Source organism: Lactuca sativa, chromosome 4 (genome assembly GCF_002870075.4).
Source record: "Lactuca sativa cultivar Salinas chromosome 4, Lsat_Salinas_v11, whole genome shotgun sequence".
NCBI classification, from domain to species: Eukaryota; Viridiplantae; Streptophyta; class Magnoliopsida; order Asterales; family Asteraceae; genus Lactuca; species Lactuca sativa.
The window spans coordinates 156,383,755-156,523,324 of NC_056626.2; the positions used below are offsets into that span (position 1 = coordinate 156,383,755).

The 139,570-nt window shown below is 36.4% G+C and overlaps 7 protein-coding genes and 1 pseudogene across 7 annotated transcripts; 3 read left to right on the plus strand and 5 right to left on the minus strand.

Moving 5' to 3' along the window:
• Positions 1 to 35,274: 35,274 nt before the first annotated feature.
• Positions 35,275 to 36,997, plus strand: LOC111915297 (uncharacterized). The gene is made up of 3 exons (XM_023910965.2): positions 35,275 to 35,811; positions 35,882 to 36,131; positions 36,219 to 36,997. The coding sequence occupies exons 1-3, from the start codon at positions 35,275 to 35,277 to the stop codon at positions 36,995 to 36,997; spliced, it is 1,566 nt and encodes a 521-aa protein (XP_023766733.2).
• Positions 36,998 to 38,696: 1,699 nt separating this feature from the next.
• Positions 38,697 to 42,632, plus strand: LOC111915312 (tyrosine-sulfated glycopeptide receptor 1). The gene has a single exon (XM_023910978.3). The coding sequence runs from the start codon at positions 39,140 to 39,142 to the stop codon at positions 42,314 to 42,316; it is 3,177 nt and encodes a 1,058-aa protein (XP_023766746.1). The 5' UTR covers positions 38,697 to 39,139; the 3' UTR covers positions 42,317 to 42,632.
• Positions 42,633 to 42,749: 117 nt separating this feature from the next.
• On the minus strand, positions 42,750 to 44,002 carry LOC111915313 (small polypeptide DEVIL 8). The gene is made up of 2 exons (XM_023910979.2): positions 43,541 to 44,002; positions 42,750 to 43,442 (listed from the first exon to the last, which is right to left on the minus strand). The coding sequence occupies exons 1-2, from the start codon at positions 43,698 to 43,700 to the stop codon at positions 43,327 to 43,329; spliced, it is 276 nt and encodes a 91-aa protein (XP_023766747.1). The 5' UTR covers positions 43,701 to 44,002; the 3' UTR covers positions 42,750 to 43,326.
• A 1,458-nt stretch (positions 44,003 to 45,460) lies between these two features.
• Positions 45,461 to 49,070, minus strand: LOC111915314 (15-cis-phytoene desaturase, chloroplastic/chromoplastic). The gene is made up of 12 exons (XM_023910980.3): positions 48,863 to 49,070; positions 48,026 to 48,320; positions 47,808 to 47,940; positions 47,619 to 47,707; positions 47,480 to 47,537; positions 47,224 to 47,379; positions 46,992 to 47,140; positions 46,753 to 46,872; positions 46,451 to 46,664; positions 46,259 to 46,361; positions 45,734 to 46,178; positions 45,461 to 45,659 (listed from the first exon to the last, which is right to left on the minus strand). Exons 2-12 carry the CDS (start codon positions 48,245 to 48,247, stop codon positions 45,603 to 45,605), a joined length of 1,746 nt encoding a protein of 581 aa, XP_023766748.1. The 5' UTR covers positions 48,248 to 48,320; positions 48,863 to 49,070; the 3' UTR covers positions 45,461 to 45,602.
• Positions 49,071 to 63,736: 14,666 nt separating this feature from the next.
• Positions 63,737 to 66,105, minus strand: LOC111915315 (triacylglycerol lipase OBL1). Its single transcript, XM_023910981.3, has 5 exons — positions 65,542 to 66,105; positions 65,205 to 65,419; positions 65,062 to 65,095; positions 64,298 to 64,971; positions 63,737 to 64,200 (listed from the first exon to the last, which is right to left on the minus strand). Exons 1-5 carry the CDS (start codon positions 65,888 to 65,890, stop codon positions 63,943 to 63,945), a joined length of 1,530 nt encoding a protein of 509 aa, XP_023766749.1. The 5' UTR covers positions 65,891 to 66,105; the 3' UTR covers positions 63,737 to 63,942.
• A 1,740-nt stretch (positions 66,106 to 67,845) lies between these two features.
• On the minus strand, positions 67,846 to 92,760 carry LOC111915298 (uncharacterized). The gene is made up of 2 exons (XM_023910966.1): positions 92,155 to 92,760; positions 67,846 to 67,965 (listed from the first exon to the last, which is right to left on the minus strand). The coding sequence occupies exons 1-2, from the start codon at positions 92,758 to 92,760 to the stop codon at positions 67,846 to 67,848; spliced, it is 726 nt and encodes a 241-aa protein (XP_023766734.1).
• On the plus strand, positions 90,733 to 90,850 carry LOC128134026 (5S ribosomal RNA; annotated as a pseudogene).
• Positions 92,761 to 104,952: 12,192 nt separating the features above from the next.
• LOC111915299 (uncharacterized) lies at positions 104,953 to 106,767 on the minus strand. The gene is made up of 4 exons (XM_023910967.1): positions 106,280 to 106,767; positions 105,746 to 106,206; positions 105,616 to 105,699; positions 104,953 to 105,473 (listed from the first exon to the last, which is right to left on the minus strand). Exons 1-4 carry the CDS (start codon positions 106,765 to 106,767, stop codon positions 104,953 to 104,955), a joined length of 1,554 nt encoding a protein of 517 aa, XP_023766735.1.
• Positions 106,768 to 139,570: the final 32,803 nt, after the last annotated feature.

Below are 139,570 nucleotides of genomic sequence, written 5' to 3' on the forward strand. Positions count from 1 at the left end.
ACGTTCATAAATGTGACCTTTTCTTTTATTAATTCATGTTTTATTTTGTGCTTCATCATCCTACTTAGAAGATGGTTGTAATGGTTGAACATTTGATCAAGCTTTTCCTTCGGCTTCTGAACAAAAGCACCAAACTATGAAAGAAGCAGCGTCTGAATGGAGTGTTCCAGATCTACATCACTTGAATAGAGCTCTTTTAATCTATCCCAAATCTCCTTCCCTGTTTCACATGAACTCACTAGGTGAAAGGTGTCTGGGGGTAAAGTAAACCTAATTATTCTCATAGCTTTAACGTTCCTCAGTAGTTTATATTTCTCATCTTGAGGAATATCATTAACATCGATAAGCAGAGTATTGTATTCTGCCTGAGTTTTGATGCCTCTCCTGGTTCCCATGTGCATAAATGTTCCTTCTATTATTGCTTGCCAAATCGTCGTTCCATGGTCTTCAATACCTAGAACATAGTCCTTAAAATGCAAAGCCCATACTTCACAGTCTTAAGGGAAGAGAATAGGGATCCTGGTGTTAGATCCAATGCTGCTAGAAAGATTGAATGATAGAGTATGTGGATCTTCAGGCTGCATGTTGTAGATTCACTAAAACCTATAAAGAATCAGATGTGTAAAACTAAACTCGAGTTTAGGGTGTAATAAGGATCAAGATCCAATGTCAACAATCGATCAAAACAATGAAGACTGCTAGAACAGATCCAATAAAAGTGGAAAAACCCTAGAACACTCGACATAAGAGTTATGTATGGTTTACACAGTTTTCTGCTATGATACCAATTGTTAGAATAATTAAGAGTTGACTGAAAGATTCTTAACAGAAAATTAAATCAAACAATGAATGCAATGATCAAAGTGGTGTCGAATGATTAATAATAAATGACTTAGAAGAGATCGATAAAGAACTTCTACTGTAAAGGCAAGTAGGGAAAAATAGAATCAATACCCCAATATGGTGCATGCATGCACTATATATAGTCTAACCCTACCAATACTAAAGATCGGGTGGACATGCCCAACCCATTATAAAATACACTATTCTAGTACAAAACATAATTGACACAACACTAAATATCGCAACAAAGTCATCTGGGATCCCCTAATGGCAACTTACTTACGGTTTGTTTGTAGTCTTCAGGTCAATCTACTAGTCTGGGACGAACCAACACTAGAGTGAAAGAAGGAAGACGAACCTGATGACTCGTCAAGTGGCACCATCCGTGCGACTCCGCAACAAACAGCCAACCCAAGCACACTAGTAGTTGAAGCGAGTCCTGTTGCGAGAATGCAAAACCTAGAAGGCCTAGTGTAACATCCATAAAAATCAAGCCAGTTTAAAACTTTTTAAATATCCAAAATACCATTTATTATTACAAAGTGTTTTCAAAATAGTTTCATATCAGAGCATCCCAGAAATCCAAATCAAAATATGAGGAAGTGTACGGTCATCCCTTTACCTTCCCGCGATCACCAAAAATACCTGAAACAAAATCAACAACTGTAAGCCTGAAGCTAAGTGAGTTCCCCCAAAATATCAACGTCATACAATCATAATCATATCATATAATATAAACAAATAGAACAACCATGCATCTTGAGTCTACAGTGTGACTGGTCCGCCCGCACCGGGCCTTCAGACCACCTGGTCCACTCTCTGAGTCTACAATATGACTGGACCGCCCGCACCGGGCCTTCAGTCTATCTGACCCACTCTCCGAGCCTCGGCATGTCTGGACCGCCCTCTCGGGGCCTTCAGCCTATCCGGACCGCTCGTCGGGCCAAGGCCTAACTATGTGCCCTCATGGGCCTATAGTTTATCCGGTTCACCCTGGGTATGTTAGCCTACAGCACGATGTAGGACCCGCCTCAACCCAACCCCCATACCAATCAAACAATCATGTTCACATAAATATCATATGTTGGCATGTATATAACAGATAATTATACCGATCTAACAGATCACTAACACAACAACCATCCTATAACCAGAATACCGAACTAACTGGTCACTAACATAGCATAATCCTAAATACCAAGATACCGACCTAAACTAGGTCACTAACATAACATCATCCTATATACCAGGATACCAACCTAAACCAGGTCACTAGACAGAATACCATCCAAATTACCAGGATGCAGATCTAGCAAATCAATAAACATATCAAGCAAATACCCGGATACAAATCCGATAAAGGGCCGGCCTTGGTGTCTTAGACCATGTTGATATAGTGAGGATAACTCACCTCGCAATGCCGGTCTGAACTAAAGTATCGACTCCCGAAGTGTTATCTCACCAAAAATCCCGAACTATCCAAAATAATGAATATTGAGTCGACAAATGGGCAAACAATCCTCACTAAGGGGTCCAAATAGTCCATTTTGTCTTTTCTCTAATTTTGGCCAAGGCCCAATACCAAAATAAAACCCAACACTAGGTAGGCTTTCCAAGCCCACTAGTGGCCCACTCATGGCCTAATTTGCTAAATTGGGCCCAACCCCTCTAATGGGCCTTAACCTAAGCCCAAACATCTTCTTGGCCCACATTATCTGACTTTTGATGGCTCACCAAGGCCCAAGAACCAAAACCTCCTACATGGCCCAAACTGAGGCCCAAAACTCACAAGGCCCATATCTTATGAATACGTTGGGCGTACTCCTATGTACGCTAGGCGTACTAGCTAAATGGTGAGTATGATAGGCGTACCTACATATACACTAAGCGTACTCCCCTGTTAAGCTACTTTCCCATTAAGTGCTTAATACTCCAATCCAGAAGCTACAATCACAGATCCAAGGCCTTTTCAACGTCTTAATACTTAAATTCACTGACTTGGTGACTTTGTATGACCCTAATAAGCCCAAACTCCAAAATAGCATTCCATTCTCATAGAAATGATCTTCACTCATGCATGAATCCAATAAGACATTCAAGATGGCAACTTTATGCCTTAGGGACTCATTTTGAAGTGAGAGTGGCAACTTTAAGTCCAGAAATCAGATTTGAACCTAAAAGTTCTATACTTGGGACCAAAATGACTTCAAAATCAAACCACACTAGATCTAAGCATTCTTGAGGAAAGTTGTGAACTTTGTACCTCCAAAGAGTCTCAAATGATGATGTTAATCCAGATCTATGAGCTCAAACTTCCCAAGTCCTTCCTTGTCAATTTCTTCTTTCCTCTTCTAAGCTTAAAAGTCACCAAGATGGGCTTCTCGAGGTTAAAATCACACAAGAATGAAGGGATGAGACGTCTAGGGTTTTTTGAGGTTGGGGAGCCTGATAAGGGGCTAGGGTTCAATTCATCATGTTCTTTATATAGTGCTTAGTGTCACTGAACGTACATTGGGCATACGTCTCCCACACTCGCGACCATTTAACCTTCTACGTTGGGCGTACTCACCCAGCTGCCACCTTTGCAGGCATGGTCCTTTCTTGACACTTCCTCCCAACCAAGGGCCAGAAATGACATAATTAAAATCCAAGGGATGAATTTGAAGCTACTTGAAAAATGGGATGTTACAACTCTCCCCCACTTAAATTCGATTTCATCATCGAAATCATTCCTTACCATCTCCGGCAATCCAACATCCTGAGGGGCACCTCCACAACTAAGACATCTGATGTCTTTCGAAGGAAACTAAACCCCATGGAAACCTTTTCGTTCCAGAGAAGACGAATCCATAAACCCATGCGGCACACAACCCTACTCCACCTAAAACCTGCAATCTTGAAACTTGAATTCGGTATGGCTCCCTGACAGACCACTCATACTAACCATCGCTAAAACTCTTGCCATTACTACTAACGGACTACCCATCCCAGAGATCCTGAGGTTCCTACCCGAAAATAGAACCACGGATCATAATCTGCTGCAACCCCTATCCCTACGACTTACCTTCGGCCCGTACCGGGTATCTTGGCCTACTGCATAGAGCAGGACCGCCTCATCCCGATCAAGCACAACATACCACCTAATAGACCATCAGGATAAGATGTCCATAAAATACCAACAATAATCTACCATGTCGTTCCTTGTCGTCCACCAAATTCATAGAATACAGATATGACAAGTCCAATTGATTATAGGGTCCGATCATCCACGGGATGGAATACCCTAGATTGGAATACCAACATGTCGAATCAATTCAACCATAGGGTTGAAATTCTCAAGATTTTTTGGCCTACCGCCTCAACCTTACCGCTCCTCTTGAGCCTCCGTGCCTACGACTTTCAGTCGGCCCGCACCGAGTGTCTTGGCCTACTGCATAGAGTAGGACCACCTCAGCCCTACCCACATAATGTGTCACCATAAACGATCAGGAGAAAGATCTAACCCAGCTCTCAGAACTTGAATGACAAGACGTTCTAATCCCAAGCCTTCCTAAAGCTGATGAATACCCATTCATATCTACTCCCAGTCCCCAACCGAAGTATTACCCGATCCAAGAAGCTTAATCTTCCGAGACACTCTGAACTAATGAGATCACCAAGATCCTACGATTCGTCACAATGAGTACAACTCACCCGAATCTCAACAATACATCCATTCTGAATGCGCTCCTACAAGAGACATAACCAACACAATCTCTACGCCCACAACCTATGACTGGAATACCCTTATATGGTCCTCAACATAGGTCTGGATTGCCTCTGAGCCCACACCATGAGTCTGGTATGCCCCCCTCCAGCCCTCAGCTCATGACTGGAATGCTCCCGATAACCTATCGACACCGCTTTCGTCACTTCAGTTGCTCAACACTCCATCTTGGAAATTCTCACCTCTTCTATTTCCCAAGGAGTCCTAATCAATGTCCTGCACATATCAACAAGTGCCACACCTGAAACCTCACCTGACACTATCCACTTGTAGAACAAGTTGCTACCCCATAACACATATATACTCAGTACCCAATCATATAAATAACAAACCCATACAAAGTCTTCAACATTACTGGACCGCCTCACCAGGCCTTTGGTATATCTGGACCACTCTCAGAACCTTCAACATGTCTGGACCATCTCTCTAGGCCTTCAGCCGGTCTGTACCATTCTCCGAACCTTCAGCATGTATAGACCGCCTCTGTGGGCCTTCAGCCTGTCTGGACCGTTCTCTGAGCCTTCGGCCTGACTGGTACGCCCCGCCGGCCTTCAGTCTATCTGGACCGCTCCAAACTGTTGAGAATCTCCCTGGACCACCCCTCCTGTTGATCTCTCCCATGTAGACTGTTCTCGCCCACTTGGGGTTGCGAACTCCTGATCCATTCTGTGGACTCTAACCCCAGCCTAACTCTAAGCCTCATGTCGATCGTCCACCCTCTCGGAAAACCGGGGTCTATTCCCTGACCCACGTATCTACCACATACGCTAAATAACCAGCACACCTACTGAAAGTACTGTCGAGCCTTGGCAGCTAACAAAACCCTCAATCTATCAATCCAAAAAAACCTCAGAGTCGAGCATACCCTCGACCAAACACTCGAGCTGAAATCAACTCATGGCTAGAACCCTACCCTGGTTCCCCAAATTCTGCTATCAAGCATCAAGAAGATGTGTTTCTTATGCTGGGGAGTTTTACCGAACCCCCAACCAACACAACCCTCAAACTAAGCAGCCATTGGGGCCTCCATTCTCCCTGTCGGGTTGTGAAACTTATCCTTGTTTCCTCTCCCGCTTTTGCATCCCGGGGTAACTCTCCCCCACTTAGATTCAACTAAGCCTTCACAATACATGAAAATTGGAGGATTCCTAATCCTTCTCACTTCCAAACGATCGATCCGATGACTACCAACTCTTTATAACTAGCGCTCCATTACTAGCCAATCCCAAATGATCACACACTTCTAAGAACCAGATGAACACTTCATGAATCCCAGTGAAACTAACAGTCACTAATGCTTAAATGACCCTGCGCTCAAATCCTAAATACCAAAAGATAAATTCTCCAACTAATACCTCGACGACGAGCTACTTCCCTTGGTGCTTTCGTCCGTCAATCACTAACGGTTGCTAAAACCACTGAATCCTGACAATCCTGAACAACCCTTTTGTGGGACCCTATCCGCATACCTCCCACATAATACCCCTTTTCCAAAGGTGTTCCAAATAAGTCTCCCACTATCAGGTTCTATAAATCATTCCATTCAGGGTTCTCACCCTGACTCACTCACCCGCTCAAACGTCCACAGCTGAACTGCAGTAACTAAAGCAACCTCTGCCCTAAACCGAGCTACAAACTACTCCCAGTACATATTCTACAATCCTAAAAGTGCAATAGGTCGCATAATCAATCCTTATCGCCTGATACAAGAGATCCAAAGCAAACCGTACCTCATAAAACACTTATGTCACATCGACCCACCTGCGCTCACTGGCGCTAAAATAACGTCGCCAATCCCTGCAACCAACTGACCTCGAGCTGGAATACAACCTGATTCTAGGGTCACAAGCCTGCTCACTCCTTCGAGCTCGAAAAAACTGAAAGGGCACAATCCTTGCCCTATAAAACGACACTCCAAACCATCAATTAACCATGGAGGTCTTAATAGACCCGAACATCTCCGGCAACTGTCCCCGGACAATCTTGATCACCTCCTCCCGGATGATCTCACTGACATGACCCTATGACAATACTGGCCTATCTTGGCTGCCAGCTTCCGATCCTAACTCCGATCCGGTCTAAAGACGTCTTGGATAATCCATACAATAACAAGGAACCAACTCTCAACTAAACCCCAGGGGTTGTGACTTCTTTGCTACGCATATGGGTCATGTGCTTTCAGTAGTACGAGCCCATACTACCTTCCACACCTACCCATATTTGTCTCAAGTATCACCACAACACCCTAAAAATATACAAAAACATAGAGAGCACTCAATCCTCACTCCTAGAGGAATGTTAAATATCTGATAACTGAACTACCGGCCTCACAGAACCCACCCATCCACCAACTACCACACGACCCTCCATTGGTGCCAGTTAACTATTTCATGAATACAATCACATACCGCATGGTTTAAACAATCTTAGACTATAAGATTTAATCCCATAACGGTTAGACTCATACGAGAGCTACGCAGCAGGATCAAATCCCTTACCCTAAGACCATTTAACCCATGTAGCATGTGACTTGAAGTATTCACCCCAATAGTTAATTCACACACGAAAGATTCATATAGTAATCAATGAGGTACTCTACATAAGATAAGGCATCAAAGATCAGGCAATTCTGTCATACGGTTCCTGAGGATCCCTATCTTATCACTAGCATGATGTTCTAACATATCACATAATCAAATAACTGCATGGTATTTTAGGGTCTACTTACTGGCTCCGGCTGATCGTACACTTCGCATCCTCTTTTACTTATTTTGAAAACCATTTAAAATCATTTTGAAAATCCTTCCTTGATTTGAGACTTGATTCACATGAGTTTCCTCCAATTCACTCAAACCAAGACTCTGATACCAACTTGTAACATCCATAAAAATCAAGCCAATTTAAAACATTTTAAATATCCAAAATACCATTTATTATTACAAAGTGTATTCAAAATAGTTTCATATCAGAGTATCCTAGAAATCCAAATCAAAATATGAGGAAGTGTACGTTCACGCCTTCGTCTTCCCACGATCACCAGAAATACCTGAAACAAAATCAACAATTATAAGCCCACTAGTGGCCCACTAATGGCCTAATTTGCTAAATTAGGCCCAATCCCTCTAATGGACCTTAACCTAAGCCTAAACATCTTCTTGGCCCACATTATCTGACTTATGATAGCCTACCAAGGCCCAAGAACCAAAATCCCCTACATAGCCCAAACTGAGGCCCGAAACTCACAAGGCCCATATCTTATGAGTACGTTGGGCGTACTCCTATGTACACTGGGTGTACTAGCTAAATGGTGAGTACGATGGGCGTACCTGCATTTACGCTCAGCGTACTCCCCTGTTAAGCAACTTTCGCATTAAGTGCTTAATACTCCAATCCAGAAGCTATAATCACAGATCCAAGCCCTTTTCAACGTCTCAACACATAAAGTCACTGACTTGCTGGCTTTGTACGACCCTAATAAGACCAAACTCCAAAATAGCATTCTATTCTCATAGAAATGATCTTAACTCATGCATGAATCCAATAAGACATTCAAGATGGCAACTTTCTACCTTAGGGACTCATTTTGAACTGAGAGTGGCAACTCTAAGTCCAGAAATCGGATTTGAACAAAAAAGTTCTATACTAGGGACCAAAATGACTTCAAAATCAAACCATACTAGATCTAATCATTCTTGAGGAAAGTTGTGAACTTTATACCTCCAAAGAGTCTCAAATGATGACGCTAATCCAGATCTATGAGCTCAAACTTCCCAAGTCCTTCCTTGTCAATTTCTTCTTTCCTCTTTCGAGCTTAAAAGTCACCAAGATGGCCTTCTCAAGGTTAAAATCACACAAGAATGAAGGGATGAGACATCTAGGGTTTTTCTGAGGTTGAGGAGGCTAATAAGGGGATAGGGATCAAGTCCTCATGTTCTTTATATAGTGCTTGACCCTAAAAGTAGGGTTTAGTGTCACTGAGCGTACGCTGGGCGTAAATCTTGTACGTTGGGCATACGTCTCCAATACACGTGGCCATTTAACCTTCTATGCTGGGTATACTAACCCAGCTGCCACCTTTGCATGCATGGTCCTTTCTTGCCACTTCCTTCCAACCAAGGGGCAGAAATGACATAATTAAAATCTGAGGGATGAATTTGAAGCTACTTGAAAAATGGGATGTTACACCCAGAAGCAACCCCATAGGTTGCTACTGTGTTAAGACATCATAATGTAGTTGTCGGGAAGTTTGTCAGTGACGAAGGAGCGAGTTTGCAAGGCAAAATGGCAGAAGAAGTGGAGTTGGAAGAATTTGAAGCATTCAAAATCTTTAGGGCTATGAGGAAATTACAAAGTGAAAGACAACCCTAGAATCTGACGAAGATGAAAAGGAGTCAAAACCTCGTGAAAAAGATCAAGCAAGAACAAGAAAAATGCAGATCGACTAGCCAATATAGAAGACACTTATAAAAGGAAAGAAAGGCTACCTGAAATAACATAAGAAAAACAATAAAATGAAGCTTTCATGAATATAAATTCCCGCTGTCCTTTTACGGACGACATTAACAAAATGCCTATCTCTAGAGGGTTGAAAGGGTTTTGAGCATCCTAACATCCTTAAGGGTTTTGAGCTATGTCAAAAATGATGGGTTTTGAGCATCCTAACATCCTTAAGGTGCACATACAACCCTAGAAGCTTTGGAACTATGTTTTCTCTATTATACATGCAAAATGATTTCTAAAGCTTTAACATATCTAGCATGCAATCCTAGGTACATGAATAACAAAAATTCTTGATAGAATTACATACCTTTTCTTTGTAGTGAGTAGCTTGGAGTTTATGAGTCTAGCACCAATAGTGTGGATGCCTCAAGTGGTGTCACAAATCACCAAAACAAGTTGGAAGCTCTTGAGAGAATAAGAACACTATAGAAATCGGCTCACACTTATGCTCACACACATACTACTGCCAATTCTTGAACAAAAGACTCCTTTATATAGTATGGAGGATTAGGGTTAAACCCTAATACCCATGACTCTTCATTTACCTAGGATCCATGGGTTAAAAGTTCCATGGACTATCCATGGACCTCATATACTCCTAGCCCATCCTAAATAAACCTTAGCCCAATCCCATATATATATAAATAAGAGTCCATATGTAAGTAGCTCCATTTTGATCACTAAATTAGTTTTTGATCAATACTAATTAAATAATTATGATTTTAATAATATATTAATATATCATAAACATCTTATTCTCAAAAGTATATCCATGCAAGTTGTTAGGTGAAGTGCAACCCAAATGGACCATGTCGGGTCGGGTCAAGTTGATACCAAATATAGTTACGGACTTAGACACCTTATCCAACAGTCTCCCACTTGGATAAGTCTGATAACTATAGTTGCAAGTATAACTTCAGGAACCAACCAACAGTCGTAGCTCTTTAAAGTTTTATCTCATGTCAAGCCAAATCAAAGTCAGAAACCTCGTACTTTTCAAAAAACTCACAATAATCCAAATCTAAACAAACACCCAGGACTAGGTCTAAAAGTTGACAAAAGACCTGCCCATGCAACCTTGGACCATGCATCTTTTAAAAATATATCAATTGTCCCTAGCTCCAAACTTGTTTGGATGTCTAAACTAACCATGTAATTCTCAGGCTTTGTGCAAGGAGGAACAAGAAGAAGAATGGTTAATTGACAGTGCATGCTCCTTGCACATGAACGGAAGGTTAGAGTACCTTCGGGAATTCAGGCCTATATGCAATGGTGGAAATGTCACATTTGGAAACAATGCAAGCAGTGTCATCTAAGGTTACGGTGTTCTCACTACGGGGAACTTTTGCATACAAAAGGTTGCTTATGTAGAAAGCCTTAAACACAATCTTATCAGTGTTGGCCAACTATGTAATGCAAGACATCGTGTTGAATTTGACGATCAATTCTGTTACATAATGACGAGTGATCGAAGCACTTGCTTAATCAAATCTCTCTCCGAAGGCACGATGTATCCTCTGGATGTTTCTCTCATCATTGGTAAACCGCAGCTGTGCTTCTTGTCCAAAGTTGTATCCAAAGTCAGTTAGCTATGGCATCGCAAGCTTGCTCATCTCAATTTTCGGTACATCAACAACCTCGTCACTACAGAACTAGTCCGCGGTCTCCCCATTCTCAAATTCAGCAACGATACTCTTTGTCCAGCTTGTGAATGCAGTAAACAATCAAAAGCAAGCCATCCTCTGATAATGGACTCTTCTATCTCTGAACCACCGGAGCTATTACACATTGATCTCTGCGGTCCCTCAACTGTAGCCAGTCTTCACCACAAAAAGTATATATTGGTTATTGTTGATGACTATACACGCTTCACATGGGTCTTCTTTCTTAGACTCAAATCAGAGACACTGCAAATCTTCATTAACTTCATCAAAGAAATCGAACTTCAAATCAAGCTTCCAGTAAGACGCATCCGCAATGATAATGGAACTGATTTCACTAATCATCTTCTCAACAGTTTCCTGGTTTCTAAAGGCATCTCTCACAACTTCTCGGCATCCCTATACACCGCAACAAAATGGTGTAGTAGAAAGAAGGAACCGCACACTCGTTGAAGCAGCCACATCCATGCTTAACTTCGCCCAACTTCCTCTCAACTTCTGGGCTGAAGCAGTAGCAACCGCATGCTTTGTTCAAAACCGAAGTATCGTGTGTAAACGCCTCAATAAAACTCCATATGAGGGTTTTAAAAACCGCAAACCCAATGTTCGTTTCTCTCATATCTTTGGATGTAGATGCTTCGTGATCAACAATAGAGACCAACTCAACAAGTTTGCACCAAAATATGACGAAGGTATCTTCCTTAGTAATTCCACTAACAAGGTTGCATATCGAGTGCTTATCAGACGAACAAGGTTGATCATTGAAAGCTTTGATGTGAAATTTGATGATTCTCACATCCGCAATGTACCTCTGTCCAATGAAACCATTGCAATCATGGAATGTGACATTCCAGCCGCTTCCGGACCTTTGAATCTAGTTGAAATAACCTATGATGATCTCTTTGATCCCATTGAAACGGCGAAACTATCCGAAGTTCTGATGTCACCCGCAGCTCAACAACAACATGTTGATGTATCTGGACCATCTCTATCTGAAGTAGTATCGCTCAATATTTCCACCTCTCCGGTTGAGGGGGAAAGCTCTACTCCGGATCTAGTCGCAACCGTTGAGGTCCCAGTACTTGATGCTACTTACATTCTTGCCCGAAGCAAACTTTCACCATCAAACGCACCTTCGGACTCAGATGATGAGTTCATAGAACATATTGACACTAGAACCGATACTAGAATTGTCACTCTCCCATTTGCATTCCAGGGAGAACCTTCACAGGTTCCAGAGGAACTCTCATCCGCAATCCAGGGGGAACCTCAACCTCTCCCAATTATTCAAGAAAATTCTGCTCCAATAGATCAAGATGATTCAGCAGGATGTTCTCAAATCCAGGGGGAACTGCCATCTCCAACCGCAGATTCCTCTGACATCCAAGATATCCCTTATACCGCAGCTGCTGATCATCTGTTGCCACGTCTTCATGTATGGATGAAAGACCACCCACCAAGTCAAATTATTGGCAACCCATCCGCAGGTATCCAGACTCGGTCTTCCAAGGACTTATCTGATCACTGCCACTATGCAGCCTTTATGTCCTTGGTAGAACCTAGAACGATCAAAGAAGCATTGCTTGAACCGAACTGGATAGCCGCAATGCAATAAGAATTAGAAGAATTTGAAAGAAACAAAGTATGGCAACTTGTTCCCCTTCTACAAGGTCATATTGTTGTTGGTACAAGATGGGTTTTCAAGAATAAACTAGATGAATCTGGCTCAGTCATCAGAAACAAGGCAAGACTTGTTGCCAAGGGCTATAGTCAACTAGAAGGCATTGACTACGATGAAACGTATGCTCCGGTAGCACGCATGGAAGCCATCCGGATCTTTCTAGCATACGCAGCCCACAAAAATGTCAAGGTACACCAAATGGATGTTAAGAGTGCTTTTCTCAATGGGGAATTAAAAGAAGAGGTTTATCTTCAGCAACCTCCAGGATTTGAAAATGTTGAATTTCCATACCACTGCTACAAGCTTGAAAAAGCAGTCTAAGGTCTGAAACAAGCCCCAAGAGCTTGGTATGAGACACTCTCTGAATTCCTTGTCTCATCCGGGTACAAGAGAGGAGTGATTGATCCCACATTATTCAGAAAAGCAAATGGTGACCACCTTATGATGGTACAAATACATGTGGATGATATCATCTTCGGGTTGACTGATCAAGGCATGGTAGATGAATTTGCTAAGCTGATGACCAACAAGTTCAAAATAAGCATGATTAGAGAGATTAATTCTTTCTAGGTCTTCAGGTCAAACAAATTCAACAAGGAATTTTCATTCATCAAAAAAAATACACCACTGAACTTCTGAAGAAATATTCAATGGACAACTGCTCTTCTGCTAAGGTCCCTATGGCCTTTGGTTATAAGATCTCTGCTGATCCCTCCGGTGAATCGGTGGATCACAAGACTTATAGAGGTATCATTGGTTAACTGATGTACCTCACCGCAAGCAGACCTGACATTGTCTTCGCAACTGGTGTATGTGCAAGATACTAGGCTGATCCAAAAGTGTCTCACTTGTCTGCAGCCAAAAAAATTCTTCGGTATCTTAAAGGAAGCAAATCAATGGGTTTATGGTATCCCACAGGCAATGACTTCAGTCTTCAAGCCTTCACAAATGCGGATCATGCCGGGTGCAAGCTCGATAGAAAAAGTACATCTGGTGGATGCCAATTCCTAGGAGGAAGACTTGTCAGATGGTCTTCAAGGAAACAAACGTGTGTATCTCTATCTACTACAAAAGTCGAGTATGTGGCCGCAACCAACTGTTGTTCCCAAGTTCTTTGGGTGAAGACACAATTACTAGACTACGGGTACAGAATGTTGCGGATACCAATTTACTATGATTCTGAAAGTGCTATAGCGATCTCTCATAATCCTATTCAGCACTCCAAGATATTGAGTTACGGTACCATTTCATCAAAGATCATATTCTGAAAGGTAATATTGAACTCATCTTTGTTCCTACTCATGAAGAGATTGCTGATGTTTTTACAAAAGCGCTTGACTCTACAAAACTCAATGCATTCTTACAAATGTTGGGAATGATGAATCCAGACCCGCAATTCTTTCTGAAGTGTTAGCTACCGCAGACCATCATTGGTCTCCATTGCGGTTCGAACTGAGAATTACATATGACAGATGGTTTAGGTACCGCAGTATAGGTACCGCAACCATATGTCATATGTACCTCTCATGGGTTCTAATGGTCTTTTATTTCTAACTTTTGTACAAGTGTTTTCTCACAGATTCTCTCTGAAATCTTTCCTTGTTCATCCGCGATGATGTTTCTCAACCTCAATAATGACTCCATCCACAATCGTCTTAAATAACTTCCATCGGTTTCATTAACTCTCAAATCCTTGTGTGCTATTTAATGATCCCTCATTAAATAAAATACAAACATTCCCTTTAGAAACTGTCACATTCCCTTTCTGAATAAACCCCGTATCAGACCTATTTTAGGGATAATGACAAAAAGAACGATTCCCAAATAAATCCATCCTCAACTTTTCCTTTCCTCTCCCAACAACGTCCCATCAGTTACAACATTCTCTCTCCTCACCCCACGTTTACCTTACGTATTGTCATGCATCTAATCTTCCATTAAATGCAAACCCTTTTTGAAATCTCTCAAAATCTTTCTAAAACCCGTTTCATCTTCGTGTGGCTGAGATGTAATCCCAAAATCATTGATTCCCCCCAAAAAAAAACCTCATTCGACTTCTTACCCTCTTCTATCTTTTACCTAGGGTTAAAATTCTTTTACCTCCTTTATAAACCTGTCTTCTTCCCTAAAATCGTTTACGCTCTCTGTTTAATCGATTGTTCTCTCAACTCTCAAAAACTCCCATAACTCTCAAGAACTCCATTCTCTTATCTCTCAATGGCAAAATCAGGTGCATCAAAGAAGCAGTCTAAGGCTTCAGGCTCCATGAATCCAACTGGTTCCACATCTCCAACGATAGCTTCAAGCAACTTCAAAGCAGTTTTTGAAGATCATTCATCGTATAATGCCCCAACAAAGCTTATGATCAAGTTTCTCAAGAACCATATTCTGTTTGGTCCATTTGATGCATTCATTGACGTTGTTCCTGTTTCTACGCTCTTCAAATGTGCCTTTTCTGCATACCGGCCATTGGAGAACCCCCAAGAAGTGCATCTCAACCTTATCAATGACCCTTTAGTCATTTTGACCAAAGAGAAGTTCTTGTCTGCCATAAATCTTCTGATTCATCCCTCCATCAAGATCTTCACACCGTCTTTATCTGACATCACCACCGCACTCTACAAGATGCGTTATCAGAAACCAATCTGAAGGATTGGTGAGTTTAAGAAGAACCAACTGCCTGCGGTTTGGCAGTTTGTATGCCATTTCGTCATCCGCTGTCTATCCGGCAGAACCAGAGGCATCGACAACATGGGTTTGAAGCTACTTGAACTAGTATGGAGCATCTACATGGGCCACGATGTCAATTATGGCCAAATTCTTTGGGATGATTTCCTCCAATATATCCCCAAAGAGCACCCAAGGGAGAACCCAACCGAGCTCACATTTGCTCGATTCTGGTCCTTATGCATATCTTATCTACATACGGATGCTGGTATCAACATGGGCAGAGACATCAACTTCTTTGTCATTAAGGATCTCAAAAGGTACAATCCCTCTTCTGATCAAACTTTATTTGGACCTATCCGCAGGCTTCCTATTCATATTTTTACATTGCTTGGTCTTGAGACTGCTGATGTCTCAGATCATATAGAGGCCACGGAGGGTATTGTCCCATACCCTTCTACCCCACCTCTTCCATCCGCAACCATTCTCCCTGAGGGTACCGCAGCCCCCTCTTCTACAATACTATCTAACCCTTCTCAACGGAGAAAAACCGTGGCATCCAAAAAGAAATCTAGTACACCTAAGAAGAATGCCCCAAAACAAACCGCACCCTCAAAGAAACACAAAACCAAACCCACCACTGTATCGAGCAGTGACTCTGAGGAAGATAGACAACCAATATCTATCCTCAAGAAAAGAAAAACAACAGAAACCTCTGGCCAAATGCGTGACCGGACTGATACTGAAGCCTCTCCACAGGCTCCGGTAATCCTTGGGATGGCCACACATCCATTCAATACCACACTCGAATACCACCCAACCTCATCATGTGAGATTGTTTCATCCTCTTCATCATCTGAACGTGGAGACAACCCCCCCCCCCCCAGTTATATCCCAAGTAGATAAATCTGGACATCGCCCTAAGGTCTCCAGGGCTTCCTGACTGCACATTTTTTCTTCCGAGGAGTTAGACTCCATCCTTTTGAATGTATCCCAAACACTTCAAACACCCATCCATCCGCAGGGCATCTCTTTCACCCATGCCAGAACTTGGCCGAGGCCAGACTTGACCACGAGTCAAGGAGACCAAGGAATCCCAGGAAATCCTACTATGCTTACATCTTCTACATGTGGTTTAGGCACGGTGAGCACACATGTGCAAGGATCCGTGAACCCAAGGGACACCTTGGTGCGTACACAAAGAATTGACGGCGATGACTCAAGTGATTCTTGGAGTCGGTATCAGCCAACTACTGATGCCGAAATCAAGAAATATGTTGCCTTTAAAAGAGCTTTCCAAGCCTGCAAGGAGCAACAGGTCAAACAACAACAACAGAAGGAACAGGAAATACTGTCCGTGGCCAAGTATTGGGCAAATGCCATCAGCAATGCCCATACTGCTGCCACAATCCAAAAGGTTCAAAAGTGGATGGATCAAATGGCAGAAACTATAATGAAAGCTCAAGCTTCAGCCGCCGCCGCAACTACCTCCAAAGTTCCTCCTACTCCAACTCCTGGTCCATCTCCCGCAGTCAACCCATCTCAAGACGAAGAGCCGGCAATTGAACTCAGCTCAGCCCCTACCTTCGGTTTTGATGATGAAGACATCCAAGAGGTCAACAAACCAAATCCTTCAGACGATGACCTTATGATGTTTGAAGAAGAAGAAGAATCCAGCGGTTCTCAACATTCAACTTCCAAGCCCAAAGAAAAGAAAAGGAAAAAGAAGAAGGATGTTGTCACCAGGAAGGAATTTCTCAGTGTCCAAGCCAAAGTTGATCAAATTTTGGCTGCGGTTAAACCTACCTAACCTCCACCTGAAGATATACTAGGACCGCAGTCATTAATTGAATGCGTTGAACGACTCGAGACGAGAGAGCGTATGGCTGCTGAGCGCATCTCTCTCAAGGTAGAAATGGGGATCCGGTCCCTTGACAACAACCACAGGGCTGATCATCAGGAATTCATGGCTGCAGCGGAACGCCTCATTACTGAGGTAACCGCAATTAAACAGGATCTTCAAGCAACTATTGCGGATCAAGCTTCACTGTCTCATAAAGTGATAGATGAGACTCGTACTACCTATAAGTCCACTATCTATGTTCTTCATGCCACTATCAACCGAATGCAGAAATCCCTATCCTCTAACTTCCATGGCCCTGAGATCCTCCAGCTTACCAAAGATATACACAAGCTGCTCTTCAACTCCTCCACCCCAAACAACTCACAGTTGGCCGAAACCATGAAAGCTCACTTTGCAGAAGTCTATGCCAAGGTGGATGGACTTAAACAATGGCTTGAGGAAGCACCTCCGTTGCATACCTCAAGAGGGGGAAGTGATGAAGAAGTCCACCACTCGGATACTTCCATCCATCAAAGCCCTCCCATCACCACAAAGAAAATTCCCACACCGCAGCCCTCACCTCCACCATCCCACAATATTCCATCTCCTCACTCTTCACCAATAAACAACACCCTCAAAAGGCCTGAGACACCTCCTCACCTCAAAAATCTTGACGAAAATATGTCATCAGTGAGCTCCACAGACTCTCCTGCCACAGCCCAAAGAAAACACGATTGGAAAGCAGCCAAGCTTGCTGAACTCGTATGGAAAGAATGCGGATTTGATACTATGATAGATGAGCCACTGATTAACTCATGGGTCAATCCGCTCCGCAGGCTACTGAATGAAGACTACACTCCACATCTCACATATGTTGAACCTCCTTCTGATGGATATTGGGATATTCCAATCTCTCCCAATGCCAAGTAGTTTGCAGTTTTTGAGTCTTTTGACTGCAGCCTCCCTGATCACAAACGACTGCCTATGGAATTTGAAAGACTTAATCGCTTTTATGCGAAGCATGGCTCTTCTGTTGAAAACATATGGTCTAACGATAGACCATCCGCAGTCAAGAATTACAAGATGCGGAAGTTTATGAAGGTTGACTTCGTTCAGTACACTCTTACCTGAAGAGAGCATGACTACATACGTACTCAGGCAGATTTCCAAAGCATGAATCCGGAAGAAATCTTCCTCATTTCCAGAGTATTCCAAAACAAGGCAGAAAAGCATCCGAAGATGCAAATGGCGCTTGACAAAGCCAAATCCTTTCTGAGGGATACAGTTTGTGACTTCGCCAAGATTGATGAGGATATCCACCCCACCATCATCAGGAAGTTTGATCTCCCCCCACTTGAACCTGTGCCAATGCCTACCGAAGGCTTTGAAGAAAGATCACTAGGTGCAACCAACTTTCCTGAACTTGGTATCGTATTCAAACAGAAGACTGACAACGTCAAATACTTCATTCCTATGAATTCCATGCACCGCCTGCCCAAGAAACAACTTGACATCTGCAAGACCGCAGTTGAAAGATCGAAGCATACTATTGTAGAAGTCAAATTTGAAATTTCTAGAAGAATCACTTGGCTTGAAAACGTCAGGAAGTTCTGGTGGATTCTGATCAAGTTCCTCAAACTTGATACCTGAAGTGGAGTTAAAGAGGTCACTTAGGGGGAAATTGTTGAAACATAAAAGTGACCCTCTTGAACTAAGATACCGCAACCACCTACCGCAACGGTTCATCATCCGCGATCATCTCAACACCCGGAGTCAGTTCTTCTTCATCATCCGCATTCCATCGTTATGTTTTTCTTATCTTTATGTAATATACTTTGTTATCCAGCATGCCTTGCATGGATGCTCATAGAGTAGTTGTTTAGTTCTGAGACTCTATAAATAGAGACTCCTTCTGATGTATTATCATAACTTCTTAATACTAAATTTCTTCTTCAACCATCTCTCTTATCACTCGATGACTTGTGAATTATTCTGAATATATTTCTTCAAGTTATCTTCTTCATTTCTCTATCTTTCTATTCTTCTTACTCTAAATTGCTACTAAAACATATCAAACTATAACCTCTCTCCGGAGCAAGTCTTTTAGACTTAATCACTAAACTTGATCTTCCTTATTAACTCGGAGTGAATGCATTCCTTGTTACGAATCAGTTTAAGTGTATTCTTGATATAACAATTGTTGTCATTTACATTTCTTTACTTTCCGCAACTAACTATCTAACTATATTATTGTTGAGCTTTTTAGATCCTTTGAGATTAACTATTCCGCAATATACTTGTTCTAACGTTTGTTCAAATGTTTCTCCAAGTTTTTCTCTCAACAACTAGGACCTTTAAGTGTATACAATTTCATATCTCTCACGAGATTGTCTCTTAAGACATGAATTCATTCATTCAAGTTGTATCTATTGAATGTTAGTGTTTCATTTAGTCATTAAAGAAAATGACAATTCATGATAATGAGGATGGATTATTTAACTACAAAATTTCAACAAAATTCATTTAGTATTTTCAATATTTAATCTTTAATAATTAATACCATTTTAGTTTCCAAAAATACTAATTATCAAAGTCTAGGATCCAAGTTGCAAAACAAATAAATGGTTAGGTATCCTTTATATCTTGATATATAATTACGTGGTAGATATCAATTATCAATTATATCTTGCTATATAATTCCTAGATTTATGGGATCTCTAATAACAAATTTAATTAGACATGTTTGATCCCATCTATGCCTCGGAACTCTCTTTCTTAGGTATCCTTATCACAAAAGATTTTTGATCAAATCGTCTAATTTGAAAAACTTGTGTAATCGGCCTATAACTTGGTTATAGAAATCGCGAATACACCCCGGCCATCAAAAGATAACACTAAGCGGTTAGGTATCATTTATCCCACTAGTGCATACAAGAGACATGCGAGTGTTCTTCAAAATGATTGCATAGATTTGAGGTTTGTAAAAAGGGTCTTTATATGTTTTATAATTCTAGTTTAATAACATATGATATCAAGTTTATTACATGCATATAATACACCATTGTATCAATTTTCAAAAGAAAATCACTTTTAAAGGTTCTATATAAAAGACTAGTTTTTATATAATTTGATCCAATTCAATTTTAGTAACCGGTATTAAGTTTGAATGCATTTGAACCTTTTATATCTTTAATAAAACTTCATTTTATTACTTATATATTTGGAGTTTGTATAAGTTACAAAAATCATTATTTTAAAACTTATAATGGAGTATTTCAAAATTTGTCGTTATTAACGATTTTATAAAATCGGGTTTTATAATAACTTGTTACATCTTATGTCCAATTTTGAAAACGCAAACTCCATATAATGTTTATTTTGTCCAAAATTATTTTAGCATGTGAAAAACTAATTTGATCAACCACACAGAATAAATCATAAAATAAACAACACAAACATGCATAAAAAGACATGTGCATAAACATAACCATCTAATGACATTTTGTGAGCCAACACAAAAGATGTCAAATCCATTCCTAAATGGACATTTAAGGAGACCAAAAATCTTCTTGAAATGTTGTTGTAGAAGCTCCCACTTGAGTGTCATTGCTTGCAAAAGATTTGAAAGGCTTCTTTAAAGGAAAAACTGCAGCTTTCATGACACTTTTCATAAAGTGTCATATTTATGTTCAGCATATGTGTAGCATTCACGACACTTTTCAGAAAATGTCATGTTCTGCCTAGCACAAGTTGAACTCGAAAATTTTTCTTGTGTCTTCAAAAAATTGTTCAAACTTCATTTCTTGTTACATCTTTGTACAAATAAATTGTTTCTAAAAACTAATCTATTACTTTACAAAAATAAACAAGAAAACTAATATATTTAATTATTACATACCATATGAATAAATAAATTATTAAAACCATTTTATAACAAAAATAACCAACACAATGATCATTGGCTAGTTTATGCACAAGATATACATCAATATATACATCAAATAACCTTTGTTTTTCTAAGACAACTTTAAATGACAAAAGATGCATGAAGCTTTTGTCACATAACATAACAAAAAGTTGTCAAAGAAAATATGTATGAACTTATTTTTATACAAAAACAAGTTATTCATATTCTCCAAAAACTAAGATTTCCAAAAATCAAAAAGCTAACCAAACTTGTTGGGTTTTAGTTCAAAAATAGTTTTATAAACTTGAAAAATATGGCAATGGAAGACTTTAATTTTTGAAATAATATAAACATTTTATACCCACCAAGGATCTTCTTGCAAGTTGTAGAAAGATTAAAACACCTTTGTAGTTCTTCGGGTCCTCTCGGGAGGCTTGGAAGTTTATGAAGAATGTGGAACCTTTAAGACACCAACAATGACTCAACTTGATGTAGATGCTACTCCAAAACTCTTAAACCCTTAAACTTTAAGTTCATAATCAATATGAACATAAAGAGGGCTTGAAGATGCAAGTGTTCTTCAAGTTTTCCAACCAAAATAGAGAGAAAGGGAGAAGGAAGAGAGGATTCGGATTTTGCATCAAGGAATGAATGAACAAATAATCCAAGTGAAAGCTCTCTTATTTATATGCATAAAGTGAAGTTATTAACCATTAATCCTTAGCACTTTAAGCAAACTTGTCCCCATTGTCATAAGCATGTCTCACATGCCTTTAAAGCATGATTAGACAAGTCATATACTTCTTCTTTTTATGCATATCTCGAAAATTGCATAAAGAAGAACAAAGAAAGTCAAACTTTTATAAACTCTTTTATAAAATATAGACCTTGTCATTTAGGAAAAAGACAAAATGATTCAAATAGTCCAAAAGTTTGTACATGACTTATAAATCATATCATATGATATATATTAAGTTACTAGCTAATGGAATTTATTATTTCCATGAAATAAATAATTTTAAATTTAATTATAAGAGTTTTATTGAATATTTATTAAAATCAATTTCTAATAAATATTCAATTGTATCAAGTTGTTGTTACCATTAGTATCATATGTTATTTAGTAATATCACTTTAATATGATTCTTGAGCATACAAGGCCTTTCACTACATACTCGCGCGTAGTGATTATCTATATCTCAAGCAAAAAGTTGGTAAAATCGTATGTAATCCAGATGGGATTTAAAAATAAAAGAGAAAATAAATATCGTCTTAACTTTTGTTCATACTCACTAGATCGATGACAACAAGAGAGAAAGCTTGGAGTTGACTTGGAGAGGGGTAGAGGCCGGTAATTGTTACTCCCACAACGAATGGCGTATGGTCTATATAGGAACAAAATGTAGGAAAATATTTAATTAAAATTAAACAAAATTTGTTGTTTATTGGACTTTGGTGCACCTCTAGTGTCTGGCCGTATCACATTACCTTTTCTCTAAGAATCGTACATCTTTAGACTTTAAATTGTGTTATAAGAAAATATAGCACTCTTTCAGTCTTTCTTCATCGATCATAATCTCCACTTCACCGGTCTTTGTTCCACACACCATCTTGCAGGTATATATGTGTCTTAGCCAGAACTCTTTTCTAACTTCTACGACTCACAATAAAATGTATACGAACTCTAATTGTGGGGAAGATAGTATAACCGACATATAGGGTTGCTTTTAGGCGTTGAGGATTTACTTGAAAATCATGCCTCCCAAAGAACGTAACACGTTGTGATGCATTAGGGCACATAAAGAGGATTTCAAGAACACAGATCATCCTGGATAGGCATTCTTCATAATTCATATCTAATAAAAACATCCATCTCCATACTTGTAAACAAGATCTATCAATTGCACACTTATACTCTCATTATCATATATATATATATATATATATATATATATATATATATATATATATATATATATGGGAAAAGTGAATATGTGACTATTATGCACCTATGCTTAGGTATAGAACCTCTTAAATGACATAGTTTTAAAAAAAACAAATCCAATATCATTTTCTCTTGATTTTATTTTAGTATAATATCATTGAATTGAGTTAAATTTGTTGGATTAGTGTCTAAGTCCATAACTATTTTGGTATGTACTTGACCCGATGGTGCATGGTCCTTTTGGGTTGCCTTCACCAAAGCAACTTGATAGGATGAATTATGGAGAGAAAGGATTAAATATGATTTATTAATATATTATGAGAATAATATATTAAAGGAGAAATCGTATTGTTTAATTAATATTAGTCAAGAATTAATTGGTAATTAGTTTTGTGACTAAAAGAGATTAATTAAATTTAAGGGACTGGAATTGTAATTATAAGATAATTGCAATTGGGCTATGGATTGCCTTATATTATAAGGTTGGATGAATTATATGGGGAAACCTATTAGAATTCGTCCAAGGCCTTTAAGGAAAGGAGTCCATGGGTTGCTTAGGGCTTAAGCATCCAAATTAGGGTTTCCTTGTTAGATAACCCTAATAGCCTCACTATATATAGAGCCCTTATGCTCCAAAAACGTAGTGAACTAATTAGTTAGGGTTTCCACACATTTTTGAGAGCCTCCTTCTCTTCTCTTCTTCATCCTCTTGCTCTTGGTGTTTGTGAACCATTAGAGGAGTGACATTTGTGACTCCAAGCTTTCTAAAGTCAATACAAGAAGGATTTGTGATTGTTATTGCTACATAACAATCAAGGTAATATCTTAAACCCATTCTTATGTTAATATGATTACTTGTATGCTAGAATTAGGGTTTATAGTCTTGGATAACTTGCATGTACAATAGAGAAACCTAGATCCAAGCATTAAGGTTTGTATGAGCACATAGGATGTTCTTATAGCAAAAACCCATCAGTGGTATCAGAGCCTAGATTGGTTTCTATTGTATTGATGCATTATGTAGTTGAAAAATGTTTTATGGCCTTCTATTCGACCTGACTCGGCGAGTCACTACCTGGACTCGGCGAGTTCCAGAGTGTGACTCGGCGAGTCGGAGCGTCAGACAGAGGAAACTTCGGATTTTGTTGCTGTTTTGCTTAAGGATTATTACCATATTCGTTTTAAACCTATAAAATACGAATTTTATTGTTTCTTAATGAATATCCTTGCCAAAACACAAGATAATTACCAATTAATTAGATACTAACTTCCTTATATGATAAAGATTGGATTATTTGAATTAATTAGGTAACTTATTTTGCAAGTAATTGAAAATTAGGTCAAATATAGATAATGAAAAATTAATTGTTTAATTTATATTATTTGTTATTTGATCCTTGTGTTATGAAAAGTTTCAATTTTTCCCCTTTAGGTTTTATAGTTTAAATTTAAACTCAAAAGTTTAGTTTTGAAATTTAAATAGTTGAAACCCTAATGTTTTGAAAAGGTTTCAAAACTTGCCCTCAAGTTTTGGAATTTAAATTTTGATTAAAAGTTTAATTTTGATGTATATTTAAATTCTAAACCTAAATGTTTTGAAATGTTTCAAAACTTGCCCTCAAGTTTTGGAATTTAAAAGTTGATTAAAAGGTTTAATTTAGGAATGTTAAATTCTAAAACCCTAATATTGTTTTGAAAAGTTCAAATCACACCCTTATGGTTTTATTAATTAGTTAAGGTGTATAATTAAAAGAGGTTTAATAAATCCATAAAAGTTTAGGTTTACAATTTAATTGAATTAAAAGTATAATTGTTAAATTTGACCTCCTAGTATTTTAAAAGTGTAAAATACACCCTATACTATATATAACATTAAAAGTCTAACATTATATATATATATATATATATATATATATATATATATATGTATGAGTAAAAATCAGTCTTGCCATTAGTAGGCCTCATTCACGAAGCTAGTCTATAAGGGGTGTTTAAGGAAATTGCTTATAAAATGGCGATTGAATGGGTATCCACTCTTACCCACCGCACTCTTGACTAGTGGAGGGTCGTTATCCGAATGGGTAGGATAGGAAAAAACCTTCCATTATAAGTATAATGAAGTACAAAAGTAACTAAATGTTTTACAAATTCCCAATCTTAGTTACTTAGGCAAAAGTGAATTGATGCAATTCCATGAAATTACACTTTGTGCCCTTGCGAAGACGTTAGTGGAGCGTGTGTGGTTAACCGGCACACTAAATGGTTCTAAGCAATGGTAGCCAAGGGTGACTCAATGTTTTTCATAGTTCGGTGGAGCGTGTGTGGTTTACCGGCACATCGAATAGGTGACTGTAACATGTAAGGGCACCATGTAAGTTTGTATGGTTATTCACACCCGCTTTGTGATCCTCGGCATCCCAGTCACAAACTAGAGGGGCATATCAAGATTTAAACATGCCATTGAAATGTTCAATGAATCTCAAAGAATCTAGGAGTTTACATAGATTTAAAACTTAAATTTCTTTTTCGTTTTTCATGGTGGAAATTAGTGAATCGTCATTCACTTGCCTTCAAATATTCTGCAACTAGATTACGACATCCCTTTTCTAGGTTGTAGCATATTGTGTTGGGTCCTAGCCTTAGTATCTCATTTGGGTGATTTACTAAGGACTCAATTAATCAACTAACTTGAATTCGTTTTCTCCCATTTTGTAGATGTCAAAGTATGACAACTATGGTCTTCCCAAATCCCGTGGAACAAGCATTCCGCATGAAGATGATATTCCACGATTCGATCGAGGAACAAGAGATCATGCTTCTCTTCCTCCAATTATTCTCCCTAACCCACAAGATCGAAGGCTTGAAAAGTTCAATCTCACTCAAGCTCTTTTGGCAAGTAAACATAAAGAAGGAAAGTCGGTGTGTGCACACGTCCTAGGGATGAAGTCGCACATTGATAGGATAAGAATGTTGGGATCCGTTGTCTGTGAGGAGATGGCTGTTGACTGGGTTCTTCAGTCACTTCCTAACTCGTATAGTGAGTTCGTAAGAGAGTACTATATGATGAACCATGACGTGACCCTTATAGATCTCACTTATATGCCTATTGCTGCTGAATCAACAATGGTTTGGCGCAATGGAAAAGCAAAGTTGATTGGTGAATCCACCTTCCAGACCTCAATGGATATAGGCAATGGCAACAAAATACATGCCATGATCGAAGAGTTTGATCATAAGAGAAAGTCAATATCTGAAGTAGTCCCATGTGCTGTTCCAAAAGAGTCGATTTGCTTTTATTGCCAAGAGAAGGGGCATTGGAGACGAAGCTGCCCTATTTACCTAAGAGATCTAAGAGATGGGAGAGTCAAAACTTATGGCTCTGCTTTAGGTAAAATCCATTGACTAACTCTTTTAAGCTCCTATTCTAGATTCTTAATACATAATGTGATAAGATTACAATTGATGTTTTGTAGGATCAAAGAAAAGAGAGGAAGCTTAAGGGAAGAAGTGAGCAGAATCTAACCGTGAAGGAATGGATTTCGATCGCATTACTTAAAGATTAGATTCTCGAGCTGCTACTTAGAGTTAGAATTAGATTGCTAAGAAAGATGTATTAGCATAGTTTTTCAATGAATTGCATTGTAAGGACACATTTTTCCGCAATAAAATAAATTTTGATTTTATATTATTTATTTATCCTTGCAATGGCGTATATGAAAAATTGATGTTTGAATGTTTCTAATATTAGCAATAATGGATTTGATTCATAATTATGTTGTTTGTGGAAATGTCGAGAATTTACCAAATAGGGAGATTTTCTCATCGCCCAAGTTTCAATTGGACAGAAACTTGGAATCATGCAACTTGGTTGCACGATGAATGAGAAATTTCATATTTGGAAATTAGACTAATTCATTGACAAAGTGTCAATTGAAGGACTAGGAGATCGAGTACACAAAGTTGCGTGTTGATCAAGTCCCCCATAAGAGTAACAAGATATTCGTCATGATTTACTAAAGGTTTAGTAAATATGATTATACTTATAAGATTAAGTGTAATTCTGAATTGATTGAAAAAGTTTAAATCAATAGCAGAACGAATAAGAAGAATCAAGTAGGCAGAAAGATAAAAGTTTCTCCATTCTAAGAAGAAGGGAGAGTACCTTTTATGCTTTATGATAGGTCTTAATGATTAAGAACCATATCTCAATTGATCCTCTAAATGAGTCTTAGTACGATTGTATGTATAAGAAGAGGAATCAAGAATTGAAGAAATGGTTAAATCAAGAAGTCAATCATACTTCGTTCCAAAAACAAGTCTTAGAGTTAAGATTGTGAAATTGAGTGATAAGTATTAAAAAGGTTTATGACATTCATCAAATGTGGAAAGTTGTGATGTCTAGGATAAGACAAAGACCAACTAGGACCAATTTATGAAGTGTTTTGATAAAAACTACAATAACTCTTGAATATTTGTTTGTCAAGAAATGTTTATTGACAAGAGAATTTTATATGTCAAGGAGTCAGTGGGAGTCTTAATGGTCTTGAAAGGTTTCAAGAACAAATCAAAATAAACCTTATCGATCATCACTAGCACACGAGTTGAGGTTTACAACCTATCGGTTTGACACTATTTTGTTTTTGTGCCATTCCAATTGAGTTAATTATGCATGTGAGTTCTATGAGTTCTCATTTGAACGCATAAAAGGCAGGTACCTTGATCAATGGAAAGTACATTGATGGGAAAAGGTGAGCTGCTTAACTACTTGGAAGACATAGTGGGCAGCTGTGCTACCATAAGGCAAGAAGTCAAGATTAAGAAAGTTCGGTCCATATGAGTTTGAATTTGTCGTAAACTTTGGTTTTGACAAATTCACATGGATAGGAACACATACACCATTAAAATCTAAGTGTCATAAGATTCCCTCCTTCATGAAAATGACTGTGAGGAAATGCTTTCACTAAGAGAGATTTTAAAAGGATAGTGACTATGAAAATTGGATTCTCGAATTCGATTATGGTTATGGTATCCCTTTCCATAATTTGAATTGTGAGGTTGGCAATTAGTCTGAATTGATTAGACACACATATGAGCTATCTAAGGGAAAGGTGTGTAATCTTAGATAAAGGATTATCAAAGCATTAGGTATTAGAAACATGAACTTAAGAAATTCAATAAGTATTGTTTTTCTGGAAGTTAATCTGGTTTCTGAATACATGTCAAAGCCAGTGGGAGCATAAGTGTTATGTTTATAATAATCATCATGATAGTGGGAGCATAAATGTTATGATTGTATGATTATTATGGAAAGTATTGCAAGTTAGCAATATTAATTATAGAAAACAAGAGTTATACTTTGCAAAGTTGTAAGGGTTAAAAAGTTGTTTTGCTATAATTAAGGGAGAGAATATTATGCTTCATTTCAAATTTAAAGGTTTAGGTTGTGAAATGTTAATAAATTTAGTCAAGGAAACATAGTGTGTTCTCAAATTTCGATTATGATTACGACATTCCTCTTCATAGTTCGAATTTTGAGAACGTAGCACATAAAATATTATGGCAGAAGATTGATAAAGTATCAAATCTTTATGTAAGACATTATGCATCGTGTCCCATACGCTTCGGGTATAGGATCGATTGCAAATGCTATAATATTTGACCATTCTAAAATTTTCCAAATGTCTAGCGCATTTAGAGGGAAAAAGGCCAAGAATCGGTTTTGACTAAGATAAATAAACAACTATCAAAGGACAATCCAAAGTTCGCCGAGGATTGGTCGCTTGTGAGTAGTTGGAAGCATGATATTGGATGGACCATATCGACATTATTATGAATAGAAAAGATTCTATTAAGAATGAGTTGTCATATGGAAAAATATGGAAACGTGTCCATATTGGGAATTGAATATTGAAAATCCATGTCTAGATTAGAAACTTTTATGCAAAAGGATGTTCAAAGGAATGTACTTTGAGTGAGAGACATCACATCTAAGGAATTGTCTTGTAACAATCTCCGATGGAGGACTTTATAATTTCATTGGCAATAGTCATTGTGACTTTAGTGCAGTGACATTACGAAAGGATCATTGCATAAAATGTTAGAATCTAGCATATTCCATAAGTGGCAAAATTTTGATATTCTTTCACTTGTGAAAAGGATTGGGAGTTGTGAAATGAGTATGATTGGAAATGTGTTCATTTGATCTATTTCACAAAGTAAGAACCATAGGTAAACAATGTGTGCATGCTAAGAGCATGGGACAAGTGTTGTAATAATTCAAGTAAAAAGTTGATTACCCGAAACAACAAATAATGAGTAATCGATATGGTGATAAATAAAAGGTGTTTTATTTATGCTCAAAGGTTTGAGGCCATATGGGATTAGTATTATTCTTGTGTTTCACTTTGCATGTTTTAACTTCCTGAATAATTTAATTGGTTTAGAACTGTCAAATTATTTGAACGGGCCACAGTCGTTCATATGTTGGAAGTAGGTATGAATAAAGACTTACGTGAATTGGTGTATGGATTGTCTAAAGAGTATTAGACATAAGCAAATGTTTGTTGCAACGTTCATGAGTGCTTATGAATATGATTTGAGCATTGGATTAAACCCACGCTCACTTGGATCACTCTATGAATTGTATCATGAGTGATTGGTGAGACGATAACATCTTATATTCTTAAAACCGAGATGTGTGAGTTGAATCTTGCAAATCGGTTGCACATTGATAATATGTAAAAGCACCAGTAACTTGGTGTCATAAAACATATTGTTGTGTGTGATTCGGTGAGTGAGTGCAAGCGAGCATTGAATCAAAGTTTATCCGTTCCTTTTATCCAAAGTAGGATAAAAGCGATATCTTTGGGCCCCTCGATGATTTAGTGATGACAAACGTAAATGCTCGGCCGAGCTAGGGCTAATTTGATTTGTTCAATTAGTCAGTCGTCATAAATCGGAAGTCGAGAAATAGTACAGAGAGAATGATTAGAAATCATGTCTCATACGATATCTAGAATGGAGGAATATATGATCCCTTATCTAAAGGACACGCGTATCTGATAAGATCAGAGTTGACAGCGGCTTTGGAAAGCTACGATTACAGATCAGGATCTGAAGTCATACGCAGAATAGTTATTAGACTTATCCAAGTGGGAGACTGTTGGATTAGTGTCTAAGTCCATAACTATTTTGGTATGTACTTGACCCGATGGTGCATGGTCCTTTTGGGTTGCCTTCACCAAAGCAACTTGATAGGATGAATTATGGAGAGAAAGGATTAAATATGATTTATTAATATATTATGAGAATAATATATTAAAGGAGAAATCGTATTGTTTAATTAATATTAGTCAAGAATTAATTGGTAATTAGTTTTGTGACTAAAAGATATTAATTAAATTTAAGGGACTGGAATTGTAATTATAAGATAATTGCAATTGGGCTATGGATTGCCTTATATTATAAGGTTGGACGAATTCTATGGGGAAACATATTAGAAATCGTCCAAGGCCTTTAAGGAAAGGAGTCCATGGGTTGCTTAGGGCTTAAGCATCCAAATTAGGGTTTCCTTGTTAGATAACCCTAATAGCCTCACTATATATAAAGCCCTTATGCTCCAAAAACGTAGTGAACTAATTAGTTAAGGTTTCCACATGTTTTTGAGAGCCTCCTTCTCTTCTCTTCTTCATCCTCTTGCTCTTGGTGTTTGTGAACCATTAGAGGAGTGACATTTGTGACTCTAAGCTTTCTAAAGTCAATACAATAAGGATTTGTGATTGTTATTGCTATATAACAATCAAGGTAATATCTTAAACCCATTCTTATGTTAATATGATTACTTGTATGCTAGAATTAGGGTTTATAGTCTTGGATAACTTGCATGTACAATAGAGAAACTTAGATCCAAGCATTAGGGTTTGTATGAGCACATAGGATGTTCTTATAGCTAAAACCCATCAAAATTAAGGATGAAAAAAATCAATTATATATCTTTTTATTCCAATGATTTGTGAAAACCTTGATTGAGTTATTGCATGTTATTCTTTTATATTTTATTCTATTAGTTTTTATTGAAAATTTAATAGGGTTGATTTAATGACCATTACTTTTAATGCTTTAAGTTTTTAGACACAATGAAGAAAAAGAATATAAATTTGATCGGTTTGGCAAGCCACATGATTAAAGAAGAATAGTAAGCGAAATATGATGATTAGTTTGGATATAATTGATCAAAACTATATAGTTTGAATGGTTCTATACATAAGCTTATGTACATATTCCTAAGTTTAGGTGTGTGTGTGTGTGTGTGTATATATATATATATATATATATATATATATATATATATATATATATATATATATATATATATATATATATATATATATATAGGAATAAGTTCAAATGAAGACAGTAAATAAGGTGAGGACGTGAAGACACTACATTTATGTTATTATTCTGCAATAAATCTTATATACTGTCTTATGTCTTTATTCGGTAATGAATATATGAATAATCATATTTTAATATTAACATTATAACTTATTATAAATAAATATATGAATAATCATACGCCAAATATTCACATTAGAATTACAACAATAGAACATATATGTAAAATTCTTAGCAGAATAATAACATAAAAGTAGTGTCTTCACGTCCTTACTTTATTTACTGTCTTCATTTGAACCATCTTTTATATATATATATATATATATATATATATATATATATATATATATATATATATATATATATATATATATATATATATATATATATATATATATATATATATATATATATATATACACCCCTAAATTGTTTTTTATCATATTACCAATTATAATTTGTTGTGATGTTAAGATACACACAAACCTTCATCTTGACCAACTAGTATAAAGTCTTAAATGTTTATCATTGGGAAATGATAGTTGTTGTCACTAATAAACAAGTCTCACCAAACCCCTCATATTTTAGATTTCCTACCTTCGTTCACCAAAACTGTTTGTTGAGCACAACATGGTCAACTCTGATGATCTATAGGTATACACATATTCTGACTATTGTGTATATTTGTTTTCTTTTTCATATTTGGCTAGTGTGTATGATCTTTATGTATATGCACATAAGCTATTCATTGTTAATTTACCATATTCCCCAATAATACATCACATAAGATATAACCATAGCACTTGTCCATTAAACAATACCCAAGTCCATAATTTAGCTTTTTCTATTGATACTTTTTTAATACCGGAGGGGTTGGAATTTTGTTATTTCATAGGTTTGACTTGTAGATATAATAACCCATTTTACATCGAGGTATAGGGTTCTATTCAACTTGGTTGAAAGGTCTAGAACGAGTGTTTATACATATTATAGTCATATGATTGTTTTAATTTATATGTTGATTGGTCATTTGGAAAAGTCACTTGATCAACATATAGGTTATCATGTTATCCATAGTCAAACACTCAAAACTGCTACAGATATTTGATTATAAGAAAACTTTGTAATAGAATAAACTCGACATAAATATTTAATCAAGAACATTGTAAATTTAAAGAATATAAGTATAAATACAAGGTGGAAAATGGAAATATGTACTTAGTACTCATGACTTAATACTTTTAGTTGACGGATTTCTGTAGTCGTCAAACTTAAAGGTGTCCTGTTCTAGAGGGGGTCCTCCCTGTTTTGTCTTTTTGAAATTCTGGTCTAATTTCGTGGGTAGAATTGTAATATAAAAGTTATATAATTTGTAAAAATAAAAGTCAGAGACAAATTTCAGGTACCATGATGACAACAACAACAGCCAGTGTCTTTTATTTATTTATTTATTTATTTAGAGTTGCGTAACACAGGGGCATCAAAACAACATTTGACTTTCTGAATTTCGTATAACTTGCAAAGCCTGATGGATGCAGGAAGCAACAGTTATTTTTTATTTTATTTTTAATTTTTTATGTGCCTATATAGCCTCAGTCAACCGTATTTATTATAAATATTTAAGGTAAATTATCCTAAAAATACATCGACACCATTTAAAGGATCATGTGCATGTCCCAATACACTGCACATACACAGGAGAAGCCTCCTCCGTTCATTAAAGTCTAACAAAAATCTTAATCCGCATTTGGAAGTTTAGTATATCAAAATAACCATACTTTTAATATTTATCACAAAAACACTATCTATTTAAGCAAAAGTTATTTGCAAATTTGCAAGTACTATTTCTCTTACCAAAAAAAGACAAAATTGCAAGAATGGTCCTATGGTTAGGTGGAAATTGCCATTTTAGGCCAAAAATGTTTGGGCTAGCATTGATGGACTATAGGTTTGCATTTTGTTGCCACTTTGGTCCAAAATCTTAACTGCCGTCACTTTTCCCCCGTTACCATCCATTTGACTTGTCAAATGGAGGGTATTTTCGTCATTCCCTATTTTACTCCCTATATTTAATTAATAAATTCCTTTTACGTATCCATCCCTTACCGCCATACGGATAAAAGCGTCGATCATACTCACATTTATAGTCTTAATTACATAGATAGTCGTTTCCACTTCGATTTTCATTAACTGAGGATCAAGAACCCTAAACCCATTTCCAGCTTGTGCGCTTCAATCAAGTGAGTTGATCAGTTAATGCAAGTTCCAATGTGGAATGTAAGGTTGTATGAGAAAGCATTCAACGCAAGGGTGGTTTATGGTACGTAATTTTTATTTTGCTCACTAAGTTGCCTTTTTATGTGAAATCCTCTCATCTGAAACTTCTTTTTTGTTCTTGTTTTGAAGATGGATACCCTACTCTGTTTACCATCAAGCTACATCATGGGGGAGAGTTCACAAAGTTTCCAGATGTGAACTACATTGATGGAACTGTGACATATGTTGACATGGTCGATATAGAAGAGTTTTCTGTTCATGAAATGGATGCCATCATGAAAGGGTTAAGATACTCAGTTCCCCCAGTTATCTATTATCATTTTCGGTTGCCCAAAGGAGACATGCATTTTGGACTACGTGCCCTAGGAAACGATGATGATGTCCGTAATCTTGCCCAATATGTGAAGGAGCATAAAGTCATAAGGGTGTACACTGAACACGGTTTTACAAAATTGCTTACTTACTTTATGGCTCCTAAACCTGTTAAAAAGGTCACTATTGAGCAATTAGATGAAATTGAGGAACATGAAACCACCACAACTGATAACCAAGCTAGTGATAGGAAAAAGAGTTGGACCAAGGACAAATCTTTTTCATTATCCCCTGTTTTACATAATGAAGGTGCTTTGTCAATATCCCCTATTTTACATAATAAAGGTGCTTTCTCATTATCCCCTAAGTATAATAGGAAAAGGAGTTGGACCAAGGACAAATCTTTGTCATCATGCAATAAGAAATTGGCCATGGGTGATGTTAGTGAAGCTAATGTAGATGGGGATAAGGATCATGCACCTAATGATTTTGATGAGGCAGCTAATGAATTTGATCTTGGATTGTACCAACAGATTTTAGAATCTAATTCTGAATTTGATAATGGATTCAATGAAGAGAAGGAAGGGGATGAAAGGGAGGAGGTAGTTAATGAAGTTAGTGCTAATGTAGATATGAGGAATTATGAGAAGGATGCTAGAGTTGAAGATGATATAGATATGGGGGGTTATCAGATGGATGCTAGAGTTGAAGATGAAGTAGATATGGGGGGTTATCAGATGGATACTGGAGTTGAAGATGAAGTTACTCTTAATGTAGCTGAGGATGAAAGAGGTGATGGGGAGGAGGATAATGGTGAAAGAAGTGATGGGGAGGATGATAGTGATGAAAGAAGTGATGGAGAGGAGGATAGTGATGACAGTGACTTTTGGGTAGATGAGGATAACATAATTCCTAAAGTAGATGTAGATATGAAGGATTTTTACATGAGTATTGATCTGGAAGCTGAATTTATGGAAAAGAGAGTAACAAATCCCATGCATAATGATAGTGATGAAGACCCTAAAGACCCTGAAGATATGGATGTAATTGATAATGACCGATGGGATTCAATGGATGAGGGTTCTGATATGGAAAGGAAAAGGAGAGTTTTATTAAAAGAATTAGGGAAAGAGACAAGGTGCTCTCAAGGGGAGATGCATAAAGTTACTTTTAGGATAGGACAAAAATATAAAAGTAAAAAGGAGTTAAAGGAAAAAATACAATTGCATGCATTGGAAACCAGGAGGAATATATTCTTCAAGAAAAACGACAAAACAAGGTTAAGAGCTTTATGCAAAGGGACTGTAGCCTTTAATGAGGGTGATGTTGGTGAACCTACCCCTTTTCCTTGGGTGATACAAGGTTCTGGATCAAATAAAGATGGTAGTTAGATGATTAAAACATATAACCACGAACACAGATGCTTGCATACAAGAAAAGTGAGATCTGCAACTGCAAAGTTCATTGGGAAGCAAATAATGGATCAGGTTGAATTAAACCCAACAATCCCTGGGAAAGCTTTAAAAGAGCAACTGCAAAAGGAATATCAAGTGGGTTTCTCTATACATCAGATTTTTAGGGCTAAATCTAATGCAAAAAAACAAGTGCAAGGGGATTACAGAAAACAGTATGAGGTTCTCAGAGATTATATCTTAGAGCTACAGTCTACCAATCCAGATACAACTGTGAAGTTAGAATTTGAGTCTGAACCTAACTCCAATGCCACCTTAAGGAGATTTAAAATAATTTATGTGTGTCTGGGTGGAATGAAGAAAGGGTTTAGAGCTTGCCTGAGGGATTTTCTTGGTTTTGATGGGGCATTTATGAAGGGCCCTTTCCCAGGACAGATATTTACTGCAGTTGGGGTAGACTCAAACAATGGAATATACCCCCTGGTTTATGCTATTATTGAGTCTGAGAATACTCAAAGCTGGAAATGGTTTCTTGAGATTTTAGGAGATGACTTAGACCTATATGCAAACTCAAACTTCACATTTATAAGTGATAGACAAAAGGTATGTAATTGGTATCTTAAATTTACTATATTTGCATGAAATATACTAACTATGTTTTATTTCCTTATAGGGTTTACAGGCAGCCATTGCTCAGTTGTTTCCATGTGCTGAGCACAAATATTGTCTCAGGCATATACATGATAATATGAAGAGAACATGGAGATCCAATGAACACAAAGAACACTTGTGGAATTGTGCCACAGCAACAACAGTCCAAGAGTTCAACCACTTAATGAATGAATTCAACTTATTTGACAAGGATGCATATAATTGGTTGAAGCAGATCCCCCCACAACACTGGGCAAGAAGCCACTTCACAGGTAATTTCCAAATTTGCCCCTGAGGTGTATTACTTTGTTAGTACACTGTCTTACTTACTATTTACTTTGTTTTTGACAACATTTCAGGGAGAGCAATATCAGATATGCTTTTAAATAATCTTTGTGAAGTTTTCAACAACAAATTGGTTGAAGGAAGGGATAAGCCACTAATAACTTGCTTGGAGTACATCAGGGAATACATGATGAAAAGAATCTGCAATGTAATCAAGGTGCAAAATAAGTGTGTAGGGCCTCTAACTCCTTCTGCAACAAACATTATGGACAAAAATGTCTATTTGGCATCTCAGTACACAACTAGGTGGAATGGTTCAGACAAATACCAAGTGAAAGGGCCATGGCAGGATCAACAAGTTGTTGACATGGCAGAAAGGGTATGCAGCTGCAGGAAGTGGGAATTAACTGGCCTCCCTTGTAAACATGTCATAGCTGTCCTAAATGATAAAGCAGATAATGGTGAAAAGATTGGAGAGTTACACACTTATGTCCACAGGGTGCATTGGCTAGAAACTTGGAAAGCAGCTTATGTTCATAAGGTAGAGCCTATTAAAGGGAGAGCAATGTGGCCTATAAGTGATTGCCCAATTAAAATCACCCCTCCTCTGCACCATAATCAGCCTGGGAGACCCAAGAAAAAGAGAAGGCAATCTGCAGGGGAGAGAAGCCAGAAGAAAGGAGAGAATGGTAATGGTGCTAGTGGGAGTCAAACTGATGGGGCTAGTGGGAGTCAAACTCATGCTGCAAGTGGGAGTGGGAAGTTAACAAGGAAGTTTATTAGTGTGACTTGCAGCAAGTGTAAAAATAAAGGGCACAATGCTAGAACTTGCAAGGGCCAAGTAGGAAATTGAAGGGGTTTGAAGCTAGTTTGATGTCTTTTAGGTTTTACATGTCAACTGCTTATGTTTATTGTATGTTATGTACTTGATGTCTTTTGGTGTGGAAGATACATTGATGTTCTTTTTGGTACTTGATAGTATGTTACTAAAAACTGTATGTCTTTTGATTTATGGGAAAAACATATCAGAAATTTAATGGTATGGTTTATGGTATGTTTAATTTGATGTTAATTGCATACTTTACAATGTTTAAATCATACAATTGGATGTTATGGTTTATGGTATGTTTAATTTGTTGTTAATTGCATATTTTACAATGTTTAAATTTGTTGTTAATTGCATACATAAATGGAATGGTCAAAATATAGATACCAAATATAATTTCCATTGACATTTTGTTGCAAAACATGTCTTACATGGATTACATTGCTTACATCTTGAACAAAATACTACTTTCATACAACTTACCAAAATATTACACTGCTTACTGCTCACAGCTTACATCTTCAACAAAAAACTACATACCCAAACTATTAAATTCTCAAGCTACTTGTAAAATAGAACATACACAAAGAAAATCCAACTGCATAACAGGTAAATTTTGAGTCTTGTGGTCTGAGCCTTCACTTTGTTTATTGTCCTCAGCAATCCAGGTATGATGGCTTTTGAACGTTCACACATTGGACCATCATACCACCCAATAAAGCGACACTTCGATCCCTTCAAAAAAAAAGACAACACATGTTCTTAACATGTAATGCGACAACAATGATGCAAATACAAAATCCATTTGCTTACCTCAGTCGGGCATCCCCAGAAACGGCGACCTGGGTTTTTGTCGGTCCACGAAGTGCGAACAATAGCCATTTTACCACAGAAACACAACACCATTGTTAATTTCTTCAGAGGGAAATTGTGAATAGTGATCTGTTAGGGCTTGTGAAGAAGACGAGAACGAGGGATTAAAGCTTGAGGACAGCAGTATCATCGATTGATCTTATAGGAAGAGGAATTTATTAATTAAATATAGGGAGTAAAATAGGGAATGACGAAAATACCCTCCATTTGACAAGTCAAATGGATGGTAACGGGGGAAAAGTAACGGCAGTTAAGGTTTTGGACCAAAGTGGCAACAAAATGCAAACCTATGGTCCATCAATGCTAGCCCAAACATTTTTGGCCCAAAATGGAAATTTCCACCTAACCACAGGGACCATTCTTGCAATTTTCTTGTTTTTATTTTACTTGTAGCGAAAAGCATGCTAAATGAAGTCGTTATTTTCATTTAACAAAAGTTTTTTTTTTTTTAAATGCCTTTCATGTAATATAATTAATTCTTTCTTATAATGACCAAATATCAAAATATTCTAAATTTCTAATAAAAGAAAGTTGAGAAAACTAATCAAGTGGCTTCTACCTCTAACCCAAATCTCTATAAAATTGTGAAGCCAAAAGTTTTTATATGATGCATTATCACCATACCTTTATTTTTTTGTAATTGTCAATGGAGGAATAAGTATCGATTTGAAAAGAAAATTAAAAAACATATAAAGAGAGTATCTTTTTATCTCCACTTGGATTTTTTTAGGTCATTCTTTCTATACGAGTCCTGATTGGGTAATAATGCTTTCTTTATTTTCATTTATATTTATCATTTTCCATTTTCCATTTTCCATTTTCCAATTATTTATTTCAAGTCTTCCCCACCCCACCAGCACTTAAAAACAAACAAACGTTTGTGAATTGTGAATTGTGAATTGTGATTGTGAGCATAATGGTTTGATTTGATAACCCAATAACAAATTACACATCCAAACAGAAAAACCCACCACCAACACCATCATCATTATCACCATCGCCACCTCCACCACCACCACCAAACAGCCGCCCCCATTCCCAACAATTCATTATTCAAATAAAGTAAACGCTTCCATGATCACGATCATAAACCAAACGATTAAACTCACTCACACCCTTGATGCCTTCTTTCCCCTTTTTTAATATTGCTCCTCGTCAACATCCACTTGTCTCCTCCTTCATCAATGGATCATCATCATCATCATTCACTCATCTTCAACAATCTCTCCTATTCTTCCTAATCCCTCCTCCCATTTCTTCTTCTTCTTCTTCTTCTTCTTCTTCTCTGCAGCAATCATGCTGCCGAAACCAAAACCAAAACCCCTTTTCTTCTTCTTCTTCTTCCATCTGGGTTTTCTTCGATTGTTGATTATACTTGTGTTTCCAATACTACTTACAGATGCCGCTTGTTCCAGCTCTGATCGTGATTCGCTACTGTCATTCGCCGCCAACTTTCCCACCCTTAATTGGACTGCCGCCGTCGATTGCTGTTCATGGGATGGGATTGATTGCGATGATACAGGGGATCGGGTGGTGGAGCTGTCGTTACCTGATAGAGGTCTTCGTGGTGTAATTTCTTCTTCTCTTCAAACCATCAACACTCTCTCTCTCCTAAACCTGTCGTGTAATTTCCTATCTGGTCCCCTCCCCGATGAACTTTTCTCCTCTATGAACAACCTCCACACCATTGACGTGAGCTACAATAGGCTTTCTGGACAGTTACCGGACATCTTGCCGCCTACAATCCAATCGTTGAATTTCTCCGGTAATCGTTTCAATGGCACGATTCAAGCTGCGTTTTTCCAATCAACTCCAAGCTTGATTGCTCTCAATGTCAGCAACAATAGCTTCACTGGCGTCATTCCTCCTTCTATATGCGACAACTCACCGGGATTAGTGATTCTCGATTTCGCTTTGAACGACTTCACCGGAATTATCCCGTCAGGGTTTGGTGCCTGTTCTAACCTCCAGTTTTTGAGTATGGGTTTTAACAATCTCACAGGACAGATTCCGATAGATATCAACGGCGCTCGATCGCTGCAAGTCTTATCCTTACCCGGAAATTCTCTTACGGGAGAGATTGATGAAGGCATTACCAATCTCACCAACCTCAAGAGTCTTACCTTGTTTGGTAATTCGTTATCCGGCGACATCCCTCGCAATATCGGAAAGCTTTCATTCCTGGAAAGATTGGAACTTCACATTAATCGTCTCAATGGCACTCTCCCTCCATCATTGATGAATTGCACAAAGCTCAAACTGCTAAATTTGAGGGTCAACTTCTTAGTTGGCATCCTTTCGGATTTTGATTTCTCCAATTTTAGTCAACTCACCATAATTGACCTCGGTGAAAATCAATTCAACGGGGTTCTACCAAAAACCCTTTTCACCTGCAAATCACTTACCGCAATTCGACTGGCCAACAATAGGCTGGAAGGAGAACTGTTGGATGATGTTCTCCAATTACCATCGTTATCCTTCCTCTCGCTTCCAAACAACACCCTGAAGAACATCTCAAACGCATTCAATATTCTGAGACAGCACCAGAAGCTCACCACTCTGATTCTCTCCAAGAACTTCTTCTACGAAACCCTACCCAACGGAGAAATGTCCGGGTTTTTAAAACTTAAGATTATGGGGCTAGGTGGTTGCAAATTGTTTGGTCAAATTCCGACATGGCTGAGTTCGTTACAGAAGCTCCAGGTAATCGACCTCTCTCAAAATAACATCAATGGAACAATCCCCGGCTGGCTGGAAACCCTACCAAATCTTTTTTATCTCGATTTATCTAATAATTCTCTTTCTGGAACCTTCCCTATTGAGCTTACTAGACTCCCAGCACTTGGCTCACAACAAGTGCTCGACCATGTAAACAGTAGTTACTTAGAACTCCCTGTATTCGTCCAACCCCAAAACGCTTCCTATTTACAATACAACCAGCTCGCCACCCTCCCGCCGGCCTTATACCTAGCAAGCAACCACCTCATCGGCGACATCCCAGTTCAGGTCGGTCACCTCCAGTCAATTCACACCCTTGACCTCAGTCGAAACAATTTCTCAGGCACCATTCCAAGTTCAATCTCAAATCTAACAAACTTGGAAAAGCTCGACCTCTCTTACAATCTCCTATCTGGTGAGATCCCTTCTTCACTTAAAAACCTCAACTTTCTATCTTCTTTCAATGTCGCAAACAACAGTCTTCAAGGTCCTATCCCTACCGGAGGCCAATTCGGGACCTTTATGAGCCCAAGCTACGTAAACAATCCAGGGTTATGCGGTCCTCCCATCGACACCCTTTGTGGGAACCAAAATCGATCAAACACAACAGATTCTTCACGCAGAAAAGGCCCCAACAAGAAAATGATAGTCGGACTAATTTTAGGCATCTGCTTCGGAGTTGGCATCACTTTAACTTGTCTCGCATTATTCATACTATCCAAAAGACGGATCCTCCCAAGAGGTGACCCGGAGGTTTTCCACATGGACATGACCTCCTTCAATTCCACGTCAGCAGTTGAAGTCCCTAAAGACACAAGTGGAGTCATTTTGTTCCCAAACAACATGACTCCAGACACCAAGAACCTAACAATTTCAGACATCTTAAAAGCAACTGATAACTTCAGTCAAGCTAACATAATCGGGTGTGGTGGATTCGGTTTAGTCTACAAAGCAACTTTACCAAATGGAACAAAACTAGCAGTCAAGAAACTCTCAGGAGACATGGGTTTAATCGCTAGAGAATTCAAAGCAGAAGTGGAAGCATTATCAACAGCTCAACACAAGAACCTCGTATCCTTACAAGGTTACTGTGTACACGATGGATGCCAGCTGTTAATATATTCCTACATGGAAAACGGAAGCTTAGATTTCTGGCTACATGAAAAGACAGATGGAGCTTCAAGACTCGATTGGCCAACAAGATTGAAAATCTTGCAAGGTGCAAGCTGTGGACTTTCGTACATGCATCAAGTATGTGAACCACATATTGTGCATCGTGACATAAAGTCAAGCAACATTCTTTTAGATGAACAATTCGAAGCATATGTTGCAGATTTCGGATTATCTAGACTAATTCATCCCTACAATACACATGTCACAACCGAATTGGTGGGTACCCTGGGGTATATTCCACCTGAATATAGCCAGTCATGGATAGCCACTTTAAGAGGAGACATATATAGTTTTGGGGTTGTGATGCTTGAGCTACTCACCGGAAAAAGACCCATGGAGATTTTCCGGCCAAAAGCTTCAAGAGAATTGGTGGTTTGGGTGAATCAGTTGAGAAGAGAAGGGAAACAAGATGAAGTGTTTGATACCCTTTTGAAAGGTAAAGGGTTTGAAGAAGAGATGTTGCAGGTTCTTGATGTTGCATGCATGTGTGTGAATGTCAACCCTTTGAAAAGGCCAAGTGTTAAGGAAGTTGTTGATTGGCTTCATAATGTTGAGTTCAATAATCAGATACCAAAGCCTTGAAGAAATTTGGAGTTTTTCATTGTGTTGTCAATGTCACTGTAATTAGTTGTCTTGCTTTTTTTTCCTTTTTTTTTTTTTTTTACCTTTTTACCTCATGGCAATGCATTTATGTATAAAGAGAAACATCTCAACCTCATACAATTTTCAACTTTTTTAGCAGTGTCAACTTTGTTCTGACACTTGCTATCAGAGCTAATTGTATATGTATGATACTAGCATCATATTCGTAGCCATAGGCTTTAACTCTGGTTATGTTTAGATACTTTTTTGTATAATCACATGTAATGTTTGATTATATATGTATACTTTTGGATGACTATAGGGTGTTACAGTTACACTATTATGTTCAATTTCATACTATATCAAGTAAAGATTGCTTCAAATTTACGCAACTAAGTTTGTAACAATAAGAAAAGAAAGAAAATATCCCAAATTTCATCATAAGTTTTGGTACATTATTATTTATTCCAGCACTTATTAAATCAGCTGATGAGAGTGCTTTACATAATATAAGTAAGTAACAATAATTTATTTTCCACATGAACACACACATAAATACATACATAGACACACAAGATGTTTGTTATCTTTCAACCTTCCGATAGCTAGAGTCCTTCATGTCGGCCATGTCCACCGTTTCCGGTCACTGTCAAAACCTCAAATCTTCCTCCGATCAAATGCCCAAAAAACTCAAATGGAAGCGCTCCATTTGGGTCAAAAAAGAGATAAAAAGGGCAAATAAAGAGAGGTCAACATGAACAAGACGAAACCAGGAAATCAGAAGATGTAGTGAGAGAACTGAGAAAGGGTTTTTTTTTTGTAGTCATAATACCAACAGTCTTTCCTTCCAATTCCAACTGTTGGTGCTAAAAAGGACGAGATTAGCACTTAATTTACCATATGCCAACGAAAAAAGAGACGTGGGAAAAAGGGGATTGAGACATTGAGACATTGAGATTTGAGAGAGATTTTTAAGGAGTATATGCATAGAGACATCTGTTTGATAAGAACTAATCATCTCCCTGAATATACCAACAAAGCAACATGGTGGCGCAACGACGAAGGATGTAAATACGAGCGCGTTGTTTCTTGACCAAAGTAGCACACTTTCTTGTGATTCCATTACCTTTTCTTTTTGTTTCCATTTTTGAGTGTTTTCGTAAGAAGATTTGGGGAAAAAAAGCCACACAGAAGTGAAGCTGGACCCTGAGATGTAAAGTGTACGAGGGAAAGATGTATTTATAGATGGGTTAGCATCGAAAACCGTTGGCTGATTTGCATGGAAAAGAGATGAGGAGTTTAAGTTCAGCATTGATTGTTTTTTGTTTTTTATGTTAAACAGGGAAGAAAACAAGGCGAAAGGGGGGTGAATCAGCGAATGCATTCATGCGGGCTTAATAGTTTAATCACTTTATTCAGACGCCGTGAAAGAGAGAAGAGATTGGAAGCTGTGATGGGTTGTACTGTACAAGTGAAAGGAGAGAGATGTGGAGTTTTTGAGTAAAGTGGAAGGAAGTGAAAAGAGAGGGAAGGATGTTGTGATGGAATTTGGGATGCGTAGTGGGAACATGGTGTCGGCTTATTTGCCTTCACAAGTTATTACTTTATATCTATTTGCATTTCCAAGGCCATCTGTCATCACAAACACAATCTTTGGATTGGTGAAACTAAAATCCCACAAAATGTTGCTACTAAAAGTAAAACACATACATTTTTTTCTCTTATTTCCTCTACATACAAAAAAGTTTGAAAGAAAATTCATAGTCCCACAAGCATATCCATCTAAAGTTGATTTAGCACCATGAAGAGTAAAACTTAAATGAACCTCCATATCTTTCATATGGTGGTGGTTCCCCACACATATGTTCCATCTATAGGGGTTCATTTAGCATCATCATTCACAAAAATACGTGGGTTGGAGGGTGGTTAATTATAGTATAAGAGTTTTTTCCTTTAATTGTAGTTTCTGAAGCTCATTGTTAACCAATTAGTTTTAGGATTTTAACAAACGCTTAAGCACCTATGTAATTAGATAATAGATTGTGGTTTAGTAGGAACCATAGGATATAACCTTTTGGGGTTTGGGATATCGGTGTTTATTGAAGAACTTTTTAAATGGTTTTTTTGTATAAAATAATGAATTAACTTATTCAGAATTTGGTAAGTGTTTGTTTTATAATTTTTTCACTTTTTCTTATTTTTTTCAGAAAAAAGTGGTCAACGTTGAAGCTTGAGTTAATATTTGATTCGAAGTTCGGACAATCTCTTTCAAAATGTGCTTAATTCTCAAATGGCTACAACTAGATCATCTTGGTTGTAGTTATTATTTTTCTTTTAATTTATAAAAAGATTTAAATAAATTATAATAATATAGTTGAAGTATGAACTCTAATATGACTTAAAACAATACAAAATAAAGATTTAGGTAAACCTAAATAAAAATATAAATTTTCTAATAGATAATGTAAATAAAATATAGATGTTAAACTAATAAATCATTGTTATTTCGGTTATTACAATCAAGTATTGTTTAGTACATATTAAATAGGTTTTGTTTTTTTGTATAATAAAACTTGTTTATAATATATAGTTGTTGTTAATAAATTAGTAGATATATTACTCAATGTGCTTAAACTTACAATATATATAATGAAACTAATAATACTTGTCGCTAGTATCCAATTATACATAGCTGTAATGTTTAACTTTAGTTTTAACTCAACTGAATAGAATAAAGGAAATTTGATTCTACTGGATTTTAAAAGATCCTCCAAAATTTTGACACGTAAACAATGAGATTTGCCTATTTGGTAAATCCAATTTTGACTTTTCAAACCATTAGTCCTTCTGTCATAACTTCCAAAACCAAATCTTTTCTCAATATATAATCTTTACCACTTATCATCAAATACAATATTTTTTTTCTCAAATATCCAAAAAAGACAACTGTATTTAAAAGGTCAAATGAACACAACCCTATGCTTCATGCAACTCTCAAGTATTGTTCAAATTCAATGAATCAAGAATCCATTGACAATCACCTAAACCTTACTCTTTAAGCATTCAACCTTACTTCCTATTATCACCAAAATCCCACACTTTTTCTCTATTTCACAAGCAATTAGACTTATGTTACTTGATTAATAAATATAATTAACACGACAAATTTCTCATCTAAGCACTTAACCATAATATGCATTTCTTCTTTTACAAATACAAGAAAAATCATGTAAACAAGTTTCACTTTGGAATCTTGAATTCCTATAAATGTTTTTTTTTTTTAATGTTAGACAAGGCTTGCCTCAGCAACCACTTCACCCCGTGTAGCAAGCATCTCATAATCCTACAAAACATAATTCAAAAATCATTTACCAATTATAAAAACAACCTACTTTTATATATAGAATTGCAACTTACTTGTAAAATAGCTTGTGCACAAAATTTTCCAGATAAAACAGCACCCTCCATTGAAGCCAAATACTTTTGTTTAGTATAATCACCAGATAAATAAAATCCTTGAATTGGAGATCTTTGTAGGGGTCGACATGGTTCACAATCTGGAACAGTTTTATAAACAGACCTTGGTGTTTTAACAACTTTATATTTCAAGATTTTTGCTTTACTTTGATCAGCTGCAATTTCATCAGGAAAAAGCCTTGAAAGTTCACTCATTGTTGCATCAATAATATCAGTGTCACTTCTTGAAATCCATTCCTCAGCTGGAGCAAAAACCAACTCCAACATTGACTTATTCGGATCATAATATTCCTTACATGTCACTGACATGTCAGCATACACACTCAGCAGAGGTGACCTACTGAAAAGTAAGTGATCATATGTGTTTTTCAGCTTTCTGTCAAACCTGAAAAATAGTTTCCAAAATTCATTACACAAACAGGTTATAACCAAAAGTCAAAGTCAAAGTCAAAGTCAAAAACTAACCATATATGAACGTTTATAACAGGAACACCGACTAACTTCTCTAATTTTTTGAAATATGGAATTGGTTTCCATTCTTCGGGTAAAAGAAGCTTGAGAATGTCAACTGTTTGATGCAAAATAATCAAATATAAGTGGACCCCACATTCGATCAAATACATATTATAAAGTGAAATATTTGGAAACGTATAATACCAGGGGTAGCGAAAACATAAGCATCAGCTTCTAGAACATTCCCATCACTCAATAGAAAGTTCCGGACAGTTCCGTCTTTGTTTAACTCAATTTTTTGTATTCGTGAGTTGACTCTGACTTGGCCACCGAGTGACTCGATGTGGTCAACAATTGGCTTGCAAAGTCTTTCTGGTGGGCTCCCATCTAAAAATGCCATCTTGGAACCATGCTTTTCCTGTTTAATTTAAAAAAAAAAGATTATTGTTTGTTTTAACTTTTAAATTACTTAATTGGTAAAAGGTTTAAGATGATAATGAGTTTACCTGAAGAAAACGGTTTAGAGCAATGAGAATACATTGCATTGAAAGTTCATCTGGATTTATAAAGTTTAATGCTTTTGACATTGCAATAAACACTTCAGTAGTAACTCGATCAGGTATACCCTAGATAAAATAAGAAAAAAAAAACATTAATTAACGAAAAATCTTTCAATAAAAAAGCCTAAACTAAGGTTTAAGAACCCTAGATGTACAAAAAAAAAATTACTTAAATATTTACATACTTGCTTTCTCATCCAGTCCTGAACACTAAGCCCATCTTGGGCCTCAACATAAGCCTGTCCACCTAACATTGCAGGCAACAGCCCAATTGCAAACTTCACTTTCTCAGGCCACGTCAGCATTTCATTGTTCCTCAATATAGCAAAAATTCCTGAAATACCATGTACAATTACATCTTTTAGGATCATGAAAAAAAAAATCGGCGTTTGACTAAAATAAACACATCAAACTTACCATTCAATGGTGCAGGTAAAACATCTGGGAAGTCAAACCTACTAAATTCTCCAGGCTTATTTGGCATTGCAAATATCATAGAATGCTCCTTCCACTGTAATCTATCATTAATTCCTAGCTCTCCAAATAAATTTTGTACATTTGGGTAAGCTCCAACTTCAAGAAAATGAAGAACAAGAAAGTCACTGTGTATTAGGTATAAAGTTACATATGTCCAAAAATTGCTTCAAGGGTAATAAGAAAGGGTGAAACTTACAGAATATGTGTAAACCTGTCTCATACCAATCTCCATCATCATCTTTCCAAGCTGCCACCTATGTCATGTGGGAAGAAATATCAAATATGAAACATGAATTTGAGAAGAAAATGAAAATAAAGATGGGAACTTTATAGACCTTTCCACCAAGAACATCTCTTGCTTCTAGTAAAATTGGCTTGTGACCTGCATCAGCTAAATACTTAGCAGTTGATAAACCAGCTAAACCTGTATATGCATAATGTGAAAAAGTTAGTTACATAACAAACTACATGTTAGTAGAGATAATCATTTATAAATACATAATCTTTAGTATAAATTATATTACCTGCACCAGCAATTACAATCTTCAATGGCTTAGATGGGCGTGGGGAAGTTCTGAAGGTTGAAGACAAGTAAGCAGCTTCCAAGAAATTAGATGTGTTATCAAGATCTGGTCTTGGATAATCAACACAAACTACCTATTGGATTATTAGAGATACATTTGTTGATTAACTTGATGCTATGAAGAAGAATCAAATTCATGTTGTTAGATAATAAAGGTACCTTTAGAGGGGAGACATTCTTCTTTGATCTTGGTGTAAAAGAACGAGCACTTGGGAATTGCAATCTGTTACCCATAGCATCACAGCATCCAAATGACAAAACATCTTTTTGCCCTGAGGTAATCTTGAAACAATCTCTTGAAGTGATTTGTGTGCTTGAAAGATTCATTACTATACACTTTCCACTTGAGTTAATGGCAGAAACATTTCCAAACAGAGACATATCACCTCACCAAACACCCAATTTGGGTTCACCACAACAAGCTTTTAGGGTCAGTAGGTCAACAGTAAAAGCCCTGCCATTATAAAACTTGTAAGCATACTCAGCTTCATTTAGAGAAGTATGCAGACAGTTTCTACTCTTTCCTCACTCCTGATGAACTAAATAAGTATCGAAAAAGTTGAGAAAGAAGAAAAGGTATCCGGAAGTAGAATAAATAATCGTTTTTAAATTGAAAATAATCGTTTTTTAATAAAACTTTATAATCGGATCAGAAAGTAGAACAAGTATTACTAAAGAACTCGATTTTAAAATACTAAAAAGGATAAGTGATAATTGGAATTCTGATAGCTGCAACTTTGACTTTGAAATTCGATGGATAATCAGCTAATAGAGGACGAAAGGAGTGATAAAACTGCTCACCGACTTCTGATTATACAGTTAAATTACAAAATTCGCAAACAATGGAACAAGAGATAATCCCCCTAAAATTTATGCCAACCACATACATAATTTATTACATCCTTTCAATTTGAACTAAAACACAGTAAGATTAAACGAATTTTTGGTGATGAAAACATGACAGAAGAAATGAAGAAGATCAATGAGCTACTTTACCTTTTGTTATAACTGAATGGATGTTATGGTGGGTGGGAGATTTGAGGTACAATCTGACTGTGTGGGCAAGCAGACGTGATGATTGAGACGAGAGTTGGAGGTGCTTCAATGGAAGAGAAGAAGATGGAAAGAGAGAGAATGGGGGATAAAAATAGGCGTTCAATTTTGGGATTGTTTTTGGCTTCTTTCGTTGTTGGAACTTCGTCAGCCATGGTTAGGAATATACCGTCTACAGCTTAACTGCAACGGATGTTTTAAAAACAATTTCTATGATAACAATAAATAGTAAATTACATGAATGGTCCCTAGAGTTTATGACAGTGAGTGCGTTTATTCTATAATTATTTTCTTAACTTGGATCATTTGATTTTGTTACATCGTTTGATTTTTACCGTGGGCGTGTTCGGCACGGAGCGTTTGGGAGCTTCTAGCGTTTGACAAAAAGCTTCGTTTAAAACAAAAAGTCTCGTTTGACACTACAAGCTTCTAGCGTTTAGTTTAATCAAAACGCTCCAAATCCAAAAGTTACTTCATGTAGCGTTTAACAAAACGCTACAAGCTACCTGCTACAAGTTACCCGCTATCAGCTAGTTTTACTGAACACGTCCCGTATCTTAAATAACTATATTCCCCATTTATGATTATTTAAAGCTTGATTATTGTTTTGAGTTTATACCTAATATAGGGTCCACCCTTTTTATGAAACAATCTTACTGTTTTTTTCAAGTTGCGTTGCTAGAAAGACGATCAACCAATAGCCTTATGTCGTCGTTCTTTAATTCTCAACCATTTCATTCTGCCTCTCTTTACTCCGCTACCTTTTTCTATTCTAGCTTTGAAGAACTCACATAATCAAATATTTAAGTTTGATGTAAAAAAAAAAAACCAGGCTATAAGATTTTGTATCGATTTTGGTTAGGATAAAGGTGGAAGATTAAGGAATCAATTAGCCAAAAGACAAGGAAAATCAATCAAGGAAGAACGAATCCTAGCCAATTTCTCTCATCTATGGGTACAATAATAACATTCACCGATATTTTTATTCTTCAACCTCCATGAATGTTTCTATGTTATAGTCTTAAGTATTGAGTTTTTATGGGTCTTATCTAAAAAAAACTTCCTCACAAAACAATTAGCAATGATTGCAAACAAATTTTGTTTTTTTCATGACTACACAGATACAATTTCATACACGTAAACCTACACTGCACATGATAGAGATACATATTTGGGAGATAACCCTATGTTTTCTATGTTTTAGAGGGTCAGGCATTCCAATCGACCGAGTTTTCTACACCAAAATAGTGGAGATGAACGTGAACGACCAAAACTTCAAAATAAAAAACACATTTCATATTAGATTTTATAGGGGTAGTCATTCGACAGGGGAGGCGACAATTTTTTGTGATAAATTTATGGTGGTAGTCGTCATTAACACCTAGTTCCCGAGTTTAAACAAAGAAAGAAAAAAAAAAAAAAAAAAAGGAAAGTAAAAGAAAATTGTCTTTTGTATTCCCGAATTTAAGAAAAGTTGAAGGAAATTTAATCGTCTTGTTCTTTCTTTCCAAATCGGAATGAAAGTTAGGAGAGGAAGTGATTATTTTATTTCCTTCTTTTATTGAAACTCGGAAACACCAATTTTTTTTATTTTATTCTCATTTTCTTTCTTTTCTCTCCTTAAATGGAACTTGGGAACGAGATGTAAGTGCATAAGAAATGACGATAAGGTAGACGGTGAGTTCCGACTATATGTAGTGGTTGCGGCGGTTTCTGAAAAATGAGGAGATGAATGAGGTGTGTTGATTTATGTTTGTTTATGCCATTAGGAGTGGTAGAATCATGAAGGTGGCAAAGTGGGTGGCCACCTTATCATAACACCATACCACCAACACCAAGGATGATGTTTATGCATGAAGAAAAATAGATATATATATATATATATATATATATATATATATATATATATATATATATATATATATATATATATATATATATATATATATATATATAAAGAGAGAGGGTTGTAAAGAGAGAGAGAAAGAGATACATTCTCTCTTTCTCTTTTGTGATGGTTTATGACCCACCTCACCCCACACCACAACTACGGGACCTTGGGATGGTGTTCACAGATAGGATTGGGTGTCGCATTAGATTTACAGAAGGTCCATAAAGACCATACTCGGCCGATGAGAGGATAATAGGGTGGGACTCATAACTTTTATCAAACAACTATGTTACTAATAGTTAAATAATAAACTAATTAAAAAGTGAATAGATAAAAGCAATATAGTAACTTTAGATACGATAGAGACGAAATGTATAATAAAATCAAATAACCAATTGAACCGAGTTAAAAAAAAAAAAAAAAGTTAGGGATCAAACAAACAAAGAACCCTAAATCATAAGAACCATTCATATAATTTACTTAAGAAAAAATAAATATATCACACTATTTGTGTTGTCAAAGATCATGTTAATGAATGCAACATAAGGAACAAAGTAGATTTTTTTAGTGTTACTCACAAAAATGACAGAGTATGGAACATGCAATAGTTCGTGATATTTCCAAATTTTAAGAAACGGTTTTCTATTGGTGAATCTAGACTATTGAGGTTATAGAGAATGTCACGTAAGATCATATTATTTCCCAAAAAAAATAGAGTTTTTGATTATATATTCAAGCATTTTGGGATAGGGTTATGCAAAATCTAACAAATTATCAATTTTGGTTTACTCTTCAACCATATTGTTCTTTAAATAGAAAATGAATTCACAATTCATGATATTTAAAGTATTTATTGGATCTGGACGAGTGTGGAATAAAGCTAATTTTGTAAGTAAGTGATGATTTATTGGATTTTTGTGGTGGTGTAACCCAATATAAGTCGGCTAATTTAATGGCAAAAACAATTATGTTTAACATATCATGAGATCATTTATCTTTAGAATATCCTCAAGTAGAAAATATGCATCACGTTAGACATCGTATCGGTTGGAAATATGAAGAACATGACATTGGTGACGACGACATGCGTGTTACAGTGCAAGTTGCATGGAGCTTGAAATGTATTAACCATCGTTGGCCTTGTTTTGACCAATAGGTTTTAATTACAAAAATCAAGTTTAAGATGTCATTATGTTCCAACAACACAATTAAGAGCCTTAGGTGCGATTTTCATCCCATGGGTCACCATGAAAGCATTTTTACACTAAGGGTGCGTTTGGATAAATTAGATTATAGCTTATTAGTTTATTACTTATTAGTTTATTTGCGGTGAAAATAAACAATAAGCAATAAGCAAGGGGTGAGAGGCTTATTAAAATCAGGTTATTTAACTTATCTCTACCACAATAAGGTGATTTTTAAGGATTTCTATCTAAAACACTTAAACTTAGCTTATTATGGTGGAAATAAACAATAAACAATAAACACCTTTTTTTTTCTCTATCCAAACACCCCCTAAATAAAGGTAGAATCACAAACCAAAGCCACAATTCAATAAGTTTTTAGGTAGTATTTCATCTCTAACCTAATTTTTGGGTAAACTTGAATGAATTGGTTTGTGTAAGTTTAAAAATGCATGTTTGGTATTATTGTTCTAAGTATTACAATTATGCAATTTGATTCAAATACATGTAATTGTAGGTGTGTTTTAAGATCCTTTTACTTTGTTGACTTCGGGCCTAAGTCACAAATTTGTTAGTAACTTCAGATTTTGAGCATGAAATATGTATTATATGGTGATTTGAGCTCAATGATGATATATTGCATCAATCGGTAAAAACTTACTTTAGTTGGTTTTGATGCAACTTTACAAAATTCGGTGAGTTCAATTTATTTATTTTAGAGCGATTAATGTGCGCACCCATTATCTTACTCCCAAGTCTATAGATTTTGTCTCCAACGAGACTTGAACTCTCAACCTTTGGTTGAGAGACACCTTTTCATCAACTTTTGACACCGCTAAGCTATAAGCTCTATGGTTGAATTTAATTTACTTAGTACTAATGTTATGTAATACTAAACTCTAAATTCAGGATCTATGGTAGAATTGGATGAAAAATGGGTGATTTGAAAAGTACATTATGTTGTTTAGGTGTCTAAGGTAATAATTAAATTGACATATACTTGAATTATTAGCAAAGTTTTTTTTATTACCCTCCAAACTAGAAATTGACTAGAATGATTTTTAGAGAGGGAGAGAGAGAGAGAGAGAGAGAGAGAGAGAGAGAGAGAGAGAGAGAGAGAGACTGATTTATTATATGATTAATAAATGGCAATAAATGATTCATTAGTATATTATGAGATAAATATATTAATTAGAAATATTATTATTTAATTAAGATTTGATCATAAATTAATTAGAATTAATTTTTAGATTAATTGGATTAATTAAAAGTGCAATGACTAAAGTTGTAATTGTTCAATAGTTTGACAAAGAAGAATTTTAGAATATTCTAGGGTTGGGAGAATTTTTGAGAGGCTCCTAGGGTTTTTAGATTATTCCATATGAATAATTAGTAAGCTGGATAATTCCGGATTTGAAATAATATTATTTTATTTCAAATTAAGGTTATCTAGGGTTTTCTATCAGTTATAAATTGGGGTCCTTAAACTCCCCATTTTCGTCCAACCATTCCTAGAAGAAAAAATAGTCGAAATTCAGCCTCCCTATCTTCTCTCCTCAAATTTTTCTTAGTTGCTAAGGTTTGAGTATGAACCATCAGATACACGAGATTTTTGGAGCTAGCTTCCAAATCAATTCAAGAAGGATTCATTTGATTATTTACTAAAATAATCAATAAGGTATGTAAACCCTAAACCTTTTATAATTTTCGATTTTACTAAGTGTGTATTAGGGTTTTTGATGTTCAATAGATTATAACATCCAATAGTGAAAACATAGATCCAATTAGGTTGCATGTGAACTTAAGAGTTAATTATTTTCCGCTTCATGAATTTTGTAACCTATAAAACCTATAAGTGGTATTAGAGTCAAATGTTTTAAATTGAATATGCATAATAGTTGAATAGATCAAATTAGGATTTATAGAATTTAAACCCTAAGGCTATGGTTCTTGAAACCCTAGCCTCCTCCCTTAACTTCGAAAATCATTAGGTTTTATTAAGGTTTCGTTATTTAATAATTATTGTTTTAATTGTTTAAAAATAGAATAATATAAAATTGGATAACCTAATACCCTTAATTTTCGAAATTTAGTAAGGATTGAATTAGGATTAAATATATATTATTTGATTAATTGTTTAATAGTAAATAATTATTTAATCCTCCTATGATTTAAATTAATTTAATTAATAGTTAATTAAAATATAAAGATTAAATCATAATTGGTTTAATTTTAAATTAAATTAATTTTTAATCAATTTCAAAAAATTAATATTAAACCTAGTATTTTAAGAAAGTTTTAAAGTACACCTTATATGTATACTATTAAAAGTTTAATATATTATATGTATAAGACAAGTCAATCAAATCGTTAGTATGCCTCATTCACGAAGCCATACTATAAGGCGGTATAAGGAAGCGGCCTATAAAATGACCATCATTGGATGTCCACTCTCAGCCACTACTCCCTTATATGGTAGAGGGTCATTAGCCGAACGAATTTGATAGGATATAATCTCATTAAAAGTATAATTATATAAAAGTACTAGAAGTTTCTTTTAAAAAGGTTACTCTTGTTACTTTAGGAAAAATGTGAAAAGTATGATAATCCATGAAATTGCACATTATGCTTTATATGTAGTTAGTGGAGCGTGTGTGGTTAACCAACACACTAATAGTGATTATAAATATTAGTAATGGGCATCTCGAGAATTATCATTGTTGATGGAGCGTGTGTGGTTAACCAACACATCAATTAGAGATGATAAATAACATTGAGGTTGCCAAGCATATTTACATGGTTATGCACATCTTGTTTGTGATCATCGGTATCCCAGTCACAAATAGAAGAACATAATCTAATATTAAACATGTCATTGATAAGATTCAATGAATCTCGAAAGATATATGAATTTCATTTTGATTGAAATTAGTAAATTTCCTTTACCTACGTTTATAAAATTTACAATTAGATTATTGCATCCTCTTATAGATTGTGAATGTCATATTTGGGTCCTAGCCTTAAATATTAATTATGGGTTAAAATATTAAGGATTATTGTCATCTAACTAAAACTACCTTTTTCTTTATAGATGTCTACTCATGGTTATGCTTCTACTCCTCAAACTTTCACTCACAACTTAAACTTCTCTCTACTTTCGATCGTATACAAGGTGACATTGGATGACACTAACTACAATGATTGGATGCGCAACATTAAGATGACTCTTCAATTTTATTACAAAGAGTATGTCCTTGAAAAACAACTTATTGAGATCAATAAGTCCACTGCTACTCTTGAATAGATCATCTCCTACAAGAAACATTATGACGACGCAACAAAGGTTGCCACCATGGTTCCTGAGTTGCAAAGGTTCTATGAGGACTGTTGGCCATATAAGATGAACTTGGATCATGTGGAAAAGTTTCACAAGAGAGCTCGTCAAGAAAAGTATGAGGTCGTCAAAGCACTAATGGCTTGCAAGTTGAAGGAATGAGAGTAGATCTACAATCATGTGAAAAGAATGAAGAGATATGTGGAGTGCCTTGAGAGGCTAAATGTGAATTTCAACAAGGAGTTGGCCATTGACATGGACCTTAACTCCTTGCCACCTATTTTGATCAGTTCATTTTGGCTTATCATTTGAACAATACTAAAACCATATTGGCCCAACTCCACAACTTATTATAGACAGCAGATTCGGTTATGAAGAAGAATCAAACCCCTACTCCTACTAGTGCTCCTATCCTTTTCATTGGGAAAAACAAAGGAAATAAGAGGAAAAGTGCTCCAAAGTCGAACTGGAAGGGAAAGGCTCATGTTGGGTCGTCTAGCAATGGCCCAAAAGCAAGGCCTAATTCTGACATTCCTTCTGTTAGTGATCCAAAAGAGGCCACTTGCTTCTATTTTTACTCTAATAACTATTTTTACTCTGACATACTTTTGAATGGTTGATAAGAATAAATGGTGTTTATGGGTTGAATTAAAAATGAATTTTTTACCTTATAATTTTAGGATGTTACATATGTGTTGTATGTGTTATTTTGGGGAACTCACTAAGCTTTGTGCTTAATGTTTATGTTTAAAATGTTTTTAGGTACTACTGGTTTCAAAAGGAATGGCCCGACTTGATCGCACTGCATCCCCTAGAGACTTATTATGCATTGACTATTTATTATTTTACTCTGATGTTTTGAGACTACTTTTATTATGATCGTCTTTTGGGATAATGGATGAATGGTTTTCACTTATTTAAAATGATATTTTGACTTGGAATTTTTGTGACGTTTCAAGTTGGTATCAGAGCCTTGGTTTGAGGGATTCGGGCAAACTCTCGCGTGTGTTTGAACTCAAAATGAGGAGTTAATAAAATCTTTTAAACGAAAATGAGTTTCCTAAAAAGGTTTTTAAGAAAAAAGGAGTGTGATGCATGCAATCAGTCGAGTTCAAGTAAGTATTTCCCAAAATACCCATACATGTGTTATGCTTATTGTTTTGGTATGAGTATATGATAATTGCATGCTAGATTAGGGATAAGGATCTACTTAGGATTTGCATGATAGAATGCTAGGAGAGACACCTTTATATGTCTATTGGTTGAGCTTTTGGAACTGCATGCTAGTATGGATTTCAGATGTTAGATAGAATGGTCTGCTTTGTGATGCCTTGTATCCTAGGAGGAATTGGATGACATGTCAGATTTGGAATCTATTTTGGTGGAATTGATTTCTAAGTGTATTCTTTAAAAATTGTATACGATTAGCATCATATAGCCCTAGAAGGATTGATTTGGCCTTATTTCCTATTCCTTGTCTGGTTGTGGGCTTAGGTTAGAATCATTCATTCGAAAGTCTATGTGATCCCGTTTTTGTGTATAATTTTCATGCATAAGCCAACCAAAAGTTTTAGTGGAAGTTCCTAGCATCGTGGTATCAAGTGAGTTGGAGGATGCCTTTATGTTTTAGAATGTTATTGTCCGAATGTTGCTTGTTTTGTTCTTTGTGGGACCCATATTGATGTGGAATAGCTATTCAATGAATATGTTAAGTTAAATGTTACAAAGGTTAAATAATTCTAGAATGATTGATTTGGCCCTATTGTGCAGCTCTCATTTGAGTCTAACCATTGTAGGGTTGGGTCTTTATTTGAAAGATTGTTTAAGTTTTGTTGCATGTAATTATATTCATAAAGTAGTTAGGTAATATTAATAGGGGTTCTTCAGCAGCTGATAGTACGGTGATTGAGAGTGCACCAAAAATAATAGTTGCACCTGAGCCAATCACGATGGCAGGAGTACAAGCAATAGTACGGACGATGTTGGATCAACAAATGGAAGAGACAAAATGTTTACTTCAACAAAGTAAGGATGAACTTACTGTGCCAGTACGTCAGGCACCTACTCTTGGGGCAACTATTTGGGTTGCTAAGTCTATTGAAGAAATAATGAACGACATGACCACCAACAAGGTTGAAGTTGGAAAGAGGAGGAAATTTGAGGGGTCTTCAAGGTCCAACAAGAGCAACATGTTCTTAAAGTCTGGCAAAAGAGGAGGTAAAGAAAAATGGTTCGGGAAGTGCAAAAATAAACACACTGGAAGGAAGATGACTTGCTTCAAGTGTGGAGAGACTGGGCATTAATCCGATGAGTGTACGCTTCCCAAGAGGGTGTGTTACGGATTTAGGGAAGGAGGACATATTTCTAGGGACTCCCCGATGAAAATGAAGTAGCAAGGCCGAGCGCACCGCCAACACCAAGGGAATTTCAGAATATCATCGACGAAGCAAATAACAACACTAGGAATTAGAAGTAAAGACTTGATGTCCGAAGATCAAGTTATGAAGTAGCAATGTGAATAGTAGCATGTGGTGTAGCCTATTAAAGGCATAGTATAGGGTAAACTTAAACCTCTGTGTAATTGTTTCAAGAAATAATATAAACCCTGGTTTTGTTATCTGATGTATTGAATGACACCTATCGGAAGATATCGTAAGTGGTATCCTGCATTTAGAATTTGTCTAATAAAATAACAGTAAGTTTAAAAGAGTACGGTACGTCTGAAGTACACCTTCGATTGGCAGGATGATGGAACGGTTGGCTTAATTCTTGAAGTTATCCCATCGTCTAGCATTTCTATCTCCAATCGAGTTGAGGCATGATTGATGATTGAAGATACGCATGAAAGAAGTCCTAGTAGAGCCTAGGGAAATTTTTATGATTATTTGTACACATTCGTATGTGTTAAATTGTTTTGTGATTTTAGGAGATAAGAAATTGGGGATTGCGAGACAATACTTGGGATGAGTATGAGTAGGTGTGAATGGTAGTAGAGGCATATACTACTGGAAGCACATGACTCACACTTGGATTAGGGAAAGTCACAAGGTTACCAAGAAGCTAGTAATTGATTATGTTTTTATTCAAGTATGTCGTTACCATTGTTTTGGTAATGACTAAGAAGATGATTGATATTCTGACCCTAGTGGTCATATCAAATTGAGTTCGACTACGATGAGTTTGTTACGTGGTTCGGAGAACCAAGTTCGATGTAGCATCTGACTTAAGCCGGAAGATTGAAATCAAAGCGATTAATTGTATCGCGCTCGTTGTTAAAGAAGTTAGTAGCTAGAAATTCTACATGCTAAAAATGTGATTATATCACATTATAATATGAAGGAAGGTATATTCCATTATGGAATTTGACTCTAAGAGACTTGAGTCTAAGCGTTGCATCATACGATGAAAGGTTATTAGAACATGACCCATCGGTCTGTTACAATAATTGAAGGAAATTACTTATTATAAGAAAAAGAAGGAGTCCTCAATAAGGATTTATTTTTGTAACTCGAAGGTTATGATTGAAAGTCCAACATAGTACGAAGAGCAGATGCAAGATTGAGCATCGCCTGCAGTCAAGAAGCCCAAGAGTTAGATACTCGTTCGAAGAAACATATATATTACGGTTATTACTTAGGATGGAAGGATAACGGATGGAATCATTATACAAGCACTATTTTCGTTGATGATTACGGGACGTAATCATCCTAAGGGGGAGATAATTGTAACGCCCGTAGATCCGGGCTAGTCAATTTAAAGACGATAAGTGTCAAAAATGTCTTTTTGATAGAAGAGTGTTTAGAATCAACAATCTTAACCAAGTTGTAGTATATGTCACAAGGTTTTCGTACATATAAAGAACGCTGAAATCCGAGTTATAATGAAAAAGTTATGATCTATCGAAGTTTCGGGACAGATTCGGCACGACGCTGTAGGACGTAAATAGTGAATCTACGATAGAGCAATTTTTAGCCTTAGAAATCTAAACAAAAGTTATAGAATACGTTAAACCGAGAGCGTGCATAAAAGGAACGTCCAAATCTGACTTCGTATGGGGAAGTTATGATTTTTCTAAGTTTCAGCTTAGCAGTATGCAACCCAAAACTCGATATTTAGATCGAGTGATTTTTAGCCGAAACAATCTAAATAAGAATCGAAGATCTCGTTAATAGTAGTGCAATGGTAAAAAGACAGACGAAAACGGACGTCGGATGAAGAAGTTATGAATTTATAACGGATTTTTCCTGTCTCGGCCTACTAAAAATAATATAATAAAAATAAATCAAAATTAGCCGACGGAGTCTAAACGAAAGTTGTAGAGAATAATCTCACCTACGTGTGGATATAAATAACTTCAAAAATAGAGCTCGTATGCGAGAGATATGAATTTCTGAAGTTTGGGGCACGAACTTCCACCACTGTCAGAGTTCACGCCGTGAACAGGGTGTTCACGATGTGAACAGGTGATTGACACCTTCTAGAGCAAGTGGACTGATGATGAACGCCATGACCTGAGCAGGACCAAACTCATGACGTGTACATTTGAGGTTCACGAATAAATAGAAACCGAAGGTCAGCCGAATGTGGTTGCTAATTCATCACTCCCTCACTCTCTATACCTTCTCTAGCCATCTTAAAGCACCCCCGAAGTCCCGATATCATCCCGACACCCGAAGTAAGTCCCGAAGCTCCAAAGATCCCAAGAAAAAGAGTTTTCAAGCCGAAGCTCTGCCCGCGAGAATTCCGGTTTCTGAGAAAACATTCCGGTTTCATCGAAGAATATTAATTTAAGAGTCGTAGTGTTGTACGATCATCGTCTTATCAAGTGAGTGTATAGTCACTTTCATCTTACACATAGATATGAAGTATTTTATATGAAATACGTGCTATGTGAATATATATTGTTTGTTTATTTGAGATGAATGTTGAATGAATGATTTATACAGGTTTTAAATGATTTAAACTGCTTACGTATTTTATATCTATAGAAAAGTTGGGTAAAGCATGGGTAGATAAAATAGTGGGGTATATGTTGAAAGATGATTGGGATAAATGAAATGATCGGTGATATAAATCATGAGATGGGGACGAGGGATGAAATATGAGAGAAGCCCTTACCCAAGCGCTGCCCCCTCCCTCCCCCGTCATTCAGCAGAGTATGGATGACAACCATGGATTATTCTAGACGGTCCGTGGAACACTAGCAAACTCGCAACTTGTAGGTGTTGTGAACTATATGTTAATCAGTTGTACTCTAAAAAAACCCATTGACATGTATTGCAGGTGGATTCCCGTGAATAATACTGTCGATGAATGAGAGCTATGGACTTAGCACATGCTGTATAAACCCTGGTAGCTATGGACTTAGTGCATGTTGTATAAACCCTGGCGACGATGTGACTTCGTTCCTATTCCTTAGGATGAATCCTTAGGAATGAGTGATAGATAATTGTTAGGGTAAATCCTTAAGAAATAAATAAGATAATGGAGTTCGGAAATTTGGTTGATTTTTTAATGTTTAAACATAATAAATTTATTATTTGTGGGTTGAAAACCCTATATGCTCACCAGGCTCCCAAGCCTGACCCACCCAGTTTTTCTTTGTATTATAGGTAGTGGCACCAGAGCATAAGTTGGATGAATTATCAAGATATTTTGGATTATAGATCAGTAGTTGTAAATAACTGTTGTAAGGTCTATTTTGTATTGTTTATGCCTTTGGTCTGTATCGGAACATGACATCCCAAGATTTTTGTTATATAATGCAAAATACATTTCTTTAAAGAAATGCTCTTATAAATTCTTATCACATTTTGTTTTGCGAACAAATTCCGCAACTCTTTTAAATCAAAGGATTACTCTGATTTTATTTTAAAAGCATAAATTAAATCGGTCTTTTCTAGCCGTGAAAATGGGGATGTCACAGTTTGGACATTCCTAATGGATAAAGTTAGAAACTTTATCCACAAAGACCTTGGAAAGGATTCGATCTAAGCTTTGGAGCTCTTGGAATCGGAAGAAAATGGATTAAGCCGTTTGAACTGTTCAGACCAGTCCCCACGGCGTGGCAACTGTTTTAGCATTTTGTGTCCACGTTGTGGCCAAGGAAGGCCACAATGTGGAGGGCTGCTGATAGGCAATTTTGATTTTGACTTTGGCTGTTGACTTTTTGACCAGTTTGATTCTTGGTCAAACTTGAGTAAAATTGAGCATTTGCTAAGGATTGGTATCAGTTTGGCTTTAGGAAGCTTGGGTTGGATGTTCTGTTGCTGAGGTAGCTGTTGGGCTTCTGTTGAATAGTTCACGCGAGTCTCTTCATTGTACTCGTAGGTCGAAGGCACCAGTATCGGCCCACATGATTATGTTTGTAGGATGATAGTAGCCTTCGTGACACTTGATGATATGTCTGTATGTGCTTGTTGTCTTTGTGACTCTTGCTGATATGACTGTATGCTTTATGTATGTAGGGTTGATATGGACCTGACACAACTACATGTTGTTATATGGATTCATTATGAACTCAGGGTTGATACAGACTCAACACAGCTATGTGTTGTTATATAGATTCATTATGGACTCGGGGTTGTTACGAACCCGACACAGCTACATGTTATATACATATATTTTGTATGTGGTATTTTGGGGAAGTCACTAAGCTTTGTGCTTATCGTTTATGTTTAAAATGTTTTCAGGTACTACTGGTTTCAAAAGGAAGGATCCGTCTTGATCGCACTGCATCCCCTAGAATCTTCTTCCACATTGACTATTTATGATTTTACTCTGATGTTTTGAGAATACTTTTATTATGTTCGTCTTTTGGTATAATGAATGAATGATTTTGACTTATTTAAAATGAAATTTTTACTCAGAAATTTTAGGACGTTTCATATGGTTTTACAAAAACCTTCCATTTATTTATCAGAGTTACAAATGTTTGGTGTTACAACAATATCATCAACAACCATAGTAAAAAATAAGGGATCGTACAACATGAAGACTTCACTAAGTCTATTATAAGGTTCTCTAGCATCATCACTCTAAGCTTTACTTTGATATCTAAGTACATAGAACATTTAAAAATAACACATACGTCAAAAAGACTGGTGAGCTATGTAGGTTTTAACCTAGCAAAAAAATATATATATATAGACATGCTTGTAATATCATAATTAAAACACATTGGCAACCTTTTGAAATTTAAACATGTCACAATAGAAAAATATAGTGATTTCTTGCTAAAACAAGAGGAAATCTAAAATTGAGATTGGATCTTTTGCAAAGAATGAAGAAATGATGAAAAAAGAATACCTCCCAAACAAGAATTTGTTCTTGAAGAGAAATAGGGATAGGAAGAAAGAAGCATTCATGAATCTTTATATCGACAAAGTGAAAACATACCTTAAGGTTGTCATTGAAGTAAGGTAGATACGGAGTAAAGTAGAAGAGATGGAACCGAGATGCAGTCGTCGGCACGGTGAGGTTGAAGAGTCTTAGTTGTCGACGAAGTTAGGTGAGCTTGATTAGGTCGCCGGTGAGATGAGGTGAGTCTGAGCTCGCCGACGTTGCAATCAAGAAAGAAGCCTCGTTCTTGATTGTGTGGAATGAAGTGAAAAAAGCCCTAACAAGTAGTCTCGATATGTTTAGACTTAAGTGCATAAGAATGGACGTGCGTTATTGAAAAAAAAAATTCTAAAACGATGACATTTTTATGACACGTAAAAATACATGTTGTAAATCTTTAAATTGTATAATAGATGATTATTTTAGAACACGCACTTTTGCGTGTCATAAATTCAGTATGTGTCATAGTTTGGATGTCATTAAAGCCTTTATTCTAATAATGTATATACGTATTCACATTTCACAATTTGCCTTCATACTCTCAGTATGAATGACCCTTATAGGCACTTTGAACACATTCATCGATACCAAGGCTTTGATCATTACAAACTATTTTGCAAATGAAGAGCATATTGATTGCCAATGCAATCACTAAGATTTGAAAAAAATCTCAAAATAAACACCATGTGTGAAATAATTCATTATCAAATAGAATATTAATGGAGAATCCTAAATAGTTACAACCAATATCTAACATACTAATGTTCTTCGTGACATTAGATTCAAGGGACAACCACATATATCAGAGATCATATTTAACTATAATAATTGATTGAATTAGTTCACTAGATACAACTATAGCCCGCCATAACCAAGACAAAAGTAATCGTATAACTATAAAAATTGATTGAATTAGTTCACTAATAAATACAAAAGAAGACTATGTGATCTATTTATAGTCCGCCCTACAAATACAAAGATAAAGTAAAAACAAGCTAAAGATTATAAAAGTAAATTAATCTAATCCTATACAAATACCAAACTAAATCACAGGTAAGGATAACATATAGTAACAAATAAAATATGCAATAATTAATGGAATGAACTACAAAGGTTGAAAAGTCGAAGTCCATAAAACAAGTTTTATTACAAAGAACAACTAAAGAAGGAAAAAGGATCGAGGGGAATGGGTTGAACAGTTCCATACTTCTACAACAACTGTTCAATCTATCACTGATTTGAACTCCTACTTCAACCTTCTACAGCTCCATTTTTACAAAGTCGACATCTGAATATGTTTCTCCGTTCCCAGTCTTATCGAATTGACGTAATTAGGAGGACCATGAGCCGAAAGCCCCGGAATTGCCAAACCAATCAACCGCATCACAATCCCTTCCCAACTCTCCTTGTATTCCGGCCCGTATGCCATTCCCATCGTCATGCCTCTCGCCAATTCCCACACAGCATTCAGATGCTCCGGAATCAGGTACCACAATCCATAGTCGTTCCTATTTGGTTCTTCTTCCACTTTCTTCATTCAACACAAAACCAAATCAAAAGTCAAAAGTCAAAAGAATATACCATTACACAAAGAGAAGATTCAGTCTCAAATACGAAATTGAACTCACTTGCTTCACAAAAAGACTATCGTAGTAAAGGCACACTCCGAAATGCTTATACAAGAAGGTTTTGTTGTCATATGGCAACCTTGGAACTATGTCGTTACAGTAAACAACCCTAAAATATCTGGGATTTGGGTATTGTAATTTCGATTCCATATACTTCCCTAATTCCCTGTTTCCGACTCTTGGTTGTCCGAATGTGTGTACACCTATCATCCTCTGTAAAACCTCGTCTTCTTCATGAAACACGAGCACAATAGGGAACAATATCGCAAGAGCACCTCCTAGGCTATGTCCAGTCACCATAAACTTTGCATTTTTATGCTCGTTCAGTAAGCTCTTGAGCTTGCTCCTCACAGCAAGATACGCACTCAACTCCCCCATTTCAGGAAGAAGCTTCTTGGGTTCTCCTTCGTTTGTTAATTGAAGCTTTGTGTTTGTTGCTTGAAGAAGTTGTTGGAAGGAAGATGTGTTTATTCTGTTTCCTAAACCCATGGCTTCCAAGAATCCCATGTGGACTTTTCCTAGTTTTGGAATCTCGTACCAAGAGTAGTCAAAATCAGTAATCCAGTCGTCTGCATCGAATGGCTCTGTCCCTCTGAAACTGATCACTATCAAGTTTGCATCTTTTGGCTTGTCACTGAATATGAACACTTGGGTGGATCGCTCCTTTTGATAATCTGTCAATCATATCAAGAATGTCAACATGAAAGGATTCCAAAAGGGTTCTTCTCAAATCTCAAGGACGTTTAATACATGTAATTTCGTACCATTCCAGCAGTTGTAGAAGTCGATAAAGTGCATCTGTGATGAATGACACAATGGTTAGCGATTTAGCATCTAGTAAGCATTTGGATTCTGGAGTGAAGGAAATAGGAAAAATGAGGAAGAGGAAGAGGAAGAGGAAACATGCCTTCCAATGTTGATTCACCACGTTCTTGATAACGATAGCATTCTCGTAAGCCAATTTGGAAGCCATCATACAGAGATCCATTAGAGACCTATTCCCGGCATCTAGTTGAATGGCCGGAGTTCCATCATTTCCGACCATAAGGTCTATCCGGCCATCAATATGCCCGATTGTACTGATATATGTTGCTGATCCTCTCACTGGAATTACCATCTTTCCTGTTTATCAATTATTATTTCAGAGGTTTCGAAAACACTATTGCCACTCGCCATTGAAATCGAGCAATATAAAGCATGAAAAATTAAAATTCGATATAAGGGGAAGGGAAATTTGACTTTACCTAGTAGAAGATTGAAGAACAAACCAAGGATGCCGCCATTGAGGGACAGCAAGTTTAGTATGAAGTCGACAACGTAACCGGTCCATTCCATTGGCTTACCAAAAAACTTAATCAACTTCCTCATTACTATCGATACTATGATCACCCACCTATGGGCCGGCGTCTCTCCGCCTCCTCTGTCGCCGCCCACCGACAGCTCCTCATGGAGGGTATGTTCGTCGGAAGTCTCGAAGAACTTTGCCCCGCTAGCTTTGTTGCCCAAGATTCCGTATCTGTAAAGGTCGGTAATTCCGCCATTTTCAGGCTGCACAATCAAGTACCTAAAATTGTCGCCATCTTCGGTAGCCATTGTTGCCTTGCTTCTCTGCGAAGGAAATGATGTGGGTCTGGTTTTTTATAGTTTGTAGAGTAGTAAGCAACAAGACTCAAGATAGTCGAAGTGAACAAGCGGTGGTGACGGTGATGGAAGAAATAAGCGGCCCAATCAACAGAATGTGTCAGGATTCCATGGCTGGTTTCGTCATTAGTGGACCACATAGTAACAGACTAACAGAGTATGCATATGGGCCAACTTACTTATCGGATAACATGATGGACCCGGATATATCCATATTATCCAAATATTTTCTTTAGGCTATATGGGGTGGTCACTACAAACTCACCGAAAAAGTGGCGCCACCTCTGCGTCACGTCACCTTCACCACCAACCCACTCCATTATGGAAATGGTAACCACTAACAACATTCACTTTTATATTATTTTTTTATTTTTTTACCATTTTGTTATATAAATAAAATATTAAATAAATAACATATTTTATATTAATTAAAACCACATTACATAATTTAAAACATAGAAAATTAAAACTAAAATACTAAAAAAACATAATCCATACTTAGAAAATTAAACCTAAATTATTAAAAAACATCAAATCTAGTTGTGATATTGGTCGAGAACTTCTTGTTGAATTTTCATAAAGACCCTTAAATTTTTCGGGTCGAGATTGGGTTGCGGCACTGTGTTTACGATTTGAAGATTGGTGAGTGCCAATTGTCGCCGGCGTTGCTCCTCAGTTGAATGGAGTTTTTTTTCTAAAAAATGTAGAGTTTTTTCGATTTTCTCCGCTAATACGTCCTCGTTGGTTGATTTCCCGCTAGACGAAGCCCCCTTTCTCGCTTTGTCCCTACCCGGTGGTCGACGAAGATGGACGTCCGATGGACCCTCCCCCTCGGTGGCGTCGAACTCATCATTGAGGTCGAGGTTAGCACCGATCTCCGACTCGGACGTTCTCGTCCTTTTGTTGGAACCAGTGGTAGATCCCGAATGCGTCGTTTCCGGATAAAGGACCCATTTTGGGCCATTGCAACAAACTTTCCACGCTTTTTGGTTACCAAAAGGTTTACCATTGTTGGTAATTTTGTATTGGTGCAACGCCGTTAACAAAATGTTGAAATCGTTGCTATCACTTCGATGCATATTTTTTAAATTGTCAAATATGCCGTTAAATTTGGTACACGTTGCTCTAAGATCGCGTCATTTAGCATTGACTGAATCATATGTCCGGCTCGTTTGCCTTCCCAATAACGCGTGGAAGTGGTCTAAAATACGATTCCAAAAGCTTTGTCCCGATTGCGCGTTGGCGACATCCCCGTCTTGTGATATGGCAATCCAAGATTTAGCTAAAGTCGCCTCCTCCTCCTCGATCCATTGGGTGTTTTTCTTCTTTGTTGAATCTTTGGATTTTTTTGCCTTCTACGACTTGGTTGTGTTTCTTGAACCCGTTCGTCGTCGTCTTCATCGTCGAGGTTTACGGGTTGAGATTGCGATAATGGAACTTGAGATGGTTGTGAACTTGGTTGTGGCTGTTGGAAAGTTTAGGGCTGAAATCGCGGAGAAGGTTGTTGTTGAAAGGGTTGAAATTGGGTTTGAACAAATTGTGGTTGTGGTTGGTGTTGGTAGTAGTGTGGGTGGTATGAAAGATTGGTAAATAAAGGTTGTTGTTGAACGGGGGATGATAACAATTGCATATAGTCAATGTTTGCTAATGGATCATTTGGAGTATTTGGGGTGTTTGGGGTGGGTGGGTTATTTTGGTTTGGATCCATGGAGGAAAGTGTATTTTTTGAATGGGAGTATATATGTTTGTGTTCAAAGTTTGGTGTGTGTTTGAAAGGTAAAATATATGTTGATATATATAGAGAATTGTTAGTAATTAATTAATTAATTTATTTATTTTTTACAAACGGTCAATAAAGCAACAGTAAAAAATAAACACCCAATCAAATCCATCGTCTTCACCCGTTTTCAGCTCCACGGAATAAGACACCCACCAGAAGGTGGGGCGGTGTTCACGCATGAAGGGGGCTGACACGTCAGCTCCCACGCGTCTTTTCCCCTACCACTCCTGATAGCCTTATCGTCGAACTTCATTAATTATCAAATATTCAAATTATATTTTTAGATCATAAAAAAAATCCAAGTTGTTTCCTGTTGTCATATGATACAATCAAACATCTAAACGGGTTAGTTATTCCATCTTTGATAAGCATGGAGTTTAACAAATAAAGTGAATCCGGAATTGGTTTGAATGAAAACTGGTTTTTTACAAATCTCAAGTTTGACCCAATTCGACCAGACATTACTGGTGCGGTATTATAGGTGTTGAACCATATTGAGATCGGTTCTTAGAAAGCGGTTTGAAAAACTACTTTGTAAACTAGCTGATTATAATGGAATTTCAATTTGTTAATAGGAACCGATTCAAACTACTTTGTAAACTAGCTTATTATAATGGATTTTCAATTTGGTTATTCAACTTATTTGTACACAATAATTTTTTTTTCATACACAACAATTTATGTATTAAAATATTAAATCCATAAAACATAAATTGTTGAGTATAGAAAAAAATCGTTATGTACAATCACTTCCCTTTGTTTATATATGAACCATATAGGCATTTATGACATATTTGTGCCTAAAATGGTTTTTTCGTCTCGTATGTTGTTAATTGTGTTAATTTCATCACACCACTCAAAACGCTCTCTAGTATCGCAATATTGAATATTGTTGCAATCTCTATAATTTGTTATTTAGTTCTCTTCTTAAATCTCTCATACTTTCATGTATAATTGTCCAGTGTTCTCGTGATGTTTCATATTAGATACTCTCAGTTATTTAGTTTTTTAGTATTTCAAAGATGGTATCCAATTGTCGCACATCACAACAATCTCTTGTAGGGGAGCCGATCGGTCAGTTTTGCATCATGTTAATTGTCATCGATTTTATTACGAAATGTCCGATTATCTTTTAAAATGGTTCTACATTAATGTTTCTTTGACTAATTGTGTACGTGCGAAAAAACGCACAAAAGATTGAAAATGTGGGCGAAAATGGACAAAGGGACTTTTTTCAACATCTTAACCACATCTCAATGTTTAAATCATATCTCAAACATGGTAAATCTGATTAATTTGATTCATGCCATCGCGAAAAGAAAACATAATTATCTTTAACTTTTGTGCTTTGCATTTTAGCAGTTGTTGTATAGGTTAGAATCAACATGAAAGCTGGAGTTAATAAGCTGATGTTGAAAATCTAAAAACAATGAAAGGTTGTATGGAGATCAAAACTTAAAACATGAATGTCAAAATCAAAAGGTATCAAGATTGCAAACGCAGAGCCTATGCCCCAAACACATAGATATTTATATTTTTTTAGAATGACTAACTTACACACTCATCTAAAATACTCATAAATCTGCACTTTTTGTCTCCATCATGAAACTTGAAATCTTTAACCCTCAGCCACTTAGGGATCGACACCTACTCTAGTACACCTCATATCGTTAGGCCCAAACGCCTTTTGGTTAGGGATATCTACATGGGTGTTTGAATGAAAAACAAAAGCTTGAAAAGTCAACAACAACAACAACAACAATATATATATACTAGCAGTGTACCCGCGCAAAGCGGCGGGGCGTGTAAATTCTTTCGGTGATATGTTTCCTCTACAAAAAAGTTATGTTACAAAAAAAATACATGTCAAAGACAAAATAATCAAACTATGGTGTTATTTGTTACATGATACATCAAATAACCGATAAAAAAAACTGGTCAAGACAACATAAAATATGAAGGCATAACCATGAAAACGACAAAAGTGTGTATCAATCAGGCCGACATTTGGGAATGGTTGGGTTTGACTGGAAGCGACGGTGTAAAAACGATCAAAAAATTTCATGGCCGCGGTGGACGGCGTCACATATGACAAATCAAAACTCTAAATGCCAGTTGAGAGAAAAAAGATAGAGAATGAGAAGAGGGTGAGCTTCCAAAAGTAATTTAGGGTTCCAGTGGTGAAGTCGTTTTTGGAATGAAAGACGTCAGAAAGCGGTGTCATAGAACCGGTGGTTGGGGATAGTGGAAGATGGGAGATGAAGTCATTTTTTGTTCCTGGACGGTGGACTTTATAGCAGAGGAGGGAACAAAGAGGTATATGCGATTGGAGGGATATTTGAATCAACATGCTAAATTTAAGGATATCTAAAAGGGTTCAAAATTTGAATGAATCCGGGATTTGAGGGAACCATATCAAATTGCTGAGAAATATAAGGAGATTTGATGAAAAATATTTGAATTCAAAATGTGGTTAAAATTTAATATTATTTTATTAATGGTTACTTGTATTATCAGCTTCATCATTTGAACGTCTTAAAAAATTATTATTATTATAATCAATCTATTTTTAGAAATAGTTAGATTTCTTTTATAAGATAGTAAAGATATATAGAAATGCGGTTCACATACAATATCCACCGACCCATTATTAATCTTAGACTAAAAACAAAACCCTTCGACCATATCATTATTAAATGGAACTTCATTGCAATACCATCACCCTATATTCTATATAAATCCCTGACTCGTAGCATTTTAGAGGAATTTTGATTTACAACATCACCATTCTTCTTGGCCGTCTTTGGGGACGATTATCTAGGGTTATAACTTATAAATCACTAGAATTGCCCTAGGAACATGGTTTGAGAATCCAATGTTGTTCGATCAATGGTCAGGTGAGAGATCTTTTTTGGTTTAAATTTGTTACTTATATTCATTACTTCATTAATCATGATGCTAATAAGGATTCATATTTGGTGAACTTTGATAGTAATGGAATATCAATAGGAAGTGAAATGTCAGGTGAAATATAAAATTTGTGAGTGGGAAATGCTCTTGTGTAGAACTCAACACGTGTCGTTAGAATCAAGATAGTTACTGGTAGAGGGGCATAACTTATGATATATGACCATGTTTTGGACTTTTGGTGGGTTCCTTCAAGTTTTAGGGCCTTTCTGATTTTTTTTCTTTTTACCATAGGAGTATGTTGATTTTTAATAAGGTTTGGTAATTTGACGTTGTTATTTCCTTGTTTTTATTTCCAATACCTATTTATATAAAGGAATGTTATTCAAAACGCCAAAAGAGAGGCACCTTTTTGGTATTATCCTGTTCAAAACACATGTTCTCTCTATGTATGTGTGTGTCATGGTCTTCCTTTGCTTCATTCATCGATGATTCAAAACTATGTATACAAGATTTTCTATCTCAACTTCTAAACACCATCTTAAGTGGAGAAATAAATCACTCATGCAAAACTTGAAACATTTATAATATGATAACCTTGAATAAGCTTACTTCAAATCAAGATATAATATAAAGTAAGTGGAGTTTAGTAGTTGCAATGTGTGAGAACATGAAATTAAAACTAATTTGGTTGTATGAATTTTATTTCAATGTTGTAAGACTATAATTATTAAAATTTTGGTTTTGACAAACTATTTTAAGTTTGTAAAACCGGTTTATTTAAATTTTAGTTTATTGCGGCATCATGTAGACGTTAAAAAACAAATAGACTTCTTATTACAGGTTGCAACCGTTTGACACCTCTTCTGTCACAGAGGGTTGTAGAATTGGTCTGCAGACTTCAAACGTTTTTTCTTTGAAAAACAAACAACACCTAAGTCTACCACTAGGGGTGCAAACGAGCCGAGCCGAGCTCGAGCCTGGTCAGGCTCGGCTCGGGCTCGTTTAAGTTATACGAGGCTCGAGCTCGGCTCAATTCGAGCTTCTTGTATTGAGCTCCGCTCGAGCTCGTAAATAATTATACAAGCTCGACTCGGGCTCGGGCTCGGCTCGTTTTTTGTCTGACATGTCTAAATAAGCTTAAGCTCGGCTTGAGCTCGTTAAGAAGCTCGTTTACTAATACCCTAAATCCCTAATCCCCAAATATGTTTTTATTTTAATATATAAAAATAATAATAAATTATATTATATAAAGATTCGTTTAGGCTCGCGAGCCTAATCGAGTATAGTGACATGGGCTTGAGCTCGAGCTCGTTTAATAAACGAGCTTAATATTAAGCTCGAGCTCGGCTCGGGCTCGGTTAAAATCGATTCCGAGTCGAGCTTTTAACGATCCGATCCCGAGTAGCTCACGAGTAGCTTGGCTCATTTGCACCCCTATCTACCACCAAAAGAGAGATTCCTTGCCTTCCACACGGACAACTTTGATTTAAACATCTCCACAACCAGTTTCTAATGTTTCCTAAGCTTCATGTTTCCTCAATAGGGAGCCCAAGATAATTGAAAGGGAATTCTGACGACTCACAATGTAAAATGCTAGCAAGATGACTAATGTATAAGATATCCACCCCAATTCAAAAGACCTTACTCTTGATAAGATAAACTTTCAATTCGGAATCCTATTAAGGTTAATAAAATTGATTTCAGACCATTTACCCACAAACATTACATCATCCATGTATATAAGATACGCAAAATAAGGACCGTTATGCGGTAAAGGAATGCCTTGGAAAATATGTCACAAGCTTCCTTAAGGGACACACTAAGCCCTTCCATCGCAATAATGTAGAGAAAATGAGATAAGGGGTCTCTTTGTCTCACCCCATCCTCTCTTGATATCAAAGTCACTCATAGGAGAGTCATTGATTAGAATGGAAGCTCTACCGGAAGAAAGACACCCTTTTATACAATTCCTCCATTTGTCTCCAAACTCCATTTGATCCAAAATAGAGTCCAAGTACTTCCAATTAAGAGAATCAAATGTCTTAAAAAGTGAACTTTAAATATTAGAACTTGCTTTTTAACTTTTTTTAGCTCAAGAGAGAAGCTCATTGACAACAAGTGGGACATCAAGGATACTTTTATCTTCCATATAATCTGATTGTTCATGGATAATAGCCTTCGCCAAAACCTTTTTAATCCTTAAATCAATAATCATAGAAATATTTTTATACGTACAACCGATATGGTTAACCGGTCTATAAGCTTTCAAAGTAAGAGGATCACATTTTTTTTAGGGATTAGAGAAATAAACGAAGCATTACAACCTTTACTAATCACCCATGTATACTCAAATCCTTTTATTTGGTTAAAAACTTCACCTTTTAAATTATCCCAATATTCTTTTAAATTTTTGAAGGTAAAACAATCAGTTCTGGTGCTTTGTCGTTTTTGCAATACGAAATAGTATTCTTGATCTCTGATATAGAAATTGCATTTTCCAACTCTTCCTTGTCCAAAACAGAGATTTTTTTTAAAGTTGTTACTTAATAATTCTGACTTTTCCCATGTCGATTTCATCACATTTAAAGGCAAAGAATTATCTCTCTTCTTCATTGATACACTTTGGATCAATCACCCAAAGACTATCAATATTCAGCCTAGTTATCTTGTTTCTTTTTTATTTCTATTGATTATACCATGAAAGAACTTTTTGTTTTCATCTCCGTCAACCTCCCATTTTATTATTTATTTTCTTTTAACATCCAATCTTCTCAAAGAGTCTATTTCATTAACTCTTCGTCTCCATTTTTTCCTTGCCAATCTTTCAGGGGAAGAAAGAGGACGATGCTTGTAATTCCATGTCATTTATTTTAACTGTCAATTCCATGAATTCCTTTTTCTTGAATCTCAAACCAGCCTTCCATTGTTTTATGTCATGTTTAAGCCCTTGTCGTTTTCACAACCCTCCATTGTCTTAGGTCATTTTTAAGCCCTTGTCGTTTTTCAACAACTTCATATTCTTCATTTTGTTGTCAATATTTTTAGCCCAAGACAAACTCACAATATCACAAAGCCCATCAAGATTAATCCATGAGTTAAAAAATCTAAAAGGAATGAAACTATAATGCACCACTTCACTAATAAGAATAATAGGATTGTGATCCAAATATAATCTTGGCAAAATCCTGATACAAGCCGACTCCCATAAAAATAGGAACAAGTCATTTTCCAAAAGTCTATCGATCTTACTCAAGCTTCTCTGGCTCATCCACATGAATCTCCTTCCCCCATGTTGAAGTCGAATTGCTCCATATCGCGAATAAAGTTGTTAAACTCCTCCGACACAAGCACGCATAAAAATCTGTCTAATTTAATACACACTTTTAAAATCTCCCATAATAATGCACACTCCCATTTTCCTAGCGTTCACTTGCGTTAGATATTTTTAACTATGTAAAAGGATTTGAGGATCCAGGGGTGATTAGTAATTATCACCTAATTAGCTCTTTTAATTACATATTTATCGAGACTAATTCAATAAATAATTAATTTAAACTTTTAGAGTTTTAGTTAGATAAATCATTTATTATAAGGGACCACCGCCTAGCAAGGTACTAAGAGGGCCCAAGAAAGAAAGTTACAATTGAATTGAATTACAAACATTTTAGTGGGCAAAAACACCATTCAGCCCATCTATAATGGCAATTGGATCTCCTATGTGTAACACCCCAAATCCAACAGACCAAGAAAGGAAAGGAAAACCCTAAGTCAAGGAGTCAACTCGTCGAGTCCAAAGAAAAACTCGACGAGTAGGAGCGAGTTCCGTGTCGCAGATTAAGTGGCCGACTCGGCGAGTCAGGGGACTCACTCGGCCAGTCTGGTCTGGGTTGGGAAACACTAATTTCAGGACTTGGTGCCCTATTTAAGCCTCATATTCTCAACCCCTCAGCCTCATCTTCAGCCCCCAGACCCCAAACCCTCACCCACGAAATTGTAGTGCCTTTCTTGTGATTGTGAGCCATTTTTGGAGTGTGTGTGGTATACTTGGAAGCTTGAAGAAGGAGAAAAGCTTGGAGGAATCAAGAAGGGGATTGTAGATCCAGAAGTAGCTTCTCAATCTCATCACTTTCTGGTAATCAAGTCTTGACCTTGCTCATCAAACTCTTAGATCTCCTCATGTCCCTTTTGTTTGAGTTTTGGTTCAAATTCTAGATCTATGGGGACAAGGACGTCCCAAGCTTAGATCCATTCAGATCTGGAGCCCTTAGGTGTGGCTAAGGCATAAAGGTGAAAGCTCCATGCCATTAGTATGTCCCATGAAAGCTTAAAGAGATTATCATGGCCTTTTGGAGCCTTAAACGCCATGCAAGGAAGTAAAGTCCATGACTTTACGTGGTTATTGGGTGCCTAGAGCCTAGATCTTGTTTTCCCTGTTTTGGTTTGGAGTAATAAGGGTTTTAGATCATAGAGTTATGTCTTAATGAGCTAGGGTTTTGTCTAAACCCATTAAGAAGGGCTTAGGATGAGTAAAGCTAGAAACTTTACCCTTAATAAGTCATTTCCATAGTGTTTATGAAGATTGGAGCTCATATATGAAGTTTAAGGGCTTAATCCTTTACGATTTTCCAACAGACCATGCAACCCAAATGTTGTTTGGGTATCTCCAATGTTCTTGTTGTTGGGTTTTGAGCATTCTAACACTCCTAAGTGTACATGCAACCCTAAATACCTTGGATCTATGTTTTCTCTATTATACATGCAAATATGAATATTCCAACGTTTTACCCTAACTAGCATACAAACTTAGATACTTGGGTAATAAAACAAGTTAGAAGACATACCTTTTTATGTAGCTTGATTCCTTGATGCTTAAGAGTCGAGTGCCTAAAGTGTGACACCTCAATGCTTCACACAACATCAAATGCACTTGGAATAACTTAGAGAGAAATGAACACTTCATGAAATCGGCTAGCCCTCACCATTTCTTCATAGTCTCACGTGGTTGCCAATTTTGGGAAGAATAAGATGCTTATATAGTGTGTCATAATTAGGGTTACACCATGTAAACCCTAATTGTCATGGCCTTTCATTTCCATGATCCATGGATACAAAAACACCATGGAGCATCCATGGATCATCCTATGGGTTTTAGCCCAACTTGATAATCCATGGAGCATTGGCCCACTATATAAGTATGGATGATTTACACAATCAGCCAATATATTTAATTAGTCTCATTTTGATCACTTAATTAATTCCAAATTAATTCTTGATCAATACTAATTAAATAATCTTATTAATGTATTGGAACTTATAATATATTACCAAATCTTACGTGTTATTTCTCTCATTTTAGTCTATCCAAATGCATGATGCCATGCAACCCAAATGGACCATGCTGAGTTGAGTCAAGTACATACCAAATATAGTTATGGACTAAGACACTAATCCAACAGTCTCCCACTTGGATAAGTCTAAAACTATTATTGAGTATGAGTTCAAGAACCGATTGGCAATCGTAGCTCTTTAAGCCGTTGTCGAACTCTGACGTTGTAACTGAACTCTGATCTCGTCAATGACTTGTCCATTAGGTAAGGGATCATATATTCCTCCATTCTAGATATCATCTGGACTGAGCCATGGATTATAAATCATTCTCTCTGTCTATTTGTTGTTTCCCGATTTTTGGTTTATGACGACTAACTAATTGAACAAATCAAATCAGTCCAGGCCCGGCCGAGCACGTACATTTGTCATCACTAAATCATCGAGGGGCCCACAGATATCGCTTTTATCCCGAAGGTAAAAGGAATGGATAAACTTCAACTCATATGGCTTGTTCTACTACTTGTTGAATCATACACAAAGGCACGTTTATAACATCGAGTTACCAATGCGTTTTCGCGCAATCAATGTACAACCAAGTCATAGTAACAACTCATATCTCTAGGTTTGAAGAATATAAGATATTATCGTCTCATGATCACTCGTGATAAAATCCATGAAGTGATTCAAATGAGCGCGGGTTGAATCCAATAATCATAACTTATGAGCACTCATGAGTGTTGTAGCACCTCTTTGCTATGTCCAGCATCTTAGACATCTACAAGCCAACTCATGACAGTCTTTATTCATATCTACTTCCAACATATGACCGACTGTGGATGGTTTGAATAGCTTAGTCATTCCGGAAGAATAACCTAGTTATTATGGAAGTCAAAACATGCAAAGTGAAACACAAGAATAAATGAATCAAATATGGTATCAAACCCTATGAATATAAATAGACCACTTTTATTTATCACCATACTGATTACTCATTATTCATTGTTCCGGTTTTATCAACTTTATACCTGAATTAAAAACACTAGTTGTCCCATGCTCCAAGCATGTACACTATGTTTTTCTAAACAATAGCTTTGCCATACACCAAGTATGCACTCTATGTTGATCTATGATCCTTACTTTGTGAACTAGATCGATTGAACATAATTTCAATGATTCTGTTTTCACACTCCCAAATCCTTATCGAAAATGTAAGAATTCCAAATTCCTATCATTTACCAAAATCTGTTAGATTTTAAACTTATATGCATGATCCTCTTGTAATGATTATGCACAAAGTCACAAAGACTTGTCAACAGACATTATATAGTATTCCAATGGAGATCAACTCCATGGAAACATCCTTCTTGTATTAAGTTTTTCTAATCTTACACAGATTGAATAACTTCCAACTATGAAACATTTCCATATTCCCATTTTGACGATCACTTCTGAAAAAGAGTTGCCTCTTTTCAGAATAACTAAATAAGGTCCTTCCAAAATTTACACTATACTTCCAACTGTCCATGAGCAACCAATCTTTGGTAAACCTTAGATTGTTATCGACAATTGCTTAATCATTTTAGTCATATCCAATTCTATATTTTTCCCCCTTAACGCCCAGAGCATTTGGAAAATTTAGAAATGAAGAATATTATAGCATATGCAACCGATCCTATATTTGAAGCATACGGGACACGATTCATGATCTCTCACATAAAGACTAGACCAGTCTTTTGCTATAATATTTTTATTTCTATATGCCATGTTCTCATAATTCAGATTATGAAAAGGGATGCCGTAATTATAATCGAATTTTTAGAACGCAAATAGTAGACTCATATATAGAATTTCCTTATGTTGAGCCATTCCAACATAAATTTCATATATATATATATATATATATATATATATATATATATATATATGTATATATATATATATGTATATATATATATATATATATATATATATATATATATCCTGGACTAAAGACGATTAAAATCCCAATCTAAACCTTTTAGAATTGAAATGAGGTCTAATTTCCTCTCCCTTAATTATAGCAAAACAACTTTTTCAACCCCAACAACTTCATGAATTGAAACTTTGTTTTCCATAATTAACAATGCTAACTTGTAATATTTATCATAATTATCATGCTCCCAATAACATGATGATTATTAGTATTACACTTATGCTCCCACTGGCTTTGACATGTATCCAGAAATTAGCTGGACTTCTAGAAATCAATACTTTATTAACTTTCTTACCAAAGTTCAGATTTCTGATACGAGATTGATTTTATAGGACTTTATCAAAATCATACACCTTATCTTAGATATCTCACAGGTGTGTCTAAAAAATTTTAGAACTTTGAAAAGGGATGTCGTAATCATAGTCTCGATTGTTTAGACTTTTGCCATTTCTCATAAGTCCATGTTAGTGTGTAGGTTAACCACGCACGCTCCACTAACGACTTTGAGAATGCAAAGATCACAATTGTTATCTTATTTACAATCTACTTGGTGGAAGTGTTTCCTCACCATCACTTTCATGAATTGGAGAGAAACCTTATGACCCTTAGATTTTATGGTGTATGTGTTCTTATCCACGTGAATTTGTCAAGACCACAATCACAAGACTAGGTTAGTGACAAATCCAAACTCATATGGATTAAACTTGTGCAATCTTAACTTCTCGCCGCCTGGCAGTACAGGGCCTGCCATTGCTTCCAAGTAGTTATGCAAACAATTGAGAACATGTAGAACTCAAATGTATAGCCAACTTTACTGGAATGGGCACATAAATGTTAATATGTCAACATGATAGGTTATAAACCTCGCATCGTGTGCTAGTGATAAACTACAGGTTTTACTCTTGATTAGATCTTGAAATACTTCCAGGATCTTTTAGACTCCTACTGTCCACTTGACATATAAGACTATCTTGCCAAATATTCAAGAGATAGTTTGGATTCTTTATCAAGACAAACACTTCAAACAATTGGCCTTAGTTGGTCTTTGTTTTATCCAAAACATCACAACTTACCAATTTCAAATGTGCAAGAGTAGGACACTTTTACTCTTACATTTGACAAGTGTTTTAAACCTTTTTAAAGATATGTCACTCAACTTACACTCTTGGAGTATGACTCTAAGACTTGTTTTTGGAACGAAGTATGACTCATCTTCTTGATTTAACCATTCCAACAATTCAAGATTCCTTGTAACAGCTCAAATTTTCAAATAAATTTTTCATTAAAAACAAAACATTATTATTCGACAAAAGGGTTTTATTCCAAGTTTATTTCAAAAATATAAATAATAAATCTCCAGGATCTTCAACAGTGGCAGTGTGTACGTGTCACGCCGGCGCCTTTCCACGGTCATCACTAGTACCTGAAAAACATAAACACAACTAGTAAGCATAAATGCTTAGTGAGTTCCCCAGTATACGACTTACCCACATACGCCTTCCGGCCCGAACCTTTCGGTCCACATAACATTGCCTTCCGGCCCGTAATATAATCGCCTTCCGGCCCATAATATATATCGCCTTCCGGCCCGTATTAGATTGCCTTCCGGCCCATAGTATTTTGCCTTCCGGCCCATGATAGTATAAAACATAACACATGTAACATAATACACATAACACATAAATCATACATCATACCGTCCTTTCTATCACATAGAGTCTCGCCTTCCGGCCCGTATAAGCATACATCACATATAAGCACACATCACATATAAAGCATCTACCTCTCTAGACATAGCATGAAAATAACACATACGACCTTCCGGTCTCACAGTCAAACCTTTCCGGGTGAAGTATAGTGAGAAGACTCACCTCGTAGTATGCAAGCTATAGACTCTTCGAGCTACTCGCACACGATCCGCTAATCCGCAGGTTCCCTATAATACCACATCCTTTGTTAATGATCTTATCAAACAAGACAACTGACCCTACTAAGTTATATACAGGTCAACGGTCAATCTTGACCGGACTCGTCGAGTGCAAAGGGTAACTCGACGAGTATAGACACCCTGACACCACTCGCCGAGTCTGAAGAACGACTCGACGAGTTCCAGTAGATCTTCAAGCTACTCGCCGAGTCTGAAGAACAACTCGGCGAGTTCTAGTGAATCTTCAAGCTACTCGCCGAGTCTGATCATTGGACTCGGCGAGTCCTCGCCATGCAGTCAATCCGCTGCCTCCTGTATTTCGCATGATTTCGAAGTATATAGATATAGGGCTTCCTGGACTTTCACATATACTATTACAGGGGTTTTTAACACTTATAACAACAATATAATCTAACAAATCCTTAAATGGGTTTCCTAAACCCTAAACTCGCATACAACGTAAAAGTTACAGATTTCGATCCGAAGATTACCTGGAAACGTGTTCCCTGTGTCTCCAAACCTCCAGTACTCGATTCCTTTGATCACCACCTTGCTCCTCCTTGTCTAACAATCTCTTCAAGCCTTCTCAAGTCCTCTCTCTTGCTTCAGATGCTCACACACTCCCAGGGGATCTTCAACCGGCCAAAAGACGCGACATGACGGCCATAAGATCGTTATATACGATCAGAAATGAAACGGCTAGGGTTCAGCTGAAACAGCGTCGACTCGCCGAGTCCTTACTTGGACTCGTCGAGTCCAGTCGCGTATCTGCGACTGCGACCAAGACATGGCCCTACTCGGCGAGTCATGCACCTACTCGCCGAGTTCCCTCTTAAATGTGCCCAAAAATAATTTAAAGAAATACCTGAAATTCCGGGCTGTTACATTCCTCTTCTTAATAATAAGAATGCACTAAGATTTCCTTAGAGGACTAATTGTGATATGATTTCTAAATCATTAAGATGATCACATAACCTGATACTAAAGTACTCTCCCATCTTTTCAGATTTGAGAAACTTTTATCTTTCGGCCTAATTTGATTCTTCTCATTCGTTCTGGTATACATCCAAACTTTTCCAATGTTTCAGAATTATACTTAAACTTGTAAGTATAACCATATTTACTAAACTTTAGTAAATCATGACGAATAGTCTTGTCGATCTTTTGTGGTGGACTTGACTGGTGCACCAGAATGTGTACTCGATCCCTTAGTCCTTCACTTGAATCACATATACATGTGAACAAGGAATTAATCTAAATTTTCCAAAGATGGAAATTCTCATTCATCATACTATACAACTTGCATGATTTCCAAGGTTCTATCCAACTGAAACCTTGGGTGATGAGAATCTTTCCGTATTTGGTAAATTAGACATTACCACAAATGAAAGAAACAAATCCATTTTTCCAATATTGCTATCAATGGAATCATATAAGCAACAGTTTTTCACAAATGCCATTGTAAGGATACTTAGAATAAATGAAATCAAAATTTTCCTTTTATTTTAAAAACTTTGCGGAAAACTTATCCTTACAGTGCAAAAGCATATGGAAAAACTTTGTTGTTATCTATTCCTAAGCAATATATCATAAATCCTAAGCAACAACTCAAAATTCTGATCACCGAACCATGCGATCAAAATCCATCTTCATGATCAGAATTAGCATATACTTCCTTTAAGTTTCTTTACTTTTCTTTGATTCATAAAACATCAACATGTGACCCGGTCACATCATGTAACAAGAATCTCATAATAGAAACTTACCAGAGTTAGATAGTGGACTTTACCTGAAGTTGAGTCAACTTCTTGACTTGATCAACCTTATGATCTTTCAGGTAAATAGGCAGCTTCGCAATCAAGTCCCCTTCCTTTGGCAAGAGAAACATATAAACTCTTTGGGAATGGTGTACTGGAGTATCACAGACTTGCCTTTCTCTTTACCATTTGGTCAACCGAGTTGACTATGGCCAATCCCTTTCCATTGGGAAGAGAAAGCTTTTCTGGATATCCAATGTTACCATTTTCAAAGTCCATGGAAGTTTAGGAAGATGATATTCTAATCAATTTTGCTCTACCAATGCTTTAAATCATAGCTGATTTAGAAGCACAAGCAAATAGATAAGATCATTAAGGGTCATGTCATAGTCTGTTTCATAGTAGTCCCAAGGAACTAACTATGTGACTTAGAAAGTGATTGAACATCCAACTTTCTTAAGACTTTGACACCCAACTCTCCCGGCTTGTCAATATGTTACTTCATCTCCAATATGTGAGCACACATAGACCTTGCTTGCCAATAGGGCTTGAGTGACCTTGAACTTGTGGGTTAGGGAGAATAATTGGAGGAGATGGAGGAAGTGAAGTTCCAAGAGATTTGGGAAGATCATAGATGTCTGAGCTAGACATATTTTGGGAGATATTCAAGATAGTTGATCTAAACTCCTTAATATAACACCCAATATGAAATATTAAGGCTAGGACCCAACACAATATTTTATAACTTGGAAGAGGGATGCCGTAATCCAAGCTATAGAATATTTTAAGGTAGGTGAATGACGATTCACCAATTTCCACCATGAAAAACGAAATAATTTATTAGGTTTTAATTGGTTTTGAAACTCCTAGATTCTTTTGAGATTCATTGAACTTTTCAATGGCATGTTTCGATCTCGAGTGTGCCCTTCAGGTTTTGTGACTGGATGCCGAGGACCACAAAACAAGGTGTGAAGTAACCATCCAAATTACTTGGTACTCTTAAATGTTTATCACCCAATCGATGTGTCGGTTAACCACACATGCTCCACCGGTATATGATAAACTTTAAGAAACCCTTTACCTACCTTGTTAAATCAAGATAGTGTGTTGGTTAACCACACGCGCTCCAGTAACCGACTTAAGCAAAGTGCAAAGTGTAATTTCATGGGTTAGCACCTTATTCAAATTTTCCTAAGTAACAAAGATTGGGTATTAATAAGAGTTTAGTTACTTAGTATTTATCATTAATACTTTTAATGAAGAGGGAATTATAGTCCTTGTCCTACCTGTTCGGCTAATGACCCTCCACCAGTCAAGGAAGCAGTGGGTGAGAGTGGACACCCATTAAACTGTCATTTTATAGGCAGTAACCTTATACCCCCCTTATAGACCGGCTTCGTGAATGAGGCCTACTAATGGTAAGATGACTTTCTCTTATACATACATACATACACACACACACACACATATATATATATATATATATATATATTAACTTATAATATTATAAAGTATAAGGGTTGAATTTTAACTTTTAAAATCCTAAGGGATTAATTTGGAATTAAAGTATTCATAAGGAAAACTTTTCAAATTCCAAAACTTGAGGGAAAGTTTTAAACAATTCAAAAACTTTTCAATTCCATAACTTATGTGTTTAAAGGAGTTTTAACTCAAAAACTCTTCAAGTTCCATAACTTGAGGACAAGTTATGGAAGACTTTAAACTAATAAAAGAATGTGACTTTTCCTTATCCATAACCTATGGAAATATTTATGAGTTTTATGAATCTTAAATGTGACTATTCATATAACTTGAGGACAAGTTACAAAAACACATTTTATGATCAACTCTTAGATTAATTTGGATTGAAAACACATTATCACATAACTTTTCTATTAATCTAAGCAACTCATAAAAACAAGATAATTCAAATCAAACTTTTTCATGTAATTAGCCTAATCCTTAAACTAATACAAAACATGAATCTAATGACAATTATCTTTGAAATTGGATTAGTATGAACATTACCACATCAAAAATAAGTTTACAAGCTCAAAAACAACTTAGGGTAATGTTCCTAGTCCAATCCCAGCCATAAAACTCAAAAATATGATGTTTGGGGCTCTTACTCGTCGAGTGTATGAACCTACTCGACGAGTAGGATGATTTTCTTCATGGATTCGGCAACTTCATCAGTAGACTCGGTGAGTCCAGTGCCCAGACAGCCAGGAAATTGATTTTTTCAGCTTTTTCAGCAATTTGCATCAAGTATAATTGAAAATAAGCCTAGGCTTTGATACCATTGTTGGGTTTTGAGCATTCTAACACTCCTAAGTGTACATGCAACCCTAAATACCTTGGATCTATGTTTTCTCTATTATACATAAAAATATGAATATTCCAAGGTATTACCCTAACTAGCATACAAAGTTAGAAACTTGGGTAATAAAACAAGTTAGAAGACTTACCATTTCTTCATAGTCTCACATGGTTGCCAATTTTGGGAAGAATAAGATGCTTATATAGTGTGTCATAATTAGGGTTACACCATGTAAACCCTAATTGTCATGGCCTTTCATTTCCATGATCCATGGATACAAAAACACCATGGAGCATCCATGGATCATCCTATGGGTTTTAGCCCAACTTGATAATCCATGGAGCATTGGCCCACTATATAAGTATGGATGATTTACACAATCAGCCAATATATTTAATTAGTCTCATTTTGATCACTTAATTAATTCCAAATTAATTCTTGATCAATACTAATTAAATAATCTTATTAATGTATTGGAACTTATAATATATTACCAAATCTTACGTGTTATTTCTCTCATTTTAGTCTATCCAAATGCATGATGCCATGCAACCCAAATGGACCATGTTGAGTCGAGTCAAGTACATACCAAATATAGTTATGGACTAAGACACTAATCCAACAGTCTCCCACTTGGATAAGTCTAAAACTATTATTGAGTATGAGTTCAAGAACCGACTGGCAATCGTAGCTCTTTAAACCGCTGTCGAACTCTGACGTTGTAACTGAACTCTGATCTCGTCAATGACTTGTCCATTAGGTAAGGGATCATATATTCCTCCATTCTAGATATCATCTGGACTGAGCCATGGATTATAAATCATTCTCTCTGTCTATTTGCTGTTTCCCGATTTTTGGTTTATGACGACTAACTAATTGAACAAATCAAATCAGTCCAGGCCCGGCCGAGCACGTACATTTGTCATCACTAAATCATCGAGGGGCCCATAGATATCGCTTTTATCCCGAAGGTAAAAGGAATGGATAAACTTCAACTCATATGGCTTGTTCTACTACTTGTTGAATCATACACAAAGGCACGTTTATAACATCGAGTTACCAATGCGTTTTCGCGCAATCAATGTACAACCAAGTCATAGTAACAACTCATATCTCTAGGTTTGAAGAATATAAGATATTATCGTCTCATGATCACTCGTGATAAAATCCATGAAGTGATTCAAATGAGCGCGGGTTGAATCCAATAATCATAACTTATGAGCACTCATGAGTGTTGTAGCACCTCTTTGCTATGTCCAGCATCTTAGACATCTACAAGCCAACTCATGACAGTCTTTATTCATATCTACTTCCAACATATGACCGACTGTGGATGGTTTGAATAGCTTAGTCATTCCGGAAGAATAACCTAGTTATTATGGAAGTCAAAACATGCAAAGTGAAACACAAGAATAAATGAATCAAATATGGTATCAAACCCTATGAATATAAATAGACCACTTTTATTTATCACCATACTGATTACTCATTATTCATTGTTCCGGTTTTATCAACTTTATACCTGAATTAAAAACACTAGTTGTCCCATGCTCCAAGCATGTACACTATGTTTTTCTAAACAATAGCTTTGCCATACACCAAGTATGCACTCTATGTTGATCTATGATCCTTACTTTGTGAACTAGATCGATTGAACATAATTTCAATGATTCTGTTTTCACACTCCCAAATCCTTATCGAAAATGTAAGAATTCCAAATTCCTATCATTTACCAAAATCTGTTAGATTTTAAACTTATATGCATGATCCTCTTGTAATGATTATGCACAAAGTCACAAAGACTTGTCAACAGACATTATATAGTATTCCAATGGAGATCAACTCCATGGAAACATCCTTCTTGTATTAAGTTTTTCTAATCTTACACAGATTGAATAACTTCCAACTATGAAACATTTCCATATTCCCATTTTGACGATCACTTCTGAAAAAGAGTTGCCTCTTTTCAGAATAACTAAATAAGGTCCTTCCAAAATTTACACTATACTTCCAACTGTCCATGAGCAACCAATCTTTGGTAAACCTTAGATTGTTATCGACAATTGCTTAATCATTTTAGTCATATCCAATTCTATATTTTTCCCCCTTAACGCCTAGAGCATTTGGAAAATTTGGAAATGATGAATATTATAGCATATGCAACCGATCCTATATTTGAAGCATACGGGACACGATTCATGATCTCTCACATAAAGACTAGACCAGTCTTTTGCTATAATATTTTTATTTCTATATGCCATGTTCTCATAATTCAGATTATGAAAAGGGATGCCGTAATTATAATCGAATTTTTAGAACGCAAATAGTAGACTCATATATAGAATTTCCTTATGTTGAGCCATTCCAACATAAATTTCATATATATATATATATATATATATATATATATATATATATATATATATATCCTGGACTAAAGACGATTAAAATCCTAATCTAAACCTTTTAGAATTGAAATGAGGTCTAATTTCCTCTCCCTTAATTATAGCAAAACAACTTTTTCAACCCTAGCAACTTCATGAATTGAAACTTTGTTTTCCATAATTAACAATGCTAACTTGTAATATTTATCATAATTATCATGCTCCCAATAACATGATGATTATTAGTATTACACTTATGCTCCCACTGGCTTTGACATGTATCCAGAAATTAGCTGGACTTCTAGAAATCAATACTTTATTAACTTTCTTACCAAAGTTCAGATTTCTGATACGAGATTGATTTTATAGGACTTTATCAAAATCATACACCTTATCTTAGATATCTCACAGGTGTGTCTAAAAAATTTTAGAACTTTGAAAAGGGATGTCGTAATCATAGTCTCGATTGTTTAGACTTTTGTCATTTCTCATAAGTCCATGTTAGTGTGTAGGTTAACCACGCACGCTCCACTAACGACTTTGAGAATGCAAAGATCACAATTACTATCTTACTTACAATCTACTTGGTGGAAGTGTTTCCTCACCATCACTTTCATGAATCGGAGAGAAACCTTATGACCCTTAGATTTTATGGTGTATGTGTTCTTATCCACGTGAATTTGTCAAGACCACAATCACAAGACTAGGTTAGTGACAAATCCAAACTCATATGGATTAAACTTGTGCAATCTTAACTTCTCGCCACCTGGCAGTACAGGGCCTGCCATTGCTTCCAAGTAGTTATGCAAACAATTGAGAACATGTAGAACTCAAATGTATAACCAACTTTACTGGAATGGGCACATAAATGTCAATATGTCAACATGATAGGTTATAAACCTCGCATCATGTGCTAGTGATAAACTACAGGTTTTACTCTTGATTAGATCTTGAAATACTTTCAGGATCTTTTAGACTCCTACTGTCCACTTGACATATAAGACTATCTTGCCAAATATTCAAGAGATAGTTTGGATTCTTTATCAAGACAAACACTTCAAACAATTGGCCTTAGTTGGTCTTTGTTTTATCCAAAACATCACAACTTACCAATTTCAAATGTAAAAGAGTAGGACACTTTTACTCTTACATTTGACAAGTGTTTTAAACCTTTTTTAAGATATGTCACTCAACTTACAGTCTTGGAGTATGACTCTAAGACTTGTTTTTGGAACGAAGTATGACTCATCTTCTTGATTTAACCATTCCAACAATTCAAGATTCCTCTTCTTAATAATAAGAATGCACTAAGATTTCCTTAGAGGACTAATTGTGATATGATTTCTAAATCATTAAGCTGATCACATAACCTGATACTAAAGTACTCTCCCATCTTTTCAGATTTGAGAAACTTTTATCTTTCGGCCTAATTTGATTCTTCTCATTCGTTCTGCTATACATCCAAACTTTTCCAATGTTTCAGAATTATACTTAAACTTGTAAGTATAACCATATTTACTAAACTTTAGTAAATCATGACGAATAGTCTTGTGGATCTTTTGTGGTGGACTTGATCGGTGCACCAGAATGTGTACTCGATCCCTTAGTCCTTCACTTGAATCACATATACATGTGAACAAGGAATTAATCTAAATTTTCCAAAGATGGAAATTCTCATTCATCATACTATACAACTTGCATGATTTCCAAGGTTCTATGCAACTGAAACCTTGGGTGATGAGAATCTTTCCGTATTTGGTAAATTAGTCATTACCACAAATGAAAGAAACAAATCCATTTTTCCAATATTGCTATCAATGGAATCATATAAGCAACAGTTTTTCACAAATGTCATTGTAAGGATACTTAGAATAAATGAAATCAAAATTTTCCTTTTATTTTAAAAACTTTGCGGAAAACTTATCCTTGCAGTGCAAAAGCATATGGAAAAACTTTGTTGTTATCTATTCCTAAGCAATATATCATAAATCCTAAGCAACAGCTCAAAATTCTGATCACCGAACCATGCGATCGAAATCCATCTTCATGATCAGAATTAGCATATACTTCCTTTAAGTTTCTGTAACACCCTGAAATAGCAAGAGTAGAGTTGAAGGGGCTAAAAGAGTTATTTGGGAAAAGGCGACTCGGCGAGTCCATGGATGGACTCGGCGAGTAGAGTCGCGACTTGGTCGCATGTTAAGTAGCCGACTCGGAGAGTCAGTGAGATGGACTCGGCGAGTAGGCGTTGAGTGGAGAAAACCCTACTTCTCGGGGTTGAGCCCTATATAAAGAACATAACTTCCATTCCCCCAGCCTCCTTATCACCCCTTGAGTCCCAGAAACCCTAATTTCGTGGAGAAACCCCATTGTTGAGCAAATTGGAGCTTGGAGAGGTGATTGTTGAAGAGATCTTGAAGGGTAAGAGGCTTGGAGCAAGGGGTTTTGCTTGGATTCGAGTTTCATTGCAGTTGGGGCGTTCTTTTGAGGTAATATCTTGTTTTTGAGCTGCTATTTCTTAGATGCATCATTTTGGGGGTATTTGAGATCATATCTTGGGATGTTTTGGAGTTTAGAGGTTGGATCTGAGGTTGCTACCTCAGATCTGGAGTGGAGAAGAGTTGGAATGCATGAAAGTCCATGTGTTGAGTGTTGGATGAAGCTATCATGTCCCAAACCTTAGCCCTAATGTGCAAAATGCATAGATCTCTTTGGATTCACGTAAAGTTTGCCACTTTACGTGATAGATGAGTTGTAGGAGGCTAGATCTATGTTTTGGAGCAATTGCATGGCCTGGAATGCTTCTGTATGGATTCAGACCGGTGGTACTCGGTGAGTCACATAGGTGTACTCGACGAGTTGCTTGAAGATGAGCAGGAACTCGACGAGTTGGAAGAACAACTCGGCGAGTTGGATGAAGATGGCCTGGAACTCGGTGAGTTGTATGAACAACTCGACGAGTAGGTTGAAGATAGCCTTAGACTCGGCGAGTCTGTCCTTGGACTCGGCAAGTCTTGTCGAAGAGTCCCAATATTTTCTGGTTGAGTCGAGAATCGGTGAGTCAAGGGATGACTCGGTGAGTTATGTGCGAGTGGACTCAGAGTTGTGGGACTCGGCGAGTCTCGGGGTGACTCGGCGAGTCGAGTCGCGGATTGGAGAAGTTCTGAGTATGGGAACTCGGCGAGTCATCGGGTTGACTCGGCGAGTAGGGTCAGTCAGGGGTTGACTTTGACCTTGTCTTTGACCGAGGGTTGACCAGTGGTTTCCAGGGGTATTTTGGTAATTGTTGATTATTGTTGTGAGTTCAGTGCATTGGTGGTTGTCCAGTGGTGGAGATCGTATCAGTGATCGGAGCAGCTTGGGTTATCTGTTTAGTCGGCAGTTTCAAGGTGAGTTATACTCACTATATCAACAGGGTCTAAGGCACCAAGGCCGGCCCTTATCGGATTGAGATCCGGGTAGTTGTTGCTATGTTGTTGTTATGTTGCTGTTGTGATATGTTTGCATCCTGAGAGTTAGGATGGTATATGTTAGAGGCCTGATTGAGATCGGTATCCTGAGAGATAGGGAGGTGTTATGCTAGTGACCTATTAGGTCGGTATCCTGGGTAGGATGATGATATGTTATGTGATCTGTTTGATCTGCTTGATATATGATTGTATGTATATATGTGCACATGGTTGTTTGGACTGAAGTTGGGTTGAGGCGGTTCCTGCTGTGTGCTGTAGGCCAAGATACCCAGGGCGGACCAGTTGTTCCGAAGGCCCAGCGAGCGGTCCGGATAGGCTGTAGGCCCCGAAAGGGCAGACCAGACGTGCCGAAGGCTCGGAGAGTGGACCAGACAGACTGAAGGCCCGGTGCAGGTGGACCAGTCATACTGTAGACTCAGAGAGTGGACCAGGTGGATTGAAAGCCCGGGAGCGGGCAGACCAATCACACTGCAGACTCGATGTATGTGGATAGACTCAGAGGGTGGACCAGGTGGACTGTAGGCCGGAGCAGCGGACCAGTCACACAGTAGACCCGGAGTGCATGGCTGTTCTGTGATTAGATATGTTGTGGCATGGTATGTGTGTATGGTATTTGCGGTTGGTATTTTGGGGATATCTCACTAAGCTTTCGGGCTTACAGTTGTGGTTTTATGTTTTTCAGGTTCTTCAGGAGATCGTGGCAAGGCGAAGGCGTGATCGTACCGCTCCTCATGATTTTGTAGTATTGTGATTCTGGGAACACGTTAAATATTTTGTATTGGAAACCTTTTTGTAAAGATTTAATGTAATCGAGTTGTTTTTTGAAAAATTTAAAATTGGTTGTATTTTTCGGATGTTACAAGTAAGTGGGTTAGATCTGATCCCACATCGGCTGGGAAGGAAAACTAAGCATTCCTTATAAGGGGTGTGGATACCTTCCCTATCACAACGCGTTTTAAATCTGTGAGGGCAGCAGATCCCATAAGAACTCTGCAGTTAAGCGTGCTCGGGCGGGAGTAGTACCAGGATGGGTGACCCCCTGGGAAGTCCTCGTGCCGAGTGGCCCAAAGCGGACAATATTGTGATACGTGCCAGAGGGGGATGTTACAAATGGTATCAGAGCCAGGGCACGGGTCGATGTGTTCGACCGGGACGTCGAACCCTATAATGGGGGGTGAAAGTGGGTTAGATCTGATCCCACATCGGCTGGGAAGGAAAACTAAGCATTCCTTATAAGGGGTGTGGATACCTTCCCTATCACAACGTGTTTTAAAGCCGTGAGGGCAGCAGATCCCATAAGAACTCTGCAGTTAAGCGTGCTCGGGCGGGAGTAGTACCAGGATGGGTGACCCCCTGGGAAGTCCTCGTGCCGAGTGGCCCAAAGCGGACAATGTTGTGATACGTGCCAGAGGGGGATGTTACAGTTTCTTTACTTTTCTTTGATTCATAAAACATCAACATGGGTCACATCATGTAACAAGAATCTCATAATAGAAACTTACCAGAGTTAGATAGTGGACTTTACCTGATGTTGAGTCAACTTCTTGACTTGATCAACCTTATGATCTTTCAGGTAAATAGGCAGCTTCGCAATCAATTCCCCTTCCTTTGGCAAGAGAAACATATAAACTCTTTGGGAATGGTGTACTGGAGTATCACAGACTTGCCTTTCTCTTTACCATTTGGTCAACCGAGTTGACTATGGCCAATCCTTTCCAAGGTATTACCCTAACTAGCATACAAACTTAGAAACTTGGGTAATAAAACATGTTAGAAGACATACCATTTCTTCATAGTCTCACATGGTTGCCAATTTTGGGAAGAATAAGATGCTTATATAGTGTGTCATAATTAGGGTTACACCATGTAAACCCTAATTGTCATGGCCTTTCATTTCCATTATCCATGGGTACAAAAATACCATGGAGCATCCTATGGGTTTTAGCACAACTTGATAATCCATGGAGCATTGGCCCACTATATAAGTATGGATGATTTACACAATCAACCCATATATTTAATTAGTCTCATTTTGATCACTTAATTAATTCCAAATTTATTATTGATCAATACTAATTAAATAATCATATTAATATATTAGAACTTATAATATTTTACCAAACCTTAAGTGTTATTTCTCTCATTTGAGTCTATCCAAATGCATGATGCCATGCAACCCAAATGGACCATGCCGTGTCGAGTCAAGTACATACCAAATATAGTTATGGACATAGATACTAATCCAACACTTGCCAATCACCCCACTTAGTCTGCTGGCTAAGATCTTGGAGACTATCTTGTATAAACCTCCAATTAAACTAATTGGCCTATAGTCACCTAGGTGCAATGGGTCTTTCGTCTTTGGTACAAGCATGATGAAAGACGAGTTACATCCCTGCTCCAAATTTCCGTACTTCTCAAAGTATCTAACGAATTCTGTGATATCCCCTTTCAATAAATCCCAAGAGTTTTTAATAAAGTCAAAGGTGAATCCATCTGGGTCGGGTGCCTTATCACCTCCACATGCCCAAATAACTTCTTTGATTTCTTCAGGCATGAAAGGATCCTCAATGCTAGAGCTAGTGGCAAGATCTAGCCTATTAAAGTCACTGTTGGTAAGCTTTTGTCTGGAAGGCCAACATTCTTGAAACTTATTCTGATAGAACGAGAATACTTCACCTTTAATTGTTGTCACATTTGTGTTCCAAGATCCACTGATAATCAATTCGTGTATGAAATTCTTGCTCTTCTTGTTATTGATGTACCCATGAAAAAAATGGGTATTCTTATCTCCATCAACAGTCCACCTTAATCTAGCCTTTTGTTTTAAATCAAGAATAGCCAACTTTTCAAGCTCAGTTATCCTTTGAATTCCAAGACTCCTTTCTACTATTTCCAATTCTGATAGCGTTTTAGATTCATTGATTGTATCTAGATCATGTAACCTGTGTTTAAGCTTCAACAGTTCATCCATCTCTCTAGGGTGATCCCTTGCTCTCCATTTCTTGAGTTCATTTTTATGGAATCGTAATTTAGCTGCCAAATAAGCATCCAGATTGCCATATCCCTTGAATTACTCCCACTATTCCCTAATAATCTGTTCGAAGCCGTCCCGTTTCATCCACGAGTTGAAGAATCGGAAAGGTGGTTTGCCAAAATCAGCTTTGCTGATCTGAAGGATGATTGGGCAATGATCTAAAACCGCCCTTGGAGCGGTTGTAATTGAGACAGAAGGGAATTGTCTTAGGAAATTATTGCAAACTAGAAATCTATCTAGTTTGCTCATCTTGATGTCAGTCTGGCAGAAATAGGTGAATCTATGCCCCTCATTCTAAGATCATGTAAACATTCTTTTTCAATGAATCAATTAAACCAAAAAGCTTAAGAAGGATTAAAACAAGAATCATATCTTTCACATTCCTTCCTTACGGTATTGAAGTCTCCAAAAATTATCCAGGTCCCAATTTTGGTGGATTTAATCTGACTTAGGTCTTCCCAAAGCTTCTTTTTGTTTTGTGGATCGTGAGGGCCATATACATTTGCAAAAACCGTTTTTCCTTGAACTCCAGACCATCTTCCGTTTGTGATTAAGAAGTGCCTCACCTTTATAACTTCTTCTACCTGAAATAATTTGGAGGCCCAAATGCTGAGTAATCCACCCGATCTTCCCGTGGAAGGCGTTGCTACAAATCCAAATTCTCCGTTAGACTAACATCTTGTAACATCTATATCGCTATCATCAGATAATTGTGTTTCCTTCACACCCAGGAATGTTGTGTGATATCTCATTGTTAGCCTTCGCACCCATGAGACCTTATAATCTTCTCCGATTCCCCTAATATTTAGACTTAGAAAAATCATCGGGGGTTGTTCGTCTCTCCGATTACTCCCATTGCTTCCAACAATACCGGGTTAGATGAATCAATCTCGAAAACCAATTCCTTACCAACCTCGATTTTCTTATCTACTTCACTAGAATAAGAGCTGAGTGAATACGAAGACGAACCATTGGACGTAGCCTCAGGATTTTTATTGAGATCAATGATGGTGGGGATATGGTCAATTTTAATTGCATTCTTTTGTTGGTGTGCCATGACAAAAGAGAGACTGTGCTCTGGTTCTGTTAGGTTAGCCATCCGAGATATTGAATTAAGATGAAAATTCGACCCGAGATTATCAAACCATTTTCTTTTGCCTAATGACCCAGAAATGATTTGGGTTTGCATTGGGGTGTATGTTACTCCATCAATATTAAGAGATGGGAAGGGACCAAAGCATCCTTGGGGGATCCCATTAATTATATTTGAATGGGTCATGGGAGGAGGATTAGTAATTGATTCAGTGGGCCTATTCGTATCATCTCGATTATGGGGGATGAGGACATACCATTACTAATTATTGTCGTACGATTCCCAGGCGGCAATCCATCTGACTCCCTAGGAACTGTCAACGGTTGTTGTAGTCTCCCAGATGTCTCTTGGACTACTCTAATCGGCACCGTCAGCTTCTCCGGCGTATCCAAGTTTTTGCTCGCCGTCGGTGATCTTTCTTCCTGATTTGATTCCACCCTTACCGATGATAATTCATTGCTTTTGATGATTGGACTAATTTCACCATCCTCCTTTTCACCGACATCGTCCTGCATCCACGTATTAGAGACTCCATCTTCATCATCATCTTCCTCCTCAGTTCCGCCTTCTTCACTTAGGTCATCTTTCTAATAATAATCTTCATTGGGATCGAACTTCAAAGGATACCAATCTTTATCGGAGTGATGTTTAGGCTAGATCTAGTGAAGTGTTTAAAGTGGATTTTCCAAACAGTATATATTATATATACCAAACGGATCCTACCTTCGATATGATATTACATGGTTGTTCCTAATTTGATAGAGCTTGAAGTATTTCTTAGGACTATTGAACAATCCACAAATAAATTATAAGATTATAAATATGAACGAATACCGAATCTTAGTAATATTTGTATTTAGGATGTTGGAAAGGGATAAGCTAAAGTATTAGAAGAGGAGCTAGTTTTCCCAAGGATCTCCTACCTCAATCAGGTGAGTGCATAGTTATTTTCATGAACATGATTTTAATACAAGTATTTATTAAAAATATTAAATATATGCTGAAAGCTTATGTGTGAATTAAATGCTCATTATCTGGAATTAGGGATGTCAAAAAGTCCCGTGTGACCCAGATCCCGCGGGGGCCCCGTCCCGTATGGGGGCATTTGTTGAAAAAAATCGGGGACGGGGGAGGGGGCGGGGGCAAGGTTAACCCCCGTTTTAATTTCGGGGGCGGGGGCGGGGGTTGGTAGTCCCGTCCCGAAACCCCCGTGGGGGCCCCGTTAATAAAATATATAAATTGACATATGTTAATTATATAAGTATAATAAACAACGAAATGATTTTTACGTACAAAAATTCAACAAAAACAAGTTTTTAAGTTGTTTGTAACATGTAAAGTTATGTTATAAATATCTATTTGTTATCCAAAAAATAGTTTCTTTTAGCCCAAACAAGAACTTATTTTAGCCCAAAATCAATCGGGGGAGGGGGCGGAGGTCAGAAGGGGAATTCGGGGGCGGGGGAACGGGAATATTTTGGGGGCGGGGGCGGGGGATGCAATCCCCGTCCCGTTTGCCCCTGTTGACATCCCTATCTGGAATATATGTTAAATGAATAGTTAATGATATACTTGTTGTGAACCAGATATGGTTTATATGTGTTAAGAGATATATATATATATATATATATATATATATATATATATATATATATATATATATATATAGGCTTAGGTTATTCTATTCTAACTAATTATTGTGCGGATATTGTATTTTATGAGAATGATAAAGAAAATATGTTGTTTGATAATATAAATACGTTCAATCTTACATAACTATTGTCATTAACACACATTCTCACTAATTAAATCGTCTATAAGATTATTATACACTTATTATTATTGTTCTCATTTCTGTCAGAATGTTTATTGGTTCGTATTCTGTCAGAATGAAAATGGGTGAAAAACGATGTGTGAGAACAAAAATAAATAATAATTAGCGAGAATGCATGAAAATGATGATATTTTGTAAGGTTCAACGTATTCTCATTGCTAAACAAGTTATTCTCTTAGTAATTCTCATAGCATACGATATCCGCATAATAATTAGTTAGAATACTTGAACCTAGCTCTTTCTCTCTCTCTCTCTCTCTCTCTCTATATATATATATATATATATATATATATATATATATATATATATATACATGGTAATCTTTATAGAAATATTATTATTAAAAAAATATACATTAAATACCTAATACTCTGTGAAAAATATATACATTGAATTAAGATAATGTTGTCTATCAGATTTGGTATTGGGAACTGATTACAGAGATTGTAATCTAGTCTAGTTTCTAAACCAAGGTGCATAAAGGATGTTTAGACCCAATTAAATTGAATAATATTAGTCATATTGTATATTGCGATGGTATCAGAAAGACTGTATTGACAACGAATAGTGAATTAGTCTAGTTACAAACTAAGGTTTATCAAAGGACATTTTGAGTTAAGTTGAAAGAGTCTTAGTTATATCTTGTATTTTAAAGTTATAACATAGACATGAAATATGTGTTAATTACCTGTATTATAATCTTTTCTAGTTATAGACTAAGACATGACGATATGATTAGTTTTATTATGTTTAGACATTGCGTTGTTTTATATTGGGGTGTGAGTGAGCTTGGAACAGAGAGTAGAACTTTGTTTCTCAGGTGCTACTTGTGCCGGGGAGCTATTATATGCTAGAAGTACTATTTTGTACAAACTCTTTTTTGACACTATTACGTGTTAGGGTACAGGAGCATACCAGAGTACTATATTAGTATTCCCCCTTATTCTCTTTTTGACTGTTGGATAGCGTGCATCTAAGGGTGGAACTATGTTCAATAACACTTGGGATCGGACCATTACTAGGCATGTCTAAGTCATCTAGAGGAGTATAGATGTCCACCTTCGACTTAATTGTCTTGTGGTGTTAATGAAATATACTGATTCGAGGAGACTGGACCATATGTTTATTCGAGTACTCCATTCCTTTTATTGTTGTCTTTATTGATCCTCTTCTGCTGCTAGGGAATCCTCGAAGCAATATAGTCAACTTGTTGTTCACAATGATCCATTTGGATAGATCTTGTAAGGTCGTTGTATCGATGGGATGAGGTAGATTGTCTTATAGATATGATATATCTATGTTGATGATAACAGTTGGTTTTGAAGTTTTGAGATATATGATTAATTGTCATTAAAACATTGTGGGATTAAAACCCCTATGTATCTCACCAGGTTTCCCAAGCTGAATCACTCATTTTATATGCATCATAGGTAGCAGTGCTAAGACTGTTGAAGATTTGAATAGGATGTCGGGTGATCGAAAAAAAGACTTGCCATAGTATTCATGACCGTTGGATCTTTGAGTTGCAATATATGTTGTGTTCCGATTATAAAATACTTAGAGTTTTTATTATTTTGAGATAAACATTTGTACTCAAAATATTCTAATATACAGAGATTTTCCACAAAAAAAGATGTTATGAATTTTTAAAGCATAAAGTTTTTTTCTGGATATCGAAAATAGGGGATCTCACACTATTTCAACCTAATGGGCCCCTATCCTATGAGTTTATTTCAACCCAATGATCCCCACCCAACAAAGCATGTTAGCATACAAGCAACTAGAAAGACCCTAGTAGTCTACCATAATAGGACACTTAGTGTCCTACTTAGTATAGTGAGAAGACTCACCTAAATCAAAGAGTTGAATCCAATTATTCGAAGTCCTGCAAAATCAGTTAGACAAACCACCTAAATAAAAAAGAGGTCAAACCTTAGTCTATAGCTCCAAACCTCCAAGTTTGACCAAAGGCCAAACTAGTCAAAAAGTCAATGGTCAACAGTAAAGTCAAAGTCAACCTTCCCCACACCACGAACAATTCCATGATCGCACCGTAACCACTAGACACTAAAAGAGTCGTGATTTCCTTCAAAGCCCACACAGAGACCACCAAGGAACCACATTGTGATCCACGGTAAATAACCAAACTTTCCTAAGGTATTAATCCATTATGACCAAGGATCAAAAGTTCTACAACACATTGAAATAAGAGCTCAAGGGATAAAGTTTACAACTTTATCCAATCCCAAGCATTAAGCCATCAAAACTCTACTCGTAGATCTATATTAATCTCTTAATGACCTAAATCCTTCCATGGTTAAAAATGAAAGACAACAACTTGAGTCTTGTACTCCTGTAAGTTTAAGGACTCTAAAAATCGAGCTCTATAACTAGAGTTTGCCAAAATCCATGATAATCTAATACAAAGGTCCAAAACATCCATTAAAACTCAGATCTAAACATTAGAGCATAACAAGTTTCAAGCTTGAATACTTACAAAGGTCTAGAAGATGCTCACAATGTTGGATCTAACTTGAATCACTCCTTGCACTAACAAACTCCTTCATTTCCTTCAAGATGCACAGAACAAGGGTTTCAGGCTTAGAATCTCACGAAAGGGAGGATAGGGTTTGCTTATGAATGTTATATGGATATGAAGGCTAGGATAAAGAAAACCCTAAACATAAATTTCCTTAAATATGGCTCAAAACACGAGACCTAGGGTTTTGGGTTGTGGCGGCCACCCCTCTGCGAACCAAAAGACAACCACGTCGCTATTTAATGACGTGGCTCAAGCCGCAAGCATCTAGTAACCGTGCCACGGTTGTTGCCAAAAACCTAAAATTACAAATAATACGAAGATCAGAAATAAACAACATACTTGAACCAAGGTGTTACAAATATTGAAAATTACTAAACAAGGAAAGAAAAATCCAATAATATTAACTTCATATAAGGAAGTTATAAATGTTCAAATTTGGAACCATAAATTGAGTTTCTACCGAGTCAACTTAGTTGACTAGCATGTGAACGACCAACCCTCTTTCTAGAAGCACGTGAGGATGCATGAAATTGTCTCTAAGAGCTTAGATTTGGACACGAAGTAGGGTTAAAAAATTGTCTAGAGATATATGTTAGAATAGTGTCCACGGTCATAACTAAACTGATGAAAGTCAAGACTAAATTAGTATAACTTTATGGAATAAAAGTAAGATCCTTTTTGGGTTGCACAATAGGCCTTTAAATTTAAGTTTTACCTGTCATTTACATCATTATGTGACTAGATGCGGGAAGAACCGGTTACTTTGATGATGTGACAGTTAAAATTAGATTTCTATATATTTTTAGGGGCCACGTAACTTTTGTATCAACCAACAATAAACGTTGATTCAAGAAATTTTGCTTTATTTCACCGATCCAAGAGTTAGATAGGCTTCAACTCGATTGGGAATCGCCAACGAAACCCACTGCCTGGAATTGAACATCAACCCTATTTTTGCTGGAATCGAATCAAACCCACAAACCAAGATCACCAAAATACCTTTCTCTATCACCTTCTCATGGTAAACGACTTCCATCATCTCCATGAACTCCAACTCACATGAAATATCCAGGTAATTGCGGCCCACTTCAACACACGCATCGACGGCGGTCTCACCGTGAAGACAAAAAGGACCAACGCAATCAAGGACGAGATTAGCTTGGGAAGCCATACGATAGAATGCGTAACGCCCCAAAAATCATAAGGTAAAATTTTCATTTTGGATTCAAATAGAAACACCATATATTCTTTTTCCAATCATTCAAAAGTATTTCAGAATAAAAATAGTTATTATAGTACAATCCCAAAATCATATAGTTGCGGAAACATGGGTGGACGCGCTGTGATCAAGTCGGGCCCTTCCCTATGGAACCGGAAGTACCTGAAACCATAACCATGAAAACGTAAGGACAAAGCTTAGCGAGTTCCCCACAATACCACATACCATGCATATCATTGGGCCTAGCCTACACATTATGCCCAACCCTTCCAAGCTAATGGGACCAGCCCAACATACACATGCAAGAGTCATAGAGACAGTTAGCATCCTACGTAACATACAATAGGCTTAGCCCTTCCTAATCCATGGGCCCAACCCATCATATAAATGGGCCTACCCCATCATATAATGGGCCTAGCCCAACATACTATGCAAAAGTCACAAAGACAACTAGCATAACATATCCTAGCGGGACGACGTTGGTGCCTTTGGTCCACAAGTACAGTGAGGAGACTCACCTCAATCCGAGATAATCGAAACACATGCGCTACTACTACCAGAATCATCACACTGAACACAACCAAAATATCCCTAATCAATAATTTAATACAATTTCCTAAAATCCAAGGTCCCAAACCATATCCTATCCTTCCAATGGGTAAAAGACCATTTTACTCTTCCCATATCTGATCCAATAACCCATGGCCCAAACTCCAAAAACACCTAAGGCACAAAAGAAGATCTCTGGCGTACTCCCCACGTACGACCCACTGAAGCATAAGGTACAACTCGATAAAGCTCCAGGACAGGGACTTCACGCATTAAGTTGAGCGTACACATATGTATTCCCAACATTCCAACCAGGTGACCAAAACCTTCATGAAGCACTTAATGCTTAAGACCAAAACATCCAAACTCATATCTAACCTCTAAATAAGGTCTTAAACCAGAAATTTGCCAACTTTCCTCCTTTGCATGTCTTAATGGGACCCAAAACCTGTTTTTATCCATCTAAACCCATAATATGAACACCAACTTAAGCATGATTCATCAAAACCCATCAAGATGACATTTTTATGCACCAACAACCTCTGAAATGCTAATATCTAATATTCTAAGCTCTTAGAGTAGCTCATACTCACAAGGATGGCTCAAGGGACCATAATAAACCCAAAACAAACCCCATACTATATCTAGAGTCATCAAGTTAAAAACTTTATGCCTCCTAGAAGTTGATGAAGATGATTAGAGCTTGGATCCACAAGATCCAAGCCAAGAAATGCTTCTAACAAGATCTCCTTCTTCTCCAAGACACACCAAAAATCACAAAAGGCTAGAAATTCACACAAGAAAAGGCTAGGGTTTCGAACTTATGGTTAAATGGGATGGAGGTTGAAGATAGGAGGGTTTGAGAATGAGTTAAGGCCTTTAAGTAGTGTCCAAGACCCTAAATTAGGGTTTGAGATTGAGTCGCGAACACTAGCATTTGCGAAGGAGCCTTCGCGATTACTCCAGCGATGTACGCCTAATGTACGTTCCTTGTACGCCCATCGTACACGACATGCTCCTTACCGACCTATCTTCTGATGGCCATAACTTTTACGTCCCAACTCCGTTTTCGTTGATCTTTATATCCACGGAAAGGTAATGAGGAGCTTTACAACCCTATCTAATTACTTTTGACGTAAAACACCTCGAACTAAAATCTTTAATCCATGCAAGGCCCGAACCATCACTTTTACCATTATATCGTTGGGCTCCGAAGCGCAAACCGAACTCTTGGTACCCACCACCTACCTTATCCACAACCAAATGGGTCTAAACCTCTCTTTTCTCAAGGCCCAAAGCCTTATGATAATTCATCATCGGGTCACAGCCCCGAATTATGATTCGACTCGAAGCAGGGTGTTACAAAAAAAGAGTGTATCAGATGTGTCAGCAATAAGTAGAGAGTAGTGAGGTGAGATGTGGATGCCCATTTTAAGGTTTAGGAGAGTTTAGAAGTGTGGATTTAAATTTGGCTAGAATCCCTTTGGTATGTAGTTTACGAGTAAATTATATTTGTTACTAAAAGAACACTACTACATAAGAGTAATTGCATTAAAGATTAATTAATTCTACAGTTTTAGTTTTCTTATTCCATGATGATAATCAATGTTTAAATCCCGGTTTTTTAGTTGAACTAGTATCAGGAATGGTTCACAGGTCAACCGGTACAACGGGTTGTCGAAGTACGTCCACCCAGTTTCCAATATGATGTATTTCTTAGTGAACCTTCATATACTATTTAAAATATTTCAAATATAAGTGATTAATCTGATCTTCTTCAACCAAGAAATAGAAAGAAATAAAAGTATTGGTTCAAAAATTAAAAGAGTTCTTATTGAATGTATGCTTTTGGAGTTGAAATATATAACAAGAACTACAAGATATTAAATAGATATTAAATGTCAAGAATTATATGATATGTTAGTCCACCTAACACTTTAAATCGAAGTACCTAACACTTGTAATTCACAAATCTCGACTCTTTGTTGAAATAAAATATATAGATTTAGTAAAATCTTTTTACTAAACATTAAAAGATTGATTCTTCTAAGAAACAAGAATATTGGGTTCATTCATCAATGGAAGTCATATAAAATAATGAATTAAAAATAAAAACAATTAAAGTAGTTTGATGTTTTGTTTCATAATTTTTTTTTATAAAATATAAGTTATGTATTTATGCAATCTTGTTGAAAATTAAAGAAGATAAACTTAAATATGTAACATGATATTATTTTTTCTATTAGATTGAAATCGGATTTCATAACGAATCAGGTCAATGATTCAACCGCTTTTATAGTAAAATCGGACGGTTCAATCCGATTCCTAAATATACAAAAACATATCTTAATTGATCCGATGAAGAGATTAGTTTAGTCCAACTAGTTTGTCTGGCCGGTGAGTAACATTGATAATAATCACTTTTATTTTTTTCAATAATTAATGCAATGTTTTGACATATTAGACCGTTTATTACTACACTACTCAATTTTTTTAAGGCTAGATGGAGTTGTCCGATAACGTGCTCGGCACATCCTACGTGTCTTCGGCGAATGTCGCACCCCCAACTCAACATGCCGAGTTGCAAGGGTTAGCTCGACAACCTGGTGTAAAGGAGAAAGAGTGATTTTATTTTCTTTTTTACCACTTTCAAAAAATACCTCATTTTACAAAATATAATCGTTTTTCTTTTAAAATTTCAAATTTAAAGCATTCATCATCTACTATACATACCAATATCCTCTTTATTTTCCACCACCTTCAATCCTTTTTCATTTATCTCTCCCAATTTTTTTCGACCGCCTTCAAACCTTCTTCGCCTCTCACAATTGTTGAATTTTGGACCATGGATGAAAATATCATTTTGATTCGTGCATGGGTTGATGTAATTGAATATCAAAATCACAACTATCTCGTAAATGAGTTTTTTTTTTCTGGAGCAGAATCATCAAATGATACAACCAAGAAGTATGTGAAGGGCAACACCAAAGTAAAGATCAACTTTTTGCCAAATGAAGAAGAACAAACGGTTTCACAATTCATGAAAATTGTGGGCTATTGTCAACCAATGCTCTTAAACTTTCCGTACAGAAAACAAACATTTCCAATTTGTAGAGTTTTGGCAAGTTGTAAAGAGGTTGACAAATTTTGTCAATATGTCAAATGAAATTGTCTTGTGTTATATTATAATTTCAAATGTATTTATTTTTTTAATTTTAATGAAAATTTTTGTTTTATATAAACTTTTATATATATATATATATATATATATATATATATATATATATATATATATATATATATATATATAGTTTTTAACTTTTTATATATATTACTTTTAGTTTTAAATAAAAACTATATATTGTGGCAAAAGTGACAAACACGTCATTTTTGACAGGCTGTCACAAATATAATATGACGCTAATATAACAAAAAAATCGGTAAGACAAAAATAATACTACTCATTTTAGGACGTATTTGACAAAAGTAGATGTTAGCCGGAAGTGGGTAACGGTTAACTGATATCGGGTAAATGGTAGCGTGTAGCACGAAACTATGAGTTTTATTTTCTATACTAGGTCTAAACCCGTGGAACTCCATGGTTTAAAAATTGAAAAATAATTATACTTTTGATAGTGAATAAACAAAGATATGGAATTTTAGAAATAATGAAGAAAATGATATTGTAGTTAACATGAATGGATATATCAAATACAATAAAGATGGTAGAGAAACAATGTTTATAAATTCCCAAAAACTTCCTTATAAATGACATTGGAAGTTTTATTTGTGACACGACCATCGTTGTCTAAAATTAACAATTTTAATCTGTCTCTGCTTTCAATTCTAGATAAAACAACATACAATTGACCATGTGAACAGACGGGATGTTTGGGAAACAAACCAACCTTGGATAATGACTGTCCCTGACTCTTATTAATGGTCATTGCAAAACATACAGCCAATGGAAACTGTCTTCTTCGGAATTTGAAGGGGATTTTCTTTTTTGATGGAGTTAAAGACATTCTTGGAATAAAAGTGCGGTTCCCAATATTAGTTCCAGATATGATACGTGCCTCGATAACATGTTTGCCTAATGATATCACCTGGAATCTTGTCCCATTACACAATCCATTTTTTTGGCCAATATTTCTGAGCAACATAACGGGAACACCAATTTTTAAAACTAACTTATGGTTTGGTAAACCCGATACTTTCAGACCATTTAAAACATCAGGTGAATATAAATTTGCATCAAACTCATCATGGACAAATTCAGATTGGCATATTGTATCTGACCTTAAGTATTCAACTTCATGTCCTTGAAACTTCAATAGCAATTAGCAAATGGTCATTTATTTCCTGTAACACTTCATTTTTTGGAGCAAGTATTGCTCTTTCTTGAAAATAGCTTGTATTGTTGTACTTTTCCAAAATTTAAGGGTATACGAAGTCGATTAATCAACCTATAGGATCATGAGGATCATTAATGAGAATATCATCTGGAATATCAAAAACCGTTTCTCCACCGTTGATACCACCAAGTTTGCCTTCTCCTATATCCAACAACCATTTTGCAAAATCTCTGATTTTTTCTATATCAGATTGATCACTTCCAACAGTTAGTCTCATGTTTTTTGTTAATTTATGGATCTTTATGTGTTGCCATAAATATGAAGAACTTAAAGAATAATTAACAATGTTTTGTCTAATTCCACCCTGGAATAACAGGTAGAATCTGTCTGAAATCGCCTCCAAAAACAATAACTTTCCCTCCAAACGGAATATATGAGTTGGTAGTAATTTTCAGACTTGAATACATCTTTCAAAATTCGATCTAAAGCTTCAAATGCATGCTTATGGACCATAGGAGCTTCATCCCAAATTATCAATTAGGTTTTTCTCAATAAGCTAGCTAGGTCACTACTTCGATTTATTTTACAAATAGAATCCTCTATTAGTTCAAACGGAATAATAAATCGAGAGTGTGTTGTTCTACCTCCGGACAATAATAATGAAGCAATCCCACATGAAGCAACATTTAAAACAATATGACCATCTTTTCTAATAGCTGCAGATATTGTCTTCCATAAAAAAGTTTTACCAGTTCCACCATGTCCATAAACAAAGAATACACCTCCTTTATTTTGCTTAACCGCAGTCATGATATCTTGGAAAATGTGACAATGCTCATTTGTCAACACAAGAAACATACGATCAAACTCATTCTTCATATTTGTAATGTCATAATCTAGCTCTTCTGTGATAATTCGATTGTTTGAAGAAGAAACATAATCAAAATCCGGGATAGGCATGTTTTTGAAATTTTTTAAACTCAAGTTGTTCCGAAGTAAAACTTGTTCTATCTCGAACAAAGTTAAATTCTTAATTTGATCTTCATTGAGTGATAAGTCTGGAAGACAAAGAGCAAATTATTTTGAAATATTAATAATAATATTTTTATTATAATTAAAATATTAATTAATGTATGTTTAAAAATAAATAATTGACCATTTAATAAATAATAACAATAAAAAACTTGAATACCTGGAGACTTGAATCTCTGTCGTTGGTGATAAAGAATTCCATCTGCCAAATATTCTCATGTGTTTTCCCAAACAACCTCCGTTTTAGACATACTGTTACACATCAACAATGTAGCAAATAAAAATCATAGATAAGAACCAGATCCAGAATGACTCGCTTCTTTGATTGTATCGATGTATTCTTCGTCATCATCCAAAAGACCAAGAGCATAACAAAAATCTCTAACAGAAGAATATTCTTCACCATTTACTGTGCGAATTTCTTCAAATGATTTCGGACCTTTGACCTTATTTAACAAAATCCTTAAAAAATAAGCTTCACGTAAATTAGGTGAAACCGAATGAATTCTACCAATGTACTTTCCTACTTTACGTGGCTTCCAAATCCTATCACCACGATGCCAAACAAACTTTGTAGGAAATTCAACATACGTAAGTTTCCGTGCATCAGCATTAACCGCATTACATTCCATCCAAGTTGTGAACATTGAAGAAGCAACAGAAGGTTTGTCGAGAACATCATCAATATCATCGTCTTCACCATATATAATTTGTTGTTGACCAGGAATATGAAAAGGCAGTCTAACCACAGAAGGATACCTGTAATGAACATCATATTGAAAAATTCTCCATGATGCTTCACATGCAGATAAAATATCTACAGTCGTAGTACTCATCTATTTCATCGACCAAATCATTAGTATCACTCTCATTGTTGCTTCGTACAATGCGAACTGTAGCTCTATCAGGTCCCTTGTTTATGTATTTGAATAGATACTTTATAAAAGAACCCTGATTGCACCATTCAACATTAATATTTGCTTGGTATCTTTTTAATAGATATTTGTTGTAAGGGACAACATTTCTATTATCCAACTTCACACCGGATTTTTCAACAAAATGACCATTGTTTCTTCTTCTATACACTGAAAAACAAGTCTGATGAACTGAGGTATGATTACAGAATTGTTTTGGAAAGTTTTTGGCGCACTTTTTGTCGACCATACATGGATAATTGATATTTTCAGCACCACATGGACCATGTATCATGAACTCATTCACAAGAGAATACAATTCTGGATCTTCATGTATGTTTGGTATCTCAGCGGAAATTATCGTATCGATAAATTCAACAGTGGGTAGCTTGTAGTCAGAATGCATAAAAAGACATATATGACTATGGAGCAAACCTCTGTTTTGAAATTCAATAGTATAAACAACTGCATAATATTTTGTACAAAAATCAAATATTATTATATCGTAATGAAATAATATAAAAAATATATAATAATTAGCATAAGATTCTATCAGTTATGAATAAACATAATTTCAAATACCTGCTTGAACTATGCCGAAAATGTGATATCAGGTCTATCTTCTGCTTGAAGTGAAGTATCCTTAAGAAACCTTTTAACATCTGGCCATTTGGGATTACACGTAAAGGTTATGAAGAAATCAGGATATCCAAACCATTTACATAACGACATGGCATCCAAATAGTTCTGCAACATATAGCGCGCACCACCGGTAAAAGAGGAAGGTAATATCACCCGTTGGCCAATGTTGGAGATATTTGTAGTTCCTTGAGCTTTTTGGTTACATAAATTCTCATAAGAATCACATCTAAGAACATGTTGTTGCCTACGTATGTAATACAATCTCTCACTTTCAATCATCGTATAAGCATCTACCAAAAATTGTTGAAACAATCTTTTTGAATTAAGAATCAGTGAGAACGAATGATCCCTATCTTGAATTCTAAAAGCAAAAAATTCTCTCATTGTACATTTTGCGCGCTTGCTGTCTGTTGTAGATGTAACACCTCTATTAAGAATATCAACACTGTAACCATCATCACCATATGGAAATAGTAGCGGATATTGGAGAGGAAGGTAAGAAGGATGCAATTCACTTATACGTTGTAGAAATTCTGACCTAGTTTTAACAACGATATCTATTATCAATTGAACCACAAATGTCACCAATAATTAAAGCGGCAACCTCAGAAGCAGTCGGTAGGTTATATGTCCTTCCATCTCGATCCCTTCTACTGATGATTCTTAACTTCATATCAACTTGAGGATATTTTTTAAAAGTATCTCTTACCATCCTATAAGAGCCAACCAATACATTATTTAAATCTAACATCACCTTCAAATCTTCAATAATATCATTATCACTTGATGTAGATTGATGCTTTTCCCCACTATAAAAATTGAAAATAAACATAATATTAGTTCAAAAATAAATATTTCAATTAAATATGAATCAGATGATTGAAAATTTACCCAAAACAATTCTATCTATTTGAATTTTCATTGTCAGTATCATATATGTATAATTGAGAGAATTTTGGTTGCGATCCATTTGGGGGTAAAAGGCTTCCAATACTATGATAATTTTGACCACCAAGTCGGAAAATATATGGAGCATTTCCTCTGTTGATTGAAGAATCAATTTTACCACCCATCGACGTAAAATAAAACATTGAATTGTAACGTCGAATATTTTTCATAAAGTTTTTGCTTTTAGATTCCGTTCCTCGAAAAATTCTTTCATAAGTTGGTGGTGCGTTATTTAAATATGGAAGTTGAACCTTGCCATAACCACAACATAATGAATAATTTGTGTTCCCTCTTTCTTTTCCTCTAATGGATTCATTTTGCATGGCATGTTTGACATACAACAGTTTGATCACCATGATCCAAATATTATGTAATAAAATAAAGTTGTATAAGTAAAATATTGAATTTCATAAATATATATATATATATATATATATATATATATATATATATATATATATATATATATATATATATAATATAAAGTATTTGAGTTATAATAGAAAAAGAAAATGGGTGTATATATATAGATTACCTTTGGAAATACCAATTAATTGGTTTTGAGTAATGACTTCATGCATATTTTCTACATCTGCTGTCAAGTCAATAAATGGAATAGGAGATAAATTATCCAACTTCCTTTTTAATTTACGACACCCTGGATTTAACTTGATTGACGATGAAGAAGCAATTATTGTAGATGCATTTGTCGATGTCATATCATTACAAAGTCCAGAGTAATGTATTTTATTTTGTAACGTTAAAGTTGTGTACTTATTGAAACTAATATTAGCTGAAAAATAAAAAAAAATAGTGAGAATATATAAATATATTAGAAAGTAGTTGAAAGAAAATTTTGAAAAGCAATATTATTACCATTTGAAATGTTAGACAACGGAGTTCTAACATTTATATATGAAGAAGAAGATTGTAGGGATGTATTTTAGTTTCCACGTGATTTATAGGAACAAGAATTTTCTTTTTCACGAACAACGTTTTTTGATTTATCTGTAAATAACAAAAGGTTATAAAAATTGAAGACATGTATTATAAAATAAAATTAATTGTCAAGAAATTGAAATTACAAAAATCCAAGAACAGCATACAATGCATCCATAGTCAAATCCGAAAATTGATAGATTAAAGAGTATATTAATAATGGGAGGGGCATTTTAGGCATTTTATAAGATTAAAAGAGAAAACATATACTTATTTTATTTTTCAAAACGTGATACAAGTACATTGCTATTTAACCTAGTTTGATTGATAGAAATACACAATTGTTTGATTAAATAATATCTTGATAGTGGGAGGTGCAATTTAGAAAATTGTATCATATTTAAGTTTAAAGTTGAACAATAGATGGTATAAGTGTAAATATATAGTTCTTGAGGCAGAAAGTACATTGCTATTTAACTGATTATGATCGATAACACAATGTTATCATTTCTTTATTTGATTTATGGGTAAATAACTTAGTTAAATATCAGAAGTTAATTTTTCAATTTATTTTCAATTCCTGAATTACAAATTACTTAGGGTACTATGGGAAATCATAAAATTACAAAGTTTAAGGGCAATTTGGGAAATATATAGTTTTTAAAAATAATATATATGTAAAGATACATATCTTATAATTTTCAGGAGTAATATGGGAAATCATGTAATGAATTCGATACATGCATATCTAAATCAAACTTTAAGGGCAATTTGGGAATCAAAATTCCACCATTGATACTACTGGACTCACATCCTTTTCATACATATTGGTTTCTTTAAGTTCAGACTGTGAAATTTGAATAAAATAGATGAAATTAAAAATATATATAAAAAAACAAAAAAAACATTAACATGTTTATCTGATTTATGATTAAAGTTTTTCATTGCTAAATAAGAGGATAGATATGCAGTACCATTATACATCAAAAACAACCATGACAATCAAAAAGACAAAGCAGATTACCCTTGATGGGTTTAATACAAACAATCCTATGTGTGCATGCAACCCTAGTATTTGATCTATGTTTACACTATTAGTTATACAGCTTTATGAACACAAAAAGAAACCTGACATGCTACTATAATTTTCGAAATTCATATATAAAGCTAGAATACATACCTTTTGTTGTTATATAGCAATAACAACTAGTTCCTTGAATTTCCTTAGCTCTTGAAAGCAAGTACAACAAGTGTAGTACCTCTAATGGAGTCACAAACACCATATGCAACTTGGATGAAGAGGAGAAGAAAAGGAGGCACCAAAAACGGCTGGAAACCCTAATGGAAGTGTTATCCACGTTTTTGGGGCATAGGGGCCCTTTATATACATGTAGGCTATTAGGGTTTACAACTAGGAAACCCTAATTTGACTGCTTAGGCCCTAAGCAGCCCATGGACTCCTTAAACATATCCCTTGGACGATTTCTAATGGGCTACCCATAGAATTCGTCCAACCTATATATTATTTGGTGATCCATAGCCCAATTATAATTATCTTATAATTACAACTTCAGTCCCCTAAGTTTAATTAATCTCTTTTAGCCACAAAATTAATTAACAATTAATTCTTGACTAATATTAATTAAACAATATGATTTCTCCTTTAATATATTATTAATAAATCATATTTAAACCTTTCTCTCCTTAAATCATCCTACATATTGCAATGGTGAAGGCAACCCAAAAGGACCATGCTCATAATCGGGTCAAGTACATACCAAAATAGTTATGGACTTAGACACTAATCCAACAGTCTCCCACTTGGATAAGTCTAATAACTATTTTCTATATGACTTCATAACCTGATCAGCAATCGTAACTTTCAAAAGCCGCTGTCAACTCTGATCTTATCAGATAGCGTGTCCTTTAGATAAGGGATTATATATTCCTCCATTCTCAAGATATCGTATAGACAAAAGACATGAATTTCAATCATTCTCTCTATACTATTTCCCGACTTCCGATTCATGACGACTGATAACAGACTACAATTGAACACATCAACTTAGTCCCGGCTTGGCCAAGCGCTTAGATGTCATCACTAAATCATCGAGAGGCCCATAGATATCGCTTTTATCCCACTTTGAATAAAAGGAATGGATAAACTTCGACTCAAATGCTCGCTTGCATTTACTGATCGAATCACACATAACAATAAGTTTTATAACACCAAGTTACTGGTGCGTTTACTTATTATCAATGTGCAACCGATCAGCAAATAACAACTCACACGTCTCGGTTTCAAGAATATACAATATTATCGTCTCACTAATCACTCGTGATAAAACCGTGAAGTGATCCAAGTGAGCGTGGGTTTAATCCAATACTTTAATCTTATCAAAGCATTCACGAACTCTGCAGCAAACTTGTGCCATGTCTAAACACTTCAGACAATCTACAGACAGATTCATGACAGTCTTTATTCATACCTACTCCCAACGTATGACCAACTGTGGATGTTTGAATAACCTAGTTATTCTGGAAGTCAAAACATGCAAATTGAAACATGACAACAATACTTAATCCTATATGGCCCCAAACTTGTGAGAGTAAATAAAACCCTTCTATTTATCCACCATATTGATTACTCATTATTTATCATTTAATGTTTCGGATAATCAACTCATTACTCGAATTACAACAATAGTTATCCCATGCATAAAGCATGCACACTATGTTTCCTATGGTCCTTACTTTGTGAAATAGATCAATTGAAAAACTTTTAAATGATGCTAATTTCACAATTCCCAATCCTTATCATTAGTGTAAGAACACAAGGTTCTTCCACTACTAGAATATTCTAGATTCTAACATTTTATGCAACGATCCTTTCGTAAAGTCATAGCACAAAAGTCACCAAGACTTGGCTAATGAAATTACAAAGTATTTTCTTAGAAATTGTTACAAGACAATTCCATAGTCGTGAAGTCTCACATTCAAAGTACATTCCTTTGAACATCCTTATTGCATAAAGTTTTTCTAATCTAGACACAGAATCTCGATATCCAACTCCCAATATGGAAACATTTCCACAATTGTCATATGACAACTCATTCTTAATAGAATCTTTTCTATTAATAATAATGTCGATATGGTCCATCCAATATCATACTTCCAACTACTCACAAGCGACCAATCCTCAGCGAACTTTGGATCATCCTTTGATAGTTGTTAAATTCTTTCAGTCAAAACCAATTCTATTCCTTTTTCCCTCTTAATGCGCTAGACATTTGGAAAATTTTAGAATGGTAAAATACTATAGCATTTACAATCGATCCTATACCCGAAGCATATGGGACACGATGCATAATGTCTTACATAAAGATATGATACTTTACCAATCTTTTGCCATAATATTTTATGTGTCATGTTCTCACAATTCGAACTATGAAGAGGGATGCCATAATCATAATCGAAATTTGAGAACACACAATGTATCCTTTGACTGAAGATATTAAAATTTCTTAATCTAAGCTTTAGATTTTGAAACGAAGTATAATATTCTCTCCCTTAATTATAGCAAAACAACTTTTCAACCCATGCAACTTTGCAAATGGAATCTTTGTTTTTCTATAATTAATATTGCTAACTTGCAATACTCGCCATAACAATCATACAAGCATAACACTTATGCTCCCACTATCATGATGATTATCATATAAGCATAACATTTATGCTCCCACTAGCTTTGACATGTATTCAGAAAACAAATGAACTTTCAGAAAACAATGCCTATTGAATCTCTGAAATCCATATTTCTAATACCAGATGCTTCGATAAGCCTTATACACCTTTGCCTTAGATAGCTCATATGTGTGTTTAAACAATTCATAACTTATGTTACTAAGTTCCAAATGTTGAAACTAATTGCCAAATCTCACAATTCGAACTATGGAAAGGGATGCCGTAACCATAATCGAATTTGAGAATACAATTTTCACAATTGCTATCTTCTTAAAATATCTCTTAGTGAAAGCATTTCCTCACAGTCATTTTCATGAAGGAGGGAATCTTATGACACTTAGATTTTATGGTGTATGAGTTCCTATCCATGTGAATTTGCCAAAAACAAGGTTTGCGACAATTCCAAACTCATATGGACTGAACTTTCTTAATCTTGATTTCTTGCCCTATGGTAACACGAGTGCCCACCACGCCTTCCAAGTAGTTTAGTAACTTGTCCTTACATATCAATTTACTTTCCATCAACTAAGGCTTTAGTGTGTATTCAAATGAGAACTCATAGAACTCATATACACAATTAACTCAATTGGAATGGCACAGAAACAAAACAATGTCAGCACGATAGGTTGTAAACCTCAAGTCGTGTGCTAGTGATGATCGATAAGGTTTATTCTTGATTTGTTCTTGAAACCTTTTCAAGACCATTAAGACTCCCACTGACTTCTTGACATATAAGATTCTCTTGTCAAGAAACATTTCTTGACAAACAAATATTCAATAGTTAGTGAAGCATTTATCAAGACAAAACACTTCACACAATTGGTCCTAGTTGGTCTTTGTCTTATCCAAGACAGCACAACTTACCAATTTCAAATGTGCAAGAATAAGAAAACTTTTCCAAATTCCACATTTGATGAGTGTTATAAACCTACTTAAGACTTTTCACTCAATGTCACAATCTTGACTCTAAGACTTGATATTGGAACGAAGTATGATTGACTCTTTGATTTAACCATTTCTACAATTCTCAATTCCTCTTCTTAGACATGCAATTGCACTAAGACTCACTTAGAGGATCAATTGAGACATGGTTCTTAATCATAAGGACTTATCATAAAACACAATAAAAGGTACTCTCCCTTCTTCTTAGAATAGAGAACCTTTTATCTTTCTGCCTACTTGATTCTTCTTTATTCGTTCTACTATTCATTGAAACTCTTTCAATCAACTTAGAATTATACTTAATCTTATAAGTATAACCAATATTTATTAAACTTTAGTAAATCATGACGAATATCTTTGTCACTCTTGTGGTAGACTTGATCAACGTACGACCTAGTGTACTCGATCTCCTAGTTCTTCAATTGACACTTTGCCAAAGAATTAGTCTAAGGTTCCCAAATGTGAAAGTTTTCCATTCATCATACAATGCACATTGCATGATTCCAAGTTTCTGTCCAATTGAAACTTGGGTGATGAGAAACTCTCCCTATTTGGTAAAATTTTGACATTTCCACAAATAACACAATTAAGAATCAAATCCATTATTGCTAATAATAGAAACATTCAAACATTAATTCTTTCATACATGCCATTGCAAGGATAAATAAATAAGATAAAGTCAAAATTCATTTTATTGCGGAAAAATTTTGTCCTTACAATTCAACTCAATTGAAAAACTATGTTATTACATATTTCTTAAAAATCTATTCTAACTCCAAGTAGTAGCTCAAGAATCCAATCTTCAAGTAATGCGATCGAAATCCATTTCTTCACGATCAGATTCAGCTCACTTCTTCCCTTAAGCTTCCTCTCTTTTCTTCGATCCTACAAAACATCAAAATGTAATCTTATCACATCATGTATTAAGAATCTAGAATAGGAACTTAAAAGAGTTCGTTAATGGATTTTACCTGAAGCAGAGTCATACGTCTTGACTCTCCCATCTCTTAGATCTCTCAGATAGTTAGGGCAGCTTCGTCTCCAATGCCCCTTCTCTTGGCAATAAAAGCAAATGGACTCCTTTGGCACAGCACATCGGACAATCACAGACTTAGTTCTTTCTGGACTTCCAATGTTGCCAGTGTCCATTGAAGTTTGGGAGTTTGATTCACGAGACAAATTTGCTTGACCAGCACGCCAAATCATTGCTGATTCAGCAGCTATAAGCAAATAGGTGAGATCAATTAGGGTCACGTCATGGTCCATCATATAGTACTCTCTAACGAACTCACTATATGATTTAGGAAGCGACTGAAGAACCCAGTCAACAGCCAACTCGCTTGAAATCTCGACACCCAACATGATTAACCTATCTATGTGTGACTTCATCTCTAAGACGTGTGCACACACAGGTTCCCCATCTTCGTGTTTACTTGCCAAAAGGGCTTGAGTGAGCTTGAACTTTTCAAGCCTTTGAACTTGTGGGTCAGGGAGAATAATTGGAGGAGGTGGAGGAAGTGAAGCACGACTCTCATTTCCTTGATCGTATCTCGGAACGTCATCTTCATTTGGAAAGCTCATTCCAAAGGATTTGGGAAGACCATTGTAAGACGTAGACATCTACAAAATGGGAGAAAATTCAAGTTAAGTTGTTTAGAATTCTTGATGTAACACCCAAATGAAACATCAAGCTAGGATCCAACACAATACTCTACAACCTAGAAGAGGGATGCCGTAATCTAGTTGTAAAATATTTGAAGGTAGGTAAATGACGATTTACCAATTTCCACCATGAAAAACGAAAAGGAAGATTAAGTTTTAAATGAATTGAAACTCCTAGATCTTTTGAGATTCATTGAACTTTTCAATGGCATGTTTAATCTCGATTATGCCCTACTATTTGTGACTGGGATGCCGAGGATCACAAACAAGGTGTGAATAACCATACGAATCACGTGGTGCACCCAATGCTACGATCACCTAATCAATGTGCCGGTTAGCCACACACGCTCCATTGATCTATGATAAGCATCGAGCCACCCTTCGCCACCAATGTCATCCCCAAATTAGTGTGCCGGTTAACCACACACGCTCCACTAACGTTTGACAAGGGTACGAAGTGTAATTCCATGGGTTAGCATACAATTTCACATTTTGCCTAAAGTAACTATGATTTGGGAATTTTAAAAAAAACATTTAGTTACTTTGTACTTCATTATACTTATAATGGAAGGTTTCTGTCCTATCCTACCCGTTCGGCTAACGACCCTCCACTAGTCAAGAGTGCGGTGGGTAAGAGTGGATACCCATTCAATCGCCATTTTATAGGCAATTTCCTTAAACACCCCTTATAGACTAGCTTCGTGAATGAGGCCTACTAACGGTAAGACTGAATTTTTAGTTATACATATATAATATTAAACTTTTAATGTTATATATAGTATAAGGGTGTATTTTACACTTTTAAAATACTAGGTGGTTTAAATTATACTTTTAATTAACCAAAATCATTATGGATTTATTAAATCTCTTTTAATTATACACTTAATTAATTTAATAAAACCATAAGGGTTTAATTTGAACTTTTCAAAAACAGGGTTTTGGATTTTAGACTTTCAAAATCAACTTTTAATCAACAATTTAAATTCCAAAACTTGAGGGCAAGTTTTGAAACTCTTCAAAACAATTAGGTTTTAATCTCACTTAAAATTTTGAATTTGAGACATTTAAATTAAAATTTTAAATATTAAAACTGTTGATTTAATAATTACCATAAATTAAACAATTAATTTAAATTATTAAATCACAAGGGATTATCTAGATCATGAGGATAATTACCAATTATACATCTAAGATATCCAAATCCCTTGAATCCCTCTCTAAATCTCGAAAATAAGGGATGGGATAATTCAAGATCTTTAATTACCATATTTAACAATTAAAAGATAATTACAAGATATGGGATTATCCAAATCCCTAAAATTTAGGATCTAACCTTGGGGAAGGAGGTAATTTCGAAATCCAAGGGTTGGAAAACCCTAGATTTCAAAATCTTGGAGGCTAAGGAAAGGATTTGGGAAACCCTAGCAAAAATCACCATCTAGGGTTTAGCAACCCTAATTGCGAAAAATGCCTAGTCTTTAGGGTTCATTAGCCATAAACCCTAATATGTCAAGTTCATAAATTTGAATAAAAGCTAATTGAAAACAAAAACCAATGGCTCTGATACCACTGTTGGGTTTAATACAAACAATCCTATGTGTGCATGCAACCCTAGTATTTGATCTATGTTTACACTATTAGTTATACAGCTTTATGAACACAAAAAGAAACCTGACATGCTACTATAATTTTCGAAATTCATATATAAAGCTAGAATACATACCTTTTGTTGTTATATAGCAATAACAACTAGTTCCTTGAATTTCCTTAGCTCTTGAAAGCAAGTACAACAAGTGTAGTACCTCTAATGGAGTCACAAACACCATATGCAACTTGGATGAAGAGGAGAAGAAAAGGAGGCACCAAAAACGGCTGGAAACCCTAATGGAAGTGTTATCCACGTTTTTGGGGCATAGGGGCCCTTTATATACATGTAGGCTATTAGGGTTTACAACTAGGAAACCCTAATTTGACTGCTTAGGCCCTAAGCAGCCCATGGACTCCTTAAACATATCCCTTGGACGATTTCTAATGGGCTACCCATAGAATTCGTCCAACCTATATATTATTTGGTGATCCATAGCCCAATTATAATTATCTTATAATTACAACTTCAGTCCCCTAAGTTTAATTAATCTCTTTTAGCCACAAAATTAATTAACAATTAATTCTTGACTAATATTAATTAAACAATATGATTTCTCCTTTAATATATTATTAATAAATCATATTTAAACCTTTCTCTCCTTAAATCATCCTACATATTGCAATGGTGAAGGCAACCCAAAAGGACCATGCTCATAATCGGGTCAAGTACATACCAAAATAGTTATGGACTTAGACACTAATCCAACAACCCTAACATTTGTCTTGACAATTAACAACTCATTCATTTTCACCTTGATATGGCAATTTTGAGTCCATACCCTTGATCTGTAAAAACAAAACTATATACAACAAAAATATGAATATTACTAAAACTTAAAACTATAAAAAATGCAAAATAGTTAGTCAACATATCATATATTTCATTAAAACAAAATATGAGTTTGAAAGTGCTTAGATAATGCACTGTTCTATTTCACAAAATATACAAAAGATAATTAACATATGTCTTAAGCGTGAAATATCTAACGTCAACAAAAAAAGAAACAACAGTTGCCTACACTAAGTCTTTCCAGGTAATAACATTCTCTTTTGCCATGTCCATTACATCTTCCATCTCTCCTCTGGGAATGGTGATGTTTAGCATATGCTTGATGTATGCTATTCCATCATCAACTGTTAACATTGGGTGTTCTGTCACAAAGAGATGAATAAGCTTTTCAACTCTTTTGGCTGGTGAGTTCATCATGAAGTGGGGGAAATTGGTTGGCACATAAACTGGCTTGTGTTCTACGTACATATGTTAAATCTCACGGAATTCATGTGCCCTAACTATTGATTTGAAATTTGTCAAAGCATCATCATCCAAAATAGGAGCCATTGACAAACCAGAATGTTCTTCTGTTGGCATATGATACCAGTATCCAACAGTTGTATAAGCCAAACTTTTGGAAAAACTACCAAGCATATCCATGTTAAGCAAATCAATGTTGACAAAAGTAATAAAATGAACTTTTGTTTTTTGATAAGCTTTACCTGGATAATCAGTGAAATATCCACCATGGACAACTCTAATGGTGAACCTTTTGTCGTTTCCTTTGCCATACTCTACAAGCGGTGTGTTTTTTGGTTCCTCACTGGTTACAGTCCATAGCCGATACCTCGTCTTTGCCCATGGATCAAGATTCATGTTTCTTGCCATTTTCGCAGGATTTTTTTTCATAGAGTATGAGCAATTCGTAGTTATCTTTTGATGGTAAGTTCAAATACAAGAATGAGAATTTACATAAACGGTGAGGGCTAAAAAGGATGATTAATCGGAGATGAAGAGACATTGACGAACGCATTAAACATATCAGTCCCAATTACGTGCAGGCTACAAGCGAGGTTCAAGTTGAACGACGGCGTGTATAATGATTAAGTATTATTATATTGAGCTTTTATCATATCTTGTAAATATGTTAAATTTTATAATATGATTTCATTTAAATATTTTTTTTCTATTTTAGTAAGATAATATAAAAACTATATTTTTTGTATAGTTATATAACATTGATAAAATAAAATACAAATAATTAGTAAAACGCGATTAATTGTCCACAAGATGAAATTACACAAAATCAAGAACAAAATAGACTGCATAATTAGTCAAATGCAGGAATTAATTGATTAAAGAGTATCTTAATATTGGAAGGGGCATTCTAGGCAATTTATAATTTTTAAAAATAAAACATATACTTATTCTAATTAAACATTATGACCCCACAATGTTATAATATTTAACTAAGTTATTTACCCACAAATTAAATAATATCTTCATAGTTGGAGGTGCAATTTAGAAAATTGTATAATATTTAAGTTTAAAGATGAACAATAGATGATATAAGTGTAAATATATAGTTCTTGAGGCAGAAAGTACATTGCTATTTAAAAATAAAACATATATTTATTCTAAATAAATAAATTGTAATACAGGTACATTGCATTTAACTGATCTTCATTCATAGAAATATAAAATACTAACATTTGTTTAATTGAGTTATTAGTAAATACGTTTGGTAAATGCATATACAATGTAAATTCTACAATTGATTGATTAAAGAATATGTTGATAGTGGAGTTGCAATTTAGTAATTTTATAATATTTACGTTTCAAATTGAAAAAAAATGATAAAAGTGTAAAAATAAAGTTATTTTAGAAGAAATTACATTACTATAATCAATAACGAATAAAATTACATATAAGTTATTGAATTGGACACCTCAATTGATAAAGTAGAAGAACCTTATAACTAAATTAGGATATTGAATAAATATTTTAGAAAAGATATGTATAAATTCAGAATCAAACTTTAAGGGCAATTTGGGTGAGTTATTAGTAAATAAGAATATATTATATGTGGTAGGGGCATATTAGGAATTTTTATAATATTAAAAAAGAAAACATATAGTTATTTTAATTACACAAATCGTGATACAGGTACATTATTATTTAACTGATTTTGATTTATAGAAGTATGGGCAATTTAGGCAATTTGAATAACAAAGGCAATTTAGGCAATTTTTACTTAATGTTTATATTTGATTTCTAAGATGATGATACTTTTATTTTTTCTATTCATAAATAAATAACAGTACCATTGTTATTTATTGTATATATCCCTAGATTAATGATTAGTCATTAATGAATAATTTGGAAAGAAACTCCAAAGGAAATGTTGTATAAAATCAGTTGTACTATAAATAAAATATATTAGCAAACGACATTATAGCAATGAGAAAATGACACAATGTAGAGAATCAGACAATGTATGTTCAACAATTAAACATAAAAAACCATCAAATGAAAAAAAAACAATTCAAAATGCAACCAAGTTAAAAATCTAAACGACTTAGGAGTCTATGAGATGTTCAAAAAAATTAACCATAAACTGAGATAGTTTGTAAAAGTAAAATAAATTTACTTTTTTTTCTTTGGGACCAAAAGGGGTTGTGGTTGTTCATCTGGTGGTGACAATCGAGCAGACTTAGAAGTTGACAAATTCTTCATTTCATCAAAATCTATGCATGTATCAAGGTTTCTTTTCAGCTCAGTTGGTGTAGAGATGAACTTTATAGGACTTGTTGCAATTGAGTTGTCCCTAGCACACGGTGTTACATTTGCACCTGGTTGTGAAAAAGAATCTTATTAAAATTTTTAGTTAGTTCTTATATATTAAAAAATAATAGTTGATTATTATAATTAAACACTAGAACCTTGACAAATTTGGTCTCTTGGGAACAAATATCTGAAGAACTAGTCATGAATGAATCAGAATTACCAGGCTGCATATGAAGATCAAAACAATATGCTGTTTAGTGAGATATTTTTGGGTCAATGTGGTAAAAAGTAAATATAATTTTTGAAAATAACCTGTGCAATATGATTCTTTCTTTCAATTTCATCAATTATATCAGTTAACCTTGATATCCCATAAATGTTACTTTTATTATTGACACTGTAACTTGTGATATCAAGTTTAATTGCTAATTTTGTCTACCACAACTTTCAACTCCATTGGATACAAATCTGTACTGATGCCAAGCTAAAATATAAATAAAAGGTGTTAGTAAAATTGTAAGTAAAAATACATAATGTATAACATAAATACGTAATTTATAAATATAAAATAACACCTCTTTGGTTTTATCATACAACTCTTTAGCTGTGTATTTGAACAACTTCTTAGCTTCTTGATCAAATAAGGTTAAAATCAAAGTTCCGGTGTTGTCTTCAACACGAAGTGAGATTTTAAATCTAAATAAAGTTTGAATTATATTATATTATACAACAATGCTCACAAAATATTTTTATTAAATAAAATGAATATGTAATACCTTGGAATAACCGAAATCTTCACATTTTTGCATATAGGATTAGTACATGCATAAGTAACAATTTCGGCCACTTGATGAAAGTTGTTGTCCATTTTCAGAAACCAATCTGGTCATTGGTAACAAAGAAAGGTATTACATTTATTATATTATGAAATAAGTAAATATGATAACCGAAAGGAAATTATAAATCAAAATACTTATTCTTGTAGACTGTAATTTCATCGATATCGTTGTTTACAAACAACCTACTAACATCAAAATAGGTGGATGTAAAAGGACGACCTGCAAAAATATAATTTATCATTTAATTACAAAATATTTAATTGTTTAAAATGGTTGTTAAATATAATTACAAACCATTAATAAACTTCACTTTGCCAAATTGAACCATAACAACAATTGGAGCAAAGCTGTTATTGTTGACAAGAAAATCATGCATGTAGTAAGCATTATGACCCCACAAAATTTCCTTAAGTTTAGTATCTCTGATATATGCGTAGTCGTCACACGAAGGTAAACATGTATGTAAAAGTGTATATATATTCGATTGATATACAATTGCTGGTTTATTGGGATTGAAATATGATTTGCTAATTTCTTGCAGAATTATATGGTATAATTCAAATTTCAAATTTGAAATATCCTGTTTCCTGATTTAAATTACCGATTAATGAAATCTTCTTATTCTAATTCTAATTCTAATTTGAAATATACTATGAAGGGCAAATGTGGAAATTCAGTTATAGAAAATGAGCGGGAAAAGCAAAGACAGAGGGGCTAAGAAGGTGACACGTGCCATTTTATATACTGTTTTATTAGAAGTTAGATAGATGGGTATTTGGAAAAAATAGTCGATAACTTTTGAAATATACATAAAAAGACAATTGATTAAAAATAAATAAATATATAAATATATTTTTAAGGCGTAATTTGTAATTTATAAAGTTGATTTCAAAAGTTGGTGGCAATTATACCTCCATCCCAAGTATCGTTTTTTTTCTTTTACTTTTATATCTATATCGATTAAAAAATCATTTTATTTTATTTTTTAATTTTATAGTGATTAACACAACATTAACAAGGAAGACATTGGGCCCTTTAGTCCGATGTATGGTGTATCTTTCTTGTGGACTGTGGACTTCACAACCTTTTTGAATTCTCCTCCTTGCTTTTACTTTTGATCGGTTTCTTTCATTTTTTATTTTTTGTACTTTTAAGCATTGCTTAGTGTCCGACCCAAATAATACAAGGGTTTCTTTCTTTTCTTTTTTTCCTCAAAGTAATGATCGGAAAAATATAGATTCTAGAACAAAAAAAAAAAAAATACAAATCCAGTTCCACATGAACTAGTTATCTTATTATTAACAGTATAAAAAACAAACGATTAGATATTGCTATTTATGATTAATTATCGAGAAAATTGTAACTTTAGCCAAATATATTACTTAATTTGTGGAAATTAGCCAAAAAATCAAAATTGCAAATTTAGCCACTAAAATCGCAGATGGGTATAAGCCAGCTACAATTTCTCCATATCATCTGCAAACGTACAAGTGGCTAAAGCACGTCTGTGTTTTAATCACTTGTATGTTCACATGTGGTTTCTTTTTCGTTGTATATATATGGCCTATTCCACCCTAAAACCGCAGATGGACTATGTCCATCTGCGATTTCCTCTGTCTTTTACCTGTGAATTTTCGAAAATCTTTTGGTTTTTTTGTTTTTTTTTTTTTTTTAATTTTGACTACGAAATTGATAGGGTTTAACTACGAAACAACCTTATTATATATAAATTTTTTCACGAAATTATCATTTTTGTTGTTATTTTTTTGGAAATTTTGTTGAAAACCTCTCTAAAAAAATGTATGAATATTTGGTTGCGTTGTAACTGGTGAGAGGTGGAAAATTTTTGAAACAAATTTTGAATACGTATGTCCACAGTGAGGTATTTTTGAATTTGCTTTGATATTTTCTGAGTATATTAGTTATAGTGAGTTTGTATCTTTGGTGAGAAGGAAAACCGGTTTTTTAGACAAATATAAAATTAGTCTTCGTTTCCATTATCCTGAATTGAATCATTATATAGTCATGGTTGAAGACATGGATGTTAGAATGTTGATCAATGTAATCAAATCGAGTGGAGGAAGGACTGTGAAAGTGTTTGTGGTGGTTGATGAAGGTGATGCGGTTACGGAGGGTGGTGAGAGTGGAAATGAGTCGGTTGGTAATTTATGCAGCGATCAGTGTTGTAAATATCGACCTAGGCGGCCGCTTAAGCGCTAGGCAGTCTGCAACTGATGTGTACAATTAAACCGGTGTCGTCCCGCGATCCAGATAAGAAAACCTGAAACACATAACACATAACACGGTAAGCACGAATCTTAGTGAGTTCCCCAAAATACCACATACAACACATATTAGCCACTCGAGGCTATAACTCTGTTTGACCCTCTGGTCAATGTGTCTCAGTGGGACCCTCCAGTCCCATAACTCTGTGGACCCTCTAGTCCTAACTCTGTAAACTCTGAAACATACATAACATAAATCACATAGAAATAATGCAGTGTATCACATCATATAAATAGCATACAAATACTCTGTCATATAACTCTAATTACCACTCTAGGTAAAGTATAGTGAGAAGACTCACCTCGGATGAAGAACAACTCCTATAATCACTGCTGCTACACACCGGACTCTAACTCTGTGCCAAACCTACAATAATCTCAATTAGGAGCTAAGTCCAACCTCTCACTTATTGGGTCTATAGACAGACCACCTAACAGCCCATTAATGCCCTAAGCCCATTGGGCCCACCAAAGCCCAATAATAAATGGGCCCTCACACGGCCCACTTCCCAACCAAAAAGGCAAGTCCAAACCAAAGGCCCGAAGCACATACATACACTTCTCTAGTCCAAGACTCTATTACATGAGGTCCAAACTCCCGACCCAACACTCAAGGCCCAACACGATGCTTAGCCTAAAAACCCCCAGAAGGAGTTACGCGGGGCGTACCCCCTGGTACGCTCAGCATACCCAAACACTCAATAAATTGACCGGGGACCTCAACCCAGTACTCAGGACGTACTGGAATTACGCAGCACGCACTTTCATACTTGCTTAATCCATTTTCTAGGTCTTAACCCTTTAAGACCTTAGCTCAACTCTTGGATCTGGACTTCCTAACATATCTTAATCAATAAAGTTAAAAACTTTAAGCCTTTGCATGGCTTATAAGGTCACAAAACATAAAAACTCTTACTTTCTTAACCCAAAATGCTCATAACTCATGCATGGGTAGATTCACACGATCAAGGCCTTATTTTTATGGTTCTCCACCACTAGAAACACTTAAAAGGACATGTTATTAAGCTCTGGAGTGCATCAACTCATAAAGCCTCAAGCTTGGGACCAAAAACCCTAAAATGCACAAAACAAAAAGAGAGGGAAAGCTTGGAGCTTTATACCTTCAAATGGTGCCCTAGCCCCAAGAAAGCTCAGATCCACAGCCCGATCTTCAACTTCACTCCTTTCCATGCTCCTTCTTAACTCCCAAAATCCCACAAGAACACAAACAAGCTCATGATGGCCACTCACAAGCTCAAGAACGGTTATTAGGGTTTGAGAGGGTTTAATAATTGAGGAAGGTGGCCAGAAATTAGACCATCTCTTTCTTTATATAGGGGTACTTCACTTAATTAGGGTTTCCTTCTATGCCTAGTACGCCCAATGTACCTCCCCTGGTACGCCCAACGTACTAGGTTGATCTTGCTTAAGAAACACGTGTATCTGTATGCTAAGCATACGCATACGTACGCCCAGCGTACTTCGCTGCCAAAATCCTCACTTAGGGACTTATCTTGCCAACTCTCCCAAACTTCCATAGCATCTTCGAAATGACTCGAATTCCAAAAATCCTCATACCTACGGAAAGGTAATGAGATGCCCTACGCTTCTAGAAACTCGCCTCAACCCGAGACCTCCTAGCCCCCGACTCGTGGCCCATGAACCTTAATCATGGATAATCCGAAACCGGATGTTACAATTCTCCCCAACTTGAATTAGATTTCGTCCTCGAAATCACTCCGTAACCCCACATAGATCAAACCCTATTAGCCAGGAAGTACCACCGAAGGTCCTCAAACCAAACAACAATCACTTCCAAGGATACACGATCCCACCAAGAACTCCTAACCCGAAAGGGGCAGACCCAACTGCCGCTATGGTACTCAATCTGAATCTTCATAACTTGAAAACTTTTGCGGTCTAATTCCCTTCCATAACATCCTCGAAACATTATCCTGTTAATCGGCCACCGACTAACAGACTCTAAGAACACACTACCAACCCTGGTTCCCTGATCATTCCCAAACGCAATTCAAAAGGACGGAAGGGTCATAATCTCCCTCTCCCTCCAGGACCCACTGCAAGGGCAATCATCAGGATCCATTAAAGAGGATGAGCCCAAAACTCGAATCTCGGATACAAGGAAAAGATCATGCTCGCCTGGGAATATTCTCCGACCTCTGTAAACCCAGTAGATGAACCTCAAGCTCACCTACCATATAACCCAAAAAGGTTTCACCGATTCCCATCTTATAATAACTGTCTCAACTCTTAGTGACACATAAGTCACGCAGTTCGCTTTCCCTCAAGCGAACACTAAAACTCTCTTGAAGATCGGATCACCCCTGAACTGTGTCGATTACTGCTCAATAGTTCCGTGTATCCCGGTGTACCTCCCGAACCAAGGTCCTGACCTGCTCAGGTCTAAGACATCAGATAACAAACAATACCCCTCACATGGAACCCACTTCCGATTCCAGAATCTCATCTCGTCTATCCAACACACCACCAGGACTCAACTCAACTCGAGAGTTTGGTCCGACCCGCAGTTGGAACCACTCATCCCAATGACCCATTCAACTCATGGCTCGTGACCCGCAACCCATGCTTACTTCACTTGTGCAATTCTTCCGGATTGCGATGTCCACAACTTACTCAGAATATAATGATTCCCGGTCCTTGAGGAGACCCCGGTCTCGCCCCTGTTCCAACCACCGGGCTCCCAAGAACTCATAAATTTGGGCTATTCAAGCCTAAATCTCTTTTGCGTCATGCTCTAAACAAAAGTGCTTCATCATAACAACCTTTTGCTAGCTAGTGCGTACTACGACTCCCCCTAGCATCACGACACCCTCCTCTCTGACTAGTGAGTACTATGGCTCCCCGTAACATCACAACATCCTCTCTCTAACTAGTGAGTACTATGGATCCCCGTAGCATCACAACACCCTCTCTCTGACTAGTGAGTACTACGGCTCCCCATAGCATCACAACACCCTCTCTCTGACTAGTAAGTACTACGGCCCCCGTAGCATCACAACACCCTCTCTCTGACTAGTGAGTACTACGGCTCCCCATAGCATCACAACACCCCATTTCACTAACTCATTGAACTGTAGCTCTTCGTAGTTTCACCCCACTAACTCTTACCACTTCACAATCTCATCCTCAGATCGATGCCACACTGCGATCATTACTCATGCTCTGCGGACCATCTATAGATAGGTGCACACACCTACCCGAATTATGCACCACGATAACTAACAAAAATCGTCATAACAAAACACCTTCCCTTGCTGCAATCCATTGTCTTAAATAATCCACTTTCCATCTCAACTTGCGACCCCAAAATTATCCGAAATTCAAGACATTAAATTCGGATACCTCGATACACCACCCTAGAACCTCACGATCTCTCTCCTCAGCTACTGATCTTCCTGATATACAACCCGACATTCATAATATTTCAAATTCTCACCTTGAAATATGGAGGGATCGCCAACGACCCAGACCATGTTGATGGCAATCCGAAACTCCTTCCCAAACTGCATAACAACCCAAACATTTGAACCAGGATTCTCCCATCGCCGATTAACCCTACGAGCCAACCACCTCGAAGAATTCCTATCCATCACAAGATCTCCGACTGATGGCTACTTGCCGTGGAGACATTCAACCTTTACCAAACATATACCACATGCATTATCTCGCTCTGTACCTTGCTTCAAATACCAATAACCTTGATCACATGAAACCACACCGCAGGTCTCTATATCCAGATCTCTAACCGATCTCGAACAACTCTCTGATCCTCTCAACCAAGTACCCGGTCCTCCCCCACTTAGGGTTCGAACCATCACCAATTGGTGCACCAACACTCAATCCCACAGACTGTCTCCACTAGTAACATCGCACCTAATTTCGCAAGGTGCTACGCAACACTCGATGATCTCTCTAACAAAGATCAAACAACTCCAAATACCAGAATCTCGTATGCAACCTTCAGAACTTACCATCGTGACCGCCTCTAGTCATTCAGGGTCTCACACTATACCCTCATCGGACCTCTTAACTGTCCAGTATTAACACTGACTCTTGATCTGGAAATAATGAACCATCATACTCCTCATCCTTAACTCCTTGCCCAACGCTCCAACATGTCCCTTATCATAAGAGCAGAAACCACATTTCCACTCTCTATACCTCTCAAGAACAATAAGAGTCACTGCCCTGATATACTCCTCTTGATCGCCCAGCGCTGTAGCTAACACATGCCCTATTATACTCAAATAGGGTGTATCTTGGTCCTTGACTGTCATACCCCAAAACCATGAACGGCGGAAACGTTCTGGGGCGGAGGACGTCATGTACAGTATCACAACAATGAAAAGTAGTAAACAAGCAACAACATCATCCATTGCATTAATAATATAATTTTAATACAAGTGTGTTCTGTCAAATTATAATAGACACTAAAGTATAATCAAAATGAAAGATGAGTCTTGAACGAGCTCCGTCTTCTCTAAACCTTGCATCGGTACCTGTCTATCGTTGTCCTGAGGATACAAGTTATTTTGAAATAGAGTATCAGCTTTAAAGCTGGTGAGATCATAAGTATTAATGTGTCTTAATTTGTAAAACTTGTAATGAAAGACATGAAAATGTTTGTAGAACAACTACAAATGTTTGAAAAACCCTAGAAATCCATATGATTCCTACTATTATAAAAAGGAGTCTTCTACCAAGACCTAACTGCTCTGAATGTAGCCTTCTACCAAGACCCGACTGTACTACTATTATTATTATAAGAAATTGTATCCTTTGGTACTAGGATACTCAAATATAATTTACCTCATCGATTATGTGAATGAGTCACAAGATAAAGGTAATAATATAAATAACCTAAGTATTACCCTTTGGTACTAGGGTAACTAACTGTGTTAACTGAAGACATTTGTAGATGTACATTTACCTCTGTTGCTAACAGCTGGGTATAGGAATAGTTAGTCCCTTAAAGTATACCTGTAATGGTATCAACCGTTGACATCCGTGAATGTGCTTTTATCTCTGTAGCTAACAAAGATTCTAGGAATGGTTAATCCCGCAACATATCCTTTGGTACTAGGATATTAAATCCAATCTATCTCGTCGATTATGTGATTGTATCACAAGATAAAGATAAGAATGGGGATTTTATAACATAATCTATACATATAAATGGTAATAATAACTAATCATATATTATCTATGTAAACGTACTCATGTAAATGTAATCATGTAAATGTACTCATGTAAATGTAACCATGTAAATGTACTCATGTAAATGTAATCATGTAAATGTACTCATGTAAATGTAATCATGTAAATGTACTCATGTAAATGTAATCATGTAAACGTACTCATGTAATAGTATAGTAATGTACTGTAATGTTCTGCGTGTGCTAGCTGTAACGTGTGTTCTCTCTCTATCTAGCAAGTATTGACTCATGAATGAACTTACTCGTTGTATGATATCGTGTTCTAGTAATAGTTCTAGTATCTTCCTGAACTGCCCCTATGGTAGCTTACTAGTAATGTAACTGGTACGTATGAACATGGACGTATACCCTTGCTACCCAAGGGTATTGAATGAACTGGAAGAACCTTTATGACTATATATGTACACATGAAATATAACTAATATTTAAACGACCTTCGGACGGGTACCCAATATCCCACCAGACCACATCTCAAGCGCGAAAAGGAAATAGGGTGGATAGCCTTCCTAAGTCCTTTAAACATTTCTTATATAACTATACATATATAGGCATGCAATTGACAATATAAAAGCATAAAATAAGTTTTGAAAAACCTTTTGAACATGATTTCTATCTAAGAAAAGATCGACTTGATGTCAATCTATAAAACGGGTTGAAAGCATGGGTTTGATAAAACAGTTTAAGTATAAAGAAACATTTGTTTGAAACACAATTGTAAATGAGTTTTAAATGAAACATATAGAGTATAACGAGCAGTTTAATAAGGAGTTTTAAACATATAACATGTTCATGAAAATCATTTGAAGGAAACTGTTTGGTAAAACGGCTAATGAGTAGCAAATCATTTGAATGATGCTTATTAATCACATGTGATTGATATAATAACTAGCATGATTCTACTTGTATCCCCCACCATAAAGCATATAAAAACATTTAAAACATTGATTAAGGGGTATGAACTCACCTGTTATGAGTGGTACGGATGAACTGAAGATGTAGGATTGCTAGGTGTCAAGTGAAGTCTTGAACACACTCTATGATCCTAGTTAACATATAATATCACATATATGTATCAAATTAGTCTATAAACAACTAATAAACAATTCAAGACACCCTATGACATTCTAAACACCTTTATCAAGTGTTATTAGCCTCTAGGATTGCATCTAAGTGTTGTAGGGAAAAGCTATTGTGTGTAGGGTTCAAGGAAAACTCCATAATCGAGTTCACGGCCCTAATGTCACTAAAAAATGAGTTTACGGTCGTAAACTCATGAGTTTACGGCCATAAGCTCATACTTACATGACCAATTGATGTTTGAGGCTCTATAAGACCCTAAGAAGCATTTCTACTTAATGACATGGTCTTTGGAAGAGTTTAGGGCATTATATAACTCCGTTTAGGAGTTCACGGCCCTAGGACCAAACCCCTTGGAGATTACGGCCATAATCTCCCTTGTAAGGGTGTTTTTGGTGATTTTAAGTCCCTAATTTAACTAAGAACAAATCTAGGCTAGTGTCCAAGGCTTTAGAAGAGTTTAATGCACACTTTGGCCCCTTTGTTTGGAGTTCACGACCCTGGAACTTCTTGGGCTGTGAACACCTTATTCTTGGTGTTCTAAGGGTGTTTTCTAGTCCTAAACACATTAGGGTACAAGTCTAAACTAGTTGCATTGCACAAGGAAGGGACTAGGGCATCATTTGACCCCTAACGAAGGGTATACGGTCCACGATGTTCTTGGGCCGTAAACTCTTAGATCTTGATGTTTTCCTATGATTTCTAGTGTATTAAGCACATAAGAAGCTCTATAATACCACTAGATAGAATTACTCACTTTCTGGGACGAAAGTCCAAAGATCCTTGAGAGAGAATTCGGCTTTTCTCTAGTTAGAAATGTAACTAATGAATAAATATGGCTCAGAATCCTATATATACTCCTGGATTTTTGGCAGAAAATATTTTATTCACGCAATGAACTCTAATATTATAGAGTTTTGAAATAACAGAGTTGCACAAAACCCTAGTGCATCCTCTCTCCTGATATCTCCTTGAGAGTAAATCCTGAAATACTCAAACTTATACTAAAAGTCTAAAAATTTACCGCAACTGTTCTAACTTCTATTGACTTGATATTGTTGTACCGAATGGAAATTTCGGGTTGTCACATTGACCATTTCAGTCCCCACTGTCAACATGCTCAAGCTATATCATTCCCTCGCGACAGACCTACTGCCAGATACTCTGATTGAAAAAAAATCACCATCAGTGCGATCCCACAGGGCTAACCTCCAACTCAGAAACCGAAATCTCAACATCCCTTACGTCTCCCACAAGAAACAGAAATAGCACCACTCGGGTCACGAAAGGTGACATATCTACTATCGGCCGGTCCCCCAGCTCAGATCGTACCCCTTCATAACGCATCGTCCCTACTCATCTCTGAGTCTTGCGACTCTACTGGTATATCACCAATAATCCCTCAGAGCTAACTCGGTTTCCTATCAAAGGATGCTCCACTAAAACTCGTTCACCCTGGACTTCTAGGACCATACTCCTTCACATCCAACCTTGGTCTAGATAATCACTACAGAATAACTGGCAAAACCAGAAGCACTAACCGCTACATTTCGTGGTACTCGAACCATGTCCTCTCTTCTTAACCTGCCTCAAATCATGGTACTAGAACCATGACATCACTTCTCGATCTGCCACCAATCATGATACTCGAACCATGACATCACCCCTCGATCTGCTACCAATCATGGTACTCGAACCATGACATCACCTCTCGATCTGCTACCAATCACGGTACTCGAACCATGACATCACCTGTCGATCTGCCACCAATCATGGTACTCGAACCATGACATCACCTCTCGATCTGCTACCAATCATGGTACTCGAACCATGACATCACCTATCGATCTGCTACTTAGAACCCCTGGTATACTCCCTGCATTGAGTGTGGGTCCTCTGCTTTCAGTAGTACGGGCCCATACTACCTGCCACATCTATCCATACTCTCTACACGGACCATCCCAAATTCCCTAAGTAGTTCCTCAACCTTCTCATCACCAATGCTCTACTCTGTCAGCGTACTTATCTGACTAAGGTCACCTCCTAGACTCTTCCCAGGTTCTCACTCTTCTCTGCCATCAGCTGCTGAGAAACTCCTTATGATGCCAATCATCTACCTCCTGAATATCATCACATTCACTTAGTAGCTGACTCCCATCATCGGGAGTTCCACAAAGCACAAAGCAAGCAGCATTCAGGCGTCAAATAAACACATATAACTCGCTCCAGGTGATAACTGAAGGGTTTTGAGCATTCTAACACTTCCTAAGTGTACATGCAACCCTAATAACCTTGGATCTATGTTTGTCTAATTATCATGCAAAGTTGAATTCCAAGGTTATATTCCTATCTAGCATACATGGGGAACAATTTTAACTTGAATCATAGATAGAATAACTTACCTTGTTGTTGCTTGTGTTCCTTGAAACCTTGTGAGCCTAGCACCCCAAGTGTGATGCCTCAAATGCTTCACACAACACCAAATGCTCTTGGAAAGACTCTTGAGATAACACACACTTCTCAAAATCGGCCAAGCCCTCTAGTTTTTTTAGTAGTGCCGATTTTTGGTGGAGAATATTCTTCTTATATAGTGTTGACACATCTAGGGTTACACCATGTAAACCCTAATGTGTCATGACTCTTCATTTCCATGACCCATGGGTTTGTAACTCCCATGGAGCATCCATGGAGTATCCTATGGGTAGAGCCCAACTTGATAATCCATGGAGCCTCTTAGCCCACTATACAAGATATGGATGATTTACATAATCAACCCATATATTTAATTAGTTATCCTTTGATCACTTAATTAATTCCAAATTAATTCTTTGATCAACTAATCAAATAATATTATTAATATATTAGAACTTATAATATATTAATAATATCCAAGTGTTATTTCTCTCATTTAGTCTATCCAATTGCATGGTGCCATGCAACCCAAATGGACCATGCCGGGTCGGGTCAAGTACAAGCCCGAAATAGTTATGGAATTAGACACCTTATCCAACAGTCTCCCACTTGGATAAGTCTAATAACTATATCTCTAGTACTTCAGGAACCGACCGGCAATCGTAGCTCTTTCAAGGTTTCTCGGAACTGAGAAGATGATAGTACGCCATTTAAGATAAGTGATCATATAATCCTCCGTTCTAGATATCAGCCGGACAAATACATGGAACATTGTCTTACTTCTTGTCCAGCATTTGTTTCTCGATTTCCGATTTGTTTGACATAGAACTTAATTGAACACATCAACTTAGTTCTGACCGGGCCCGGTACATGGGTCAAAACAAAATCATCGAGGGGCCCAGATATCAGCTTCTAATCCAAGAAGGAACAGATAAACTTCGACTCATATGTTTGTTCTACCACTCATTGAATTACACACAAAAGTACGTTTTATAACATCGAGTTACCAATGCGGTTTCGTACAGTCAATGCATAACCAACTCGTAAGTAACAAATCATATCTCTAGGTTTGAAGACTTATATGATATTACCGTCTCACGATCACTCGAGATAGAATTCCATGAAGTGATTCCAGTGAGCGTGGGTTGAGTCCAATGCTCAGAACTTATGAGCACTCATGATTGTTGTAGCCTTGTCCAAGACCTCTACAACCAAACATGACAGTCTTGATTCATATCTACTTCCAACATATGACCGACTGTGGAGGTTTGAATAATATGTTATACCAAACAGAATTATTCTGGAAGTCAAAACATGCAAAAGAAATATAGTAAACGATCGACAAGAGATAGCAACACTTTACTCATAAATAAAACTCCTTTTATTCATCATCAAATGTCAATTACACTTTACAAATTTCTGGGTTATCTAACTACTAAAACTTATATCATCCTTCAGCCCTATGCTCCGAGCATGCTGAAGATGCTTAACCCTACTCAGTCCCTTCGTGAGGGGATCTGCTGGGTTCTCATCCGATGATACCCTCTTTGCCACGAGGAGTCCTTCTTCGATCCGATGTCTGATGAAATGGTATTTTCTGTCGATGTGTCTGGATCTCCCGTGATCCCTTGGTTCCTTAGCTAAGGCAACAGCACTTTCACTATCACAGAAAATTTCCATTGGCTCTTTAATAGCTGGTACAACTCCAAGGTCTCCAATGAAGTTCTTCAGCCATATCGCTTCCTTTGCTGCTTCGCTAGCTGCAATATACTCTGATTCACAAGTAGAGTCTGCCACTGTCTCTTGCTTGGAACTCTTCCAAGAAATTGCTCCTCCGTTTAGGGTAAAGACCCAGCCCGACTGAGAGCGGAAATTATCCCTATCAGTCTGGAAGCTAGCATCACTATACCCTACTACTCTCAAGTCATCACTCCCACCGAGGGTAAGAACCCAGTCCTTAGTCCTCCGTAGGTACTTGAGGATATTCTTTACCGCAGTCCAGTGTGCCTTGCCAGGGTTCGCCTGATACCTGCTAACCATGCTCAAGGCAAAAGCTACATCGGGTCGAGTACACGTCATAGCATACATGATCGATCCTACAGCCGAAGCGTAAGGTGTTCGACTCATTTCTGCTATCTCAGCCTCAGTGCTAGGGCTTTGTGTCTTACTCAATCTGGTGTTACTCTGGATGGGTAACTCTCCTTTCTTGGAATCCTGCATGCTGAATCGCTTCAGCACTTTATCCAAGTAGGTACTCTGACTAAGTCCAATTAGTCTTTTACTCCGATCTCTCAAGATCCTTATCCCTAAAATATAGGCAGCTTCACCAAGGTCCTTCATAGCGAAACACTTCCCAAGCCAGGACTTTACTTCCTGCAGAGTTGGAATGTCGTTTCCTATGAGTAGTATGTCATCCACATACAATACCAAAAAGCTAACTATACTCCCACTAGCCTTGACATACACACAAGATTCATCTTCACTCCTAGAAAAGCCAAATTCCTTGACCTTTTCATCAAAGCAAAGATTCCATCTGCGAGGTGCTTGCTTCAATCCATAAATGGATTTCTCAAGCTTACACACTCTATTAGGGTACTCGTTGCTGAAAAAACCCTCTGGCTGACTCATGTAAACATCTTCAGCCAACTTTCCATTAAGGAAAGCGGTTTTGACATCCATCTGCCATATTTCATAGTCATGAAATGCAGCTATGGCTAACAGAACCCGAATAGACTTAATCTTGGTTACCGGAGAAAAGGTCTCATCATAATCCACTCCAGGAATTTGAGAGAAGCCCTTTGCAACCAGTCTAGCCTTATAAGTGTGTACTTTACCATCCATGTCAGTCTTCTTCTTGAAGACCCATTTGCACCCTACTGTCTTACGACCTGGTACGTTTTCAACCAAGTTCCAAACTTGATTGTCATACATGGATTGTATCTCGCTATCCATAGCCTCTTTCCATTTAGCAGACTCGGGGCCTGCCATGGCTTCCTCGTAGCTGTTAGGGTCATCTTGACTTACTAGTGTTTCATCACTAATAAGTGTCTCACCTTCTGCAGTAATATGGAATCCATAGTAATGCTCAGGTGCACTCCTAACTCTCGTGGAACGTCTCAGAGGTACAGATTTGTCAATTGGCTCAACAGGAGTTTCCTCCTCAAGTTGAGGGCTAGAGTTTGAAGTTCCTTCACCGCTTGATTCTTGAATTTCTTCAAGATCAATTTGCCTCCCACTGTCTCCTTGGCTTATAAACTCTCTTTCTCGAAAGACTCCTCTTCTTGCTACAAAGACCACATTGTCACTAGGTCTGTAGAAGAGGTAACCAAAGGATCGCTGTGGGTAACCGATGAAAATACACCTCTCGCTTCGAGGTTCGAGCTTATCATGAGTCTCGTGTCTCACGAAAGCCTCGCAACCCCAAATCTTGATGTGGTCTAGTTTAGGTACTTTACCAGTCCACATCTCGTGAGGAGTTTTGGCAACTTTCTTTGTAGGGACTAGATTAAGAATATGGGCGGCAGTCTCTAAGGCATACCCCCAGAATGAGATTGGTAGCGAAGCTCGACTCATCATGGAACGAACCATATCCAACAAGGTTCGATTACGCCTCTCAGCCACACCATTCTACTGTGGTGTCCTGGGAGGTGTCAATTGTGAGACTATCCCACATTCCCTTAGATAGTCGAGGAACTCTGAACTAAGATACTCACCACCACGATCGGATCGAAGCATCTTAATATTCCTGCCCAATTGATTCTCGACTTCCTGTTTAAATTCCTTAAACCTCTCGAAAGTCTCTGACTTATGCTTGATCAAGTAGACATATCCATATCTACTATAATCATCAGTAAAAGTCAAATAATAACGATTAGCATCCCTTGTGGCATGTTTGAATGGTCCACACACATCCGTGTGTATAAGGTCCAACAAACCTTCACCCCTCTCACACGAACCTGTGAAGGGTGACTTTGTCATTTTTCCAAGTAAGCATGATTCGCAACTATCATCTGACTTTAGGTCAAACGACTCCAAGACTCCATCTTTTTGGAGTTGGCCTATGCGTTTCTTGCTTATATGTCCAAGACGACAATGCCATAAAGATGCTTTATCCAAGTTATTATTAGTAGAATCAATACACAAAACATTATTTCCTAAGTTATCTACAACAGATACAGCTTCATACACACCATCACAAGGTAATGCTTTAAAATAAAAGACATTATTATAGAAAACATCTATAGAACCAACTTCATTATTAAATGAAAAGGTAAACCCTTGTTTATACAAAGCATGAAAGGAAATAATATTTCTTGCCATTCCTGGCGAATAACAACACTTATTCAAATCTAAACTAAACCCACTACTTAGCGATAAAGTATAAACTCCAATCTTGGTAACAGGTATAGCTTTCCTATTCCCCATGATCAAGTTTATTCTTCCTTGCTCCACATCCTCACTTCTTCTTAGTCCCTGCAAGTCACAACAAATGTGAATACCACACCTGGTATCAAGGACCCAAGATTTAGAATGGGGTGAGTTATTAGAAATGATAGTGTAAATACCTGCATGGTTGGGTTTAACTTTCCCATCCTTCACATCTTGCTGGTATTTTGGGCAGTTCCGCTTCCAATGAGCTTTTTCATGGCAATAGAAGCATTCAGCCTCTTTTGGGTCAGAAGAAGGAGTAATGAAACCTTTCTTGGTTCCACTTGAAGAAGAGCCATCAAGGGTCCGAACCTTGGTACCCTTAGAAGAGCTCTTTCTCTTCCTCCCTCGACTTTTCCCGATTGCCAAAACCGGAGTAGAGTTTTGAGTAGGAGTGATAGCAACCGACTTCCCCTTAAGACCTGTTTCTGCGGTCTTGAGAAGTCCCTGAAGTTTGCTGAGGGTGACTTCTTCCTTGTTCATGTGATATGTCATGCGGAATTGATCATAGCACGATGGTAAGGAATGCAAAATAATATCTATTGCAAGATCCTCCGGGAAGTTCACATTAAGCTTCAGCAAACGATCCACATACCTTTGCATTTTCTGCATGTGGCTCGTGACGGATTCCCCGTCCTTCATCATGGTTGTTATCATGGAGCAGATGATTTCATACCTCTCTTGTCTTGCACTTTGATGGTATCTTTCCATCAAATCTTGGTGCATTTCATAAGGGTAGAAATCCTCATAAGACTTTTGGAGTTCCGCTGTCATCGTGGCCATCATGATGCAAGCCACTTTCGTAGCATCCCTTTCATGTGCCCGAAATTCAGCGATCTCCTGAGGAGTTGCAGTGGTCTCATCAATCTCCTTAAGCTCCTTGTCAAGGACATATTCTTTGTCCTCGTAGCGGGTAATCATCCTGATGTTTCTGATCCACTCATTGAAGTTGGATCCATCAAAGGTGACTTTCCCACACAAGTTCATAAGGGTAAATGAGCCATTAGGATTAGAGCCAGAAGCATTGTTGGAAGACATCTGAAGAGAAGAGGACAAGATTAGTTTAGATATAAGAGAGTCCTTAATAAAACACCCAAATGTAATATTAAGGCTAGGATCCAATCACAATATAATATAACTTAGAAGAGGTATGCCGTAATCTAAGCTATATCATATTTGAAAGGTAGGTGAATGACGATTCACCAATTTCCACCACGAAAACCAAAATGATTAAATATTAGGTTTTTGAATGGTTCTTAGAAATTCCTAGATTCTTTGAGATTCAATGAACTTTTCAAAGGCATGTTTCAATCTCGAGTGTGCCCTCCAAGTTTTGTGACTGGGATACCGAGGGTCACAAAACGAGGTGTGAAGTAACCATGCAAATCACTTGGTACCCTTAAAGTTTATCACTCAATCGATGTGCCGGTTAACCACACACGCTCCATCGATACTATAATAAACCCTAAGTCACCCTTTACCTACCTTGTTAAGTCCAAGTTAGTGTGCCGGTTAACCACACACGCTCCACCAACGACTTAATCAAAGTGTAAAGTGTAATTTCATGGAATAGCACCTTATTCACATTTTTCCTAAAGTAACTAAGATTGGGAATTTAATAAAACATTTAGTTACTTTATAATATTCATCATACTTTGAATGAGAATTAATAAGTCCTTGTCTTACCCGTTCGGCTAACGACCCTCCACCGATCAAGCAAGCGGTGGGTGAGAGTGGACACCCATTAAGTCACCATTTTATAGGCAACAACCTTATACCCACCTTATAGACCGGCTTCGTGAATGAGGCGTACTAGCGGTAAGACGACTTTGTTCTTATACATATATATAATTATTAAATCATAATAATATAAGTATAAGGGTTGAATTTTAACTTTTAAAATTCTAGGGGTTGGAACTAAAGTTTTAACTTAACTTTACTTGTTCCAAAACTTGAGGGCAAGTTTTGTAAACTTTCAAAACTTTTCATTTCTTGTAACTTATGAGTTTAATAGAGTAATAAAATGAAGACTCTTCATTTTTCTAACTCTTATGTTCTTTTAATGGTTTTTAATCCAAGAGACTTTTGGTTTTCCATAACTTGAGGACAAGTTATGGACTCCATTAAAACACATTATGATCAAGAATTAAATTACCACATAGGTTACAAATAATTCCTATGATCATCTAAACATCATAAGAACAAGAATATGAATATGAACACTTTCAAGAATCAAAATCACATAAAACTTTGTAATTTTGATAACTAGTTGTTGTAAATGAATTAGCAAAAACATTACTCCATCTAAAACAAGTTTTCAAGTACCAAAACAGTTTAGAATAATGTTTCCAATCCATTTTCCAGCAACGAAAGTCGAAATTCCGTTTTTTTTTTTAAACTTTCGACTTTCTTCAACTTTTAAGCACAAATAACAAACAAACAAGCCTATGCTCTGATACCACTGAAGGGTTTTGAGCATTCTAACACTTCCTAAGTGTACATGCAACCCTAATAACCTTGGATCTATGTTTGTCTAATTATCATGCAAAGTTGAATTCCAAGGTTATATTCCTATCTAGCATACATGGGGAACAATTTTAACTTGAATCATAGATAGAATAACTTACCTTGTTGTTGCTTGTGTTCCTTGAAACCTTGTGAGCCTAGCACCCCAAGTGTGATGCCTCAAATGCTTCACACAACACCAAATGCTCTTGGAAAGACTCTTGAGATAACACACACTTCTCAAAATCGGCCAAGCCCTCTAGTTTTTTTAGTAGTGCCGATTTTTGGTGGAGAATATGCTTCTTATATAGTGTTGACACAT

Bases quoted from the DNA above. Each gene is read 5' to 3' on its own strand.
- LOC111915315 (XM_023910981.3), bottom strand. From the start codon at position 65,890: ATGGCTACCGAAGATGGCGACAATTTTAGGTACTTGATTGTGCAGCCT. The intron at 65,420-65,541 runs GTAAAGTCAAAT...ATTGATAAACAG, and splicing joins GTTCTTCAATCTTCTACTAG to GAAAGATGGTAATTCCAGTG. The intron at 65,096-65,204 runs GCATGTTTCCTC...CATTCATCACAG, and splicing joins TGGTGAATCAACATTGGAAG to ATGCACTTTATCGACTTCTA.
- LOC111915299 (XM_023910967.1), bottom strand. From the start codon at position 106,767: ATGCATTCTGACTACAAGCTACCCACTGTTGAATTTATCGATACGATA. The intron at 106,207-106,279 runs GTACTACGACTG...TGTTCATTACAG, and splicing joins TTGGTCGATGAAATAGATGA to GTATCCTTCTGTGGTTAGAC. The intron at 105,700-105,745 runs GTTCTTATCTAT...GATGTGTAACAG, and splicing joins AGCGAGTCATTCTGGATCTG to TATGTCTAAAACGGAGGTTG.
- LOC111915297 (XM_023910965.2), top strand. From the start codon at position 35,275: ATGGATCAGGTTGAATTAAACCCAACAATCCCTGGGAAAGCTTTAAAA. The intron at 35,812-35,881 runs GTATGTAATTGG...ATTTCCTTATAG, and splicing joins TTATAAGTGATAGACAAAAG to GGTTTACAGGCAGCCATTGC. The intron at 36,132-36,218 runs GTAATTTCCAAA...ACAACATTTCAG, and splicing joins GGCAAGAAGCCACTTCACAG to GGAGAGCAATATCAGATATG.
- LOC111915298 (XM_023910966.1), bottom strand. From the start codon at position 92,760: ATGGATGAACTGTTGAAGCTTAAACACAGGTTACATGATCTAGATACA. The intron at 67,966-92,154 runs GTACCAAAGACG...TAATTAATGAAG, and splicing joins ACTCGTCTTTCATCATGCTT to TTCGACGATAAGGCTATCAG.
- LOC111915314 (XM_023910980.3), bottom strand. From the start codon at position 48,247: ATGTCTCTGTTTGGAAATGTTTCTGCCATTAACTCAAGTGGAAAGTGT. The intron at 47,941-48,025 runs GTACCTTTATTA...ATAATCCAATAG, and splicing joins AGAATGTCTCCCCTCTAAAG to GTAGTTTGTGTTGATTATCC. The intron at 46,665-46,752 runs GTAAACTCATTA...TAAATTAAACAG, and splicing joins CTCTAAACCGTTTTCTTCAG to GAAAAGCATGGTTCCAAGAT.
- LOC111915313 (XM_023910979.2), bottom strand. From the start codon at position 43,700: ATGCATTCGCTGATTCACCCCCCTTTCGCCTTGTTTTCTTCCCTGTTT. The intron at 43,443-43,540 runs GTACACTTTACA...CAAAAAGAAAAG, and splicing joins TATAAATACATCTTTCCCTC to GTAATGGAATCACAAGAAAG.
- LOC111915312 (XM_023910978.3), top strand. From the start codon at position 39,140: ATGCTGCCGAAACCAAAACCAAAACCCCTTTTCTTCTTCTTCTTCTTC.